Consider the following 144,179-nt stretch of genomic DNA (forward strand, 5'->3'; position numbering starts at 1 on the left):
ATGGAATATTGTGAAGGTGAGAATAATATATGAACTTTGGTAATAATGCAAAGTTACATAATGTTCTTACAGTTTATAATTTTTTAAATTTTCTATATTGTATTTGGTATTAACATTGTAGCTAGGCCTGGGCATAATATGGTTCAAATCGAAAAAATCAATCGAGCCGATTTATTTTTAATTTCGATTTCGGTTATTTCGGTCAGTTTCACTTTTGAATTTTTACATTTCGATTTTCGATTTTTAGATTTAAAAAAATTCGGTTAACCGAAAAATCGAAATTATATATATATATATATATATATATATATATATATGTATAATTGTTATTTGTTATTACCCCATAAGTCCATAACTCATTCCTAATCCTCCCAAGCCCAACGAGATAAATTCCTATTACTCAGTAGTTAGCCCAAGGCCAACTATTCAAATTCTTAAAACCTAATCCAAATACCCATAACCCAATTACCCAATAACCAAGCCCCAAGCCAATTACCCTAAATTGATAAATCCCTAAATTAACATCATACAAATTACAAATACTAAAAGTGAAACCGTCTTCTTTGAAACATGTCCACTACCATCTACCGTCGACTGTCGTCCGTCTACCAATCACGTCGTCACGCCACCAGCTGCCACACTGTTAGCCTGTCACGCAGTTACGCTGACGCAGATACGCAGGCAAGGCCGAAACAGCAGGCAGCAGCACACGCTAATACGCCACTCGCCAATCCACGTAGGTCGCCGGCCGCCGGCTTGCCACAGCCACCACTTCCGTCTTATCATCACTTTGTCACTCTCACTCATCTCTCAACTCTCATCTCTCATTTTCATCACTTGTAACTGTAAGTTAGTCAAATATTTTTGTACAAAGAAAGTCTGTTTATGAGTTATGACTCTTTAGCTATGCTTGCTCCCGGATAGAATATCTTTCATAAAGCAGTATAAGTTTCATAACAAATGTTGTTATTTGAAATTGATAACAAATAACTTCATATACTATTTCTTATACCTTTTGCTCTTTTCTGCACATGTAAGTTTAAGAGAAGGCTAGCTAGATTCAGTAGCACTATTAGGAAAGAGAAGTAATGTATCAAGATGTCTGATCCTTGTAGCTTTGTTGATTGTTGTTCTTGTTGTTTGTTTCACTTTTGTATAGATGACACAAATAGAAAGTAAGGGAAGTGAAAGTGGAGCTTCAAATGAGAGCATACCTTACACCTCATATCCCAGTGAGGTTGAAGTTGATGTTGATACTTCAAAGAAAAGAAAAACCATGGAACCTAGAGCTAATTGTTGGAAGCATTTTGAAAAGTTCACCGATGAAAATGGAGCTAGTAAAGCCAAATGTAAGTATTGTGCAAAAGCTTATGCAGCTTCTACATCATCTAATGGTACGTCATCAATGAATACTCATATGAGAACATGTCCTAAATTTCCTCGTGACACCGTAGATAAAGGTCAAAATCTAATTAATTTTCTACCATTTTCAACGGGAGCAAATGAAGGGGTCTTTAGCACTTGAAAATTTGACCAAGCACAAAGTAGTAAAGCTTTAGCCAAAATGATAATTGTTGACAAGCTACCATTTAGTTTTGTTGAGAAAGAGGGTTTTAAAAACATAATGAGAGTTACAATGCCGCAATTTCATATTTCTTCTCGTAAAACTGTGACGAGAGATCGTTATGAACTATACCTTGAAGAAAAAAAACTTTTGAAGAAGGTTCAATGAAGCACGTCCAAGAGTTTGTCTTACAACAGATACTTGGACCTCTAGACAAAAAATAAACTACATGTGTTTGACAGCCTACTTTATAGATAGAAATTGAATTTTGCATGAAAGAATAATAATTTTTTGTCCTATTTCTAGTCATAAGGGTGTGGATATGGCATCTTGAATTACTAATTGTTTGCTTGAATGGGGTTTGGATAATGTGTTTACTATTACAGTTGATAATGCTAGTTCTAATGATGTTACTGTGAAAGAAATGTCTAAAAAATTGAGCAATTAGGGAACTAACATTATGGATGGTGACCATCTTCATGTGATGTGTATGGCACATATCCTTAATCTTATTGTGCAAGATGGGTTGAAGAAAATTGGTAAGTCTGTCAAGCTAGTGAGACAAGTCATGAAATACATTAAACAATCTCCCGCAAGACTTAGAAAGTTCAAAGAATGTTGTGAATCTGAATTGATAACTTGTAAGAAATCATTACATTTAGATGTTCCTACTAGATGGAACTCTACATATTCAATGTTTGATATAGCACAACATTTTGAGCTTGCATTTGAAAGATATAGTTTTTTATGATATTGGATACTTGAATCATCTTCGTACCTTTGGTTCTGATTCTTCTGAAAACAAAGATGGAATTAGTGTTGAACATGGAACTAGTGTTGAAGATGAATTTAGTGTTGAAGATGGAACTACTGTAAATATTCTTTCAAGTGTTGACTGAAAATATGTGAGGTCAATGGTGAAATTTCTTGAAACTTTTTATGTACTTACTTTGAAGGTTTCTGGTTCTAATTACGTTACTAGCAATATACACTTTGTTGAAATTGCTGAACTTAATCTTATTTTGAAAGAGATGATGACAGATGAAGATCGTAATTTGAAAGAAATGGCGAAAAATATGAATGAGAAGTTCAAAAAGTATTGGGGTGAACCACAAAAAATGAACAAGATGATCTTTATTTCATCTGTATTGGATCCCCGTAACAAGCTTGATTATGTTTCATTTGCAATTGTGGATATGTTTTGAAAAGAAGTTGGGGAAAAGTTATGTTCAGAAGTGAAAAAATACATGAACAAACTATTTGAATATTATGTCAAGAAATCCCCAAAAAGCTCTTTACATGTACCATCTTCACCCACTTCATCTAACAATTCATCAAGTATATCTAGTGTGAGTGGTTGTGGCAACTTTGTAAATAGAGAAAGAATGAGAACGAAATAACAATTTGAGAAGCATAAAGAAGTTAGTGGAAGTTCAGGTATTAAATCAGAATTGGAAAGATATCTTGCGTAAGATATTGAGCCAGATAGTGATGACTTTGATATATTAATGTGATGGAAAGTTAATGAGCAGAGATTTCCTATTCTCGCGGAGATGGTTCATGATGTGTTAGCCATTTCCATTTCAAGTGTCGCATCAGAATGTGCATTCAACACAGAAGGTCGTGTTCTTGATCCCTTTAGGAGTTCATTGACTCCTAAAATTGTGCAATCTCTTATTTGTGTTCAAGATTGGCTTAGAAGTGAGTCTTTTCCAATCAATATTGAGGAAGATTTAGAGTATCTTGAACTTGGTGAGGATTTGATATTTGTATTAACTATATTGAAAATAATTTTGTTACTTGTGTTTCTTAACAACTAACAAATTCTTTCATATTTTGTTAGATTTTACTTGTAGTGGGACTGAATCTAGTATAATTGATATATAGTTGCAGCTTGTAAGTTCAACTATCAACTAGTGATGTGCAGTTACGAGTAAGTAAAGAACTTATTTACATAACTTGCTTGATAGTTTTATATATTTTATTATGAAATGTAGATCATTTGTCTGAACAGTTCTATTTTCTCGCAGGTTCATCAATCTTTTGTTATTTTCTTGGTTTCTATCTGCTAGAACTTGGGAGCTATCGCAATGGAGGTTGTAAGTTGCAACGATGTTTTGTTGGTTTTCTAAATCTCTTTGTTGCTGGAAGTTGCAATGAGCCAAATAATGATGACTTTAGTTTGTAACTAAATCTATTTTAGTGATGGACACAAGTTTGTTGAACTTTCTAGTGTTGTTGTGATGTTATCACGATGGCCATTTTACCATTTTTTATCTTAAATTTGGTTAAATAGAAATCGATCGAAATAAAACGAATCGAATTTATAATAACCGAACCAAATCGAATTTATTTCGATTTATATGGTTTCATATTTGGCCAAACCAAAAACCGAAAAATCGAACCGATATTTACGAACCGAACCGAACTGACCGAACGCCCAGGTCTAATTGTAGCTCAATTATATATGGATTCACAATGAGCAATACTCCATTTGTAGCGATCAGTTTCTAATAAGGCGTTTTTTCTTAATCAAGATTTGACTAGACATCGGATTAAGAGATTAACCATCTCTTTCAGTACACCTCATCTTTTCATATTTGGTTATAAGTTCTTGCCTCCAAATAAATAGAACTTTTAATTTTATTGTGAAACATATGTTAATTCATGTGTGGAGTATTTTTCCCTTATAAAAAATACATAATATTTTCATATTGTGAAGGTAGTTGATTACTAAATTTTTCATATTGTAATGTCAATCATTTTTAAAATAGTATTTACACACCTCCATTACTTTTGCAGCCTTCAGTAGTCATTACCAAAAAAATTAACAGTGACCTCCGTAATGTTTTCTATCTCTTCCCTTTTTCTTCTGTATTTTTTTGTTTTATTTATGTGTTAAATATGTTAACTATTGACCTTACTTTTCTAACGTTATTGACTAACGAGTAAATATCTTTGAATAGGATTCAGTTCCTCTGTCCAATATTTTTCTCTCTATTTCGTTAAGTATACATTTCGATAAAGAAATTAATGTCCTCTTTAAATTTTTTAAAGGTAAAGATTATATTAAATAAATAAAATCATAATCATAATTAATTAATTAATTAAAGATTATAGTAAATAAATAAAATCATTATTAATTAAGTAAATAAGTTTTAAAAATTACTTCTTAAATTCGGTAAGAAAATATTTCCTACAAATTTAGATACACACTAATATCATCTTATATGAGTCAATTCCCTAAATGGTCACCCAAGTCAAGACAATTGCCTTGAAATATGATTTATGTTTCATTTAGGATCAAAATATCATTCAACTATCACTATTTTTCTCCAAATATACTTGACACTTTAAAATCATCACTCTCTTAGTTGGCATGACATGTCATTAAAGTCTTTTGTTAATAATAGAATAATTTAATTAATTGAACCTATTTAACTAAAATAATGATCATATTATTTTTAATTTATTTTTAATCTATTAAGAATAAATTTTCATACTTAAAATCTTTCATCATAATTAAACTTTTTTTTATGTTATGGAGAATACATTTTTAAAATGTAATATAATTTTATCAATTTTGAATACTTATAAACACATATATTAAAAAAAATATTTATATACAAATTACTCATTAACGCTTATTTACATCAATTAATCATATGTTGTATAACAAATCAATAATATTAAAGGCCAATACAATATTATTAATTGTATATTTTGTAATTCGTGCTTCCTATATTTTTTTTTTGAAAAAAAAAGAAAGTGAATAATATTATATTTTTTATCCATTAGAAATACTATATACCTCAAAAGTCTCCTTAAATTCTAGTTGATATGCCCTCTCATTAATAATCATTTTTTAAAAAAATACTAAACCTATTCAATTCATCAAACTTATGTCTCTTAATAAATAATATAAATTACATGAGAATTTATGAAGATTATAAGAAAAGTAATTTAAAAAGTCTAGTAACTTTATATATTGTCACCAAACAAAATTCAATGAGAAAACATCTGTGTCCACTTGTTACCTGATAATTTTAAAAATCCTAACTAAATTATTTGAAAATTTTAAATAATTTTTTAAATAAAATTGTTAAGATAAATTTGTAAGGTTGACAAAAAAATTGGTAAGAAAGAGAAAATTATTATTTAACTCTTTTTAAATTTTACTTTTATCATTATTCGTTTATTCTAAATTATATTATATTATAACTTTTCATACAATTAAACATCAACGAATAAACTAATAATTAGTTGAATTTACTTATTTAATTCATAGTATATATATTATATGATATTAATATACTGATAAATAAAGATCAAAATTTTATTTTCTACAAATATTGTTCACTTATTATTTTCTTTTTTAAAAAAAGATATTGTAAGTATATATGAATTTCAAAGCACTCAAAAAATTATTTTTTAATAATTAATCGACCTTTAATATTATTGATTTATTATATAATTTATGATTAATTAAAGTAAAATTATTGTTCATTTTGTATATCAATATTTTTTGAATGTATGTGTTTATAAGTATTTAAAATTTATGAGATTATAGTACGTTTTTGTCACGACTCAAATCCGGGCCGTGATTGGCTCCCACACTTACCCTCCTATGTGAGCGAACCAACCAATCTAAACCTTAACATTTCAATATAACATCAACAGAAAGTAATGCGGAAGACTTAAACTCATTAATAAAATCAATAACTATTATTATCCCCAAAATCTGAAGTCATCATCACAAGAACATCTATGATCAAATTACTAAACTAAGAGTATTCTGAAAGCTAAAACAAGTAAAAGCTAGTCCATCCCGGAACTTCAAGGCATCAAGACATGAGGAAGAAGATCCAGTCCAAGCTAGAAGCATTAGCTCACCCTGATATCAAGAATAATGAAGACTGGCTAGAGTTGCGGTTGAGTTGAAGACGATGGCACGTTTGCTGCACTCCACAAATAACAAAAGAGAAAGCATAAAAGTAGGGGGTCAGTACAAACACAAGTACTGAGTAGATATCATCGGCCAACTCAAAATAGAAATCAATATATACCAAGTAATATCATAAAATCAACTATGATACTCAACATGTAGCAACAACAAGTACTATATCATTAACAATTACCGTCAAGTTCACACAAGAGGACTCAAGCCTCATTTGGGAATCATGTTCATTAGATTGAGTATATTAACATCTTTCAAGATTCATTATCTCTATTTCTCTTGTGTCGGTACGTGACACTCCACTCCCTCATATTCATTAATTCTCTTGTGTCGGTACATGACACTCCGATCCCTTTAATCTACGTGTCGGTTCGTGACACCCGATTCCCTAAATCTATGTGTCGGTTCGTGACACCTGATCCCCTAATTCTACGTGTCGGTTTGTGACACCCGATCCCCTAATTCTACGTGTCGGTTCGTGACACCCGATCCGCTAATTCTACGTGTCGGTTCGTGACACCCGATCCCCTAATTCTACGTGTCAGTTCGTGACACGCGATCCCTTAATACTACGTGTCGGTTCGTGACACGCGATCCCCTAATACTACGTGTCGGTTCGTGACACCCGATCCCCTAATCTCCTTCTATCAATTCATCAAGCCTTCTTTCTTACCAAGGCATCATCAATCCCATTATTTTAGTTCATCACGCCTTCTTTTATACCAAGGCCTCATTATTAACAAAGAGATTAGGATTTTGCAAGATTTGGGATTCAATAACTTCATCATGCTTATATAATTACATTCATGCAAGCATACAATTGAGCACATAGTAGGGTTTACAATATTATCAATACATATCATTCGCTATTAAGAGTTTACTACGAATATCGTAAGAGAAACCATAACCTACCTCCATCGAAGATTAGTGATCAAGCAAGCAACTTTCCCAAAGCTTTGTGTTTTTCCCCTTCTCGAGCGTCTTTCTCTATCGATTCCCTTCTCTCTCTTTCTTTTTGTTCTTTCTATTTTTCTTATTCAAACTCTCTTTCTTTTACCCTAATTAACATGTAATTAAGTGTAAAAGATGACAATAATAACCCACAATTTAACTCAAAGTTACCTCTTTTATCCCCCAAGAAATTGAGTTATTAATATAAACCCACGAAATATGTAATTATAGTAGGAATAGTTCAAAACGCCCCTTGAAAACTTAACCAGAAATCCGACTCCGACTGGGATTACGCAACCTGTGACGGGCCATCATGCCTGCGACGGTCCGTCCTGTTGCTCGGTCACAGAGTTCAGAGACTGAAATTCTCTGAAGAGTCTGTGACGGTCCGTCACGCCTGTGACGGTCCTTCCTGCACTTTCGTCACGAAGTTCAGAGAGTCGATTTCAGTACCCAAATTTCAGAATTTCTAAGTGTTTTGAAACGAGACCTCTCGACGGTCCGTCGTGCCCATGAAGATCCATCGTGGGTTCCGTCGTCTCAGCCTATTTTTCCAGAAATAAAATTTACTGCTCAAAATGACTAAACAGGTCGTTACATTAGATACAAATTTACCCATCGTTCGTCCCCGAACGATCACAAGAAGGAAAACAAGGGCGAGAAGGAGTACCTGAATCTTTAAACAGATGTGGGTATCTTTCTTGCATATCTGCCTCCTTCTCCCAAGTGGCTTCTTCAACCGGTCGATTCTTCCATTGCACCTTGATGGATGCAACCTCCCTTGAACTCAACTTGCAGACTTCTCTATCTAAAATAGCAACAGGCTCCTCCTCATAAGACAAATTCTCATCAAACAAAACTGAATCCCAACGAATAATATAGTTTCCATCCCCATGGTATCTTTTCAACATAGACACATGAAATACCGGATGTACTCCGGACAGCCCTGGAGGCAAGGCTAACTCATAAGCCACCTCCCCTACTCGCTTAAGTACTTCAAATGGTCCAATATACCTTGGACTTAGCTTACCCCTTTTACCAAACCGCATCACCCCTTCCATGGGCGAAACCTTCAGCAAGACTTGTTCACCCTCCATGAACTCTAAGTCTCTAACCTTTCGATCTGCATATTCTTTTTGCCTACTTTGCACCGCTAAAAGCTTTTCTTGAATAGATTTCACTTTCTCTATCGAATCCTTCAAAAGATCAGTACCCCAAGGTCTAACCTCGAATGCATCAAACCAACCAATGGGGGACCTACATCTCCTACCATACAATGCTTCAAATGGAGCCATATCAATGCTTGAGTGATAGCTATTATTGTATGAAAATTCTGTTAAGGGTAAGAAGCTATCCCAATGGCCACCAAACTCTATCACACATGCGCGAAGCATATCCTCCAACACTTGAATTGTTCGCTCAGACTGATCATTGGTCTGAGGACGGAACGCGGTACTAAGGTCCAACCTAGTACCCAATTCCGCATGCAATGTCTTCCAAAACTTAGAAGTAAACTGCGTACCTCTATCTGATATGATGGATAGTGGAACCCCATGCAACCGAACAATTTCTGAGATATAGATTTTGGCTAACTTCTCTGCATTGTAAGTCACCTTGACCGGAATGAAATGAGCAGACTTAGTTAACCTATCAACAATCACCCAAATAGAGTCATACTTACCCAATGTCTTTGGACGACCAACCACAAAGTCCATTGCAATTCTCTCCCACTTCCATTCAGGAATGGGCATTCTCTGAAGTGTTCCTCCGGGTCTCTGGTGTTCATACTTTACTTGTTGACAGTTTGGACATTTGGCAATAAAGTCCACAATATCACGCTTCATTCTACTCCACCAAAAGTGTTGCTTTAGGTCACGATACATCTTGGTTGCACCTGGATGTATTGAATACCTTGAACTATGAGCCTCTGTTAGAATAGTGTTGATCAAATCATCGACACGGGGTACAGATACCCTTCCCTTAATCCTCAAAACTCCTTCCTCATCGATTGTCGCTTCTTTAGCCTCCCCTTGCAATACCTTATCTTGGATTCTGCGCAATTTCTCATCATCAAACTGTCTTCCCTTAATCTAATCAAGAAAGGAAGATCTTGCCTCCACATAAGCCAACAATTCTCCCTTCTCATTTACTTCTAATCTCATCAAGTCGTTAGCTAGAGTCTGAACCTCTCTAGCCAATAGACGCCTGGAAACTTGCAAGTGAGCTAGGCTCCCCATGCTCCCTGCCTTTCTACATAAGGCGTCTGCCACAACATTAGCCTTTCCCGAATGGTACAAGATAGTGATATCGTAGTCCTTCAGTAGTTCCATCCATCTCCTCTGTCTCAAATTCAAATCTTTTTGAGTAAAAACATACTGTAGGCTACGATGATCTGTGTATACTTCACACTTAACCCCATATAAATAGTGTCTCCATTGCTTTAATGCAAACACTACCGCGGCCAATTCCAAATCATAAGTTGGATAGTTACGTTCATGCACTTTTAATTGTCTTGAAGCATAAGCAATCACATTCTTCTCTTGCATTAGCACTGCACCCAAACCCAAATAGGATGCATCACAATAGACAATGAAATTCTCACCTTCCACTGGCAAGGTGAGAATTGGTGCAGTAGTCAACAGAGTCTTGAGCTTCTGAAAGCTTTCCTCACACTCATCCGACCATATAAATGGAACATTTTGCTTAGTCAAGTTCGTCAGTTGGGAAGCAATGGAAGAGAATCCCTTGACAAATCGGCGGTAGTAGCTAGCTAACCCAACAAAGCTCCTTATTTCTGACAAATTAGTAGGTCTTACCCAATTCTTCACTGTCTCAATCTTAGAAGGATCCACCATCACTCCATCCTTAGAAACCACGTGCCCCAAGAAGGACACTACATCTAGCCAAAACTCACACTTAGAGAACTTGGCATAAAGCTTTTTCTCCCTCAACATTTCCAATACCATTCTCAAATGCTCCTCATGTTCCTCCTTACTTTTAGAGTATATCAGTATATCATCAATAAATACGATCACAAAGAGATCCAGATATGGCTTAAAAATCCCGTTCATCAAGCTCATGAACGCAGCAGGGGCAATCGTAAGGCCAAAAGACATCACTACAAATTCGTAATGCCCATACCTGGTTCTAAAAGCAGTCTTTGGCACATCCGTTGCCCGTATCTTCAATTGATGATAACCGGATCTCAAGTCAATCTTAGAGAAGACACAAGCACCTTGTAACTAATCGAACAAATCATGAATGCAAGGAAGAGGATACTTGTTCTTAATCGTTACCTTATTTAGTTGTATGTAGTCTATGCACATTCTAAAACTCCCATCCTTCTTTTCACAAACAAAACCGGAGCACCCCAAGGAGATGCACTTGGTCTAATGAAGCCTTTGTTCAACAACTCTTGAAGTTGGGCTTTTAACTCTCTTAACTCCGCGGGAGCCATTCTATAAGGGGGTATAGAAATGGGGCGAGTACCCGGTTCAAGGTCAATACAGAAGTCAATATCCCTATCTGGTGGCATACCAGGAAGATCTGCAGGGAACACATTCAGAAACTCACGGACCACAGAAACCGACTCAATCGAAGGTACTTGGGTAGTGTCATCCTTGAGATGTGCCAAGAAAGCTAAACACCCTTTACTAACCATTTTCTTAGCACGAAGAAAGGAGATGATACGCACCAGATTGGAAGTGTAGTCACCCTCCCACACTAACGGATCTGTCCCAGGATTGGCTAACGTCACCGTTTTAGCATTACAATCCAAGATCGCAAATTGCAGAGAAAGCCAAGTCATACCCAGAATTACATCAAAATCAACCATTTCTAAGATAACCAAATCTACATAAGTGTTGCTCCCCACAAAGTTCACCAAACAAGACCTATATACCTTTTCAACTACCATAGACTCACCCACCGGAGTAGAAACACGAATAGGCATATCAAGTAATTCACAATGTAAATTTAGACCATTAGCAAATGCGGAAGATACATATGAAAATGTAGAGCCAGGGTCAAACAATACAAAAGCCATGCAATCACAAACCGAAAGATTACCTGTGATGACAGCATCAGATGTCTCCGCCTCTGATCTCCCAGGGAAAGCATAACAATGGGCCCTTTCGTTTGTTTGTCCGTTGCCCCTACCATGTTGTGATGTAGTGGCTCCAGTTTGCCCATCACCCCGGCCGTTTTGGTGGCCACCATTACCTCGACCACCACGTCCTCCAGAATAACGGCCTCTACCATGACCACCTCTACCTCTAGCTATTGGGGGTCTATAACTATGTTTGGGACAATTCCTCCTAATATGTCCAGTCTCCCCACATCCATAACACTCTCTAGAATCAAGCATAGGTCTCTCAGAGAAGTGTTGACCGTTCTGAGGTGGACCCCCAACTACAGTCTGTAGTGAAGACTGAATGGGTCGAACTGAGTAACCTCCGGAACCCTGTCCTCTAGAGTAAGAACCATTAAACTCACCTCCCTTTCGAAACCTCTTTGATTTAGTTGCCATGGTGAAGTCATCTGGCTTTACTCCCTCTACCTCTATCACGAAGTCTACCACTTCTTGAAAAGATTTCGCTGTAGCCGCTACCTGTAAGGCTGAAATCCGCAACTCTGATCTTTACCCCTTCACAAAACGACGAATCCGCTCTTGTGGACTGAAACAAAGTTGGGTGGCATATCTGGATAGTGCACGAAACTTAGCCTCATATGCATTGACCGACATCCTACCTTGCTCTAGGCTCAAGAACTCATCCCTTTTCCTATCCCTCAAGGTTTGAGGGATATACTTCTCCATAAACAAGCTAGAGAATGAGGCCCAAGTCATAGGTGGTGCCTCTGTTGGTTGACACTCAACATGTGACCGCCACCACATTTTGGCGTTCCCTTGAAACTGATAACTCACGAACTCAACACCAAACCGTTCTACTATACCCATCTTGTGTAGTAGCTCATGACAGTCAACCAGAAAATCGTAAGCATCCTCAGATTCAGCACCCTTGAAGGCTGGAGGTTTCAATTTCAAGAACTTACTGAAAAATTCATGCTGATCATTTGTTATTATACGCCCAGTAGTCAGACGTGGAAACGTGCCTATATCCAATGAGGCATCCATACGAGAAGCCATAGTGGATGCATGTTGTACCTCTGAAACCAGAGGTGTTGGTGCAGAAAACACTAGAGGTGCCTGGCCTTGATCAGATAAACCGCTAAGATAAGCGAGAACCTGATTGATCATCTCTGGGGTAGGTTGGGGTGGCAATTCCTCATTTTGCACTTGTTCATTCTCCCCATCCTCCCCTTCTCTTATTACTTCCACAGTCAGTGGAGGAGTCACTACCCTAGTATCAGATGGGCTAGGTTCTCGTCCTCTTCCCCTAGAGGACGTCCTCCCACGACCTCTTCCACGGCCTCTTGCCGCTACTCTTCCTCTAGCTACAGCCCCAGTGGCTGGCTCGGACGCACCCTGTTCCGCCGGTGCTGGTGTTGGCGCGGTTGTTGCTCTAGTTCTAACCATCTGCGAAGTAGAGTGAAGATGGTCAGATACCAATTTGTATCACCTAGATACCAATTGGACCCAAGTAATAGCACGAAAGAAAGAAAGAAAGAATGGAATTTTCCTAAAGTCTTATAGCCTATCAAAGAAAAGTAAAGGCGTCCCCCTACCGTTCCTTAAGACTCTATTAGACTCGTTCTTGTGTGATGAGACCAATGAACCTAATGCTCTGATACCAAGTTTGTCACGACCCAAATTCGGGTCGTGACTGGCTCCCACACTTACCCTCCTATGTGAGCGAACCAACCAATCTAAACCTTAACATTTCAATATAACAACAACAGAAAGTAATGCGGAAGACTTAAACTCATTAATAAAATCAATAACTATTATTATCCCCAAAATATGGAAGTCATCATCACAAGAACATCTATGATCAAATTACTAAACTAAGAGTATTCTGAAAGCTAAAACAAGTAAAAGCTAGTCCATGCCGGAACTTCAAGGCATCAAGACATGAGGAAGAAGATCCAATCAAAGCTAGAAGCATTAGCTCACCCTGATATCCGGAATAATGAAGACTGACTAGAGTTGCGGTTGAGTTGAAGACGATGGCACGTTTGCTGCACTCCACAAATAACAAAGGAGAAAGCATAAAAGTAGGGGGTCAGTACAAACACAAGTACTAAGTAGATATCATCGGCCAACTCAAAATAGAAATCAATATATACCAAGTAATATCATAAAATCAACTATGATACTCAACATGTAGCAACAACAAGTACTATATCATTAACAATTACCGTCAAGTTCACACATGAGGACTCAAGCCTCAATACCATACTCATTTGGGAATCATGTTCATTAGATTGAGTATATTAACATCTTTCAAGATTCATTATCTCTATTTCTCTTGTGTCGGTACGTGACACTCCGCTCCCTCATATTAATTAATTCTCTTGTGTCGTTACGTGATACTTCGATCCCCTTAATCTACGTGTCGGTTCGTGACACCCGATCCCCTAATTATACGTGTCGATTCGTGACACCCGATCCCCTAATTCTACGTGTCGGTTCGTGACACCCGATTCCCTAATTCTACGTGTCGGTTCATGACACCCGATCCCCTAATTCTACGTGTCGATTCGTGACACCCGATCCCTTAATATTACGTGTCGGTTCTTGACACCCGATCCCCTAATACTACGTGTCGGTTCGTGACACCCGATCCCCTAATCTCCTTCTATCAATTCATCAAGCCTTCTTTCTTACCAAGGCATCATCAATCCCATTATTTTAGTTTATCACGCCTTCTTTTATACCAAGGCCTCATTATTAACAAAGAGATTAGGATTTTGCAAGATTTGGGATTCAATAACTTCATCATGCTTATATAATCGCAATTATATAATTACATTCATGCAAGCATACAATTGAGCACATAGCAGGGTTTACAATATTATCAATACATATCATTCGCTATTAAGTGTTTACTACGAATATCGTAAGAGAAACTATAACCTACCTCCACCGAAGATTAGTGATCAAGCAAGAAACTTTCCCAAAGCTTTGTGTTTTTCCCCTTCTCGAGCGTCTCTCTCTATCGATTCCCTTCTCTCTCTTTCTTTTTGTTCTTTCTATTTTTCTTATTCAAACTCTCTTTCTTTTACCCTAATTAACATGTAATTAAGTGTAAAAGATGACAATAATAACCCACAATTTAACTCAAGGTTACCTCTTTTATCCCCCAAGAAATTGAGTTATTAATATAAATCCACGAAATATGTAATTATAGCAGGAATAGTCCAAAACGCCCCTTTAAAACTTAACCAGAAATCCGACTCCGACTAGGATTACGCAACCTGTGACGGGCTGTCGTGCCTGCGACGGTCCGTCCTGCTGCTCCGTCACAGAGTTCAGAGACTGAAATTCTCTGAAGAGTCTGTGACGGTCCGTCACGCCTTTGACGGTCCGTCCTGCACTTTCGTCACGAAGTTCAGAGAGTCAATTTCAGTACCCAAATTTCAGAATTTCTAAGTGTTTTGAAACGAGACCCCTCGACGGTCCGTCGTGCCCATGACGATCCGTCGTGGGTTCCGTCGTCTCAGCCTGTTTTTCCAGAAATAAAATCTGCTGCTCAAAACGACTAAACAGGTTGTTACCGTTTTAAAAACGCATTCTGCATAACATAAAAAAATAAAAAGTTAAATTATGATAAAAGATTTTAAGTATGAAAATTTATTCTTACTTAATTTAAAAAAATGATCATTATTTTAGTTAAATGAGTTTAATGAATTAAATTAGTCTATTATTAAAAAAAATACTTTAATGAAATGTCATTCCAACTAGAAGAGAGTGATATTTTTGAATTGTCAAGTATATTTGAAGGAAAATAGTGATAGTTGGGTAATATTTTTGTCCTAATAAAACATAAATGATATTATAAGGCGATTCCCTTAACTTGGGTGACCATTTGGAGAATTGACTCCTTATATTTTTGAATTTTAAATGTTTGAATATAGAAGACTACTGTGTTTCGAAATAAAATAAGTAAATCTAATATTATTGATCTTAAATATGCGAAGGTTGCTATGTCAATGAAAAAAATGATCAATTTTTCTTTTAAATAAATTTTATTTTACCTTTCTTTTATGTATGTGAATTATAAGACATTTTTCAAAAGATTTCTATTTATCAGGAAAATTAAACATATTAAATTCATGTTCAACAATTTTGATATTTGAATAACATAAAGTTAAAATTAAATCAATGGTACTAATGGATATTCAGAACTTGTGGAATTTTATCCATTTTGAAGAGCATTTTTCTAATTTTATTTACTTAATTATAGTTAGGAATGTAATCTAATTTTGACATGTAAATATTAATAGAACATGTATTTTATCATAAATGTATATTATTCATGAAAATAGAAAAAAAAATATAATGAAGAAGAGCGCATCTCACTACAAAAGGAATCTCAATTACCAACAAAAAAATCGTTGGTAAATTGATTAAATTGATTGGCAAATTAAGTTATCAACCAAATGACAACTTATGTTAGTCTGTTGCTAAAAAGCTTGTCGGTAAATATTACCAATCGATATTAATTTGTTGGTAAACTTACTAACCAAAAATCAGTTGGTAAACACCTAAAGATGTTGTTACAAAGTTTTGAAATATGGTCCTGAAATTTCCGTTGGTAAATTTACCAACTGATTTTTGGTTAGTATATTGTTAGTGCCTTTACTAACGAATTGAAAATGAGTTAGTAATTTTTTTCTTCATTTCGGTGTTCCGTACCCACATTGGATCCTGACTAAATTTGGGTTCACGCTAAAAAGTCCCATATTGGGTGGTAAAGCGCTACCTAACAAAGATGATTATATACTCAACGGGAATCGAACAACAGACCTCTTGGTTAATGATACATGAGTACTTACCATTACACCACAACCCTTTTTGTAATAAATTTTGAATACGTTAGTATGATCATTTATTTTTCTAATAAATTTACTAACTGATTGTTAATTTATTGGTAATACATCACTCAGGTTCAATCTTAGGTTTGTAATTGATTTGACAATTTGTTCAAAATATTATTAACTGAATGATTATTCAATAATAAAATATTTATTAATTTATTACATTTAAAAATCTAACACGAATATAAATTCAAAAATATTAATCAATTTTATAAATCATATTTGAATGAAACAATGCAAAATCTATAATAACAAGTTAAATTAATCTCAATATGACACATATTATTATATCAAAAAAATTAATTTGAGCACGTTTATCAAAAATATTGACCAAATCTAAATTTTGACCGAACTTAAAAGTTAAAACGCCTAACAACGCAAACTGGAAATGAAAGCCTCAAAACTTGAAACAACCATTTTAATAGATATAAAAATAACCTTCCGAAGCTAATCGCGCTAACAGATTTTTCATCAGAGCAAGTTTACAAAAAATACTAAGCAAAGTAAAATTTTTGTCAAAAGTTAAAAGCTAAATCGCCTAACGATACAAATTGAATATGAAAACCTCAAAATCCAAGCTAGTCATCCTATGAGATCAAAACTAAACTTCAAGAGCTAACCGAGCTGAAAAAATTTAAATTTGAGCATGTTTTCCAAAAAAATTGACCTAATTCAAATTTTAGCCAAAAGCACAAAATCCGAACCTGTCACGACCTAAAACGAGTCGTGGGTGGCACCCACACTTAGCTTACTAGGTGAGCAAACCAACAAGTCTAAACCCCAACATTTAGTAATAGTTCAAAACTTATTAATGTAACCAAGTAAATAAGCTTCTAAAGTTTAACACTTATTATCCCCAAAATCTAGAAGTCATCACATCAAGAACATCTATCCTCAAATTACCAAGTCTAAGAGTATTTAAGAAAACCAAAATAAGTAAAAAGATGACCCATGTTCGAAATTCAAAGACATCAAGACGTGAAAGAGAGAATCCAGCACGAGTTAGGAATAATAGCTCACCCCGAACTCTGATGTACTGAAGACTGGCTAGAGCTGAGGGCGAGTCGAAGTCGATGGCATACTTGTTGCACTCCACAAAATAACAAAGAAGAAAATACAAGTAGGGGTCAGTACAAGGAACACGTACTGAGTAGGTATCATCGGCCAACTCAAAATAGAAAACAATATATATTGAATAATAATATAAAATCAACTACAATACTTAACAGGTGGCAAGCAACAAACACATGAACCATTCACAACAACACCATAATAGGTACACCATCAATCACAACATCAAGCACACCTATTAGGACTCATGCCTCCACACCATACTCATTTGGGAAATAGATTCTTTGAATTTGAGTAAATTAAGATAATTCAAGATTCCTTTCCTTTAATGTTATCGTGTCGGAACGTGACACTCCGATCCCATATATCGTGTCGGAACGTGACACTCCGATCCCATAATACCGTGTCGGAACGTGTCACTTCGATCCAATTATCTCATTATTTATTTAATCAAGCCTTTTTTATTCAAGGCATCATTTTAATAGAGAGGATTCAAGATTAGAAATTCAACAGTCTCATAATTTTAGGCCAACCACAAACCACACAATCAAAACATACAACCACACAATCAAGTACATAGGACACTTTACAATATTACTCAATACATATCGATCGCTATTTAGAGTTTATCTATCACATAGAAATAAACCATAACCTACCTCCATCGAAGAACCGAAATCAAGCAAGCTACCTCTCCAAGGCCTTTGGCTTCCTCAGTGCCTATGAACCTTTTCAATCTGAAGTCTAAGTCACTTGCTTTCTTCTTTCGTTCACGCTCTCTCTTTCGTTCTCCTCTTTTGCTCTTTTTATTTTTATTCTATAGATTCTTTTTACCCTAATTATCATATAATCAATTATATAAAAAAAAAGTGATAAAAGTAACCCACTATTTATTTCACTATTATCTTCTTTAACCACCAACTAAATAAGTTATTAAAATTACCCCACTAATTTCATAATTATAATTATGAATAGTCCAAAACACCCATTTAAAATTTAGCGAAAGTCCGACCAAGTGTGGGGTTACGCAGCTTGTGACGGTCCGTCGTATCTATGACGGTCCGTCCTGCAGGTTCGTCACGAAGTTCAGAGAAGTAATCCCAGTACCCTGATTCCAAGAGATGAAGTGTTTTGGAACGAAGACGCTCGACGGACTGTTGTGCCTATGACGGTTCATCATACTTGCCGTCGAGGGTAGTGAAGAAAGCAGCAAAAGAAATTGCACGAGTATGGGACGATAAAGTCCATGACGGTCCGTCGTGACTATGAAGATCCGTCGCGTGGTCCGTCGACCCAGTAAGTATTTATCAAAAATAATTTAGTGGTCAAATCGACTAAATGGGTTGGTACAATAGATACCAATTTACTGATCGTTTGTCCTCGAATGATCACAGGAAGAAAAGGGGAGGACGAGAAATAGTACCTGAATTTGTAAAAAGACGTGGATATCTTTCTTTTATATCGACATCACTCTCCCATGTGGACTCATTAACTGGCCGATCCTTCCACTGAACCTTGATAGATGCAATCTCCTTTGATCTCAACCGGCGGACCTCCATACTAGAATAGCAATAGGCTCTTCCTCATAAGACAGATTCTCATCAAGAAGAATTGAATCCCAACGAATAATATAATTTCCATTACCATGGTATTTTTTCAGCATAGACACATGAAATACCGGGTGCACTCCTGACAACCCTGGAGGCAATGCCAATTCATAGACCATATTCCCCACGCGCTTCAGAACTTCAAATGGACCAATATACCTCAGACTAAGCTTACCTCGCTTACCAAACCGCATCACACCTTTCATGGGTGAAACCTTCTGCAAGACTTGTTCACCCTCCATAAAATCCAAGTCCCTAACCTTTCGGTCTGCATATTCTTTCTGCCTACTCTGAGCTGATAGAAGCTTTTCCTGAATGAATTTTACTTTATCTAACGATTCCCTCAAAAGATCGGTACCCCAAGGTCTCACCTCAAATGCATCAAACCAACCAATGGGATACCTACATCTCCTCTCATACAGTGCCTCAAATGGGGTCATATCAATACTTGAGTGATAGCTATTATTGTATGAAAACTCTGCTAAGAGTAAGAATTTATCCCAATGACCACCAAATTCTATCACACATGCATATCCTTCAACACCTGAATCGTTCGCTCAGACTGACCATCGGCCTGAGGGTGAAATGCAGTACTAAGATCCAACCTAGTCCCTAATTCAGCATGTAATGTTCTCCAAAACTTACAAGTAAATTGCATACCTCTATCTGATATGATGGAAAGTGGAACTCCATGCAATCGAACAATTTCTGAGATATAGAGTTTGGCTAACTTCTCTGCATTGTAAGTCATCTTGACCGGAATGAAGTGAGCAGACTTAGTTAACCTGTCAACAATTACCCAAATAGAATCAAACTTACCCAATGTCTTTGGAAGATAAAACACGAAATCCATTGCAATTCTTTCCCACTTCCATTCAGGAATGAGCTTGCTCTGAAGTGTCCCTCCGGGCCTCTGGTGTTCATACTTTACCTGCTGACAATTCGGGCATTGGGCAACAAAATCAACAATGTCACGCTTCATTCTACTCCACCAAAAATGTTGCTTTAGGTCACGATACATCTTGGTTGCACCAGGATGTATAGAATACCTTGAACTATGAGCCTCTGTAAGAATAGTGTGAATCAAATCATCTACACGGGGCACACATACTCTTCCCTTAATTCTCAAAACGCCTTCCTCATCAATTATTGGCTCTTTAGCCTCTCCTTGCAATACCATATCTCGAATTCGGCTTAGCTTCTCATCAGCAAACTGGTAAGTGGGCTAAACTACCCATGCTCCCTGCTTTTCTACTTAAGGCATCTGCCACAACATTAGCTCTTCCTGGGTGATACAAAATAGTAATATCACAGTCCTTCAATAGTTCCATCCACCTCCTCTGCCTCAAATTCAAATCTTTCTGAGTAAAGACATACTGTAAACTACGATCTATATAAACTTCACACTTGACCCCATATAGGTAATGTCTCCATTGCCTTAATGCAAATACAACTGCAGCCAACTCCAAATCATGGGTCGGATAGTTACGTTCATGCACTTTTAATTACCTCGAAGCATAAGAGACTACATTCCTCTCCTGCATTAGAACTGCACCCAAACCAGAATACGATGCATCACAATAAACAATAAAATTCTTATCTTCTACTGGCAAGGTAAGAATTGGTGCAGTAGTCAACAAGGTCTTGAATTTTGGAAGCTTTCTTCACATTCGTCCGACCATACAAATGGAACATTCTGCTTAGTCAAATTTGTCAGCTGGGAAGCAATAGAAGAAAATCCCTTGACAAATCGACGGTAGTAGCTAGCTAAACCAACAAAGCTCCTTACCTCTGAAACATTAGTAGGTTTTACCCAACTCTTCACTGCTTCAATCTTAGAAGGATCCACCATCACTCCATCCTTAGAAACCACGTTCCCCAAGAAGGACATTGAATCTAGCCAAAACTCACACTTGGAGAATTTGACATAAAGCCTTTTCTCCCTCAAGAACTCCAATACAATTCTCAAATGCTCCTCATGTTCTTTCTTGCTCTTTGAGTATATCAGTATATCATCAATAAATACAATAACAAAGAGATCCAGATATGGCTTAAAAATCCTGTTCATCAGGCTCATGAAAGCAACAGGGGCATTCGTAAGCCCAAAAGACATTACTAAGAATTCATATTGCCCATACCTGGTTCGAAAAGCAATCTTTGGCACATCTGCTGCCCGTATTTTCAATTAATGATAACCGGACCTCAAATCAATTTTAGAGAAGACACAAGAACCTTGTAACTAATCGAACAAATCATCAATGCGAGGAATGGTATATTTGTTCTTAAAAGTTACCTTATTGTGCTGCTTGTAGTCTATGCACATTCGAAAACTTCCATCTTTATTCTTCACAAATAAAACAGGAGCACCCCAAGGGGATGCACTCGGTCTAATAAAACCTTTACCTAACAATTCCTGAAGTTGGGCCTTCAACTCCCTTAACTCAACTGGAGCCATTCTATAAGGGGGAATGAAAATAGGGCGAGTACGCAGCTCCAGATCAATACAAAAATCAATATCCCTATCCGGTGGCATACCAGGAAGGTCTGCAGGAAACACATCCAGAAACTCACGGACTATCGAAACAGACTCGATCGAAGGTACTTTGGAAGTATCATCCCTGAGATGTGCCAAGAAAGTTAAACAACCCTTACTCACCATCCTCCTAGCACGAAGAAAAGAGATAATACGAACTGGAGTGGAAATATAGTCACCCTCCCACACTAGCGGATCTGTCACAGGCTTGGCCAATGTCACAGTTTTAGCATTGCAGTCTAAGATTGCAAAATTTGGAGAAAGCCAAGTCATACCCAGAATTACATCAAATCAACCATCTCTAGAATAATCAAATCTACATAAGTATTGCTCCCTACAAAAGTCACAAGGCAAGACCTATACACCTTCTCAACTATCACAGACTCACCCACAGGAGTAGAGACACGAATAGGCATGTCAAGAAAATCACAATATAAATCAAGACCAGTAGCAAATGAGGAAGATACATATGAAAATGTGGATCCAGGATCAAATAATACAGAAGCCATGCAATCATAGAACAAAAGAGTACCTGTGATAACAGCATCAGATGTCTCTGCTTCAGACCTCCCGGGGAAAGCATAACAATGGGCCCTATCACTTGTCTGTCCATTGCCCCTACCAAGTTGCGGTGCAGTAGTTCCAACTTTCCCGCCACCCCGACTGATTTGGTGACCACCATTACCTTGTCCACCACGTCCTCTAGAATGGTGGCCTCTACCATGACCACCTCTACCTCTAACTATTGGGGGTCTGTAACTCTGTTTTGGACAATATTTCCTAATATGTCCAGTCTCTCCACATCCATAACAATTTCTGGAGTCAAGCATAGGTCTCTGTGAGAATGACGAAGTCTTGGGATAACCTCCAAACTCAAAAAAAGGGTGACTGGTCTGCGATAGACCCTTAGCTAAAGCCTGCAGTGAAGACTGAATAGGACGGGTTGGGTAACCTCCTGAACTATGCCCTCTGGAGTAAGAACCACTAAACTCACCTCCCTTACGGAACTTCTTAAATGTCGACGCCATGGTGAAGTCGTCTGTCTTCACCCCCTCTACCTCTATCACAAAATCAACCACTTCCTGAAAGGATTTTGCATCAGCAGCTACCTCTAAGGCTGGGATCTGCAAATCTGACCTCAATCCTTTCACAAAGCGGCGAATCCGCTCTTGTGGACTGAAGCAAAGCTGAGTGGCATACCTGGATAGTGCACGAAATTTGGCCTCATAAGCAGCAACGGACATCCTTCCTTTCTCTAGGCTCAGAAACTCATCTCTCCTTCTATCCCTCAAAGTTCGGGGTATATATTTCTCCATAAATAAGCTAGAAAATGATTCTCAAGTCATGGGTGGTGCCTGTGCTGGTTGACACTCAACATACGACTGCCACCATATTTTGGCATCCCCCTGAAACTAATAGGTCACAAAATCAACACCGAATTGTTATACTATGTCCATCTTATGTAGCAGTTCATGACAATCAACCAGAAAATCATAGGCATCTTCAGATTCAGCACCCTTAAAGATTGGAGGTTTCAACAAGAACTTTATGAAAAGTTCATGTTGATCACCTGTCATTATAGACCCTGTAGTCAATCGAGGAAACGTGCCTACTTCCAATATGCATCCATGCGGGGAGCCACAACAGCTGCATGTTGTACTCCCGGAATTTGAGGTGCTGGTGCAGAAAACACTGGAGGTGTCTGGCCTTGATCGGATAACCCGCTAAGATAAGTAAGAACCTTATTAATCATCTCTGGGGTAGGTTGGGGTGGTAATTCCTCATCTTGAACCTGCTCATTTTCCCCTTCCTCACCCTCTCTTACTACCTCATCAGTCGGTGGAGGAGTCACTGCTCTATTCCTCGCTGGACCAGGTGTTTGTCCTTTACCTCTAGTGGGCGTCCTCCTACGACCTCTACCACGGTCTCTTGCCACTGCTCCTCCTCGAGTTACAGCCCCAATGGTTCGCTCAGACGCACGCTGTCTTGCCGGTGTTGGTGTTGGCACAGTTTTTGCTCTAGTTCTTACCATCTGCGAAATAGAGTGAGGATGTCAGATACCAATTTGTATCACCTAGATACCAATTGGATCCAAGTAATAGCACGAGAGAAAGAAAGAATGGAGTTTTCCTAAAGTCCTATAGATTCTCGAAGGAAAGTAAAGGCGTCTCCATACCGTTCCTCAAGACTCTACTAGACTTGTTCTTGTGTGATGAGACCAACGAACCTAACACTCTGATACCAAGTTTGTCACGACCCAAAACGAGTCGTGAGTGGCACCCACACTTAGCTTACTAGGTGAGCGAACCAACAAGTCTAAACCCCAACATTTACCAATAGTTCAACTATAATTAACAAAAAAAATAATGCGGAAAACCCAAAAATTATTAATGTAACAAAGTAAATAAGCTTCTAAAGTTTAACACTTATTATCCCCAAAATCTGGAAGTCATCACATCAAGAACATCTATCCTCAAATTACCAAGTCTAAGAGTATTTAAGAAAACCAATATAAGTAAAAAGATGGTCCATGTCTGAAAGTCAAAGACATCAAGACGTGAAGGAGAGAATCCAGCACGAGCTAGGAATAATAGCTCACCCCGAACTCTGATGTGCTGAAAACTGGCTAGAGCTGAGGGCGAGTCGAAGTCTATGGCACACTTGCTGCACTCCACAAAATAACAAAGAAGAAAATACAAGTAGGGGTCAGTACAAGGAACACGTACTGAGTGAGTAGGTATCATCGGCCAACTCAAAATAGAAAACAATATATATTGAAAAATAATATAAAATCAACTATAATACTTAGCAGGTGGCAAGCAAAAAACACATGAACCATTCACAACAACACCATAATAGGTACACCATCAATCACAAAATCAAGCACACCTATGAGGACTCATGCCTCCACACCATACTCATTTGGGAAATAGGTTCTTTGAATTTGAGTATATTAAGATAATTCAAGATTTCTTTCCTTTAATATTATCATGTCGGAACGTGACACTCCGATCTCATATACCGTGTCGGAACGTGACACTCCGATCCCATAATACCGTGTCGAAACGTGACACTCCGATCCAATTATCTCATTATTTATTTTATCAAGCCTTCTTTATTCAAGGCGTCATTTTAATTGAGAGGATTCAAGATTAGAAATTCAACAGTCTCATAATTTTAGGCCAACCACAAACCACACAATCAAAACATACAACTACACAATCAAGTACATAGGAGACTTTACAATAGCACTCAATACATATCGATCGCTATTTAGAGTTTATCTATCACATAGAAATAAGCCATAACCTACCTCCACCGAAGAACCGAAATCAAGCAAGCTACCTCTTCAATGCCTTTGCCTTCCTCAGTGCCTATGAACCTTTTCAATATGAAGTCTAAGTCGCTTGCTTTCTTTTTTCATTCACGCTCTCTCTTTCGTTCTCCTCTTCTGCTCTTTTTATTTTTCTTCTACAAATTCTTTTTACCCTAATTATCATATAATCAATTATATAAAAAAAAGTGATAAAAGTAACCCACTATTTATTTCACTATTATCTTCTCAACTAAATAAGTTATTAAAATTACCCCACTAATTTCATAATTATAATTATGAATAGTCCAAAACACCCATTTAAAATTTAGCGGAAGTCCGACCAAGTGTGGGGTTACGCAGCTGGTGACGGTCCGTCGTATCTATGACGGTCCGTCCTGCAGGTTCGTCACGAAGTTCAGAGAAGTAATCTCAGTGCCCTGATTCCAAGAGATGAAGTGTTTTGGAACGAAGACGCTCGACGGACCGTTGTGCCTATGACGGTTCGTCATACTTTCCGTCGAGGGTAGTGAAGAGAGCAGCAGAAGAAATTACAGAAGAATGGGACGACGGAGTCCATGACGGTCCGTCGTGACTATGACGATCCGTCGCGTGGTCCGTCGACCCAGTAAGTGTTTATCAAAAATAATTCTACTGCTCAAACCGACTAAATGGGTTGTTACAGAACCAACCATTCTATGAGATCAAAACTTAACTTATATGGCTAACTGCTATGAAAAATTTCAATTCGAACACGATTAATAAAGTGAAATTTTGGCCAAAATATAAAAGCTAAAATTCCTAACGACATAAATTAAAAAAGGAAGCCTCAATACCCGAACCATCTATCTTATTACATCAAAAATGACTTTTCTCATCTAACTGCACTAACGAAATTCTTATTTGGGCACATTATCAAATATATTGACCAAAGTTAAATTTTTATCAAAATTATATGTTAACACACTTAACGGCACACAGTAAAATAAAAGCCTCAAAACCCAAACCAACCATCCTACTAGATAAAAGAATGACCTTTGAAGTTAATTATGCTGACGAAATTTTCATCTGAGCACGTTCACAAAAATATTAAGCAAAGTCATTTTGGCCTAAAAATAAAATTTTAAACACCTAATGGCACAAAAAAAATGAAAGTCTCGAAACTTGAACCAACCTCCCCATTAGATGAAAATGACCTTTCGAAGCTAATGACATTGACGGAGTTCTAAGCAGAACACGTTTAAAAAAAATGTTGAACAAAGTCAAGTTTTATTTAAATTTAAAAGTTAAAATGTCTAATGAAACAAATTAAATATGAAAGTCTCAGCACTAGACACTGATTTACCAAAAAATTTAACTTTAATCGGTAAATTTAATAACTATTAAAATATAAGTTAGTAATTGATAATTTACCAATAAATTTTATCAGAGTTGGTAATAGTTACTATTCAACTAAACATTCATATGTAATATTACCAACTAGTAATTAATATGTTGGTAAATTTTATCAATGGATTAATGATTGGTTGGTATATTACAAACTATTTTAATGATGTTAGTAATTTACTAACTACAATCTTTATTCTTCGGTAAAATTTTCAACTAATTTGATATTGGTTGGCAAGTTTACCAACAAATTACATTTCGTTACTAATTTACTAACACTTTTATATTTGATTGGTAAATTTAACAACACATCTTGTTGTTGGTAAATGTTTGGTTAGTAATTCATTGGTAATATGTAAATAAATTGTATAAACAATTTTTTGTCATATTTTCCAACCAATATACATCTTTGGTAATATTACCAACAAAAGGTGTGTTAGTAATATTTATGTTGGTAATCCATTGATATAATGTTGCAAAATTTGACGACATTTGTTCTCGTTGTATTTACCAACTTAAATATTTAATAATATTTATGTTGGTAATCTGTTAGAAATTCGTTGTTAAGTTTTAAAATGTAATATATTCAGTTAGAAATATATTGGTAATTTGTTAGTAGTATACTAAATAATTTAAGTTGTTAGTAAAATCTGTTAGCAATTTGAGGTTTTTCTGTAGTGTCGGGTTCAATATAATTCATGTATTCTATCTCATTATTTGCCATAAATATATCTCTATTTATTAATTTATTTATTTTAAAAATATTTTCATTTATACAAATAGAAAATCATGCACTCTCTCCGTCACATAGTAGTTAATCTTTTTCTTTTTATACACATATATTAAGAAATCACAAGTTTTTATTTATTTATTTTTATTATATAGTCATTTTGTATATAAAAAGAAAATCATGTACTCCATCAGTTTCATATTACTTGATCACTTTTCTTTTTACATGTAAATATTAAGAAATCATATATCTTTATTTATTTATTTTTATTATATAGTCATTTATACAAATAAAAAATCATGCACTCCCTCCATCTCATATTAGTTGATAACTTTTCTTTTTACGCACATATATTTAGAAATCATAAATAAGTGAATAATTTTACCTATTCACCCCTTAAGAACTTTTTCGAAACTTTACAAAACACTTTTAAAAAAAATAATTGGCAATGTGATTTGGGGAGAAAATCAATTAATGCTTTCTTGACTTATTAAGGTGATCAACTAATATTTGATAACTATTTTTAGTATAAGAATCAATTAATATGAGACATGAGGAGTAATTTATGGAGTAGATTGTGATTGAACTAATAAATGCTATAAATTACCTGAAGTTATTCATATCAACTTTTGTGTTTCATTTTTTTTAATTACCAATTTATAGCATAATTGTTTTTGCAATTATTTTGATTAGATTAGAACCGTAACTTACTTTCCTCTCTTTAATTGCATTATTTATTATTAGAAGATTTGTCAAGTAAAAAACTAATTATTTGAAAATATATTTAACTTTTTATTTTAACCGTGCGAAGCGCGACGTAATGGTTAATAATATTTTAATTATCATAAATTTTCAGTGAAAAAAAAATTATTATAGAATTTAGTACACTAAATATGATATTTGGCTATCTTTTTTTAAAAAAATATATATATATTAGCTTACAATATATATAAATTAAATTAAATTTAAACCTGTCATGACCATTGAATAAGGTGGTTGTGGCATTGTTTGGTAGTTAGTAGTTACACATAGAAACAATTGACTAAAGCATGAATCTCCAAAATTAATTAATTGACTAATTAATCTCCACCTTCATTAGTCAAAAACTAGCCCACTCCTTAACTAGTATAAATAAATTTGGCATATGAAGAGAATAACCACACAACTCGACTAGCAACGCAATATAATTTAGTTTTCCCCAAGGAATCATCTTTATATTATATTGCTGGTTTTCAATCAGGAGGAATTATTGCATTGAAATATCACTTCAGTGTGGTTGTAATTTCGAATAATGGCAAGGTGTCCTAATTTTTTTTGTTTTGGTTCTTCTTTTGATTATTTCGATTAATATTTAAACTTCTGAAGGACGTCCTCTCAATATTTTGAAGATCGATGGCACTTCCAATGATGGTACTTTTAATTGGTTAACATTTGATGGTATTAGATGGACCTAGTTTTGGTGTTGGCCATAAGTTTACTAACAGTCAAATTATTGGAGGAATTAAAGAAGGTCCAAGCCCTGAAGAAGGACACAATATTGTACCAGACTATCGATAGTGACATTAATAATTAATTATATAACATATAGTTATATTGATTACATTGTTTTATTTTGTATTAGTTACATGTACTAAAAATACTACTTAGACCGTCTCCAATCCACCTTTATTTTGCTATTCATTTTTTTTTATATTTGGTGAGTAAAATAGAGAACGATCACTCTAATCTACCACCAAATCACTCTCTATTCTTCAAATTTATAGAGTTGAATATCAGTTTTTCTGTTACGATCCAAACAGTCGTGATTAACTCCCACACTAACTATCCGGTGGGAGAACCACTACTACAATCCAAACTAAGCAACTAAATCAAAACTAAGACAACAAAGTTACAAAAATAAGTTTAATTAACTAATAAATGCGAAATTAACTGCCTAGAACCTAAAAGTTAATGTACCAAAAATCTATCAAAGACAAATCAAGGAATAATGGGTACAACCCCGAAACTAACAACAACTTAACCAATAGTTTAAGTCCGAAAAGAGTGAACTTAAACAAAGAGAACTGAAGACAGCCCGGAAGAACTAACTCACCCTTGAATTCGAACAGTAACTGATCTTCTAAACGAGGTTTGTCAATATCCACCGGAAGATGTCTTGTATTCAATAAAAATAAGAGCAAGTGCAGTATCAGTACACAACCATAGTGTACTGGTAGGATCATGTGGCTATCCCACTAAGTGAAACATATATAGGTAACCACAACATTATAAAACAAAAATATACCAAAAATATACTGTATCATCATTATTCACATCAACGAACAATTTCATAATTCTTAACAATATATCATAATTCTTAACAATATACAATTAAATCATTTTAGAGCAACAATAAGTCCTTCAATATCCATCATCACTAAGTATGAATGTAATCATCACAAATAAATACATAACACGAAATTCAGTGGTCCTCTCACGGAACCTAATTCAATGGTCCTCTCATGGAACCCACACCCAAACGGTTAGCTTGCCGGAATGTGGCAATTTGATTTCATTTTTATGTCGAAATGTGACAATCTATCCCATAGTTGTGCCTGAACGTGGAAATTCGATCCAATGTTTATGTCGAAATATGACAATCCAATCCAAGTTAACTTATTGGAATGTGGCCGGTAATCTGCTCCTCATTCACACATAACAATCACAAGTACATAATCAAGATCACACAACAAGAGGTGATTCATGGCATACAATTATTCAAGTAACCTCATTTACAATTTGGGTGATCAATAATGCAACATTTACATATATACATGTATTATAACAAAGCAATTACAAACATATATCACACCAACATGAAATCACAACCATCACCTACCTCAAATCCAAGCTTGAATCCCTTAATGCACTTGAATCTTCCCTTTACGGATTCTTCCCATTTTTTCTAGGCCTACAACAATTAATATACGCAAGGATCAACAATCAAAGGTCTAATTATTCCGATTATAATAAACCCAATAACCCTAGACAGAACCCAAGATCCAAATATCCAAATTAGGCTTCCACCATAATTCTCAAATCAAAAGCTCCTCCCATCGGTTATAAACCAAGAAAATAGGTTCTACGGATTGAAAACAAATTCAGGGTGTTAAATTCTTACCTTTAGCCTCAATAATGGTGAAAAACTGTCAAGAACTCGTATGAGATCACCTCCTTAGCCCTAAAAGTAAAAAAAAATATATCAAATATGATCGTTTAGGGGTTTATTAGCAACTTTAAGTCACGTCTAGAACGCTACAGTGAACCTATTCCCCTCCAGGGTGCCGCTCCCTCGCCCAGAATCCCACTCCAGCAGCCTCAATGGAGACAAAATGTATCCATTCATTAAAAGATCATTTTCAAGAGTTCTATATGCTTGAATTTGATTCCGTAAAGTGGTACGAGCTCCTTATTGTCTCAGCTATCTTTTAATAAGATTCACAATTAGATATCTCATTTATTACTAGATTTCCCTACACCTTAATGCTTTCGATTTTATCCTAATCTGAAATAGGTTGGGAAATTCCAAGTTACTATCAAAATTTTTTTTGGCCCCAATTCTTTCTCCATCAACTTTTCCATAACGACGGAAGCAGGTCGTTACATCTCCAAATTTTGATAACTACTATTCACACTCTTTATTTCACCTTTTTAATATTTTATTTTTTTATTAGTGTCTAATTAACATATCATTTTACATATGATTTCATTAATTAAATATCTGATATACATAATTCTTTTTAAATTTAATATAATATTTTTAAAAATATACAGTTTAATATATACTATTTTAATTTCAAATTTAGTAGTATTTTTAATCTTTTCTAATTTTCAGTATAAAGAATACTCAAAATTAAAATGGTAAGATGAAAAAATTAATTTAAATAAAATATGACAATACAATACATAACATAATAATTTAAATACAAGATAAAATACAATAGAATACATAACGTAATAATTAATTTGTGATGAAACAAGAATCATGATGAATGGATGTTGAACGTGCGTTTGGAGTTTTTAAATAATTGTAGACTGTGACGTTTTTTAATAATGAAAATGCTACCTGATACAGTGACTACATGTATTATACTTCACAACGTGATGATTGAGGATGAATGTCATCTTAATGCACCAATTCAAGATGTCATAGATGCTCCAACTCCAACAACAGAAATGGTGGTAGATGAAAATCTCTGATTTGAACAACTTTTAGCTAAACATACAAAAATTAAAGAAAAAATGCTCATTTTGAATTCCTTAATGCATTAATAGAGCATTTATGGGAACAACGTCATACTTTCAAAAATTGAGTACTTTTGTAATTGTATTTTACTTTTATTTGAACTTGTCCATTAATTTATGTACTATATAATATTTCTTGCAATTTATGGTATTTAAATATTTAGAATAAAATATAATTTTATTAAATAAAAATTCTGAAAAAAGAATTTTGTATAACATGAATATTATATAAATAATTGAGAAAAAGAAATAAATAATTTATATTATGAAATAGAAAAATAAGAATGAAGTATAATAATAATAATAATAATATAATATGAAGGAGAGCGATTTTTTAGAGAAATATACTAACGAATGAATTGGAGTTGAATGTCTTAAAAATAAAAAAAACTCTATATTTAGAGAGTAAAATAGAGTGTAAAATTGGAGATGATTATAGTTTTTTTTTTTAAGAGATAAGATTCCATATAATATTGCTGCCACAATGGATATGTCACTTATATCTACTTTACATTTGGTCTTTTAGTTCCTTAATTTTCAGTTCATAAAAGAAAATCAAATTAACTAGTAAAAGTAAACAATTAAAATGTCATAATTAAAAAATATGCAAAAATAAATCGAGGGATTTATCTTTTTTTTTTAAAAAAAAAAGAAAATGGATGTATTTTTGTTAGTTATCTTTTATGCAAAAATTTACAGAAACTATATTTTTTTTTTAAAAAAAAAAACAGATGTCCGTTAATTAGTTTTGGGCAGAAATTATAGCTATTTTAAAAAATAAATTACGAAAATTAACGAATGCAGGTAGTTTTTGAAGTACAAAACTCTAGCTGAAAAGTATAAGTAAGAATAATGTAAGTATTTGATCAAGAACCTACAAGATTTGTCTTCTTATTTTTTTTTTCCATCTTGTACCTATTTTTCAACATAAATTAATATTTCTATATTTATTTTATATAACCAACAGACATCTCTCGATTTTAATCAAGAGTCCATTGGTTTTCTTAAATGGATCAATTATTTTTGGCGTAGTTTAGTCTATCAATTTTAGGTTATAATAACCTATGCTAAACATATGTCGATTTTCACAATTTTTAATAGTATATTATAAAAGAAATTCGATTAAAGCATCAAAAATGAATATGCACGGTATAATTTTATATTAAAAAATAGGAACTTTTTATAACAATTGATTTGATTTTATCAATTATTTTTTCTTTAAATCATACTAAATTCTAAAATTGAGAATCAAATAAAAGAAGTACCATTTTTTTTATGGATTTGATATGAAAACCCTAACAACGAATTAATTATCATGATTGAGTAATAATTTTATTTTATTGTTTATATCATGAGTGATAATAATTAGATAAAAGCACATGCTAGTAATTAGTATGATTTAAAAGAATTGGACTTCCGCCGCATAATCAAACAGTTAAGGAAACGTGCTGATACTAACAATAACAAATAAAGTTGATAGTTTATATTATTTTCGTTCCCTTTTTATTTGTTCTAATTATAATTTTTATTTTATTTTCAATATTAGTTATTTATTTTTTAAATTATTTCACAAAATCTATATATAGATTAATTAAAATGAATATCAATATTTGGAAAAGACATAGATTTTCTTCTAAACTTGTATCGAAAAGTCAGTTACACACTTAAATTATCATGACGATATATTACATACAAATGCTATCTAAAAGTAAATTTATTTATTCCTAAAGCTGACATGGCAAAATAATAATAATTAAAAAAACAATCCTATTAGATACTCAAAAAGGATGTCCTAGTTTAACTTAGAACGGAGTTTAAGAAAAGAAAGAATACTTTTTAATCTTGTAGATCTAAATTAAAGTCATGTCAAATGTATCAAAATATTCTTTAGTCTTGTGGTCTTAAACATGTCACATGGAAAGGTAAAGTTAAAGTGTTGCCAAAAAAGGAAAAGAGTTATTCTTTTTTAAACTAACTAAAAGGAAATAGTAACATTCTTTTTTAAACGTAGGAAGTAACTATTAAAGTAAAAAAATAATTATAAATCAAAATATTTATTAAACCCCACCCCCACATATCTTCTTCTTCACTCTCTACCCTCATCATCTACTTCACACCCCATTAAACTTAAAATGAATCAATGAACAGAAATAACCCAAGAAATAAATTACTTCAAACACGAGTTAAATTTTAGGAGGTTTTTATCGGTGGAACTTTGACAAACATTTTTTAGTATTGAGTGATCTATTGAAAATGGGAAGAAATTTATTTTTCTATTATCTCGATTTTCTAAGAAATCTCCGTGAAGAATATGAAAAAATAACAAAGAAAGTATGCACATATCTGAAAAATCAGAAAAATATTTACAATTAGAAGGCATACCAAATAATAATGAAAGTTTAATTTTCATGAGCAATCAATATGTCACGACCCACACCAAATAATAATGAAAGTTTAATTTTCATGAGCAATCAATATGTCACGACCCAAAACGGGTCGTGAATGGCACCCACACTTACCTCCTTAGGTGGGCGAACCAACACATCTAAACCCCAACATATACCAATTGTTCAACTATAAATAATATAAATAATGCGGAAGCTCCAAAAGATACTAAGCAACCAATTTAAATAAGTTTCTAAAGTTTAATACTTATCATCCAAAAATCTGATAGTGATCACATCAAGGACATCTAATCTCCAATACTAAGTCTAAGAATATCGAATACACTAAAATAAAGAATAAAATGGTATGTGTCCGAAAGTATAGGACATCATGTCGTGACTATGTGTGGCAGCGGAACCGGTACCTACCGGTTTTCGGTCCGGTCCGTCCCGATCTGGTTCGTACCGGTTAGGACCAGATATTTCCGATTCTGGAACAGGAACCGGGACGGAATTATGTAAATTCCGGAATTTACCGGTTCCGGTAATTACCGGCCTGGTCCGGTCCGGTCAAATAAAATTTTTTTTAATAGAGTCGTTACTAGCCGTTGGATAACGGCTAGTGGGCCCCTCCAACGGCTAGTTGAAGAGAAATTCATCCAATAGGGCCCCTACCCCACCCCTAACTTTTTAATACCCTAAAGTTTTAAAAATTACACTTTAACCCATTTTTTTTACTTATAAATACCCCTAAATTTTATTCTTTTAAATCACAATATCATCTATTCATCTTCTACTCTCAACTCTCTACTCTCTATCTCTAATCTCTAATTCTATAATATATAATATCTTAAATTCCGGTGTTGCCTTACTTGGTCTTTGGAAATTAGATTTGGAGCTTCAAAATTCAATTTTCAACTTTCCACGTTCGGCTTTCGGCGGTCATAAACGTCTACTTTTTTAAGTAAACGTACGGTACATTCGTTCTAACTTTTATTTTACGTTTTATTTATATTTAAATAATTATTTATTTATTTGTGATTTATTATTTGCATAATTGCATAACATTTTTCGTATTATATTTAATCTCACGTTTAATTTTTTAATATGGATTTCGGCAAAAATATTGTTCAAAAAGGAAAGGGGAAAAAAAGTGCATTAGAGCGTGTAAGAAATATTTGTGACTTGACATCCTCCGATAATGCAAAAACCGGTAGTTCTTCTAAATCAAAAACTAGAAAATCTACTATATTAAGAATAAATACGGATGATTATACACATGTTGATGATACGTGTTATAATATTGATAGTAATTCAGGATTAGATCCTTATCATGAACATTTACAACGTCGTTTTGGTAATTTTGATGAGAATTTGCCTAGTGATAATGATAATGATAATGATATTGATGATTATACTGATACGCCTACTTTTGATGATGATGATGATGAAACTCAGCCACCTACGGCTACTACTACTCCTAGTCCCGCTCCCTTTCGTTGTCCTGCCCCAGTTCCCCCAGTACATCCTAGGCCTAAGGTAGAACATGTTAAAAAAATGGTTGTTTGGCAATTTATGACACAAAACAAAGATAAAACACAAGCTATTTGTAATAAATGTAAACATATATTAAATCATAAAACTGTGGGCAAATCTGGCGGGACGGGACATTTGAGTAGTTATTTAATGTCTTGTTGTAAAAATGAATTTTTGCATGCTAAAGCGGTAGCAGAAGCTAAAAAAAACGGTACCCCCCTTCCTGAAAATGTAGGAGTAGGCGGCTCTAAAATGGTACAAACACAATTAAGTCCGTCTAATGTTTCTGGCTCTAGTTTACTACCTTCATATAGTAGAGAAAAAGATCTTGAAGAACTAGCTAAAATGATATGTGTTATGGGTTTGCCATTTAGTTTTGCTAAAAATCCCAATGTTATACATTATATTCAAATTGTATATAATCTAAATTTTAAAGGTTTTGCTAGAAATACAATAAAAAAGGCTGTATTTGATTATCATGCACAACATTTTCAATATCTTCGTTGTTTATTTTATTATAATACTTGTAAAATAGCTATTACTTCTGATATGGGTCGTAGTGTAAATGGTAACGATTATTTGACTGTTACTGCACATTGGATTGATGAAAATTGGTGTATGCAAAAAAGAATTTTAGGTTATAAATGTTGTCAAATGCAAAAAACCGGTAGTTATATTGCTCAAACTATTTTAGATATTTTACAAAGTTATGGAATATGTGATAAAATAAGTAGTATAACCTTAGATAATGCTTCAAGTAATAATTTTGTTGTTCAATATTTAAAAACTACACTTTGTCCTTTCTATGGTGATAATTGTCATATTAGGTGTACTGCACATATATATAATTTGATGGTTAGAGATGGTGTAAATATGTATGATAACGGATGTACGAAAGTTGAAAATGCATGTCATTTTATATTTAAATGTCAAGTTAAGTCTCGGCGTAAAGATTTTCAAAATCGCTCTTTTGAAAATAATCTTCCACCTAGAAAAATTCCAAAAACAGTGGCTACTAGATGGAATACTTTATATGAAACGCTTGTAGTCGCTTATGAATATCGAATACCCTTACAAATGGTTTGGAATGCTCATAATTCTGATATGACATATAGACTAGATGATAATGATTGGCGTGATATAAATGAACTTATAGATTTCCTAAAAGTTTTTTACTTAACTACAAAAAGAATTTCTGTACTTTATAGTCCATCAATTTGTACTGTTTTGCCTGATATTTGTATGATTTCTTCTAAATTGTATAAATTTAAAAATAAACCAAGATTTCAACAAACCATTGAAAAAATGATTATAAAATTTAAAAAATATTATATTCCTATTCCTCAAATTTATTTAACTGCATGTTTGTTACACCCTAAGTATAAAGATTTTGGTTTATCAAGAATGGTTGAAAAAATAAATTTTAATTTAGATAATAATGATGAATTAGAAGGAATTCCTAGCTGTCAAAAAGTTAAAGATAGCATAAAAATTGAAGCAAGAAAATTGTATGATTTACATAATGCTAATAAAAATTTATCAAGTGAAAATGAACCTGAAAGCTCTAGGGTTAGATTTGATGAAAATAATATTGATAATTATTTAGAGGATTATCTTGAACTTTCTCACAATAATAGAAATGATTTTGATGCATATATTAATCAAATTACAGAACCTACTGAAAATGTTCTCAAATGGTGGAGAGATCGCACCAAAGGATTTCCAAAACTAGTACCGATGGTTCGAGATATATTAGCAATGCAAGCGTCGGCGGTAGCTTCGGAATGCGTCTTTAGTGCAGCAAGGTTTCAACTTGGAGAACATAGGCATTCACTAGCAGCCGAAAGCTTGGAGATATCGGTATTATTTCGAGATTGGATTAATGCTGAGAGAAGAAATTTGGGTCAAGAACCACTACCGGCCAAATTTCAAGATGACGTTGATGAAGTAATGCAGGATTATAGTGACGACGGGATTGAAGCAATGGAAGATCTTTCTATTCAACCTATTCCCGAACATGTTACTAAAGAAATGTTGAATGATTTACGAAGGGATTTATATGGTGGCACCAACTATTAATTCAAACTAATATTTTTGTAAACGTAATTGTAATATCAAATATATATTAATAAAAATATAGGCTATTCGCCTTAATTTGTTTTTTAATATTGTTGTATTAAATTTAATTTTTGATATAGTCAATTTTAAATTTTATAGGTTTAAAGTTTAAATTCAAAAAATTCAAACTTTAAGAGTTTGAAATTTAAATTTTATAACTTTAAAATTTGAATTTAAAATTTTCAAACTTTAAAACTTTGAATTTAAAGTTTGAAAATTTAAATTTGAAACTTTAAAATTTTGAAAATTTTAAATTTAAAACTTTAAAGTTTGACATTTAAATTTAACTTTAAAATTTTAAAATTCTTAAAGGGAAAATACCCAAGTACCCCCTCAATCTATGCCCGAAATCCCAGAGACACACTTATACTATACTAAGGTCCTATTACCCCCCTGCACTTATTTTATATGTAATTTTGTACTCCTTTTTAGCCTACGTGGCACTAGTTAAAAAAAAGTCAATCATCGTTGGGCCCACAAGATAGTGCCACGTAAGCTAAAAAGGGGTAAAAAATTATTAATAAAATAAGTTCAAGGGGGTAATAAGGACCTTAGTATAGTATAAGTGTGTCTCTGAGATCTTGGGCATAGGTTGAGGGGGTACTTGGGCATTATCCCATTTTTAAACTTTAAAGTTTGAATTTAAAGTTTGAAAATTTAAATTTATAACTTTAAAGTTTGAAATTTAAAATTTTAAATTGCTTAATTATAATGATAAAAATTAGATTCAATTAAAAATTTTTTAAAAAAAAAATTCTGTTCGTCCAGGTTACCGGTCCGGTCCGGTATACTACCGGTTTACTTCTGGACCGGAACGGAACAACATTAATTTTACCGATTTCCCGGATCGGTCCGATTCCGGTTCTGGTTTCGGAAGATTATCGGTACACATAGTACCGGTTCCGGTAATTACCGGTCCGGTTCTGGTAACACTGCCAGCCATAGTCGTGACCGAGAGAATCCAACACGAGCTTGAATGGCTAGCTCACCCTGTAACTTGATATGCGGGAGGCTGGCTAGAGCTGAGGGAAATCAGAAGTCATAGGTACACTCGCTGCATTTCATAAAAGGAAAACAAAGAAGAAAACAAGTAGGACTCAGTAAGAGGCAACATGTACTGAGTAAGTATCATCGGTCAACCCAAAATAGTAACTAATATACAAAGAATAATAGTATGAACTCAACTATAGCACTTAACATGTGATAAGCAACAAACAACATGAACAAGTGTCAATAACAATAAAGTAAGCACGTATTAAGTCAACGGTATCAAGATCACACATAAGGACTCGTGCCTCAAAACCAAACCATTTTGGGAGTTGAGTTCTTTGAGATTGAATATCTTTCATTAATTCAACATATTTTTCCTTTAATATTATCGTGTCGGAACGTGACACTCCGATCCAAAAATACCGTGTCGAACCGTGACACTCCGATCCAAGAATATCGTGTCGGAACGTGACACTCCGATCCAAGAATACCGTGTAGGAACGTGACACTCCGATCCAAAAAATACCGTGTCGGAACGTGACACTCCGATCCAAGAATACCGTGTCGAAACGTGACACTCCGATCCAATTATACTATTAATTTATCCTTTATTATCATCGCTTTCAATTCATTGTTATATTATTTTCATCAAGCCTTCTTTATTCAAGGCATCACTTCGATAGATAGGATTAGAGAATATAAATTCTACGGTCTCAGGATTTCAAACCAATCACAAACCACACAACCAAATCACACAATCACACAGTCAAGTACATAGAGAACTTCACAATATCATTCAAGGCATATCAATCACTATTAAGAGTTTACTATCAAATAGCATAAATCATAACCTACCTCCACCGAAGAATCGAAGTCAAGCAACTACTTCTCCAATTCCTTTCCTTTCCTTATTACCTCTGAACCCTTCCAATCTATCAAATATATATATATACAAGGTGTAAGTTCACAAGGCCATAAACACTCCGATTATCTGTGTCTAGCCTATACCCATCAATTCACCTAATTCTATAATCAACCCCTTAAAGTTTAAGCCTAATGGTAAGTCTTAATTCCTCCCATTAGCATAACTTTAGTGGAATTTAAATAACTCTATACACCTAATATTTAATTACCTAACTCAATATTTTAAAACTTGGCTCATAACAAGATAACCATGGAAAGAATTGGAATTTAAGGTTACGTCTATGTCCAGTAACCTCTACCAGGGAAAATCAAAACAACATATTACATAATTTATAACACCCATATGCGAAAATTCTCAATTTTATCATAGAAATATCAAAGTTTATTACCCCATCTTACTCTCTTATTGGTTATATATTTGGCCTCAATTTTATAATCAATAATTACATAAGAATTTAAAACCTTCCTACTGTTAATTGTTTGTTATTCTTCAATAGACCATTAGGCCATCATTACATGCAATTCAAAACAAAGGCATTTGCCATTCAAAATAACAACTTGAATGGCAAAGAACGTGATAATACATAAGATACGAAATTTATTTTAAAATAGTGAACATATGACGGTAACAATTTAATCCTCCATGAACTAATTAAATTTTCTATATATAACTTTCACTTGCCACTCATCCACCAACTTTAAGCCAATTCTACCAAACATTACAGTAAGACATATATTAAAATGTACGTCTGATCCCTCTTCACAACAACATAGTACTAATTTATATATATATATATACAGACACCTTTTCCTTCCAATCAAGAACATAACAATAGTAATAATAATACTCACAAGCAGTTTCTGTACAATCCAATACGACTCCACTAATTTTTCTAACGTTTATTGAATATCCCTCTTTTTCAATTCAAATATTATATTAAAAATAATTAACACAATCATGCTAATACATTCAAAATCCAACTCTAAATTTGATTACCTGATGGAACAACCGCTTCGTGACTGCTGCAGATGTGGTTTCTCTTGGCTAAACCCTTATTTCCCTTCTACAGAATATTTCCTCCTAAATATTATATAACTAATTATAAGAGTGGTGAAAGTGACCCATTATTTATTTCACTATTATTTTCTTAACCACTAACTAAGTAAATTAGTAAAACTACCCCACTAATTTCATAATTATAATTATGAATAGTCCAAAACACCCACTTAAATCTATCAGAAAGTATTTTCTAACATAAAAATTTCTAGTGCCCAAACCGACTACACGGGTTGTTACAATAGATACTAATTTACCCATCGTTCGTCCTCGAACGATCAAAAAGAAAGGCAAGGGCGAGAAAGAGTACCTGAATCTGCAAAAAGATGTGGATATCTTTCTTGCATATCAAGCTCACTCTCCCAAGTAGACTCTTCAACTGACCGATTCTTCCACTGAACCTTGATAGATGCAATCTCCTTTGATCTCAACTTGCGAACCTCCCTATCTAGAATAGAAACAGGCTCCTCCTTATAGACAGATTCTCATCAAGAAGAACTGAATCCCAACGAATAATGTAGTTTCCATCACCATGGTATTTTTTTAGCATAGACACATGAAATACCGGGTGCACTCCTGACAATCCTGGAGGCAAGGCTAATTCATAAGCCACCTCCCCACGCGCTTAAGTACTTCAAATGGTCCGATATACCTCGGACTTAGCTTACCTCTCTTACCAAATCACATCACACCTTTCATGGGTGAAACCTTCAGCAAGACTTGTTCACCCTCTATAAAATCCAAGTCTCTAACCTTTCGATCTGCATATTCCTTCTGCCTACTCTGAGCTGCTAAAAGCTTTTCTTGAATAAATTTCACTTTCTCTAATGATTCCCTCAAAAGATCAGTACCCCAAGGTCTAACCTCAAATGCATCAAACCAACCAATGGGAGACCTATATCTCCTCCCATACAATGCCTCTAATATAATTGCACACATACTTGGTTTATCAAACTCCACATTCATTGAAGTCAACACTCTTAATAATAACAAAACGTATAACTACATCGATCATCAACCTTACTCTTAAACCATCATTAGTATCAAAGTATGCTTATCAAATACATGTTCAAACTATGGCTATCTCTTTCTATTTAAGCATTTCCTGACAAATACGAGTCCCAAATAAGGCCTATAGCACTAATTTCAAATGTGATAGTACCTTTTCATTGAGACAAAACTATTAAATCACACCCAAAGTCAACTCTACACCACTTTCACATACCATGCTTAAGGTACCATTTTAAACCATTATATATATCATGCCAACACTTAGGAAAATTCTTTGTCACTCAAACTATTCTGTATACTATAAGCTCATAACCTCTATTAACCATCAAATGTCCATGTAACACACCTTAACATTCTATGAAGTCCCATCAATAGAGTAGTATTAACCCAACTTTATTCTTAATAACCATGTAGAATTATATCTCACCTTTTACATCATTCTTAAGTCTTCTATCCTAATTTGAGCAATCTAACCTCATTGTAAAATACTAAAATTTTCATACCTCATTATTTGTCACCTAAACCAAAACTCATTTTTTTAGAAGTCGATGATAAACTCCTAGTAAGTCTGTACCGAACTAGTTCACATCTCACAATTATATCTAAACTCATAGGCAAAAATTAAAACAACCATCAACTACACCCCATGGATTTATACGAGAGGTCTTATTCTTTCACTCTTCTCAAATTCTTTTCATGGTGCAAATTCTAAATATCTCGCTCCTTCAATATATCAAACTCTTGTTTATCTAGCTTGCTTACCGATCTCATGTTTTACTAATAATCCATGACATTTTACTTCACACTCTAAATCAAAACTCTGAGGGTAAATCCTTCCTTAGAAACTTTAACAATCAAAAGTAACAACTTTATGGTCCAAAGCATGCATAAATTCTTTCACGTGCTCAATAACGATGCAATCAATCGTTTCTCATCTTACTGATTCATACCTTGAAAAATATACCACCAGAAATTCAGAGTTATAACAAAAAAAATTGAATTATAAGTCCAATTGTGTAACACAATGCCCTTAATTATCTACATTTGCTTATACTTTGAAGATTTTTACGAATCACCTTATCTTAGCTTATCATTGATTGCCTCTCCACCAACCATACAATGTGCTTCACTAAAAATTCAACCCTACTCATTTCTAAATTCAACATTACAACAGAACCTATCATCTCACTCAAGTTGAACGTCTGTACACTCCTCTCTTAAGTTCTATTCAATAGCTTTTAACCAAGCTGATTAACCTGTTATGCTATTACCTTAACCAAAACAAAATAGATGAAATCACGCAATTTTGAACTCAATTCTCGATTCCTTCGAAGATACATTTTTAGTTCTTACAATCGGAGAAAATAATTCTGCTCTCGCTTATTTTTCTTAAGGCTACATATCCCACAAGTTTTATCTTATTTTAGTTATGATTCCAACTCCTTTAAATTATATTCGAGTGTGCCCTAAATCTCCTAAAATTTATCATACAACCACATTACTCACTAAATAGTAGAAATATCAACCTTAGATACTCGCAAGTTTCTATCACCATACAAAATTCATTTGACCAATAATTTGTATTCTATAATTTGCATCTCCGTCACCATCCATCACTTACTCCTATCACCATCATGTATTTGTAAGCCCTTTTCATCACCACAAAGTCAAGTTTTTTTCTCTCGACATAACACCTTAAACTCAGATATAGTAATCAAAATGAAGGGACTAACAAATTTTATATTCACTTTCTTACTAAAATCTTCATTTTACTTCACCCAAAGTATACCCACTAGGATTTTCTTTCCCTATAAGTCTGTCATGCTAGTATCAATCTATCTTTTGAAGCTTAAGATAAAACCACCAGTCCTCACTCAAAACCCTCAAGATACATTGCACAGTTCAAGTTGTGTTAATATTTGTACCAAAGATCCACCACTAAAGATTTTCTTTAAAATAATGCTCAACCACTAAAATTTTCCTTCAAAATAATGCTCAATCTAAGTTCGTGTATTAATAAACTAGTTGGTTTCTGAAATGTGAATGCAACACTAAATCTTATTATCTGACCATGTCGTACAACTTGTAACTCTTTTAGTAATTAGTATTCATACTTGACAGTCGACGTACCTGTTTCCACATAACCCTAGTACTGCCACACCGTGAAAGTCCATTAGATACCTTACTAGAACACATCATACCTCTCCATAATATCGTACCCAAATAGCCCACATATTTCACCCATTGAATAATTGCAAAACATTATCGAATATGTTCTCTCTCTAGACCAAACAATTTGTTTTACTTCTTAGATTAATTCAATAACAAAATAACACACTTCCTAACTCTAACCAAGTAAGCATCGATGACTTTCTCGAATATACCCTCACTCTATGAAGTCATAGTAGTGTCTTTATTAACCGACACTCGACAAGAGACTACCACCACATTTTGCGATCGAGAAAATTTATCTATTTCTAAGGACATATTTTTTTCTTTTTGTTGTTTCTATTTCAACTTCAAATACTCTAGTAGTACCCATATTTGAAATAGAGTGAAGAAGTTCAGATACCAATTTGTATCACCTAGATACCAATTGGATTCAAGTAGTAGCACGAAAGAAAGAAAGAAATGAGCTTTCCTAAAGTCCTATAGCTTCTCGAAGAAAAGTAAAGGTGTCCCCTTACCGTTCCGCAAGACTCTACTAAACTTGTCCTTGTGTGATGAGATCAACGAACCTAACGCTTTGATACCAAGTTTGTCACGACCCAAAATGGGTCGTGAATGGCTCCCACACTTACCTCCTTAGGTGGGCGAACTAACATATCTAAACCCCAACATATACCAATAGTTCAACTATAAATAATATAAATAATGCGCAAGCTCCAAAAGAAACTAAGCAACCAATTTAACTAAGTTTCTAAAGTTTAATACTTATCATTCCAAAATCTGATAGTCATCACATCAAGTACATCTAATCTCTAATACTAAGTCTAACAATATCGAATACACTAAAATAAAGAATAAAATGGTATGTGTCCGAAAGTATAGGACATCATGTCGTGACCGAGAGAATCCAACACGAGCCTGAATGGATAGCTCACCCTGTAACTTGATATGCGGGAGGCTGGCTAGAGCTGAGGGAAATCAGAAGTCATAGGTACACTCGCTGCATTTCATAAAAGGAAAACAAAGAAGAAAACAAGTAGGACTCAGTACGAGGCAACATGTACTGAGTAAGTATCATCGGTCAACCCAAAATGGTAACTAATATACAAAGAATAATAGTATGAACTCAACTATAGCACTTAACATGTGATAAGAAACAAACAACATGAACAAGTGTCAATAATAATAAAGTAAGCACGTATTAAGTCAACGGTATCAAGATCACACATGAGGACTCATGCCTCCAAACCAAACCATTTTGGGAGTTGAGTTCTTTGAGATTGAATATCTTCCATTAATTCAAAATATTTTTCCTTTAATATTATCGTGTCGGAACGTGACACTCCGATCCAAAAATACCGTGTCAAACCGTGACACTCCGATCCAAGAATATCGTGTCGGAACGTGACACTCCGATCCAAGAATATCGTGTCGAAACGTGACACTCCGATCCAAAAATACCGTGTCGGAACGTGACACTCCGATTCAAGAATACCGTGTCGAAACGTGACACTCCGATCCAATTATACTATTTATTTATCCTTTATTATCATCGCTTTCAATTCATTGTTATATTATTTTCATCAAGCCTTCTTTATTCAAGGCATCACTTCGATAGATAGGATTAGAAAATATAAATTCTACGGTCTTAGGATTTCAGACCAATCACAAACCACACAACCAAATCACACAATCACACAGTCAAGTACATAGAGAACTTCACAATATCATTCAAGGCATATCAATCACTATAAAGAGTTTACTATCAAATAACATAAATCATAACCTACCTCCACCGAAGAATCGAAGTCAAGCAACTACTTCTCCAATGCCTTTCCATTCCTTATTAACTCTGAACCCTTCCAATCTATCAAATATATATATATATATATATATATATATATATATATATATATACAAGGTTTAAGTTCACAAGGCCATAAACACTCCGATTATCTGTGTCTAGCCTATATCCATCAATTCACCTAATTCTATAATCAACCTCTTAAAGTTTAAGCCTAATGGTAAGTCTTAATTCCTCCCATTAGCATAACTTTAGTGGAATTTAAATAACTCTATACACCTAATATTTAATTACCTAACTCAATATTTTAAAACTTGGCTCATAACAAGATAACTATGGAAAGAATTGGAATTTAAGGTTACGTCTATGTCCAGTAACCTCAACCAGGGAAAATCAAAACAACATATTACATAATTTATAACACCCATATGCGAAAATTTCCAATTTTATCATAGAAATATCAAAGTTTATTACCCCACCTTACTCTCTTATTGGTTATATATTTGGCCTCAATTTTATAATCAATAATTACATAAGAATTTAAAACCTTCCTACTGTTAATTGTTTGTTATTCGTCAATAGACCATTAGGCCATCATTACATGCAATTCAAAACAAAGGCATTTGCCATTCAAAATAACAACTTGAATGGCAAAGAACGTGATAATACATAACATACGAAATTTATTTTAAAATAGTGAACATATGACGGTAACAATTTAATCCTCCATGAACTAATTAAATTTTCTATATATAACTTTATATATATATATATATATATATATATATATATATATATACACACACACACACACACATCTTTTCCTTCCAATCAAGAACATAACAATAGTAATAATAATACGCACAAGCAGTTTCTGTACAATCCAATACGACTCCACTAATTTTTCTAACGTTTATTGAATATCCCTCTTTTCCAATTCAAATATTATACTAAAAATAATTAACACAATCATGCTAATACATTCAAAATCCAACTCTAAATTTGATTACCTGATGGAACAACCGCTTCGTGACTACTGCAGATATGGTTTCTCTTGGCTAAACCTTTATTTCCCTTCTACAGAAAATTTCCTCCTAAATATTATATAACTAATTATAAGAGTGGTGAAAGTGACCCATTATTTATTTCACTATTATTTTCTTAACCATTAACTAAGTAAATTAGTAAAACTACCCCACTAATTTCATAATTATAATTATGAATAGTCCAAAACACCCACTTAAATCTATCAGAAAGTATTTTCTAACATAAAAATTTCTAGTGCCCAAACCGACTACACGGGTTGTTACAAGAAGAAATTGAAGCAACCTTCTTGTTGGTACATTTTGAAATGGAAGAATTTTTCCAAGAATCAATTCCAGATTGCGGACAATTCCCTTGGTAGTCATTGCTAAAAGTTTCTTCTTTACCATTTTGCAATGAAGAAGATAGAATTATTAGAGAATTTAAATAATTGATTAGAAATTAATTAGTGTAAAATATAATTAATAAAATAAAAGTTAAGCAATAAACAAAAAAGTGAAAAAAATATTTAAAAAATACAATTTCTGACATGACGCTGACGTAATGTTGATGTGGCAGCGAGTGTAATACACCACATACTATGAGAGTGGTGTTGCACGCAACAGGATTGTATTAAGTTCACTTTTAAATAATAAAGGTGTGTAATAAGTCATCATAATAGCTAAAGCGTGTAAGTCACTTTTCGAGACAAGTTTAGAAAGAAATCTAAATCTTTTTCCATTAATATTTATATCAGCTATTATTTCTTAAAAGATGAGTAAAGTCCAAAATAAACAAAGAAAGTAGATTGCTTTTATTTAGTTATTTATATTTAATCATAATAACATATAATAAGTGAAGCTTCTTGGGATGATTACCAACTCCACCTTACAATTCTAATGATAGCTAATCTGATTTATTTCTTGAGGAAGCAAACACAAAACAAATTACTATTGATGCTAATTACATGTTGAAACAACATATATTTTAATTACATTTTCAGTTAGAAAAATATTGTTTAGGATCTATATATTTAACGGGATGTATCTTAAAAATATATATATATATATATATATATATATATATATATATATATATATATATATATATATATATATAAGTGAATTAATTTTAGGTATCATTTGTTTCAGATAAGTATGATTTTATGTATTTAAGATATCATTCCGTGTATCTGATATCAATTTGTTCTATGTATATATCTTATATTAATATTATCGATGTGTTTAGTATTAAATATTTAACATGCATTGTATAAATATGTACACATATCGATATATTTGTATTCCGAAAGAGAGAATGGGCAAGTGAGCCCCCAATCTATTACCGAAGTTTCAACTACACACTTATTTTACGAGAGTTCTATCATAAACCTAAACTATTTAAAATCAAAATTATTACCTCCTTAAAAAGTCACAATCACATTTATGTTGATAAGTGAAATACACGTGTTTAACACGTGTAATTTTTATTTATTTTATTCTCTAGCTTGACACGTGTAATTTTTTAATTTATTCTCTTACCTTTTTTTACTGATATTTATTTTACCTTTTTTTTTACTGATATTCCCTTCCTTTCTTTTTTCTTTTCCCTCTCTTCCTCTTCTTTCTTTAAATTCTTGAAAACATCCATATGTCAAATTTTCTGTTTTCCCTCCCTTTATTTAATCAAATCTAAAATTATTATGAAATTTATGGTTATGGAATAGGTGTCTAAATGATTACTTTGAGATTTTGTAAGAGATTTCTGTCATTATTAAGTTGCTTGAATGGATCGTGTTAACTGAATTTTTTTTTTACAATAGCTTCAAAATGATATTTTAATGGTGTTTTAATGACTAATGTTGAATTTGAAAATGAGTGTAAAGTAATTTACTTAATAGTTTTTTTATTGTGGGAAGGGAATTTCTATCTAGGATTTGTGGTGGTGTTGATAGCCATTTTAATGGTGGTGATTTTCAGATTGTGATGGTGAAATTTCATGGCTGCCATAAATGCTCTACTAAGCTGCTTAGAAGAAAGAAAAGATATTAGCGATGAGATAGGTGTCTTAAATGAAATCGATCTAAGCTCTTTATGCTACTCTCATGACAGATCTATGATGATAGAAGCTGTGTAGTTGGCAATTTCATAGGTGTTTGGTGTGATTGAGATTGGCTTCAACTCTATACCTCAATTTTTTGGTATCAATGTGGCACCGATCAGATGTCGAATCGTTACTTGGAGCTCCGAGGAAGAAAGGAGCTTATTTAGTTTTAAAATTGTTCACGGTAGCTTCTCCTTTTTCTTTTTCTTTTTTTTTTTGATTTTTCATTTACTTTTGGTGTTTTTATTTGACTTCCCTTCTAAAAAAAATTTTTAAAAATAAATAAGGAAAAAATAATAACGAAAAAATATGTAAAATAAAGTTTTATATTTATTTTGGCCTTCACTCTCCCAAAGAGAGTGAAACACACTCTCTCTGCCATGTGAGCATGTAGGGAGGTAATAATTTTAATTTTAAATAGTTCAGAAAGGTAATAGGACCTCAGTAAAGTATAAGTTTATAGTTGAGAATCCGGTATTAGATTGAGGGCTCACTTTGTCCATTTTTTCTTTACGGAAACATATATTTGGATATTAAATATGTACTATACATTTATCAATAACCTATAAGTATTATCAATGTTGAGTAGAAAAGGAGAGAGTGTCACGACTCAAAGTACACCCTAAGTTAGAGCATCCTTCAAGTCGGAACATGGCGTACTTGACCTCTCGGAGGTCTTGTACAAGCCCTTAGACATCATTCATTGCATATATATGAAAATCAGTGCGAAATTAAAACTTTTCTTTCAAAACATAATGTTGAATCATTACATAAAACTTCTAACATATGTCTCAAAAACCATCTATGACATCATGAGTACAATAGTCTTGGGTCACGGCCCTTAAAAAGTCTAACATAGAGAAGAACATAAAAAACATCATAGTGGTGGTGTCCTCGAATGCTATGAGGAATCACCAATCTTCACTTATTGACAAGCCTTGGAAACTCTACCCTTGAAAGCTACTCAATCTACTCAAGACCCTATATAGGATCAGAATATAGGCAAAATATGTGTTAGTACGAAATGTACCAAGTATGGAAACTATCATACCAAACATAAGATATATCAAAGGATTAGTCAATAATAGACATAATAATAAGAGATAAAGACATAAGCATATCATGAATATCATAAGCATAATAAAGCATCATAAAGCATATAAGAGTTCATACTCGACTAATTGTCTTTCTTACTCAAATTAACTATACACAAGCCATCTCCAAGTATGCTTGTGCAAGGCTAAGGTAACATCCCATACTACTACCAAAGCTAAGTACATATCTTTGGTCATTCTTAATCATAATCCACTATCCTAAAGACCTAGATTCATCATAACATATGAGCACTATACCCCTAGGCCACCTCAAAACACACTTGTGTCATGCATGTGAAGCATCCAATTCTCCCTCACACACTAAACATATCTTGAAGTCACCCTATTCCCTTCCATTTTAGTTTAGGAGTCTCTAGTAGACCTATTTCATATTGACAAGGAACTATCATCTTAAGTGAATCATATCATGAAGTGCAACTATAATCACTATCCAAGCTAAGAATATATATCTAGGGGTCATGTCATAGGTAGATCCAAGTCACACTTGTGAAATTTATGGATAGCATCCCATACTACTATCCATACTAAGTACTTCTCTAGACTAACCTACTCCAAGCTAACTTATCTTGCAACCTAGTTTATTAAGCTCAACATACTATCATAATACACCTACTACCAAGGAAAGAATCTCATCATAATAACCAAGCTAACTAAGAAAAGATACAAGCATCCTAACCACCATGCAATTAATCATGTAGATGCAAGCTAATCATAGGGAAGCATGAATCTTCAACCCTAAGTTATCATGAGAAATTAATCTCAAGCTACTACATGAAATACGCCTTGCATGCAAGTCAAGCTAAAATTAAGAGAGTACTGGCCTTTCCCCTAAAGCTACCATGAATTGGTTTTGTCCAAACCAAGTCAAGCTACCATGATTAAGCATCCTAGCGTCACAAGATCAAGCTAGACATGGGAGAGATTACTTCATCCATCCCAAGATACTATGAAGTTCATGACCTCAAGCTACCATGAGCAATTTAACTCAAGCTTTCATGAGATTCAACATCTCAAGCTACCATGAGTATTTCAACTCAAGCCTCCTTGAGATTTACTATCTCAAGCTACCCTTGAGATCTACCATCTCAAGCTATCATACTTTGGTCTCTTTTCACCAAGTCTATCACCCAAGAAGTGATCATACATTCCATCTTTAAGTTAACCTAGTCCATCATGTCTTGATTCATTTTAGGTTATTAAGTCAACCTGGAGTCCATCTATGTGAGAGAACTTGTTTCTCGTATCATGTTCATGTCTAAGTTTATAAGAAAACATTAACATAATCTTTTCATAATGACTTCACCCCAAAGCCCTAGCATCAATGACATAACAGCCCATACACGATTTATAACTTTAATCCATCATGATCTATGTTCAATTACATGCTTACTTCATTTAATTAGATGGGTAGAACGTAAGTCTAGACATACATGATCACATAGGTCACTTCCATCTTTACAGGTCAAGACCAACCTAGATCAATTAGGCCTAGGTCAATTCATATATAGATGATTCAATCATGATCAAATAGTATAAAATACAATTGAATTAAGAAAATCAACTTAGAACCTTCATCTAGCCTCTAATGGCCTAAAATCACCTTGATCACCTTCAGCATCAAATAGTATAATTCACCATGAAAATCACATGAAAACATCACATAATCATCATATGAACATAATTGAATATTACCCACTAGATTTGGATAACAATCAAGTCTTACCCACAAAGTAATTACAAACCTCTCTAGATTGGGGTATTTTGAATTTACAATTGAGGCATGAATGAAAGAATCCATGGATGAATAAGCTTCACATACGTTAGGTTAGATCCCTAAACCCAGCTTGAAACCTTGGTAAATTTCATCCTAAAAGCTGCCTCCAATTTCTCTTCTTCTTCAATGGTGGTTTTGGGAGGATTTTGGGAAAGAAAGGTTTTGATATGAAGTCTAGGATCTAAATGACTATTGTACTGCTTAAATACTCTTGAAATACCTAAAATAACCGCCAATAATTAATCTCTAAAGTGTCCAAAAGACCCCTGCACTTAATGGACATTTTAACCAATTCAAATTTGACTTAAAAACGACGCGATCAAATCAAGACACTCACTACTCGTCGCGGAGGCACTTTTGATTCTTGGTTCTAGAAAATAATTTGAGACAGATTGGTTCGCGATGACCCCACGTCGCAGGGCAAAAATTTTCCTTTAAGTGATGGTTGTGCGTCGCGCAACAACCTCCACTTCTAGTCTACCCGGTAGCTTCGATGGCCCATGTTTGGGTCCTCCTCGAGGACTCTTAGGCTGGTCTCCGGGGCATTGTTCTCGGATGTTTCGACCCTTTACATGTCAGTCTACGAATAGGAACCATCAATACTCAATTTCACCTTCAAACCATCCCCAAAACTCCACTACATAAAAACTACCACACACTGGTTCAACTAGTTTCCAAACTTCATTGACGTTTGACCTCCAAAATTTCCAAACTTTACATACTGACTCTTAACACTATTATTAGTCAATTTAGGACCTTATAAGCTCATGACACACTCATGTTAGGCTCCATCTTGCCCTAATTCATTTTTGGGGTGTAACAGAGAGAAAGAAAGAAAAGGAGAAGGGGAGAACATATAGAGGGGTCTCGGAGAGCGGAGAGAGAGAGAAAGAGGGAGAAGGGGAGCCAAGAGAGACAGGGGGGAGAGAGAGAAAGGGGGAGATGGAGAACGAAAGAAAGGAGATGAGAGAAATATTATGTAATTATTTAAAAGATAATTATGCAAAATAGCAAATATTTAGTCTATATTAGGTCCTATAGCTACTGTTTAATAAAATTGTAATTCGCGGCTATAGTTTTTTCAATCCTTGCTATTTGTCTTATTTGTATAAATACAATATTTGTATAATTCGATTCATTATTGTATAAATTTAGAACTTTGTATATGCTTTTCCTAGCTATTTGTATACGATTTATGAAAAAAAAACATTATAAATTTCCGTGTTTATATATTGGCAAACAAAATATACAAATAGAGTTCTAAAAAATTGCTAAATGTATAAATATTGAATTTGTATGTACTTACCCTATTTGTATAACAAGTGAAACATACAAATAAAAAAAAATAGATCACAACCTCCGTAATAAACAGAACTACATGTACAGAGGCCAATTATCAAAATTATAACTATAGAACTTCATATGTTTGCTATTTTTAAAAGTTTCACTTATATTAAATTATATAAAGAGATTTAATAGATGTGATGAAAATACTGATATGAATAGATAGTTTTTCCTTATTTCTTTTTTTTTTGTCCTCCCCCCACCCCACCCCCCTCAATGGGCCATTACTAGCACTTATTAATTCTCTATGTGAGCAAGTTGAGTTACAAAGTGATGACAATGACAAGTACCAGAAAGGAAAATACATAAATCATAACATATTAATATACTTATTTAATTTAAATTACATAATGTTGAATCATACATTTTACACAATAATTTACATAAAATATACTCAAACAAATTTATATTATACTACGAAGACAAATGACCAATAAAATTGACTACATGGCATTATTTTATAGTTACACATGAAAACAATAGACTAAAATCTGAAAAATCTCTAAAACTAATTAACTAATCAGTCTTATTAGTCACAGTACAGGAACTTTTTTTTCTATAACTAGAGCAAACATAGAAAATATTGAAATTCTAAAAAATTGAAAATTGGTGTTGTCCAAATTAGACTATCCATTACACATTCTACAACATTTCTAAGCTTATTGCAAATATACTAAATCTGTTCCAGAATCAAGAAACTGCCTAACAAGTTCCGACATTTGAATAAACAATTAGCCACCTTCATTTGGTCAAAAAACTAGCTAGCCCACTCCTTAACAAGTAGTATAAATAAATTTGGCTTATGAAGAGAATAACAACACAACACAACTAGCAAGACAATATAATTTAGTTTCCTTTTTGACGGTTTGCCATGGTTCATTAGTTCTCTAAAAATTATCTACGACAAAATCTCCCATATATCGTTACTAGTTTTCAATTAGAGGGGTCGATTCATTGTACTCACACAATTTTTTTTGAATAATGGTGAGATTTTCTTATTTCATTTTAATTCTTCTTTTAGTTACTTCAATTAATTTTTGGGCTTCAGAAGCACGTCCTCTCAATATCTTGAAGATTCATGGCCCCAAAAATATGGCAACTTTTGATTGGTTAACATTGGGTGATATTAAGGATGGACCTAGTCCTGGTGTCGGACATAAGTTTACAAACAACCAAACTCTTGGAGGAATTAAGGCAGGTCCAAGTCCTGGTGAAGGACATAAAGTTGTCAATGGCCATCATCAATAGTGACATGAACCACTAGGCATTAAGATTTTTATAGATATTAAATTTTTTCCCATTCTTTTTATTTATTGTTTTATTCCGTGTTTAGCTACCTATTAGTACATTCACTTATAACAAATCATTTTAGTAAGTTAAAGGAATCATTATCAACATTTTACAGTACTAAAATTTTGTAATGCAACAATAGATGATATATCAATAAAGTTTATGAGAAATTTTTATTTAGTTCATTTAACTTGCTTTCGTTAATTTAAATGTCTTAGTTTTGGTTTAGTTATTTGTTTGAATTGTAGTAGTAGTTCTTCCACCTGAGGATTAGTGTAGTGTCAATCATTACGGTCTGGGTCGTGACACAAACGAAAGAAAGGAGTGGGGAGAAAGATTATGTAATTATTTTAAGGAAAAATTATGCAGAATAGAAAATATTTAGTCCATATTAGGTACTATAGCTATAATTTAAGAAAAATATAATTCGCGGCTACAGTTTTCCCAATTCTTGCTATTCGTCTTATTTGTATAATTCGATTCGTGATTTTATAAATCCAAAACTTTGTATATGCTTCCCTAAGCTATTTGTATACGATTTATGAAAAATTCATAATGAAATACCGTATTTGTATATTGGCAAGCGAAATATACAAACAAAGTTCTAAAAAATTTCTAAATGTATAAATACAGAATTTGTATATACTTATCATATTTGTATATTTGCAAGTGATATATACAAACGGAAAGAAATATACAAATAACAACCTCCATAGCAAATAAAGCTACGTCAATAAAAACCAATTATCAAAATTATAACTATAGATGTTTCCTATTTTTTAAGTTTTCACTTATATTAAAGTATAAATAAATTTAATAGATGTGACAAAAAAAATTAATCTCATTAGATAGTTTTCCCTTATTTCTTTCTTTATGTCTTGTTTTCCCTTCAATGGGCCATTTTAGATAGGTTTCCCTTATTTCTTTTTTGGAAAAATTGTATATTATAGTAAACTAATAACCTAAAATAAATGGAGTAGCTAGAGTTTGATTTAATTGTGCTCCATAGCAAACGTTAGCCAAAGTTTGTCAGGCGCCTCTCTCCCAAAAATCTCGCTCGCCACTCTCCCTCTGCTCGCATCTCTCGCTTTATACACAGAAGTGTATAAATTCTGTTTCTGTTTTGTATAAAGCGAGAAAAAATTGTATATACACATGCAAAAACATATATCTTCGTGTGTTATACACTTAATCATACAATTTACAAACATCTTATTTCAATTCAATTGTAGACAAATGCAAATTTTATACAAATATTGCAGAGAAAAAGGCCAACGAATTATACAATTGCGAATTATACAATTGCAGTGAAATACAATTTTTTTTAAGCTTTATATAACAGAAGTGTATATATTGTGTTTCTGTTTTTGTATAAAGCAGAGAAAAACATATATCTTCTTGCTATACACTTATAATTATGCAATATACATACATTTTAATTCGATTCAATTGTATGCAAAATAAATTGTATAAATATATTGCAGCGAAATAGGCAGCGAATTATACAATTGTGCATTATACAATTGCAGTGAAATAGGATACTGAATTATACAATTGCAGCGAAATAGGCCAGCGAATTATACAATTGTATATGTATAGCGAATTATACAGTTTTATGTTTGCTATAGAGCGCAGTTATGCAAAATTTGCTATAGCATACAAATATAAATTTTTCGTTTGCCATATGTGAAAGTTGACCTTCTTTTTTTATGTCTTTTTTTCCCCTTCAATGGGTCATTTAGGAGTGTACATGACTGGGTTGGTTTGAGTTTTTCAAATATCAAATCAAATCATTTATGTAAAAAATTCAAATTTATAAATCAAATCAAACTAATAATCCGGACTTTTTCGAATTTTTCAACCTTGGGTTGGTTCGGGTTTTTCATATACCAAACCAAACCATTGTGTCAAATTTTTAAATTTATAAATTAAACCAAACTAATAAACTTCGGATTTTTTCAGATATTTTCGGTAAAATTTGCATACAAACATATAATTAACTTGTGGTCCAAATATTTCTTTAGTCCAACCAAAATAAAATTATCTAAGGTGTTTCTTAAAAAAGCACAAAATATTAGATGAGTATTGATGACACAACAATATTCAATAAAAAATCATAATGAGATCATCATATAATAAGTATTATAAAATCGTAATGAAAATAATCATAATTTGAAAGTAGTAAACCATGCTAAAATAAGTTTAATAAGTATTAGTTACATTATAAAATATTTAAGAAAAATTAGAATTAGATTATGTATTTTAATTGTCTAAACTAATATAAAACAAAAGAACAAATATTCAATATTATTTTCATTCTTAGTTTTGAATTAATTTTTTTTGCACTAATATTAATTTAATTTTGATTTAAGTTTTATTATAATTATCAATATTTACGAACTATAATCTTTATTGGACCATTTCGAATTCTAAGTTTTAAACTTCAAATAATATATTAATAGACAAAAACTATGAAATAGTATAAAAAATATTTTAAAATGCTATCAAAGTAAAAATTTAAAAATTACATATATAATGTGAGGTTGTTTTTTTTAGTTAAAATCGACCCAACCCAAATATAGTCGGATCTTTTCTCCCAATACCAAATCAAGTCAAATCAAACCACCAATCAATTTTTTTTCTATTTGACTATATTTACGGTTTGATTTGATTTTCAATTTAATTCTGTACACCCCTAAAGTCATTACTAGCATTGGATTCTCGATGTGAGCAAGTTCAGTTACCACAAAGGAAAAGACATAAATCACAACATATTAATAAGGCATAATAAATATATTGAACCCTAAACTTGGCTTCAAATTTAATTTTAACCTCCAACTTTCATAATGCACAAATAGGCACTTTAATTATCCAACTTTTAAATAAATAAACACATAAGTCCTACATGACATAATACATGTAGGACACCACGTAGGACAAAAAATGACATGTAGGACATGAGTGTCTATTTGTGCAATTTAATACAAGTTTAAATGTATATTTGTACACGTTCAAAGTTGAAGGTTATAAATGTGATTTGAAACCAAGTTAAAGGGCACATTTATGTATTATGTCTATTAATAACATGGATCCGGCTCCTCTCCATTTTCTCAAGTTTCTATTTGAATTAATGACACATGTCATAGGTTAAAATAAATGGTTAAGATTTAATTTTTCAAAGTAAACTTATAACCACGAATTAGTTAATAAATATATTATATATCAAGTATTAAAATTATTATAATCTCACAATCTTAGCAACATATTATTTTATTCATAAATATAGGTAAAAAAGTTTTCTTCCTTTTATTTTTTTCGTATGATCTTTTTTTTATTATCTTTTATATAATATTTTTATTGTAATCTTTTGTTAAAGGTATATTGGTCCGTGATTAATAAATTACCTAGAGATAATCAAACCAATTTGACAAACTAATTTTAATTTCATAATAAGATTAAGAATACGGTGATACAAGTATATACGGTAGGTTAATTATAATTTCCATACTTCTATTCAGTTAATTATTCTTTTAATTAGATAAAAAATATTATATAAAATAAAATTAAAAAAAGAAGATCCTACATAAAAAGAAATACTAGGAAGAAAACTTCTTTTACCTATATTTATGGACAAAATAAAATGTTGCTAAGATTGTGAGATTATAATAATTTTAATATTTGATATATATTATATTTATTAACTAAATTGTGGTTAGAGATTTACTTTGAAAAATTAAATCTTAACAATTTATTTTAACCTATAACATGTGTCATTAATCAAAATAGAAACTTGGGGAAAATGGAGAGTAGAGAAATGGAGAGGAGTCGGATCCTAATATGTTCATTTAATTTGATTTCAATTGATATTTAAATTTTTTGAGTTTGTGTGAATAAAAATAATATTACAACTTATTTAATGTTAAATCACACATTTTACATAACAAGTTACATAAAATATACTGAACATATTTATATTATACCACCAAGTCAATTGACCAATACAATTGACTACGTGGCGTTATTTTGTAAATATACATGAAAACAATTGACTACATCTGAAAAATCTCTAAAACTAATTAATTAATCAGTCTTATTAGTCACGGCAGAGAAATTTATTTTCTATAACTAGAGCAAACATAAAAAATATTGAAATTCTATAAAACTAAAAAAATAAAAATGGTGTTGTCCAAATTAGACTCTCCATTCCACATTCTACAACATTTCTAAGCTTATTGCAAATATATTCCAAAATCAAGAAACTACCTAACAAGTTCCTACATTTGATAAATCAAACATCATATTGAATTTGAATAAACAATTAGCCACCTTCATTGGTCAAAAAAACTAGCCCGCTCCTTATCAAAGTAGTATAAATAAATTTGGCATATGAAGAGAATAATAACCACACAACTTCACTAGCAATCACAACATAATTTAGTTTCTTTGAGGGTTCATCGTGATTCGTTAGTTCTCTTTAAATTACGTACGATAAAATCTACTATATATCATTACTAGTTTACAATCAGAGAGGTCAATTCATTGTACGTAAATATTCTTTTTTGAATAATGGTGAGATTTTTTGACTTCATTTTAATTCTTTTTTTAGCAACTTCGATTAATATTTGGGCTTCAGAAGCACGTCCTCTTAATGTCTTAAAGATTCATGGCCCCGAGAATGTGGCAACTTTTGGTTGGTTAACATTAGGTGGTATTAAGAATGGACCTAGTCCTGGTGTTGGACATAAGTTTACAAACAACCAAACTCTCGGAGGAATTAAGGCAGGTCCAAGTCCTGGTGAAGGACATAAAGTTGTCAAAGGCCATCATCAATAGTGACATGAACCACTAGGCATTAAAAAATGTATTCACATTAAAAGTTTCCCATTCTTTGCATTTATTGTTTTATTTTTCTGTGTTAGCTACCTATTACTACTTCCAACTATAACAAATCATATTATTAAGTTAAAAGATTCATTAGCATCATTTTACACTATGACTGTATCATGCAATAATAGATGATATATCAATAATATCTACTTCACATTTGGTTTTTTAGAACTTGTTTGGATGGTTGTTACCAACCTTTTCATAAGTGTATTGATATTGTTTTGACGGATACAAAGTTTGATTAAATTATATAATTTTTTTTCCTTCTGTTATGCCTCACACTGATAATATAATGAATAAACGTAAAATATTATTTAGTAAAACCTACGGAATAATTTAGAGTTATTATAAAAAAGATAGATTTAATTGGAAAAAAAATAATAAGCAAAAATAAAACGAGAAGAAAGAAAAAGGTAAGATAACAATATAATCACACTAATTCATCATTATATAAATTAAAGTAGAACTTTTTGTTATTACATTAATAATGAAAATAACAATTTAAGTAATCATTAAAACAAAAACTATATTTGAAGAATCAATATCCTATAATACAATAGGTTGTATCTTAATTTTCATTTTGTGAATCACGTATTAACAAATGCAAAGAATTAGATAGCATAGTCTTTTCAGTTTCGTGTCATCACTAAAATAATCTGACTCGACTCTCTTCTCTTCTCTATACCTCGCCTCTCCCCTCTCCCCTTCTCTCTTACTCGGCGTCTCTATTCTTTTTTAAGTTTTTTAGTTTTTTATTTTATTTTATGTGTTTATATCAATTATATATTTGTATTTTTTTATTTGTTTACCTCTCTTGTTGCATCTTTCTATTTTGCTTTGTGTATTTGTATCAATTGTATAATTTTTCTCGCTCCCTCTCCGTATAGCTTCTTTTTTTTGTGTTTTACTTTGTATCTTTGCATCAATCATATATTTGAGCGCGCGCTCTCTCTCCCTATAGCCTTTTTTCTTATATTTTATTTACTGTGATCGTATCACTTGTTATTATTTTTAGTTTACTTTTTAAGTTTTTCTCTTTTTTCTTTTTTTCAATGCACATTTCCACGTTTGATTTTTTTTTTTTTTGAGACATTTGAGTGGACAACGTTGAAGAGATACATAAGTATATTCATGTATCAATTTGTGTATATTTGTGTATTGTTGTATTTGAGTGGACAAACGACTTGAGACTTTAAGGAGATACATATGTGTATTTGTGTATTGTTGGCAGACGAGGGCAGCTTTGAGGAGATACATATGTGTGCATGTGTATCTACGGACGTCAAATGGGCAGGTTAGGTTGAAATTGGAGGTATTAAAAGGAAAAATTGTATGAACTAATAAACTATTAATTCAAACTACGTGTTATAGTCATAGTTTATTTTAATTGTAATTTGCAGCAAACATTCCCTTTTTGTCATCTGATTCGGTATACAATTAGCCATTTTCGATATACAATTAGTTATTTTATATATTTCAGTATAAAATGTTTGTGTTTGTACAAAACGAGAGAAAAGTGTATATACAAATACAGATCTTATTATACATATTACAATGTATAAATGAATTTATACAAAACTAAATAATTTGTATAAAATTGGATGTTTGTAGCGAATTGTACAAATCAAAAGCTCCATAGCAAACATGAAATTTGCTATGGAACACAATTATGCAAACTATAGCTATAACATACAAATATGATTTTTATGTTTGTTATATGTGAAAGTTGAAAACAGAAGTTACAAATGGATAGCTTAATCCTAAAAGATAAAAAATAGACAGTAATTCATAACTTTAATATAAGAACATACATTACATCAATACAGATAAAGAGTCTTAAAACAGGTTAAAATGAAGATTAAATTGCGCTCAATTTAGGGTTCTCTTAAAATAGGTTTGGACATTGAATAAGTTGAGATTGAACCCAATTCAAATTATCTGCCTTTCAAATTATGGATGGATTACCTACATTGAGCTCAATTTTGACACCTCTATGTGTATCTATGACAAAAAAGTGAATAAATTTGGGAAGATACATATGAGTATTCATTTATATATCTGGATATGTGTATCTATTACAAAAGAGTGGAAACGTCTATCTAGCATGTATCAGACAAGTGAGCATATTTGAATACAAGTTATATAAGAGCTAATGAGTATATGTGATACAAGAGAAAATGAATACAAATGATAAATAGGAAACAAATACAAGTGATAAATAGGGAATGGATTAATATAAGTGATACACGAGCAAACAAATACAAGTGATACAAGAGCGTAAGAATACAAAAGCTTTGAATACAAGTGATATAAGAGCCAATGAATAAAGTGATACAAGAGCTTTAATGTCACGACCATAACTCTTCGTGAGCAACACTCACACTAACTTCCAATGGGATAACCAACTACCAACCCTTACCAACCCTGAACATAACCATTAAACCATAAAAAATGAAATTATAATATCATACATTAACAAAAACCATTTAAAATAATTGAAAGACCGAGTACCCATGAACTCAACAACTCAACCAAAAATAGTAGAATAAATTCCCTAAAACTTAGAAGTCATTGTACTAAAAGATCTAACAATCTAGAGTAAGGGAATGCAACCCCAACAAGAAAACATGATCTAAAAATCTAAGGTGTATGTGCCTGGAAAGATGGACAACAAGATAGGTAAGAATACATGGCAGTCTGAAAGAAGTAGTTCACCCGTAGATTAAGATTTTGTGCATCTCATAATGGAGGTCTCGAAGCAGCCACCTAAATATACCCCCGTACTCAATAAACAAAGAACAAGTGCAGTATCAATTTACAACCACAATATTATGATAGGATCATCAACTAATCTAGTATATGAAATCGAACAAACAACCACAAATCAGTAAGCACATAATACACAACTATAACACAAGTACGAGATAGTATGGACTTCATATCTTACCCTGAATTGATAAACATAACATCTTGAATCATCATAACATAACTAGATAGTTATCTCATGTAACCCACATATACAAATTGTTATTGTATAGGCGCGATATTCGTTTCCATAATTAGTATACCAATGTGGTAACCATTTCTATTGTTAGTGTACCACCATGGCACCATAGTGTACCGACATGGTATCTGATCTCAATAAACAACACACAACACAATCATGTTTTCTAGTATTCTTTTAGTCTATGTTCAAAATTTCAAATGATTTGAAGTTGAGGAAAAAATTCTTCCACTAAAGAATGTTGAAGTTTTGAAATTTTGAAGAAATTTCAAGTGAGTTTTGTTTAGTTAGGTTAAATTCAAGCTTAAAGAATATTGAGTTTTGATATCTAGCTTGGAGGGAAGCTACTCATGAAATTTAAAGTAATTTTGTGAAGAATTGAAAAAGTTTGAAAGTTCAGAATTGTTTTTTTTTTTAATAGAACTGTGTTTTCATTACTACCTGAAGAAAATTACAATTGAGGAGGGAGGGCAAGCCTATCCTTCCTAAGAGATTAGTTACACTAGTAAACCAAACACATGAATGAGCAAGAAAATTTTAGCTACTAAACATCCAACAACTCTAAAGGGGAGAAGTTCATAGGGGATTATAGATCAGAAAACTCGGTTTACATTTCTTGGCTCTAAATGAAGGAAATTTCCATTTGTCCATGTTGAGAAAACCTTTAACTATTCCTGGAATGGCATTTAATTTAGAATATATTTGTGCATTGGTAAGATTATGAATTAGGGAGGCTAGCTTGTCTGCAACTTTATTAGCCTCCCTCAAGCAATGCTGAGTAGAGATTTTATGCATGTCAATTAAATCCTTGATCTCTTTGACAAAATTTTGGATCCTTCAAGGAGTCACCCAAATATCATTTATGGAGTTCTGAAGGAGCAATGAATCTACATCAACTACGATAGAGTGATATTTTTAAAGATTGTTTTGATAAGTTGACATATGTTGAAGGAGATTAAGGAAGCCGGTCCGTTGACGGAAGACTTTTCTGCCTCAAATTTAGAGAAACATTTGGACTTCAATAACTCCCATATGACAACGGGAGACATGATTCTCAAAAGATAAGTAGCAACTGAGTTCTTAGTCATTGAACTCCAGCAGTCGACAAGTAAGTTCCTTAAGGTGTTGTTTCTGCATCTGATGTTATTCAACCTGCAAACACATACCAAATCTCATAACACACTTTACAGGTTGGGCCGCACTGGCTGGCGCGGAACTATATGGCCCTAACTTCAGACTCTGTCTTCGGGCGCTCTGAGTGGCGCGGCACCTCAGACTTACTCCCAAATTTTTGAAAAATTTCCTTAGTCATTTATCAACTCTAAACCCTCTATATTCAATTGTTTCTTTCCCCAAACACTTAAATTCGACTACATTCCAAAATATGCAAGAAACTACTTAAAACGACATCTAATTTCATGAATTTAAATCAAGAAATCCTCAACAACTTCAACAATAAAGAACCCAATAGAAATTTCAAACAAATCCACCAGCAACTCAATTTCTCTAAATTTAAGAATGACAATACATTGAAATAATTCATGATTGGAGTGTGGGTGAACTAACCCATACTATTTGATCTCACAAACTTCGTAGGGATAACCACTTGACAAAATCGTCAAGCAATTCTTCAAGAACTTCGCAATTCCTTGCTTCTTATCTTTTCTCCTCTTCTTTTCTCTTCTCTCAATACTCTAACTTATTTCCAATAGCATAAACTGAATCTAATCATATTAGACCTCAACTTAATTACCAAAAATGAAACTAAATAAATGGGTAGTGAAAAGATCATAATACCCTCTAAAATGCGGTTTTAACTTCCCGTATCTAGACAACCCAACTTCAAATGGGCATATCTCCCTTATACAAACTAGAAATCGCAAACTCGGTGGCCTTGGAAAGATAATTCAAAGATCTTTCCTACAGTACCTTGTAGAACACCTAAATCATCTTAAGCTAGCAGTTATGGTCGTTTGAAGTTTACCTAAAACGCATACTTAACTTTGTCAAACTTTCCAAATTTGATTATTTTCAAAAATGGTTTTTTTTGTTACAAGTCTTTCTAGTAGCACGGGGTTACAATATCTCCCCCTTAGAAATATTCGTCAGCAAATGAGATTAATCTTAGAATGTTAAGGGTGTAACATCTAACATTTAGTTCAAACACCCTACAAGCAAAATATAAATACAAAATGCCAACTCAATATAAATCCCAAGGAACAGACTAGTACATTAATTTTGAACTTCTTTGGATTCGAAGAGACGTGGGTATCTCATTTTTATATCTTTGTCAACCCAAGTAGATTCCTCAACAAAACGATTTCTCCAAAGATTCTTGACTGATGCTACTTCCTTAGTTCTCTTGCGAACTTGGCGATCGAAAATCTGAATAAAAATCTTCTCATATGATAATTTTTCCTTGATAACAATATCTTCAGTAGGTATGATAAGTGAAGGATCGTCCATGCACTTATTCAACATGGAAATGTGAAATACCGGATGAACCGCTGCTAGCTCTTGGGGTAGCTCTAATTCATAAGCTATCTTGCCAATACTTTTGTATATTTGGTAAGGACCAATATACCAGGGAGTAAGCTTTCCGTTCTTGATGAATCTCATAAAACCCTTCATGGATGAAACTTTCAAGTAAACCTAACCATGTACTTTAAACTCTAAGTCCTTTCTCCTAACATCTATGTGAAATTTATGACGACTCTGGGTTGTTTTCAATCTTTCTTGAATAACCTTCACCTTTTCCATAGATTGATGAACTAAGTCTGGTCCTATCAACCAAGCTTCACCAACTTCAAATCATCCAATAGGAGATCTGCATCTTCTCGTATAAAGAGCTTCATATGGAGCCATTTGGATGTTAGAATGGTAATTGTTGTTATAAGCAAACTCAATGAGAGGTAGGTGATCATCCCAATTATACTTGAAATCAATCATACAGACCCTAAACATATCTTCTAGAGTTTGAATAGTGCTCTCTGTTTGACCATATGGTTGAGGATAAAAATGTAACGACCTGTTTAGTCGTTTTGGGCAACAGATTTTATTGCTGGAAAAACTGGCTGAGACGACGGATCTCACGACGGACCGTCATGAGCACGACGGACCGTCGAGGGGGTCTCGTTCCAAAACACTTAGAATTCTGAAATTTGGGTACAGAAATCGACTCTCTGAACTTCGTGACGGAGTAGCAGGACGGACCGTCACAGGTGTGACGGGCCGTCACAGACCCTTTAATGGAATGGGGTCTCTGAACTCTGTGACGGAGCAGCAGGACGGACCGTCGCAGGAACGACGGCCCGTCACAGGCTGCGTAATCCCAGGCTGGGTCGGATTTCTGTAATTATTTTAAAGGGCGTTTTGGACTATTCCGACTTATAATTATAAAGTTAGTGATTTAATATTAATAATCCAATTTCTTGAGGGTTAAAGGGGATAACCTTAAATTGATTAGTGGGTTATTTGGTCATCTTTTATACTTAATTATATGTTAATTAGGGTAATAGAAAGAGGGTTTGAATAAGAAAAAGAACAGAGAGAGAGAGGGAGAAACGATCGAGCGAGAGAAAGAGAAGAACGCAGCTTTGGGAACTTGCTTGCTTGATCACTAATCTTCGGTGGAGGTAGGTTATGGTTTTTATGCTCTTCGTAGTAAACTCTTAATAGCGAATGATATGTATTGGGTAGTGTTGTAAACCCTTCTATATGCTTAATTGTATGCTTGCATGAATGTGATTATGTAATTGTGATAAAAGAAGCATGATAAGGCTATTGAATCCTAAATCTTGAAAAATCTCTTTGTTAATGATGATGCCTTAGTGTAAAAGAAGGCTTGATGAACGAAAGTAGTGAGATTAGGGGATCGGGTGCCACGTTCTGGTACCAGGATAGTATATGAGGATCGGAGTGTCACGTTCCGACACTAGGATAGTATATGGATTGGGTGCCACGTTCCGGTACCAGGATAGTATATGAGGATCGGAGTGTCACGTTCCGACACCAGAATAGTATATGGATCGGGTGCCACGTTCCGGTACCAGGATAGAATATGGATCGGGTGTCACGTTCTGACACCAGGATAGAATGAGGATCGGAGTGTCACGTTCCGACACCAGGATAGTATATGAGGAGCGGAGTGTCACGTACCGACACGAGAGGAATAAAGATAATGAATCTTGAAAGATGTTAATATACTCAATCTAATGAACCTAATTCCCAAATGAGTATGATGGGGAGGCGTGAGTCCTCATTGATGTGCTTGGTGTTGCGACCAAGGGTTATGGTAATTATAAATGCCGCATGTTGAGTACTGTAGTTGATTTTATGATATTATCTGATATATACTGTTTTCTATTTTGAGTTGGCCGATGATATCTACTCAGTACCTGTGTTTTGTACTGACCCCTACTTGTATGTTTTCTTTTTGATTATTTGTGGAGTGCAGCAAACGTGTCGTCGTCTTCAACTCAACCGCAACTCTAGCCAGTCTTCATTACTCCGGATTTCAGGGTGAGCTAATGCTTCTAGCTTGGACTGGAGCTTCCTCTTCATGTCTTGATGCCTTGAAGTTCCGGCATGGACTAGCTTTTTATGTACTTTAGCTTCTTAGATACTCTTAGATTAGTAATTTGAGGATAGATGTTCTTGTGATGATGACTTCCAAATTTTGGGGATAATAAATGTTGTTGAGTTTTTAGAAGTTATTTAATTGATTTTCATTAATGAGTTTAAGTCTTCCGCATTATTTTCTGTTATTATTGGTAAACAATTGGGGTTAGATTGGTTGGTTCGCTCACATAGTAGGATAAGTGTGGGTGCCAGTCGCGGCCCGATTTGGATCGTGACAAAAAATCAGTACTTAAGTTCACCTTTGAACCCAAGTCTTTTTGGGATGACTTCTAAAACTATGCAGTATATTGTGCAAAATAGCACCTTTGTATGAAATAAATGAATTTGGCACCCATGAAGTCTAATTGTTACTCCTACCTTATCACATACTCGCACATTCAATGTATTGATATCATTCGATCTGCATCATTTTATAATGCAGATATAGGTGTTCGGGATCACCAACAGACATTTTGTTGAAGTCATTAGACATTCCAGTCAGCTTTGGCTAGCCTTCTTGTATACTGGAGGACCTCACTTACCTTACGATTAGTAGTTTTGAGATGTCGTAGATCTTGTTCCGATATCATTTTGTAATAGTAGAGGCTTCATAGATAGACAGAGTTGAAGTGTCTTTCAGTATTTACTTTCTTTGAGTGTTTCATAAACTATAGGTATTCTCATTGAGTATTGTTCAGATTGACTTTTTGAAGTTGAATATTCGCGTTTAATGAACTTAATTTAGTTTAAGCTTATGTATACTTGAGTTAGTCCTTTGTTTGTAGTAAGCCGCGATGAGGTTTCGTTTTGGGAAATGATTCTCCAATGCTAGTCACGTCCACGGTGTATAGTCAGATTGTGACATTATATAAGATATAATTCAATCTAATAAGCAAACTAACTTCGAGTCCTAATAAATTTATGTTATTGTCCTAAAAAATAACACAAAAAGAAGATGAAATATTAGACTTGAGTGTTTTACGACTTAAAAAATGAAAATAATAGTAATACTTGAAAATATTTTGGATTGTTTTAGTTTGATACATTTTTTATTTGATACTCAATTTTTTTTTTATTGAAGTCGGATTAAGAAAAAAAGCACATTCAGTGCACTATATTTTGTTATTGTCATTTTAATACATTATTCTTCCACTCCATTCATGTTTAGGTTTTTTCTACTGCTCTCATAAGTTCTGCCGCCAGGTATCCAACAACCGCTATCTTTGACTTTATTTTTTGATTTTGATTTTAGGTTTTATTATATCAATTTTTGATTCGATTGATTTGTTTGTTTATTCAATTTTGTTGATCATTTGACCTTTAGGTTGTAGTAATGTTTCATGCACTGAATTTCGAGTTGATTGCATGTAGTTTCTTTTGGTTCTTTGATTTTTTATTTATCGATTCCTATTTTATTTTTAATTTTAATTTTTTTAATTGTTCAAATTTAGTGTTCCTTACGCTTGATTGTTGATGTGAATGTCTTTAATTTATTATGTTTTTCGTATATAATATACTTTTGCAGTTACTTCTCTAAGGAGAATGGATAGAACTGCAAACTTAAGGGGAAAAAATCTACCCAATTTCTCATATGGTAAGTTCATAGTTTTTAATCAACGATCTCAATAAATTGCACTATCTAACTATGTTTCATCTTCTCTAATTTGACTGTTAGCGTTTGCTATATTTTTCCCTTAGCACACCAATGTAGTTGCTCATATTTGATTTTATCCATAATCAGATTACGTATATTGTAGATAATTTTGTTACAGAGCATTTGAATGTAATAAGAGAATTTTTTTTATGAAAATGACCTTTCAAATTTATATTCTACTTTCACAACTAACACGAATAATGAGTACGTTGGTAAATTCTTTTTGATCGTTGCTATTATTTTAAAGATATTAGAATCTTTATGTGTTTTTTTAGTTCTACCATTATATTTCACTATCAAAATCATTGTCAAATTTTCTTATCAATATTAACAAGCAAAATGATATTGATTCATCTAATTTGGTGCAAACTTATGGTACTAAATATCATATCCTGATAAATTTTATAGTCGAGATAATAATATATTATGTTGTGCACTTATCGATATAAATAACTTAATGCAGGAAGAGTTTTAAAGTAATGGTGATCAATTATTAAGATGTAGGGTGGAATGTTATGTTGAGTATTAAAATTTTAATGTTTCAGATTTACACGTAAAACAATCTATCACTTTCTTCATGACTTGTTGAGATCCACAGTTTGATTGTCGGATCGTTAGTTTGCATTTTCTGTAATTTTTTGTGCTTATGAAGTTCAAACAATTGAGTTCAATCAAAACTTCAAAAAGACGTCCTCACAATGAAATTCAGATGGTTCTCTTAGTTCTTAAACGTTGAGTTTGATCTAGAAGAATCTTTAGTGAGAACATTGAGTTTTCCAGGCTCATTTTTAGCCCCTTTATGGAATTTGAATTAAAATGAAGTTTGTGTGTGAGACATTCTTTTTGTCGAGATGCTCTCAATGAAATTCCCACTGAGTCTCAAATGTAGAAATAGCGGGGCAGCATATCTGATTTATTTTCATCAAGTCCTGAATAAATTTCGAGAGTCGGTTTGGAGACTTGAGAAATTATCAAACTTGATTTGCTAGTGCAGACTTTTAGCGATGAACAGTAGAATTTAAGACGAGATTGTCGAATTATAAATCTCAATTTTCAACCTTCTTCCTCATTTTCAAAACGTGATTGTAAGAGCTTTAGACCTCTATTTTTGGTGATTCAAGTTGAATATTGTACGAAACTGGTATGAATGCGTATTGGTTTGATAGAGGAATCAAGAGGGGGGAGGGGGAGGGCTACCCAAGGTTATTTAATAGTGTTTCTGGTCATTCTATAGCAAGTTGTAGTTTGAACTTTTTCGAGCATCAAAATGTGTCCTATTTAGAGACACAAGCCCTGTAAGTCGATTAGGACCTTTTGTGAGCGAGTCTATCTTGTAATTTTCAATACCGGACTCATTTTTTAATTCAATTTTGGGCCTGTCTCTAATTTTTACAATTATATGTCTAAATGTTTGTATTGTCATTTTGACCAATATTTTATCATCATGGCGGTGATTAAGGTGCTTCAATACTGGAAAGATCATGTACAACGAATTTAGAGTGTGTATTATTGACTTCGAGGTAGGTTACAATTTATATTTTTACAATCCAAAAGATTAAAAGATATAAGGGAAAATTTTGGCTCCGGTCGAGGGTATTTAATGTCTGTGATTTATTGATAATTATTAAGTATTATATGCACAACTACAACCCATCTGTTATATTGTACAGCTCACATAGTTAGTTATAGAATTGTTTAGAGAGTTAGTTAGCTCATGTATTCAATGTGTATAGTTAGTTAGCTCAAAGTGTAATATTCTAGAAGCTTCAAGTTAATGTGTATATATACTTCACTGATAAAATAGAAACATTCAAGCTTTGCATTCAACAAGTTATCTTCTCTTTTATACTTCTTTACTGATTGTAATCAAAGCTTCCATTGTTTCAAGCTCGAACAATGCATGAATTTTTGATATGGTATTAGAGAAATCTTGATTCTGAGGTATTCATCTTCTTACGATCTGATCTGCGATTGCATAGTTATGATCTGACCTGTGATTTTGTGGATTTTGTTTCTCTCTCGTTGTTCATTGTTTCTTGCATTCTTCTTCTTCTTTGTTCATCTATGGCTTATACTACAAGTTTTGATCAATCTGGTGGTTCCACCAGCAACATAATTGATTCCATTCATTCTCTCTATATGCATACTTCTAATAATTCCGGAGCAATGCTTGTACCAGTTCAATTTGCTGGAATTGGGTTTTGTTCCTGGAGGCATAGTGTTCTGAGATCACTTTTAGTGAAGAACAAGTTAGGCTTCATTAATGGGAATTGCCCACGTCCTCAATCCAATGATTAATTATACAGACAATGGGAGAGATGTGATGATATTGTTACCTATTGGATCCTGAATTCTCTATCTAAGAATATTGCAGATAGTGTTGAGTATGTTAAGGATTCTGCAAAATTATGAAGAGAACTTGAAGATCGATATGAACAAACCAATGGTGCAAAATTGTACCAGATACGAAGAGAAATTAACGCATTATCGCAAGGATCTCTTGATATCATAGTTACTACACCAAATTGAAGAAGCTATGGAAAGAGCTCAGTATTTTGAATGCCAAAGCTCAGTGCACTTGCAGTTGTACTTGCGGAGCAAAGGTACTTGTTCACAAAGCAAAATAATATAGAAGGTTAATCCAATTCCTCATGGGGTTGAACAAGATGTACACAATTATTCATGGGAGCATACTTATGATGAATCCACTGCCAACGCTCAAGCCTTTTCTCTTTTAGTCCAGAATGAACACCAAAGGGACACTAAACCTTCTAACCATTTTAATGTAGAAGCTACTGCTACTACTTTATATGGTGGAAATATCAGCCTTAATCAAATATGAAGTCTACTTCATCCTACCAGACAAACTATGCTCCTAATAGCTCACATAGTCACTCTCAGCTTCAATACAAGGAAAATTTTTGCACTTACTGCCATAGGAATGGTCATCTTGTTGAGAAGTGTTATCAACTCCATGGATATCCAACTAGTTCAAATCCAAATCAAAGAAACAATCCAACTCCGAGGCCTAATACTTTTCACAAAGGAAATCAAAGGAACAATGAGGGGGGATCCGACAATAATGTTGTAGCAAATGCTAATTGCACACCTGAATTTACCCCTGGTAGAAGATCAGATGGGGAGATGTATAATGTGAGCCTTACCAAAAACCAATATGGTCATGTTCAAGGCATGCTTCAGCAATTCCACAAGCAACATGAGAATGAAGGATCCAACGGCATGCTAATGGACCAGCAATTGACTTTGCAGGTATCATAGTTTGGACGTCCTCTATTGATTTTGGAAAAATTTCATGTAATTGTTTCAAAAATAAATCTGACTCATGGATATTAGACTCGGGAGCCTCAAACCACATGGCCTTCAATATCTATCTACTACACAACATCACACTTTTACCATATCCTTTGTTAGTTGCCTTGCCTAATGGATACAAAGTTAAGGTGACCCAAGTTGGTAGTGTGACATTAGGACCTATGATCATTTTAGATAAAATTCTGTATGTGTCATCTTTTAATTATGAATTTATTTTTATTCATACTCTAACTGCGCACTCAAAATACACTGTTCAATTCACCAAAATTTCTTGTTTCATGCAGGCCCCTCAATGAAGAGGCCTATGGTGATTGGTAGTGCAGAAGAGGGTCTCTACTTCCTGTGTCCAAGTTGTTTGAACAACTCTTTCAATTTTTAGAATGTAGTAGTGTAATTCCATGTGATTTTTGCAATACTTGTAGTAACATACAGTCTATTCATTCTTTAGATAACAAGCAATATACTCATATTCTCAATAAGAAAATGTATCTGATTCTATTTCATGTCTAATCTCTTGTGCTTCTAATTCTCAACCATGTGTTGGAAATCATGTAGACATTGTATGGCATAAAAGACTGAGACATGTCCCTTTTGTCAAAATGAGAGATATTTCCACTATCCCTGTCAAATTCCCAGCCAAATAACCTTTTATGTGTTCCATTTGCCCTATGGCAAGACAAGAAAGACTACCTTTTAAACCAAGAACCACACTAACATCACACATTTTTGAATTGCTTCATGTTGACATGTGGGGGCCTTATCATACACCAACACATAACCACTTTAAGTATTTCCTCACCATTGTGGATGACTTTAGTAGGTCCACTTGGACTCAACTATTAAGTGCTAAGAGCAATGTTTTACCAACTCTCAGACTTCATTGCTATGATAGAAAACCAATTTGAAACCACTTTCAAAACAGTCTAAACAAAAAATGGTCTAGAATTTATCAATGTATAGGCTACCATTTTTTCCAAACCAAAGGTATACTTTACCAGAAAACTTGACCCTACACACCACAAAAAAGTGGTGTGGTGGAGAGAAAGCACAAACACCTTCTTGAGACTGCTAGAGCATTGTTATTTCAGTCTAAGCTACTTCTTAAATATTGGGGAGAATGCATTCTTTGTGCAACTTATATGATAAATAGGCTCCCATCCAATGTGCTAAACAAAAAATGTCCCTATGAAATGCAATACCACAAAAAACCAACTATTCACACATGAGAAGTTTTAGATTTCTTTGTTACCCTACTTTACTCATACCTCATAGAGTTAAGTTTGAACCAAGAACTAGCCTCATATTTTCATTGGATATCCTCATGACACAAAAGGGTACAAAAATATGTCCATGGGTAAAATATATGTCTCCAGAGATGTTGTTTTTCATAAAAAAATTTCCTTCTAATAATTCCCCTTCAAAAACAACTAGTTTACCCATTTCATTGATATTTTGGATTTTTTTTATAAGAATTGCACAAAGGACACTCTAAATAGTTCAAATGGTCCTAATGTTGCTTGTGACTTGTCACCTAATCCCACTGCATCCATGCCTTCCCCATCTGTACCACCTGCACCCTTAATTGTTAACCAACCTCATGTTTTCCCACAAACTGAGCCTAGAATATCAACTAGATGTCACAAACCTCCAAAACATATGAATGATTATGTTCACTGTATACCTCCACTTAAACCACCTGTTCCTTAAAACTCAAACATTACCCCTTCCCTTCAAGCTCTTTTATCCAATCACCATCACTTGGCTCATAGTGCTCTAATTCCTGCTAGTCAAGATATTGTTAGAAATCTTTTTATTGACAAGGAACCAACTTCATATGAAGAAGTTGTCATTGATCATGTATGGTAGATTGCCATGACACAAGAGTTTGATGCCTTACACTCAAATTGCACTTAGGATTTAGTTCCACTTCCCCTGGGAAGAAAGCTAGAGGATGCAGGTGGGTCTACAAGGTGAAACACAAGGCGGATGGAAGCATAGAAAGACTCAAGGCTTGACTTGTTGTCAAAGGTTATACACAGCAACCAGGCATTGTTATATTGAGACTTTCTCCCCTGTAGTGAAAATGACTACAGTCAGGGCCTTATTGATCATAGAAGTTAAACAAGGGTGGACTATGTATCAGCTGGACATAAATAATGTCTTCCTTCATGGTTATCTATATGAGGAAGTGTACATGGAAGTACCACATGTACTTCTTGTCCAGTCTCCTAATTTGGTATGCAAGTTGAACAAGTCCCTTTATGGACTCAAGCAGGATAGTAGACAATGGTATGGTAAGCTCACTGAAGCTTTATGTTCTAGGGGATATGCTCACTCTATGTATGACTATTCTCTATTCTACAAGAAGACAATAACTTTAGCAGTTTATGTGGCTGTGTATGTTGATGATATAGTCCTTACAGGTACAGATGCTGATGAGATAGCAGACTTGAAAGTTTATCTAAACAAAAATTTCAAGATTAAGGATTTGGGATTAATTTACTATTCTTGGGAGTGGAGGTGCTTCACACAGATCATGGAATTATTGTCTCGCAAAAAAAATTGTACTTGATTTAGTAAAGGAGTATGACTGTTTGCATCTGAGCTCCTTATCTTCCCTTTTTAATCCCAGAACCAAGTTGAGAGCTAAGGAAGGTCCTGTTCTGAGTGATAGTACTTACTAGTGAAAGTTAGTTCGAAAACTCAACTTCTTTACAAACACAAGGTTGGATATTGCTTTTAGTGTTCAACACTTAATCCAGTTCATGCAGGACCCTAGAGAGCCACATTTGCAGGCTGCTTTTCACCTTGTAAGATACTTGAAGTCTGATCCTACATTGGGTTTGTTTTTGTCCAAAGATGCAAATTGTTCTTTGAAGGGCTACTGTGATTCAGATTTGGGCCTCATGTCTAGATTCTAGGAAGTCTGTGAGTGCATTTATAGTATTACTTGGGGGCAGTCCAGTAAGCTGGAAGTCGAAGAAGCAAGAAACTATCTCCCTATCATCAGTAGAGGTTGAATACAGATCACTCAGGAAAGTTATAGGTGAATTAGTTTGGATAAGTTGACTGCTTACTGAATTGGGTGTTCCCTATCCAAATCCTATTCCTTACTGAATTGGGTGTTCTCTACACAGCCAAGAATCCTGTTTTTCACGAAAGAACCAAACACATTGAGGTAGACTGTCACTTTGTGAGACATGTCTTACAATAAGGACTTATCTCATTGCATCATATTGCTACACAAGACCAGTTGGCTGACATATTGGCCAAAGCCTTAACAGGAATCAAACACTCTATCCTTGACAAGTTGGAATTGTTATCTTCACCTCCAACTTGAGGGGGTATTAAGTATTATATTGCACAATTACAGCTCATGTGTTATATTGTACAGTTCACATAGTTAGTTATAGAATTGGTTAGAGAGTTAGGTGGCTCATGTATTCAATGTGTATAGTTAGTTAGCAAACTTCCAGTTAATGTGTATATATACTTCACTGATGAAATAGAACCATTCAAGCTTTGCATTCTACAAGTTGTCTTCTCTACTTAACTTTTTTACTGATTGTAATCAAAGTTTCCATTGTTTCAAGCTCGAGCAGTGCATGAATTTTTGATAATAATTATTTAGCCAACATGAGTTGTTTGACTTATAAATCGAATTGATTATGGTAATGCACCCTATTACCTCTTGAAGATAGGAAACTAGATGTCCCACGCCGATTCACACGACTCTATTAAACATTTTCTCTCATACCAATGATGTCAGACAACCCATAACTCTAATATCAACTTATCATGATCCAATTTCATAGATCATGATGACACCTACTATATCCTACCAATAGGTACGCATAATCTACAGTAAAAAAACAAGAAGCAAAAAACTATCAGAAAATAACAATAAGTAGAAACATCCATAAAGTAATGAGAATAAAGAGGAATTATCAACATAAATACGACCATGAAATAATCCCCTAAGACCTGAAATCAATCAGTAATTGAGCATCTAGTCTAAATAAGAGTACAAGAATTTAACAAATACAATAATAGCAGAATTGTATTTTGCTATAGTGAAACCAACCTTGTGGAGACATTATCTTTAGTTGATCTTTCCAAAATATGAATGTAATCTATCCAATTGTTAGAATCAACACCTTGATTTTCTGACATTATCTCAATATCGAAATTATCAAGCTCTAGCAATTCATCCCAATCATTTCATTCGTTCAACGAATAATCGTTTGAACTCGGTAAAGCTATAAAAGAAAAGTAAGGTGGTTGAGGTATGTATGTTTCTTGAAATAATTAGTTAGAATTTGTAGATAAGTCACTTGAATTCAATACGTCGAAATGATTTTCTCTATTGAAGTTCACTGAAGTAGCTGGTGGAGCTTGTTGTTTTTGTGATCGATATTTCTGCATAAGAAACATAAAGATGAAAATTGTTAGGAAAGTTTGACATAACCACAAATAATAAATGTCATAACTAGTTACTTATGACAGAAGCCATGCACTAGTCTAGTTATAATATTTATGATTTGAGGTTTTGTTGAACTTTCCTAATATTTTTACCTTTATTGTCCCTTCGCAAAAACATTGATCTCAAAATCAATAAGCTTCATATGTCCAATCAAGTACTTCAATGAACTTTGACAGGAAACATCATTTCTTGTATTGAATTCAAGTGATTTATGTACGGATTTTACTGAATTATTTTAAGAAGCATACATACCTCTATCACCTAAGTTTTCTTTGATAGCTTTGTTTCGAGTTCAAATAATTATTCCATAAATGGATAAAATAAATTGTTAGAACTTGACAATTTGCACGCTAAAATAATGCCTAAAAATAAGGTGTATAATCTAACAATTGATCAGTTTAGATTCGTATTTTTTGAAGCTCAACTAAAGATAATGTCTCGATATTAACCATTATAGAAGAGGTGGTCCGGTCTCCAATGTTAGTGTTGTACGTGTACACAAACAGCAACTGCAATTAGTATTAATGTCAATACCAAACCTCCTAACTTTATCATCAGTGGAGAGTCTATGATGTATGATGATGCAAAAAGAGTGCATTCGACCCAAAAATCTCAATTTAAAAATGTTAAGAGCTATTTGGAGTGTAAAAAGTGGGTTTTGCGAAATTAGAGTTAAAAAATAATAACATAGATAATTTTTTTCTTAAATGATGATGAAATAGATGAACCAAACTTTTAACAGATATTTAAATGAGTTTTTTCTAAAAAATCAATATCATATTGAGTTTTTTCCTTTTCTTAAATTCTGTGTCAAATCTAATTGATTCGACTCCTAAAAAGAGCTCGAGATTTAGGCATTCTAATAGCAATTTTAACAGCGTCATTGTATTACCGAGATGAGATTTTGAGTTGAGTGCATTCACTCCATCTCCCGTAACACCAGCATACAAATAAAAAAAAGATTTTACACTAATAACCCATTTAATATAAATATTTTTGTTGCAAAATATTTTATTTGCAATACCAAAATTTAATTTTGATTTTTATATGAATAACGTCATGGATTTATCTATAATTACTACAACAAAAAACCCTTAAAAGACAATCAAACGCATAACACAAATTAAAATTCACAAAATAAATTTTTAAAATTAATTTTCTAACAAGTTTTTACGTTTGAAAAAAGTTTTTCAACAAAATTACAAGTTATGTCCTTTCATCAGCGTGTTGAATTAAAATTGAGATATTGTTAGGTTTCTATCATAAAATTCATTTTCAGATGAAGAATTAGCTTTGAACAAATTCCGAGTTTCGATTGTAAATGTTGAATATTTGGGGCGTGAAAAATACAGACACTATCGATTTCTCGCAACTTGAATTTTGTTGTAGCAAAGTAAGGACCCACTTCAGTCTTACAATCTTGATACGCATGTTGCTTACTTCAGCAACACTCTTTACTAAAGCACTCACTTTTGTTTGCTCTCTTACTTTCTTACTTGGTTTGTTACTTTGTTTCTTGCTTGATTTCTTTCTTTCTTTCTTTTTTTTGGTTACAACTCAAATGGACCACCTCTATTTATAGGTGGTAATGGAAGAATCTAGCTACGGATTTTGCTACTATATTCTAGAATGTTCTTCTAACTTCCTATTTCTAAAACCACCTTTTCTAGAACATCTCTAGACTTTTCTATCTAAAATACTCATTCTAAAGCTCTTCCTGTATTTCTTTATAACTCTTGAATATTGTAGATTCTTCTTTGAAATGTCTTGGAGATTATCTAAGTTGATGATGATTTCTTAACGGTAAATAGTATAAATGATATTGTGGTTATGAAAAAAGAGTGTATTGCAGATCGAGAGAATTGTGAAAGTCAAAAAATTGAATAGGATAAAATTAAAAAATAATACTCCCTCCATCTCATTTCATGTAAGAGTGGTTGATCCAAGATTCGATGATTGTGGGTGCTCAATTTTTTTAACACTTGCTACCCAATTTTTTTTTAGAAGTTTACTACTAATATTTTTATAATTTAATTAATAAATGAAATACAAAAATGGGAAAGTGGAAAAAACAAAAACAAATATAAGCAAAAAATTTTAAAAGAAGTCAAGAAATTTTTCTTGGCCTTTTTCAACCAAAAAAAAAAATAGGAAAGTGGGAAAACAAAAAGAGATATAAGCAAAAATTTTAAAAAGAAGTCAAGGAATTTTTGTTGGCCTTTTTTAAAAAAAAATAGATGTTGTGCAGGGGTTCGAACCCTCGATGAAGAGCACCATCACTCTCAAAAAATGACTTCAATGAGTGCTAAAGCAAATCTAATATAAAATTTTCAGTATTTTCTATATAGAGATATAAAGTTACCGTCGGGGTAAATGGGTGCTCGAGCACTCAAAATTGTACACGTGGGTTCGCCTCTGCATAAGGTAGTTTGACTCGACATGGAGTTTAGAAAAGATAAAAAGAATTTTAAAATTTATCGTCCAAAATGAATAATAGAATTTGTGTTGTTGTAAATCATTTCATTAAGAGTTAAAAAAAAAATTATAGTTAAATTGTTACTTAATATAGAAATGTATTATTATTTTTGGATCACAAATTTTTTAAGTCTTTTTATAAAACTCCGTGTCGAGTCAAACAACCTCAAATAAAACAGAACGAAGAGAGTATATATAAGAGTTATTCGGTTTCTTAAAGAGTCAATTTCCTAAATGGTCATTCAAGTTAAAAGAATTGCCTTGAAATATCATTTATGTTTCATTTAGGAACAAAATATCACTCAACTATCACTATTTTCCTCCAAATATACTTGACACTTCAAAATCATCACTCTCTCCTAGTTGGCATGACATGTCATTAAAGTCTTTTTTTAATAATAGACTAATTTAATTCATTGAATAATTCAATCAATCCCTTGTTTTGAAAGAACTCTTCAAGGACCAAACGGTCCCTTTCCTTCATACTTCATATAAATAAATCGAAAACCCCAGAGTATATCTTTCCACGGATCGAAGGAAAAAAGACAGTTCGATCGAATATTGATTTTTAGATTCTTTTATCTGTTAGAAAAAGAGATAATCTACTATTTTTCCTTTTAGAAAATCTAAAATTCAATAAATAAATAAATAGGAGATCTAACTAAAATGATGGTCATATTATTTTTAATTTTTTTTAATTAGTTTATTAAGAATAAATTTTCATACTGAAATCTTTTATCATAATTAAACTTTTATTTTTTTTTATGTTATGAAGAATACATTTTAAAAATTTACTATAATTTTATCAATTTTGGATACTTATAGACATATACATTCAAAAAAATATTGATATACAAATCACTCACATGAACACTAATTTATATGAATTAATCATGTATAATAAATCAATAATATTAAAGGTTAATTAACTATCACAATAATACTAATTGTGTATTTGCAATTCATGCTTCCAATATTTATTTATTTTTTTGAAAAAAAATTTAATAATATTATATTTTTTATCCATTAGAAATACTAAATGCCACAAAAGTTTCCTTAAGTTCTAGTTTATATGCTCTATCATTAAATCATCATTTAAAAAAATAATAGATCTATTTAATTCAACAAACTTATGTCTCTACAAATAAATATATAAATTACATGAGAATTTATGAAGATTATAAGAAAAATAATTTATAAAGTCTAGTAGCTTATTTATTGTCACCAAATAAAATTTAATAAAAAAATTGTTGTGTGCACTTTACCTGATAATTCTAAAATTCCTAACCAAATTATTTGAAAATTTTAAGCAAATTGTTTTATATAAGTATTTAAATAAATTTTTAAGATTGACAAAAAAATTGGTAAGAAAGAGAAAATTATTATTTAACCTTATTTAATTTTATTTTTATTCATTTATTCTATACTATATTATATTATATTATATTATATTATATTATATTATATTATATTATAACTTTTCATACAATTAAACATCAATAAATAAACTAATAATTAATTAAATTTTCTAATTTAATTCACTAATATACATATTATATGATATTAATATACTAATAAATAAAAATAAAAAATTTATTTTCTATAAATATTATTCACTTATTATTTTCTTTTTTAAAAAGATAGTGTAAGTATATACGAATTTCAAAGCACACAAATAATTATTTTTTAATAATTAATTGACTTTTAGTATTATTGATTCATTATACAATTTATGATTAATTGAAGTAAATTAGCGTTCATGAGTGATTTATATATCAATATTTTTTTCGAATGTATGTGTTTATGAGTATTCAAAATTGATGAGATTGTAGTATGTTTTAGAAACGTATTCTTCATAACATAAACAAATAAAAAGTTTAACTATGATAAAAGATTTAAGTATGAAAATTATTCTTAATAAATTAGTAAAAGAGAATTAAAAATAATATGATCATTATTTTAGTTAAATGAGTTTAATGAATTAAATTAGTATATTGTTAAAAAAAATTAATAACATTTCATGCCAACTAGGAGAGGTTATTTTTTTGAAGTGTCAAGTATATTAGAAGGAAAATAGTGATAATTGAGTGATATTTTGATCATAAATGAAACATAAATGATATTTCAAAACAGTTTCCTTAACTTGAGCGATCATTTAAGGAATTAAATCGTTTATTTATGTTTCCCCACCCCACCCCACACCCTAAATTAAATAAATTAAATTTTAAACATGTCATGTCAAAGGTGATCGTGGAGTTATTTGGTTGTTACATATGGAATCAATTGACCAAGACCTAACAATCTCCAAAATTAATAATTAATTAATTGATCAGTCTAATTTGTCACAGTTGAGGAAACTGTCTTTTCTCCTAGAAATAGAGCTAACATACAAAAATATATAAAAAAATCAAAGTCAGAAATTTAATTAAAAGTATTTCAAATTTAATATTATATATATATATATATTAAATAATTTTAATTTATATACTTTTAATTAGTATCTTTCTAATGAAAAATAATCGTTTGATCACCTTTTTACTAAATATTGTTACGCCACTGTGTGCTGCCAAAATTAGACTCTTCAGTCCACATTCTACAACATTTCTAGCTAACATCATTGAACTCTCACGTTGAATTTGAATAAACAATCAGCCATCTTGATTGGTCAAAAGCTAGCCCACTAGTTAACTACTATAAATTGGCAAATAAAGAGAACAACAATACAAACTCAACTAGCAACACAATATAAATTAGTTTCTTCTCAAGATTTATCGTTGTACATTAGTTTTTTAAAAATTATATACGATAAAATTGCTTATATATCATCATTAGTTTATAATCAATTTATTACACAAAAACACATCATTTTTGTGCTTGTAATTTAAAATAATGGTGAGATTTGTGAATTTTATTTTACTTCTAATTCTTTTGGTTGCTTCGATTAATCTTTTGGTTTCTGAAGCACGTGCTCTTAATATTTTGAAGATTCATGGTCTTGATTCTGAAGCTGACTCTAACTCTAGTAAAAAAGGATCATTTGATTGGTTAAGTCTGGGTGATATTAAAGATGAACCTAGTCTTGAAGTTGGTCATAAATTTATAAACAGTCAAACACTTGGAGGAATTAAGGCTGGCCCTAGCCCTGGATTAGGACACAAAATTGTCACCGGCAATCACCAATAGTGACATTAATTTTTGGGTTACCATGAATTTTTGTTACTAATATTTATTATTTGTTCCATTCTTTGCAGGCTCTCTTGTTAGCTAGGGGGTTTTGGAATGCAAGTTAAAATTTTTAATATGTTTATGATTTGGATTAAAATTATTAAATTTTACGAAATTTATACTTTTCATGCTAGCTACGCCTCAAGCTACTTGTATCGGCCATGCTAATTACAGCAAATGAAAAGATTCCTTAGTATGGTTTTGTGCTATGATTGTATAATGCTGCCACAGCTGATATATCAATATATCCTTTATGATTTGATTGATAATTAAGACAAAAATGAATACATTAGTATTCTAAGGAATTTTTGTATTGAAAATAATAGATAAATATTAAGTTATTTAAAATAATTTGGCTGTTAAAGTTTATTCTAATTGTTTGATAATGCTAAATAAAATGTATTAGTAATATTTATATTAGTTATATTTATATTATTTTTTATTCTTTCTTTGAAAGGTGTATTAAAAAGTAATATGTATTGTAAAAATAAATTATTTATATAAATATCATTCACAATTTTGGTGAAAAATATATAAAAGTAATTTTAAAAGATAACTGAATCTTTAAAATGCTAATATATGCATTAAATCTCTTTTGATTACTAACACCATAATATAGATAATTAATGCAAATATTGTACGAATTATCTAAAGATAATGCATACAAAAGTTAGATAGTCCGAATTATCTAAAGATAATGCATACAAAAGTTAGATAGTATGAATTATCTAAAGTTAATACATACAAAAGTTTTCTTAGTCATAATATTACGCTAATAGCTATTTGTTTTTTGAGTTCATAATCATTAGTGATATTTTTACCCTTCAATTATCATTTTACTTGTGCTAACTATAATGATTTGTTAGGACTTGATATTTAGTAACAACTAGCTTGAGTCTGTATATGTTGATTTGAATTATTTTTGAGACGAGGATCCATGGGAAAATTTTTTTCTCACGATCTATCGAATTCATTTTTGTCATTTTTCAAATTAAAACCAACATAAGCTATCTTCCTTACCCAAATTCTGGTAGCTACGGAAGCACATAACACGTGTCAGTTTACAAGTCCCTTTAATTCAAAATCAAAGAATGTTGTTAACCCCTCTGCTTCCATTTCCGTTCATTTCAGTCCCCAAAAATTCCCCACATCTAAAATCCCCGTCATTCTTCCTAATACGATCTTCATCGTCACAGCCAATGGACACCAATCCACAACCGAAAAAGGTAGCTGTCTGCGGCGGCGGAGTAATCGGAGTTTGCACCGCCTACTTCCTATCCAAAAACGGCGCATCCGTAACTCTAATCGAACAATCCTCCGTCGCCTGCGCCGCCTCCGGTAAAGCCGGTGGTTTCCTCGCTCTAGATTGGTGCGACGGCGGTCCTGTCGCGTCTCTCGCACGCGCCAGCTTCAATCTACACCGCTCACTCGCTCAAGAGCTTAATGGATCAGAATCCTACGGATATCGTCCACTCACTACTCTAAGTGTCTCCATCACCGAATCATCATCTTCATCGTCGAATCGAACCGGGCCGATTCCGTCTTGGGTTGATGGCCCAGCTAAAAGCCCACGAACAATTGGATCAACTGACAGTACGGCCCAAGTCCATCCAGAGATGTTTACGAAAAGGCTACTGTCAAAAGCGATGGAGGATTATGGAGTTGAGCTTGTGATTGGTAAAGTGGAGAGAGTGGAAATGGCGGAGGGAAAAACGAGAGGAGTTGTACTAGAAGATGGAAGAGAGATTGATGCTGCAGCAATTGTGTTGGCAGTTGGGCCTTGGAGTAAGAGGTTTTCTATTTTGGGCTCGCTTTTTAGGGTTTATGGAATTAAAGCCCATAGTATTGTACTGGAACCGAAAGAAGCCAATAGGATCACGCCACATGCACTCTTTCTCACTTATTATCCAGCCCAAGGTGGAAAGCCCATGGACCCGGAAGTATATCCTCGTCCGACAGGTACTATCCTATCCATTTTTATGTTATGTAATACTCACTCCGTACCTATTTACCTATTTATTTGTCTATATTTTTTTTTTATATATGTCGTTATTTACTTGTCTATTTTAACAAATCAAGAAAGAAAAATAATTTTTTTTTCTAATATTTCCTTATTCAATTCTAGAAAATTTCTAGAACTACTAAGTTGTAATGCATGCTTTTTGGAATCAGAAAATACATTTATTATATTTGGAGAGTGGCATAATCTTTTAAGTTAAGAATAAAATTGGTGTCTTAATATGTGTGTCATAGGGACAGAGGGAGTAATAGTTTGTTAATAACTATTTGTAGCTACATGTTAGGCCGAGAAGAGAGACGAGCGAGATTAAGAGAGGCAAGCAAGAGGGGAAGAGAGTGCAGAGAGGCGAATTGTATATGTATATCTGTCAAATAATTATATATATTTAATTTGTATTTGACGAGTGAGATTGAGAGAGGGAGGAGAGAGACGAGCGAAATTGGATGAAGGATGAGATAGGCAAGCGAGAGAGGACAGAGAGACGAAATGTTTATGTATATTTATCAGATAATTGTATGTATACACATATGTATGTGTATATATGGCGAGTTAGATTGAAAGAGAGAGGAGAGAAGCTAGAAAAAGTAGAGAGTAGACAAAGGTTGATTGTATTTGTATATCTGTCGTATAATTGTATATATATGTATATAATTTGTATTTGTATATTTATAATAGAGGACATGCTACGTAATTACAACTAAAATCAAGATGTCTGTCGTAAATAATTTGAATTATAGCTATGATAGCTAATTAACTAGTATATATTTATTTTTTCATGTAATTTCCCTTCAATCAATTACAGTTGCATTAGAAAAAATAAAGCACCCAATGTATACCTAATACAATTTATTTGATATTATGGTATGTATAATGCAAAAATTTCAAAGCATGTTTAAAGATATAACTGTCCCTCAAAATCTTTTCTATTCTAGGTCCTTTTCACTTTCACTATATCTGTGGAGGTTTTCTTTTGTAAATAATATTTTTTTTATAAATTATTCAATGTCTGTTATTTTTAATATACCAAATTCAAACAATGTTAAAGAAATGGTATCTTAATAACTAATGTAAGCATTACTAATATATCTAATTCAACGTTATCCTATACACTCTACTAAGCATTCCGACGTGTATTACAATTTGCAGAGGCAGATGTAGCCTTTTTTCTTTTTGGTGCTTTCGACAGGAAGTATAAATATATATATGTAAAAATCTCAATAAATATTAGATTTATATTCATAATTTTAGCGCTACAATGAGCTCAATGATGAGAATTTTAAAAGTTGAACCCGTTAAGTTTAAATTGTGGAATCCGCCTCTGGCAATTTATATTCAAAGAATGATCTCTCAATTTTATTTGGCACAACAAAGTAGTGTATTAGCTTAATATAGACCGACTTGCGTTTGACAATTTTTTTAAAAATATATAGTGATGTTGTCTAAACTTGTCATTCATATATAATAGGAAAAGGTAATTTAACTTAACTATCTGAGACAATGGTGAGCTAGTTCCTTCATATGTGTGTATAATAGTGCATTCATTTGTCAGGCTATCATTGTAATCGTGTGCTATTAGTTGGTTGGCTCTGTTGCCAAAAAACAATGTTTTGTTCCACGTTCATTTCATTCTTCTCTAGTTCTCTAAAGCTTAAGTAGCCTACATGTATGCTATTGTTTGATGGTGATAATCACGATGTATGCGTCCATTTTTGAGTTCGTATCCATGTAATACAACGGGTAAAAATTATCACCATGTTGTAAGACGGAGAATGTTCCCTGCCAATTATTGCTTGGTTCTGTTTTCAGTGATATTGAAGTGAAAGTGTGTTTCTTTTTTAAATTTTATTTCCAAAATGAACGAAACATGTGTCTTGTTTTCGTATACAAAACAAGGACTTGATTGTGTTAGAATGTTCTGTTTTACATGTTCTTCAGGGGAAGTTTATATATGTGGAATGTCAGCTCAAGCAGAGGTTCCAGACGATCCAGAGCAGATAACTCCAGTTCCCGAATCAATAAACACGCTTAAGAGAGTGGCTTCTAGTGTGTCAAGCCATTTAGTTGAAGGGGAAGCGACTGTGAAGGCTGAACAAGCATGCATCTTACCTTGCAGCGAAGATGATGTGCCAATTATCGGAGAAGTTCCTGGTGTAGAAGGCTGTTATGTCGCCACTGGACATAGCTGTTGGGGAATTCTCAATGGTCCTGCCACTGGTGCAGCTATGGCCGAACTCATTTTGGATGGACGTGCTAGCATAGTTGATCTTAGCCGATTCAGCCCTGCAAGATTTGCTAGCGCTGTGAAGAAGTAAGATGTCTCCACACAATCATCTAAAAGAGGAAAGAGGGCTTCATAAACTTGGCACTGCAAGAAGCAAAGAGGTCATTTGTTGAATGAAGAACTTGGAAGTTGTTTTTTAAGTGTTCCGAAACTATTGCTTCAATGTTGAGAGAAAATTACATTTCATTATCGCCACTGTAATTATCGAGTCTGTCCAAGAAAATAAGGTCTTTATGTAGAGACGGACTCACAATTTTAAGTTTATGAATTCATAATTCTAATACTTTTAAGTTACGGGTTCTAAATCAATAATATATTACATGTTTATGGTCCCTCTCTGCACAGAAAGCATGTTGATCCACAGTTTGTGTCCCAGAAGCAGAATGTTACAAAATGATACACTTCTATATCCGTAGTTATTTTACACATCTCATTTTATTCTTGATGGAATGCTTTTATATATCAGAGAAATATCATTACATTTATGAGTGTATAGAATCGAATTGAAAATCAAACTAAATTGCAAATCGAGGCAAAATCGCAAAAAAGAAAAATTCGACTAGTGATTTGGTTTGATTTGATTTGTTATTGAAAAAAAAGTCGAATATATGTGGGTTGATTTGATTTTAACAAAAAAAAACAATATCAAACCAATCCGATATTATATATGTAATTTTAAAATTTTATTTTATACATAACTACGCCACTGTAACAACCACAGTAAGGCGAATAAGTTTTCAAAAATGTTCTCTCCAAATTTAATGAAAATAGTTTATTCTTCTCGATTTTCGGTATTCATATATTAATATCATTTATTTAATTTTATATTTTTATATTTAAATATTAAAATTATGGAGCATGAACTTAAGAACGTTTTTGTATAGCCTATAACCAGTAATCTTCCAAAATATTTTACCTTTAAATTCATACTCTTTTATTTTCTTTTTTAAAATGATTAAAAATAATATTTTTTGTAAATTTTTTCACATTTGTAATTCTGCGTTTTCTATTGTTACTAGAAAATATGGGCTGCGCTAGCAGAGGCCCAATATATATAGTTTCTTTATTTTAACGGAAAAGAGTCTAAAATATCCTCAAAGTATTGGAAATGGTATAAAATTAGCGTTCATCCACCTATTGACTCCAAAATATCCTTCCTACCCACCTATTAGGTCCAAAATACCCTTGTCATTCACTTTTTGGTTCAAAATTAACACTTATTTAACGGTTTTATATTTAAACTATTTAAATATTTTTAAAATACATGACGTTTTATAATTTAACTTATTAGTATAATTTATAAATCAATCTATTACCCATCCATTACTAATTAAACTCCTCTAAATTAATAAACCCGTCACATTATTAATGCAACAACAGAAAAACTAATGTCAATTGAGTGTTTTTAAAAATTTGAGGCGAAATTATCTATAGAAGTAAATTATCATACATTCAAGTGTCTAAATAAAAATTACCGATAAACTTAAAAGTCTGACTATGTTCATCTTAATTATTCTTACGTCTCAATTATGTGACGTTACATCATAGGTAACTTTTTTTCAAAATAATATATTAAAGGTTTTAAAACAAAGCATAAATATTTATAAAATTATATGTTAAAAAAGTGCATTAATTAATCCGAGATGTATTACTTCTTTACCTTTAATCATAAATTTCTAATTCAATCTTGAAAGAAAGTGTCATTCTAAATAAGCGGCTCAACTTAAAACTTAATTGGGGCTTCGATTCGGACTCGAATAATTTAGGATGTCATTTTCAGGAATCTATAATTTCATCGTGTTTTAGTAGTGTTTATGACAATTTTGATATTATAATTGGATTATTAAATAAGTGGGATTTAGTTAGTATTGAGTGGGTAGTGGGTTGCTTTATAAATTACATTAATAAATTAAATTATAACCAATAGTTGAACGCAAAGTATTTTAAAAAATATTTAAAGAGTTTAATTTTAAAACAATTTAAAAGGTCGTCAATTTTGAACCAAAAGGTGGATGACAAGGGTATTTTGGAGCCAATAGGTGGATGAAAGGTAATTTTGTACCATTTTCAATACTTCAAGGGTATTTTGTGTCCTTTTCCGTTATTTTAATTATGTAATATAAATAATTTCGTAAGATTTTTCAATTTTTTAATATGATTTTTAGATATTTTAAGTTGTTAATTATAGTAATTTATATTTCTTTCGTCTTATCTTATGTGCCACTTTTCAGATTTCAAAAATTGAATAAATCTATTTTTTCATGGAAATTTTTTTAAACATTTTAAATTATCTACTTTTTACGTAGTTTACAAATATATAACTTTATTTAATTTTGAAGATTTTATGAAAAAATTGTCGGTTAAACTTAAATTGTTTGAATCTCAAAAAAATAAAAAGTGTCACATAAATTGAAACAGAGGGAGCAACCACAACTTTTAAATAAATATATGTTACTACCTATGTCTCAATTTATATTACACTGATATAATTTAAGAGTAGACCTAATTTCTTATATGACTTTTAAATTTTAAAATTGTAAATTATTATGATTTATAATACTTTTTATGTCATTTTCAAATAATGAATGTCACTTATTCTATCTCAACTCATATGACAGTGATAAATTTTTGAGGTTCAATCAAATATTTTAAGTTAGTTTGAAATTTATCTTATCTTATATGTAATTTTTGAATAATGTATGTTGCTCCTTCTATTTCAATTTATGCAGCACAAACAGATTTTTGAGAGTCACTTAAAATTTGTATGTATATTTTAAATTTGTAAGATTATTTTTGTGATTTGTACTATTTTTATGGCATTTTAAATAATATACGTTATTTCCTTTAGCCTAACTTATGTAGCGTTTATATAATTCTAAGAGTTATTAATATGATGTATAGTAATATTTTTTTATATAACCATCCAGTAAAAATATAATTTCCTTTTCCATGAATTTTTTTTGAAATATCAACGTGTTAGTGAAAGGAAATAGAAAAGTAAAATAAGGAAGTAGTGACAAAAAAGCTATTTAAGAAAATTTTGGATAATTTAGTCATAACATTCAATAAAAATATACTAGAGTCTAACAATAGAATTTCTGTTGACCAATAATGTCATTCCATGTTAATTAAAATTACCAAGTTACCCCCCAAGTTGCAAAAGACATTTTGTCAAAATTTAATAGCGAATAAAAATTGAATTTTGAGCACATATTCATCGAGTGCAAAACGTAAATATGCTTAGATTGAGAATAAATAAACAATTTACATATTTATTGCTTGATGATATTTCCTAAGGAGCCAAACTTAGGAGATTAAGAGTGTAAATTTTATTAACATGATTGAAAAATAAAGGACGCTACATTTAAGCACTTACCTACTAACTACTACTATATGTCACATGTTGTAATTTGATAGAAATGGTAACTTACATACTGGCTGTCACATGTTATGCTCCTAAGTTGTTTGGATAATTAATATTTGTATAATATAATCTAAAGAAAAAGAGGTAACTTTTTTTTAAAAATCTTATATCATTATTGTAGTATTGTAAAGGTATTTAATCTTTTCATTATTTGTAACTTATCAATTTAGAGTTATTTCTCAATAATGAATTCAAAATGCTCTATACTTGAATATTGATTTATTGAATTTAATATGATAGTTGGAAAACGTTTTTTTTTCTTCTTCTGTTTGGCCTATTTGTTTGACATTAAGCGGTAGATATTGGACATATCTACCTGGCAAGGGAACTTATAGGCTATGTTCTATTATTAAGCATATAGTTTTCCATTAATACCCAAGAACTTTACCAAGCCGGCATACATATATTTGCATTAATTTAATTTCATTATTTTAAAAATCATTTTAATCACACAAATATTTATAACTTTTTTACACCATAAATTTTGATTCTTTTTATTCAAAAAAAAAGGTTCCGTCTTAAGATAATGTTTGGCATTGCTGTTGGTAGGTCAAAAGTGTTTTTGTAAGAGTTTTATTTTTCTTTATTTTTTTTAAAAAATAAGTGTTTGACATATCCTTAAAATTGATTTTAGATGAAAATAGAAATAATTTTTCGATTATTGGAAAAAAGCTAAAATTTCTACTTCTTTATAAAAGTAGAAAAAGAAACAGAAAATATTATTTTGAAGATAAAAATATCTCTTTTATATATACATATTAACGAATATATCCATTACTAATTGATTAGCGAATCATAAGTCTGGTGAATGTTTACAAATTATTATTTATATTTTATATATTATTTTACAGAATTATAAATAAAGGTAACAACAACACTTTGTAAGATTAGAAATATAAAGAACTTTATTAATTTTTATTGTGAATTTTTCTTATATAGTTGTTTAATTTGTGGAGTGCGTTTTAAATGTATTTTTCTTGATATTTTTAATTTAATTTAAATCGCCGTGTTATTATTATATTAATATTCTATATATTATTTTACATTTTTATTTTACCTAATTAGAAGATAAATGTAACAACAATATTTTTGTATGACGAAAAATATGAAGAACTTTGTTTATTTTATGGTGAATTTTTCGTATATAATGGTTTTATTTTTTTAAATTTATTTTGCTTGATATTTTTAATTATATTTTAAGTTATCATGTTAATACTAAATTATATTTAGTTTATTCATTTATTACGTATAACATTGATTGGAGATTTGATTACGTACATTTTACAATAATTAAAATAAAATTTAAATTAAAGCATTATAATAGATGTTTAAAATAGTTTCTTTCTATAAAGTAATCTTAATACTAAAAGAACGTTGATACTTATCATTTTTAATAATCTAACTTTCAAAAGCACTTTAAAAAAAAGTTTAGTCAAACACAAAATATTTATCAAGAGCACTTTTCAAATGATTAGCAAACTGAAATTGTTTATTTTTTTTTCAAATACATTTTTAAAAAGTCATTTTTTTAAAAAATACTTCTAAATATAAGTAATTAACAATAACAATATCAAACAGACTCTGAACCATATAATATTATGTAAATTGAAAAGTATATAAAGTAGGTCCTCTCAATTAATTTCCAGCAAAACCTTTCTCTTTCTCTCCTCCAAAGCAAAGTTCAGGTAATAATTATATCTAATTTGTTTGAGTTTTGTTAATTTCTTGGCCTTTTTTCTTCTACAAATTATATTATACTATTGATGAATTTTTGGTTCTTGCTTTTGAGTATATATATTCAAGAATATGGAGGATCTCTTGTCTGTTCACAGTAGTTTGTGTACAATAATTGAACTCTATTCGTTGGCTCTTGCCGAGATCCAACTTATTTTTAAGCCTATTTGAATCCAAAGTACAATTCAACAGGTTACAACTCAACTCAATTTCTATTTCAACTCATTTTAATATTTCTATATCAACCCATTAACACCCTTATTTTATATAGTTAGGCATGTCTTTTGGTAAGTGCTGAAAGACTGTCATTCTTTCTAAGCTACTTTCATCGGTTAACGAGTCCAGTAAACTTAAAGTTCCTAGACATCAGATGTGGTGTTGAGTTCATTAAAGTTATTCGCATATTAGAAATCTCAACCTGACCTTATACCTCTAACTAAACACCTATACTACAAAAAATTTGTACCTATTATATTAAACAATATTTTGGATGTAATGTTAATTTGGAACGTATTTTGTTATGTGTTGAAAGTCTCTCTTTCTTTCATGCTCACTCAAACTTAAGGTATATTCATCGTTTATGAATCCAGACTTGACGATGGAGTCAAGCAACCCAAAGGTCATCACATGTAAAGGTGAGTAATCATGGAGATTGAGATCTATTTTTTCCCCCCTTTATTTTCACATTATGAGAAGATTTATGCATTAAGTGTGCGTGCAGCTGCAGTAGTATGGAAGGAGGGGGAGATGATGAAGATCGAAGAGATACAAGTGGATCCACCTAAATCAAATGAAGTTCGAATTAAGATGCTCTTTGCCAGTTTGTGCCACTCTGACATTATCGCTTCCAATGGCTTTCCCATTGTCTGTTACTCTGTTTCCCTTTCATTCTTCTCATCTTTCATTTTCTAATCCATCGGTTTGTTTAATTTGTTCTTCTTCTTTCCTCTCCAGCCTTTATTTCCTCGAGTTCTTGGACATGAAGGAGTTGGGTACGAAAATCTTCTCTCTCTGTTTCATTCTATGCAGAACATGTACCGGTCCAGGGAAGAGCCGGACACAAGGGTCTACTACATGTAACCTTACTCTGCATTTCAGCAAGAGACTGTTTACATGGCTCTGACCTGTGATGGCAACAATGATCTAGTTAATTCTTGCAAATTGATTCATTTAGCCAATGTCGACTTATTTGAATTTGCAGCATGATAGAAAGTGTGGGAGAAAATGTGACAAATCTAAGAAAAGGAGATATAGTGATGCCACTTTATTTGGGAGAATGCAGAGAATGCCCAAATTGCAAGTCAGGGAAGTCCAATTTATGTCACAAATATCCCTTGACCCTTTCTGGTCTAATGTTGGATGGCACAACAAGAATGTCCATTCATGGAGCACAAGTATTATACCATAGCTTTAGTTGTGCTACTTGGTCCGAATATACAGTTATTAATGTGAACTACGTAATCAAGGTTGATCCTCAGAAGATTCCGCTTCAACATGCTAGCTTGCTTTGTTGTGGATTTACAGCAGGTTATGGAGCAACATGGAGAGAAGTTCATGTTGAAAAGGGATCAACTGTTGCTGTACTAGGTCTTGGTGCTGTTGGACTTGGAGTGAGTACTACTACATTTTGACTTAGCTCGACGTTTAAAGTGGTACTAATAAAATAAATTCATGATGTATGAAAAATATTTGCAGGCGATTGAAGGAGCTCGAAGTCAAGGGGCATCGAAAATAATTGGTGTTGATATAAATGAATCGAAACGGGGAAAAGGACAAGTGTTTGGAATGACGGACTTCATTAACCCTAAAGAATCCAGGACATCAGTTTGGGAGATGATAAAAGATGTTACTGAAGGCTTAGGTGTTGATTATGTTTTCGAATGTACTGGGATTCCATCCATGCTTAATGAAGCCATTGAAGCCTCAAAATTGGTAAATTTTTTATATATTTTGTTGATAAAGCAGATAAACAAACATATACAGAAACTTACCAACATTATATTCTTCTTGTTAATCTCAATTACTATTAGGGAATTGGGACAATTGTTGTAATTGGTGCAGGACATGGACTTACTAGAGAATTCAACTTAGTTCCCTTATTATGTGGTAGAACATTGAAAGGTTCAATCTATGGTGGAATAAGACTTCACTCTGATCTTCCTACTATACTTCATAGATGCGCAAATAAGGTACAATTTTTTTTATCTCATTAAGTGACCGAGCCAAGATTTTCATTAAATTTTTTTTAAAATATTAAAAAAAGTAAGCACATTAAAAAGTTGAACGAACTTTAATATCTATTATAGATACATTAAAAATATTTTTAATTATATATAAATAGTGAAATTTTCCGTTGAAGGGATAAGTGACCCAGTTAATTATCATCAACTACAATAATACCCACTATATATAGTTGATTATGTAATATTAGTATAAAATATTACCATGAATAGTACTTACCATGTATAGTTTTCTTGTAACTTATGAGGTGATATCCTCCTTCATTTTCTAAAGAATATATAGAAATCAATGTGTTTCTCTTGTTCATACGGTATCAGAGGCTAGTAGAGAATTAAAGAGTTTCCACTATTGATGGGTGACTATTTCCATATATATATGTTGCTCGCTTGATCAAAAATTATGCAAAGTAAAAGTTGCGCCACCTTACATCTTTCCGGTGGTTACCTTTTTATATCCGACTTGTGTAATACCTTGTTATTTTTGGGTGACTACTTTCTCATACTTGATTTGTGTAGCACCATTCCAACTTTTGATAACTACTTTATCATATCAGATTTGTGTGGCACCGTGATATATTTTTGGTTATTAATTACTTTCTCATATTCCATTTGTGTAGCACCATGATATATATCCGGTGACTACTTTTTCATATTCGATAATCGTAACACTATGCCATCTTGTTAGTGACTACTTTCTAATTTGTGTGGAGTCGTGCCATCATTCCAATCTTGACCATATAATTTCTCTTTTTGAATAGGGTCGTACCATCATTCCGAACCTACCCATATAATTTCTTTTTTCAATAGGATTGTGCCGTCAATTCAACCCTACCTATATAATTTTTATTTTCCAGTTGGATTGTGTCTTCATTCCGACCCTATCCATATAAATGTCTTTCTATGTAAGGTCGTTCCATCATTTCAACCCTGCCTACGTAATTATATCATTTCTATTTCCCAATTGAGTAGTACCTTTTCATGAAGTATATCTTTTCAATTGAATTGACCCAATGAAATTAACTTTAAGACCCAAATATTTTAATATTGTATTACATATAAATTAAGCTTCTTTAGATGACAATACATTCATGTACAGATATATAATTAATTCATAAGTCCATAAAATAGAAAAAAGTTCTCTGTAGACTAATATTTTTTTATTACATTTTTGCAGGAGATTCAACTAAATGAGCTTATAACTCACCAAATTCCGTTGACTGAGATCAACCAATCATTTGAGTTGTTGAAAGACCACCATTGCGTCAAGATTATTATCAAGTTCTAATAAATTAAACCAATTGTTAGAACATATTAATGCATGGTGAAATTATATACTCAATTATGAAATATGGTTTGATTTATATATGCACTATATATTGTATGCTTATGATAAATTAAATAAAACATTGTATTGCTATACATAAATGTGTATGCCATGTGGCTTATACACTATTGCAGGATTGCTATTCAAATATCAGAATTATAGCAAGATTTGTTCCCAAGTTTTAATTTCAAGGCTTATAAATAGCCATCTTTCTCTATTTATTTTGTTTAGTTCTTTATTTTTATTTCATTTTAACAATATATGTGAGTTGCAACTTTTATTTACCTTTTATACTTTTAATATTATTAACAAAAACTTTGACTACGCTATTGAGTATATAACATTTCATTCTCTTTAATGTTCCTCTCTTGTGTATGGGATGTGAGTTATTGGATCAAGTATCTTTTCAATATAACAAAAATAAAAGTTTTTTTTCAGTATAAACTGATTTTTAAGAATCACATGCAAAAGATGATTATTATTCCTAATTTAATGGTATAACAAGTAATCAATTTAACTTATATTAAGAGATACTTTTTCATCCTCAAACAAAAACACTACAAAAAGAATATCAAAACTCGGTAAACTTATTTTAGCTCTTTAATTACACGATATTTAAGCACCCCCTTAACGATTTTAAAGTGAATTAAATACCATCGTTTAATTATAATACTACTCTTACATTCCACAAGCTTGTTACTGGGTCGGGCCGCATTAGCCTAGCCCATTAACCTTGTATGAAATCGGTTTATCGACCGGGTTCACCACTGATGTGTCGGCCTGGATTGGGTTCCCACTGATGTGTCAGACCATACCAATCTGAATAGTATTTTGGAAGAAAAATAACCGGACCACAACCCATGAGCAAATTCTTTCGGACCTGATGGGCCTCTTCTGGGTTTGGCTCATTGGGCTAACAGACCGGGTTAGACTAATTTTTTTTAATCATCATTTATTAATTCGAAAGTATGAGTCAATTGTCAATGTAGTGTATTATTTTCTATTTAATTTTAAAATAATTATAACTATTTATGAAAATGGATTGATTACATTTTATTATTAGAAAGAGCTAATTTTAAAAAGAACTGAATTAGAAAGAGCTAAATAGAAATTTGGGCAAATTAGACTTTTTTTTGGGTAAACTTCAAACGACCTTTTCTTTTTGTACATGAAGAGTTAGGTAGCCCATGTGATATCAAATGAACGATCATTGATTCCTCTTTCCAACGCCACTAAGTTTGATAAATTTCGAATTCAGATGAGGGAGATATGCTCGTTTGGGTTCACCCTGCTTGCCAGCTAAGGATATTCATCTGTATTATGGAGGAATATTCCGGTCTTTTCGTTGCCCCGCTAGTCTAAAATCTTTTGCCCACCAAAGTTATGGGGACTAACCAGATCAAGTCAATTGGGATTCATTCTAAAATGTTCAAGAAAGCTAGGGCAAAGTTCAGGAGAAAAGAGGAGTTTCAATAATTTCTTCAAGATTTTGAAGAAATCGACAAGAACTTAGTTCCCTCAAGGTATGTAAACTTTAATAGTATTGGATTTGTTCGTCCTCACTCCAATCATGTATAATTTTACCCATGAATTCATTCTTGATGTTGTTTATTGACTTCTTGAGAATTTCTTGAGCTTAATTGTTAATTGAGGTCCTTGAAATTCTTGAGGCAAAGTTTTGCGAGATAGTTGAGTCTCTTTATTGAGTTTTGTGTGGGTTTTGCTGAAAATATTCTAGATTTGTGAAATTTTGTGAAATTGGATTATAGAACTGAAGTGGGTATGTGTTGAGTCGAGTTTGAGAGAGGAAGAAACTATTGGGAAATATACGCGCCCAGGTCTACGCCGTGAAGGCCCTTTAAAAATTCAGTCCCCAGAAAATTTCCCTCCTCGCCGCGTCGGGAAGGAAATACGAAGTTCACTATCCCAAAATTTATTTTTGGGACCAAAACAAATAAATCCCCCACCGCGTCATGCCAGTGTTCACTAATTTGTGTGTTCACTAATTTCTTATTATCAACTATATAAACTCCATTGATCATTGAGAGGTCCTACATTCCAAATCATAATTCTTGAAATCACATTGCAAATTTAATATAGAGTTAAGAGCAATGTTCAAGGGAGTTCTTCGAGTCATTATGAGAAGTATTTCACAAACTTTTAAAATTTATTTTTGGACTTGAGCACTTGAGTATACGTGTGAGGAGAGTAGAGTTCCATTTTTCAAAATGAATATATGGGGACTAAGCATTCCCAAGAGTAAATGTTTTACATTTGAAATGAGAGGAAACATTGATTTCCAAATGAGTTCGTGAAGAGATTTTGAGCATAATCTCTTTTAAGAGAACCTTTTGAGTAATCAAAATCATAAATAATGCATGTGTCCATATCAAATCAATTACAAAACATATAACTGAATCAAATGATGCATATTAAGATTGAAATCAACAATTGAATCATAACAAATAGGACCTATGGAGAATTGAGATCAAACCCTAATCAAATTGATGAAATTGAATTACAAACTTGGGAGATATTTTGGGATCTAATGGATGAATAAATCCAGTGGTGAATTCCAACATGATCAAAGTCTAGCAAGCAAGAAAGAAGAGACTTGAAGCTTGGAACCCTAGATTTCTTCCTTGAGCTTGAGAGAGAATTGGAGAGAACGAACTTGGATGTGATTTAAGGATTTCAAAGAGATTGAGAGGGTTTGGGTAAATTTAGGAATAGAAAGGTAGTTATAAGGCATATAATTAATGTTAAATGACATACTATTGGTATAAAATGCCTAGGAAAAGACTCTAATACCCTTAATATATAACTGTAAAATAGTCTTACGGGTTGGACTCACGGTTCGTAGAATTATCTACGGCCTGTACTGGTTCTACAAAAACCCAAAAATTCATCCAATTTCCACATAACCTTTCTATGGCTCATCGTCTAGTCTATGGTCTGCATACCCCTTCTGTAGAACACCACTCCGAGTCAAAAATTTCACTACATCTGGATCCCTTCTAAGAGACCCCTTCCATGACCCTTATAACAAACAATGACCCGTCAAATCCTTCCGTAGGTTTGAGTTATTAAATCTAATCTTTGAATTCTTTCTACAAAAGTCATCTACGACTCGTCAAACTCCATACGACTTATCATGCCAAGTCATATGCCAAACTTCAATAACATGAAATTTCTAAAACTCAACTCAACTCAATTTCTATGATTCCTTTCTATGGTCGTAGGGATTTCTACATTCTATGTTTTGTAGATTAAACTTATAGTTCACTACTTTAGTAAAATTGTCGGCATTTTTTTTCAATTTGACTTTATAATTTCCAAGTGTTATAGGAAGATTGTTGTAGGCGACTTTGAAACTATTTCTCATGGTAAATCATTTGGTAAGCCTTTGTGACCATGAAACTTCAATTCTCTTTTATCATTTATGGATTTTAAGAACAAAACTTCAGGGTTTTTTCTCATGAACTTGAGTTCTAAACTAAAATGGTGAATGTGAACTGATTTTAACCCCTTTCCAAAATGATTCCAAATGGCTTGGTTGACGTTTTCAACTAAACATTTTTCGTATTCAAACTTCATTTGTGGAATTGCATTTTTGAGTTGATTAATCCATTTTTTTAAAATTTAAGATTTGAGTTTGTGTTTTTGAAATCTTATTGTGATTACTTGATTTAATTAGATTCGGAAAGAGAAGGCTCAAGTCTTGGAATGATTTTTGTTTGAATTTAAGGCAAGTGATCTTCTAAACCTTGTAAAACTCGTAGAATTGTGTATTTTCCTTTATTGTGTGTGAAGGAGTAACGAGAATGAGGTGATGGTTTAAATACCATGTGATATTCCTTCTCCTTCATCTATTTTCAAGGCTTACAGAGGATACATTAAGAGGTACTTGTTTGTCATCCGGCGGGTTCTCTTGATCCTTATTTTATGCTTTGTTCTATTTGAGAAACAAAGGAATTGTGACTTGTAGTTGTCTTTTGATATTATACTTTATACACTAGTGACTTGTACATGTGACAATTAGAATGACTAAGATTTCCACTCTTACGTTATTATTTTTTTACTTTTGATATTTCTTTCGTATTTTTGGGTTTGAGACTGAATTATCTTGATGGAAATAAACAAGTACTATCACGTCTATTTTTGAATCGTGACAGTTTCTCATCGGGAAAAAAAGGAGAAAAAGATTTCATTGATTTTCTTGTAAACTAAGAAAATGGCGTAAAAAGTTTTTTTTAATCAAGTAGGTCTTAGAATCGTTTCTCAAAAATTCATCTAACCTTTCTATGTCCCAAAAATTGCACGTAAATTTGTGATGTAGTAAAGAAATGAGATTTGTGATGTAGGGTGTGTTTGGTATGGAGGAAAACATTTTCCGGAAAATGTTTTCAATTTTCTCATGTTTGGTTGGGTCAAATATTTTGAAAAATGTTTTCCAAATCAACACATTCCTCAAATTTAAGGAAAATGACTTCCCTTTAATACTTAAAGAAAACATTTTCCAAAACTCTCTTCCAATCTTCCCCTACCCACCCCACCCTACCAGCCTCTATCCACCCACGCCTACCAACCCCCCAACCCACCCACCCCCATCCCACTAGCCCCCTACCAGCCTCCACCCCCACCATGAAATTTTTTTAAGTTTATTCTTTTTAAAAAAATTTCAAGTTCAAGAATTGTTTTCTACTCTAGTAAAAAATAAAGTTATTTTCCAAAAACATTTTTTAATCAAAAAACAAACACTAAAATATTTTTCCGGAAAATATTTTTTACTCACCAACCAAAAATGAGAAAATAAGTCAAATATCTACTTGTTTCCAGGAAAACATTTTCTAGAAAAACATTTTCCATGGAAAACATTTTCCATGGAAAACAGTTTTCTTCTTACCAAACACACCCGTAGTAAAGATATGAGATTTTCATCAACAAAGGACGAGTTGTGAAACACTAAGATTTATGGATTGTCATCAAAGTGTAGTTTGAACTGTCATTAATATATATTGGGAAGACACCAAAATAAAGAGAAAAATATTAAAGTTTTTGTGGGCCAATAATAAATTTCAGATATTTTTAAGAAGTTAACATATCAAGAAAATGATGTTTAAAATATTAATTATATATTGGCTTGTAAAAAAAAGACGTGCAACATTTTATAAATTTAGTTTGAAAAAACACACTTTTAGGAGAGTGAGTGTTACGATCCAGACTGTCGTTAGTGGCAACCACACTAACCCTCGGGTGCGAAAATCATTACGACAACCCAATTAACCAATTTAACCAAAATACTAGGTATTTAAAGATACATAATTAGGTTTAAATGGCGATATAATTAATACGGAGTCCCCATAAACCCAAATTTTAACAAAACAACTAAATTAATGCGGAAATACCCCTAAAACCTGAAAGTCATTGTACTAAAACTCTACTAACGACAAGTCTAAGAATAAGGGATACGACCCTAAACTAAACAATCACCTTAAACAAATAGTCCGAGTCTAAAAAGAATGGAATTCAATAAGAGAGATACATGGCCTAGAAGAAATGGCTCACCCTTGAATCAGGTGACCCTCAATAGTCACTAATCTGAGGTCTATCAATAGCCGCTTGAATGATGTCCAGTACTCAACAATGAAAGAGCAAGAGCAATATTAGTACACAACCACAGTGTACTGGTAGGATCGCACGTCTTTCCCATTATGTGAAACATACAACATCATAAACATGCTTACACGAACATATACAGTATCGATTATCATTTACGTGTAACGTACAATTTTGCATTCCTATTAACAAGTATATAAATATAACAAGTAAATTATCCTTCCACAGCACCCAATTCAATAGTCCTCTCATGGAATCCAAATCCAAATAACTAGCATACCAGAATGTGGTACCCGATCCAATGTTATGTTGAAACGTGACAACGGATTCCATTTATATGTTAGAATATGGCAACCGATCCTAATAGTTATGCCAGAACATGGCAACCAATCTCAGTTAGTATGCAAAAATGTGGCAACCGATCCAATCCACACACCATTAGTACCAAAAGATGGGAAAGAATGGGTCCGAGAGTCCTTGGCGCTCTGAGAGGCATGGAGCACCACAGCCTGACGAATAGAGGCTGTCCTTAGGGGCTCCGGAAGGCGCGGTGCCCCAGGGCCTGTCAGATGGGAGTTTCAATTTTTCTTATCTATTTTTCATCTATAAACCTTCTAAACTTCCATGGATCTTTCCCCAAACACTTAGGATCACTAATAAACCGATACCCAATAGATTATACTCGAGAAAAAACCTTAAAAACACGAATCAAATCAACTAAAGGCATGTAACAACTCAACCATTAAGATTTCAACAATGTTCTTCAAGAACTCCACTTTTCATCATTCAATCTACTCAAAATACCCTCAATTAAACAATTTGGTATATGGGTGAACTAAACCAACATGAAAAGATCTCGCATACCTAAATAGGGATCACCCTCGATGAATTCCACTCTAAGATCTTGGCTTTCTTGATGGATTATTTATCTTTCTCCCTTCTTCCTTCTTCTCTTTTCTCTTTTCCAAGCCCTAAGCGTAAATAACCTTTCTATCTGAATGTCAACTTATTTTCACCCCAAATAAACTCTTAAAATGAATTAGGAAATAGATGGGTGAAAATATAAGTTTTTCCTTACTAAAATCTGGAATTGGACTTTCCTCACTTCAATAGCACAACTTCCTAAAAGCATATCTCCCTCATATGATATCAAAATCATGCAAACTCGGCGCCATTGGAAAGAGTTTGCACGACAATCACCCAAATTGAATCATATTGTCTGCGAGACCTTGGAAAGCCTGTGATAAAGTCCATATTAACCATCTCCCACTTCCATACCAAAAGTTCTATATTTTGAGCGAAACCTACTGGACTTTGGTGTTCTACTTTCACTTGTTGGCAATTAGAGCACTTTTCAACACTCATTAATATCCTTCTTCATACCTTACCTCCACACCTCTCTCATATCGTGGTACATCTTGGTGGAACGTGGATGAATGGAATATTTGGAGCTATGAGCATTCTTCATGATCCTCTCTTGGAATCCATCCACCCTATGTACACAAAATCTACCTTGATATTTCAGCGCCCCATCTACCCCTTGTTCAAAAGTCAATACTCTTTGCTTGTTAATATTCGCCTTCAAATCAAGCAAAATGAGGTCTTGGTCTTGCTTTTCTTTCACCTCTGACACTAGTGATGATTCAGCCCCATTAGTCACCACTATTCCTCCTTCTGTGGAATCCATGACTCCTAGGCGTTCAATTCCGTGCACATCTTTAGCTAACTCTCTCTTTCCTTCCTTGACATGGGTGGTACTCCCCATGGATAAGCTGCTTAAAGCATTACCAACCACATTAGCCTTACATGAGTGGTAAAGAATACTTATGTCATAATCCTTAAGTAGTTCTAAGCACCTCTTTTATTTGAAATTGAGCTCTTTCTGGGTGAAAACATATTGAAGGTTCTCCTGATCAGTGAATATAGCAACATTAACACCATACAAGTAGTGATATCATATTTTCACGGTGAATACTACACCAGCCAACTCTAAGTCATGGGTTGAATAATTCTTCTCATGAACTTTCAATTGTCTGGAGGCATAAGTTATAACTTTGTCATTCCGCATTAAAACACAACCCAACCCAACTCTAGATGCATCATAATACACCACAAAACCTTGAGTGCCCTCTGGTAAGGTCAAAACTAGGGCAGTAGTTGACCTCTTTTTCAATTCCTTAAAGCTTTTCTCACAAGCTTTAGACCATTGAAATTTAAATGTCTTCTGAGTCAACTTAGTCAAGGGAGATGAAATAGATCAAAACCCTTCAACAAATCTTCTACAGTAGCCATCCCAATTCAAGAAACTCTAAGCCAACTCTGAACTACTTCTATCTTTTGGGTATCATACTAATCCCATAATCGGAAACTATGTGGCGCAAAGATGTTAAAGACTTAAGACAAAACTCACACTTCAAGAACATAGCATATAACTCCTTATCTTTAAAAGTCTGAAGAATTATCATGAGGTGACTATCGTGACCTTCTTCATTCCTTAAATAGATCAATATGTCATTAATGAAGATGAAAACAACCATATCTAAATAAGGTTTGAAGACTCTATTCATGAGATCCATAAATGTTGCAGGAGCACCCTAAAGCTGGTCGAAATCTTTTAACTTTGCTGGTGTCATTCTATATGGCAGAATAGAGATAGGACGAGTATTTGGGATGATGTGTATGCCGAAGTCTATTTCTCTCTCAAAAGGAATTCCGGGTAGATCATGAGGAAAGACTTCTAGAAATCTTTTACTATAGGAACTAACTGAAGGGAAGGTACCTCAACACTTGAGTCATTAACTCGGACTAAGTATACCCCCTTTGAAATTAACTCTCTCTCCTTAAGGTATGAAACCAAACGACTCTTAGGCACTACTAAACTACTACTTCACTCTATTACTGGTTCATTAGGAATCTGAAACTAGACAACTCGAGATCTATAACCTAGTGATGCATAACATGCATGAAGCCAGTCCACACCTAGAATGACATCACAATTTACCATGTATAACTTCACTAGGCCAGCCATGATGTTCTTGTGATTGATAGAAATAGGACAATCACGATACACTCTTTCTGCTAGAATAGACTCTTTAACAGGGGTAGAAATACATAAAGGTTCAAAAAATTTCTTACGAAGAATCTCAAACTGGTTTGCAACATAAAAAGTTACAAATAAAAACTCGCTCCTGCGTCTAACAAAGCATAAACATCAAAAGTAAAGACTTTTATAATACCCGTGACAACATTTGGCGAGTTCTCTTGCTCCTGATGGCTAGTTAGTGCATAGACGCGATATGTTCCTCTGTAAGTGCTAGTATTAGCTCTCTAGGTGCAGACCTTTCTGGTGGAGCAACTGATGAAGATTGGGCTCAATTGCTTTGATTTCCATCACCCTATTTATTCTTAGGACACTATTTCATAAAGTAACACTCTTGACCGCACTTGAAGCAACCCGAATGGCCATCACGACACTTACCGGCGTGGTTTCTACCACACGTACCACATGAAGGAGCCCATCTACCTCCTTGTGCCACACTACTTTCAAATTAGGCTGGTCTAGCCTTGAAATTTTGTGAATTCTTGCCATTACACTCACCTCTGTTTCGAGGCGCAGGTGCACTAGTAGATGATAGTGCATGCCCCTTTTGTTTCCGAAATTTTGTCCGAATCGAACCACCTTTCTGCTGCCCAGACTTATTCCAGTCTTGGCTTTCTTGTCCATGTACTCCTCTTTGTCTATCAACATCTCTTCTTCAACTTGCTGCACATAGACCATCAATCGGCATATTTCCATGTCACGGATCAACATTGCAAGATGCACGACCCAAGCCAACAATAAACAAACTTATTAAACTCCTCATATCCTTAACCATCTCAGTATCATAGCGATACAGTTAGGTGAACTTCAACACATACTCGTGAAAACCTAAGGAGTCCTATTTTAAAGTAAGGAACTTTACACCTTGTCCACTTTCAGTTATCGGGGAAATAAAGACCCCAAGAAAGCCTCTTCGTAACAAGCCCAACCCGGATGTTGTGCATCCTCATCTCTTCCTTCCTTCCACTGATCGAACCAAGTCCTAACCACATTCTCCAGTTGGTATGCAACTAGCTTGACTCTCTCAACACCAATAACATGCATCACATCGAGAACCTTCTTCAAATCTTCCACAAAGTTTTTCGGATCCTTAATGGTGCTTGAATTAGTGAAACTACGAGGATTCATTTTCAAGAAGTCACTAATCCTCGAGGTGTCAGCCTCTTCTCATTGAGCTCCTCCCTATTGACCAACCTGGTTAGTGACAACTTGACTCAACATCCTAATAGCCTCATGGAACTCAGTGTTGCTAACGTCCCCTTGAGGTTGCACTTCAAGTGCATTGAGTAACTCTTGTTCCTTAGGTTCAAAATTTCTCCTAGATGAGCGACCTCGTGATGCTCTTCGTGGAGGCATAATTATCTCAGATATTCGCAAGCACGAATTCGAGAGAGAGACTTTTTGAAATAGACTTTAATGCACGAAAAAGAATATGAAAAAAGTGAGGAATTCGTAAATGTTTTAGCATCACAATCATAGATGTGGAAAACTTTATACTAATGATTAAGACTCTAAGGATACGACTTCATACTGCTTAGGACTCTTGAACTCTATGCTCTAACACCAAGGTTGTCACGCCCCGAGTCTACACCCTGTACATGGCTTGCACCCAATGACCATTATTAGTCTTAAGTGAACCCTTGTCCTGACTTACTTAACTCAGTGGAAGATTTAACTCAAATAAAACAGTCTTATGATATAACTTAAAGAAATAATAAGTTGGTCAAATTGTCAATTAAGTCTCATAACAAAGAAATCTGAAATAAAGAAATAAGAGACTCAAAACTAACCATCTGGCTGTCTATGACGCCTCTACAATAATGAAATGGATGTTGGGACAGACCCCACAATATCCTATAAATGAAATACTAGAAAAAAAATAAAAGTGACCTCGAGAAAGCAAGGAGGCTCACTACTGGCTACAAATGCTCAATTGGATCAAAGAGGCATTGGATGATTCTAATCATGTTTTCCTGCGTCTCCATCACAAGACGATGCAAGCCATCTGGTATCAGTACATTGAATGTATGAGTATGCTAGTTCAAATGTTAAACGACAACTTAAAGCTTGAAAAGAATAAAATGAACTTACATTGGCTCTACTCAACTTATGAATATTCAACTCAATGTATATATACAAGGCAATTAAAACACATGCGATATATATGAAGGTCGGTGAAACAATAAAATAACTTAGTTCGTTAAAGAAAATGCAATAACAAATTCAACTTAACTTATATATGAAAGTAACATAGTTCTGTGGGAGATTATCTAACCGACAACCATTACTATGAACCTAAGCAATGGTACAACGTCTTACCTCACGTTGCAAGAGGACCATCATGTACCTTGCCATCAATATAGAACTTGAACTACTAAGTGGATCCACTAGTCCATGCTAAAAAGAACAAAGGAATAATCTAAAAATTATGACCCTTCTATCTATCCATGTTGGCGACATGGTTTATGAGGGATTAGGTTAGTATAAACTCGCGTCCCCATGTCGGTGCTCAATACTACTCCCAAAATATTTAGCTCATATGTTTTAAAAGTAACTTCTTCTCTGATTTGAGATAATTTGCTCAAACTTAGCTTTTAAAAGCTCTCTTGAAAATCATAGTTTCCTCTTTACAAAAACTTTTCAATGGCTCTGTTGTAAGTCTAGCTTCCTTTCTTGCTCAATATGTGAAAACATTTGTAACTCTTAGGATATACTTAGATCCCTTATAACTTTTGTGAAATGAACTCAACTATTTACTATTTGCTCAACTTGTAACTTAACTCTTAAGGAGTACTTAGTTCCCTTATAACTTTTGAGAATTTTACTCAACTCATTACTCTTTGCTCAACTTTAAGCTTGATCCTTAAAATAAAGTTAAATTTTTTGTGTAAGACTCTTGAAAATTTTTAAGAACTTACTTTGACTTGCTTCTTAACTTTTAGAATTGACTATCAACTTATTTGACTTTGATCTTAACTTTCCTTGAATTGGATTATGAATTCAAGGTTCATGATCTCATGTTTATTGATGATTTCATGATATCTAGATGTAGAGTTTTTGGCCAAAATCATCCTTAAACTATACCCTAAACTTAAACTATATCCTTAAGGTATCATTCTCAGCTAAAAACATCCTTAAAGTATTTTAAAGTGAGCAAATTTCATCCTTATATTTTAATTTATCAGAAAACTAAAAAATCCCACAAAAATTAAGTCATTCCTTCCTAATTAATATTCTTAGATACACCAAAAATATTATCGTGACCGTTTTTTGTAATTGAGTTTAGCGTTATGCAAAATCTTTTAATTTTGACAGTTTTTAATTTATTTTTCAGGAATTTTATAGTAAAAATATTATTAGTTGAAATATGTTTCTTCTCAATTGAATATGCTTGAAGCGGTGTTTGTTGAAGAATTTTCATTTCTAATAATGTAGAAAGAAACTCAAATGCAAGAAATAATTAATATTTTGATCACTTCAATATCTGATTGACCCAAAATTTTTATTGATCTAAATACAGTTTGACTATGAAAAAGTTAAAGATAATTAAGCTCCAATTCTTCCTGTTCTTAAATGAGAAAAATAGCAGTGTGCAGTCACAACATCCAAACAATTTTTTATTTTCATAAGCAATAATTTAAGATTTTAAATATTTTTTTAGAAACATCATATACAGAAAGTAATGAAATTATGCAGGAAAATTTTTGTAGATGGTTACATGACTGCTCATGTTTTTATAGGATCCCATAGTTTTTTTACGATATCTAACATAAGGATGAAATTGCTCACTTTTAAAGACTTGAAGGATGTTTTCTACTGAGAATAATACTTTAAGGATGTAGCTTAAATTTGGGATATAGTTGAAGGATGTTTTTGGCTTCGAATCAACTAAGAAATGAGGGTATATCACTTAGGGACTAGTACGAAAAGAAAAGCAAACAATGGGGTCTCCAGGCGTCCTTGACGCTCTGAGAGGCGTGGAGTGTTAGAGCCTGAAGAACAGAGGTTATCCTGAAGAGCTCTGGCTGGCACGGTGCGCCAAGGCATGTCAGAAAGAGGCTGTCCTCAGGGGCTCTGGCAGGCACGGCCACAGGGCCTGTCAGATGGGAATTTTGACTTCTCTTCTTCATTTTTTTATCTCTAAACCTTCTAAACTCCCATGGATCTTCCCCCAAACACTTAGGATCACTAATTACCTCAATACCCAATAGATTAGTATCGAGAAACAACCCGAAAAACATGAATCAAATCAACTAATGGCATGTAACAACTCAACCAACAAGATTTCAACAATGTTCTTCAAGAACTCCATTTTCATCAATCAATCTACTCAAATCGCTGAATTAAACAATTTGGTGTGTGGGTGAACTAACCCAACACGGATATTAATATCTCATATACCTTAATAGGATCACCCCCGACGAATTTCACTCGAAGATCTTGGCATTCTTGATGAATTCTTGATTTTTCTCCCTTTTTCCTTCTTCTCTTTTCTCTTCTGTTAGGATCGAATTCACGCGCACACACTAGATAAATGAAGAACACAAGAACTTTCAAGAGAAAGAGATGAGAGATCTAGAGAGAGAAAGAGAATACCCAATATTTCATGGTAAAACCCCGTGAGTAAACTTCCACGGCGGTAAGGTATATTTATATTAATAAATCAGAGTATTTTTTGTTACAGAGAATAAATAGGAAAACCTAAAATAGAGAATAAATAGGAAATCCTAAAATAGAGAATAAATAGAAAAACCTAAAATTAATCAGGCTCCACTACCTAACAATTCTCCCACTTGGAGACTGACTCAGTCATCTAAAAAATACATTCTCAAAAAAAAAATCTCTTTATCATCAACATCTTTACCGCACCGCAACATCTGTAGCAACAACTACAGAAAACCAACCGAGGTTTTACGTAACCTCAGTTTCCCAACATCAACACATTTCGTCAACATGTCTGTCGGGTTCTTTGCACCCTCTATCTTCTTCAAGCACATATCACCATCCTCCACTGCCCTGCTAGTGAAATGGTATCGCCTTCTGATGTGCTTTGTCTTCGAATGATATACTGTATTTTTCACCAACTGTATGACACTCTGGCTAACTGAGTAAAGAATCTTCTCGCTCTGCTTCTTGACCAATTCCTCAAGATAATCTGCCAGCCATATCATCTCTTTCCCAGCTTCAGCTATTGCCACATACTCAGCTTCAGTAGATGAAAGAGAAACACACTATTGAAGCCTGGACATCCAACTCACTGCTGTTCCACCTATGGTGTAAAAAATGTACCCGGATGTACTCTTGCTCGAGTCAACATCCCCACCAAGATCAGCATCCACAAAACCTTGTAGAGTCACCTTGTCTTTGCCAAAACAAAGTGAAGTACTGGATGTACCTCTCAGATATCTAAGAAGCCACTTCACAGCTTCCCAATGCTCTTTCCCAGGGTTCGCCATGTACCTGCTAACTACTCCCACTGCATGTGTTATATCAGGTCTAGTGCTGACCATAGCATTCATCAAACTACCAACTATTGAAGCATATGGAACAAATGCCATGTGATCACGCTCCTCGGCAGTCTTGGGTGACTACTCCTTTGACAATTTAAAGTGATTTGCCAATGGAGTAGTCCTGGGTTTAGCATCATTAACCCTAAATCTGCTCAGCACCTTCTCAATGTACAACTCCTGAGATAGATTTAAAGTGCCAGCAGATCTATCCCGAGAAATCTTCATCCCAAAAATCTGCTTTGCTAGACCCAAATCTTTCATCTCAAATACTGCAGATAACCTTGTCTTCAGATGGTTAATCTCTCTCATACTAGATCCTGCAATCAACATATCATCCACATACAAGAGTAGAAAGACACGAATCAGTGTATTTCTCGAAGTAACAACAAGGATCCTTTTCAGCTTTGCAGAATCCACTCTTGGTCATGAAGGAGTCAAACTTCTTGTACCACTGCCTTGGTGCTTGCTTTAGTCCATACAAGCTCCTGGTGAGCTTGCACACCATGTGTTCCTTGCCTGGAACCACAAATCCTTCCGGTTGCTGCATATAGATCTCTTTGTCCAGATCTCCATGTAAAAATGTTGTTTTTACATCCATTTGCTCTAGATGCAAATTTTCCGATGCAACAATACACAACAGAATTCGAATAGAGGTTAACTTCACAACAGGAGAGAATATTTCAGCATAATCGATATCTTTCCTTTGTGAATATCCTTTAACCACTTAACGAGCCTTGAACCTTCTTTTGTCATCTGGTTCAGTCTTGATTCTGAACACCCACTTGTTCAGCAAAGCTCTCTTCCCTGCAAGTAACTCAGTCAACACCCATGTGTCATTCTTCTTAAGTGACGTCATCTCATCATCCATGACTTCCTCCCACTTGATCGAATCCTCCACCTGTAGGGCCTCATCAAAAGACTCTGGTTCCCTCTCATCAGTCAGCAATAGATAGTGTAATGAAGGTGAATACCTATCTGGTGCCCTGATAGATCTGGATGATCTCCTTAACACCTGCTCAGGAGTAACTTGCTCCACTTCAGATTCTTCAGTAAGAGTTGGTTGAGTATCTACTTCGACATCTCTGGAGTTACTCTTCTCCAACTCAACCTCAACTCCCACTTGCTTTGTAATCTCTAGAACCTTCTGCTCTCTGTCCTTGTACAGGACAGACTCATCAAATGTCACGTCACAATGTCTCAGGATCTTTTTGTTCTTGTCATCCCAAAACCTGCAACCAAACAAATCAGAACCATATCCTATGAATTAACACTTCACAGCCTTTGTATCAAGGTTGTCTCTCTTTTCTGGATCAACATGAACATAAGCAGTGCAACCAAAAGTCCTCAAGTGCGAGTACTTGAGTTCTTTTCCTGTCCACACCTCCTCTGGAATCTTGAACCCTAAAGGAACTGATGGTCCCCTGTTGATCAAGTATGCAGCTGTGCTCACAGCATCCGCCCAAAGTGTTTTGGGCAGCCCACAGTATATCCTCATACTCGTTGCACGCTCATTCAAAGTTTTGTTCATCCTCTCAGCAATTCCATTCTGTCTTGCCATACCAGGAACTATTCTCATCAATCTGATTCCCTCAGCTGCACAGAATGCCTTGGAACTCTAATTTGTCATACTCTCCTCCATTTTCAGATCTTAGGCATTTGACTTTCAAACTGGTCTGATTCTCAACTTCAGCTTTCCACTTCTTGAAAGTTTCAAACACATCTGACTCATGCTTCAAGAAGTAAACCCATAACTTCCTGCTGAAATCATCAATGAAGGTAACATAGAATCTGGATCCTCCAAGTGATGATACTGGAGATGGTCCCCAAACATCTATATGGACCATTTCCAACCGCACTTTCTTTGGCTCTCTAGGAGTCTTTGTGAAGCTTACTCTTTTCTGTTTGCCCATAACACAGCTCTCCCAAAGACCCATATCAACAGACTTCAGACCCTCTAATGCTCCTTTTGCAACCAACATCTTCATTCCTTTAGTACTCATGTGTCCAAGTCTATTGTGCCACAGGCATGAACCGGAAGCACCTTCAGCAACAACGGCCATGTTTATACACCCTGAAGTGGTGTACACCAGATTTGGTGCCACGAGCTACTACCATAGCACCTTTCACGATCTTCCACGAACCTTTCCCAAACTCTGCTGCATATCCCGTGCTATCCAACTGACCAACAGAAATCAGATTTTTCTTGATCCCAGGAATATATCTGACATCCTCCAATGTCCACTGGTTTCTCGAGGTGGTCTTTATGCAAACATCCCCATTTCCTTCAATCTCTAAGGCTTTATTGTCAGCAAGATATACTTTTCCAAAATTTCCAGATTTGAAATTTTGAAACAACTCCTTGCTTGGAGACGAATGGAAAGATGTACCAGAATCCAAAATCCATGATTAAACCGGGCTGTTCACACTAAGGATTAGAGCATCCCCAATGTCCTCTGCTGAATTTATAGAATCATTGGCATCTCAAAATTTCTGATTTTGTTTCTTCTTTGGCTTTGTACAGTTCGTCCGAAAGTGCCCTTTTTCTCCACAGTTCCAACAAGTCACGTTTGATCTGTTCAGTGATTTTCCTCGATTCTTTGATTTTGATCGACTATGTTGATTTTGCTTTCGTCTTACTTCTCCCCCTTCGATAAACGTTGAGAGCACTGCCCGATGAATCTCCCACTTCTCGTTTGCGAATACTTTCGCTAAGAACAACATCACAGATTTCATCAAACTTCAGTTTCTCAGATCCACGGAAACTGCTAATCGCAGCAACAACAGTATCCCAAGACTCGGGCAGAGATGACATCAAAATCAACGCCTTAATTTCATCTTCGAAATTAATATCCACAGAATTGAGTTGACTCAAAATCATATTGAACTCGTTTATATGATCAGAAACGAATCCAGTTTCAGACATCTGTAAATTGAATAATCTACGCATCAAATATACCTTGTTCATACCCGATGGTTTTTCATACATGTTTGACAATGCCTTCAACAGACCAGACGTAGTCTTCTCCTTCACGATGTTGAATGCCACGTTTCTTAACAAAGTCAACCGGATCAACCCTTAGAGCCTGGCGATCCTTGATTTTCTACTTATCCTCCGTCATGGATTCCGGCTTCACCCCGGTCAACGGTTCGTGAAGATCTTTTTGGTACAGATAATCTTCGATCTGCATCTTCCAGAAACTGAAATCGGATCCATCAAACTTCTCGATTCCAAGCATCGAACTATCCGTCTTCTGTGATAGTGTTGAATCTCCTTAGCTCTGATACCATTTGTTAGGATCGAATTCACGCACACACACTAGATGAATGAAGAACACAAGAACTTTCAAGAGAAAGAGATGAGAGATCTAGAGAGAGAAAGAGAAAACCCAATATTTCGTGGTAAAACCCCGTGAGTAAACTTCCACGGCAGTGAGATATATTTATATTAATAAATAAGAGTATTTTTTGTTACAGATAATAAATAGGAAAACCTAAATAGAGAATAAATAGGAAAGCCTAAAATAGAGAACAAATAGGAAAACCTAAAATTAATCAGGCTCCACTACCTAACATCTTCTCCAAACCCTAAGCGTAAATAACCTTTCTATTCTGAATTCCAACTTATTTTAACCCCAAATAAACCCTTAAAATGAATTAGAAGATAGATGGGTGAAAAAGCAAGTTTTCCCTTACTAAAATCCGGAGTTGGACTTTCCTTACTTCAACAACCAACTTTCTAAAGGCATATCTCCCTCATACAATATCGAAATCTTCCAAACTTGGTGCCTTTGAAGAGATCTTTCCAAGGACTTTCCAACCATATAAAAAACTGACTCTAACTCATCCTGATGTAGAAGTTAGTTTGAAAATGACCAAAAAAATATTCTTTAAACTTAGTAAATTTTCCAGATTTTTTGTATTCTTTCCTAAATGATAATTTTTTAGTTTCTTAGCTAATTCATGGATGTTACGAGTTACGAGATGTTACATAAAATGTTAGTCATTCACGCTAAGATCATTTTTGCGAGTTTTACTTGCCTGAATTCAATTTTGGAAAGTCGTACGGATTCCTTAATGTCTTAGATATCCACTCATGTGTTCAAGTTCATAATTCGATATCTCATTCATTATCAGATTTCCCTAGACATCAATTACTCCAATTTCTTCCAAATCTGGACTAAGTTGAGAAATTTTAAGTTACTACCAAATGATTTTCTTGCACAATTCTTTTCCATTGACTTTTTTCGAATGATGAAATCATGTCATCACAATAGATATAAATTTACCCATCACTCGTCCTCGAGTGATCAACTAGGAAAGATTGGCTAAAGAAAGGGTAGATTAGTACCTGATTGCTAAACAACTGAAGATACTTGTCTCGCATGTCTTTAGCTTACGGACATTGCAATCAATAATTCAATCATTTTTTCCTCATTAGGAAGGTCTTGTTTAACAAAATTGAGTCTCACTTTATATGATATAATCACTATCCCCAAACTAGCCAATTGAATACCTACACATCCTCCGATACAATTTCTCAACAAAGTCATCAAAATACTCGAGTGATAATTATTGTTGTATGTACACATTAATAAAAACATAGCTATTCCCAATAACCACCAAAGTTGATCGTACACATTTCCGCAACATGTTATCAAGGACTTCCACACAACATCGGGACAAATCCTTTCTCGCATAACCATAATAAAATTCTAATCAATATTCATTACCATTAGAGGTGGACTTGAACCAACAAACACACACTCATGATACTCGAATAATCATAGTTCTTATCAACATATATTTCTCACAACATAAATTTTCATGAGCTTAAGTTATAAAGATTTGATATTTAGACATCAAATGTTCATCGAGGATATGCCCAAGTTTACAAACCCTCCAATAACACCATTAAAGTGTTAGACTTAATAATTAGAGACTCTTAAGAACGGTAGAATCAAACCCAATGATTTCAACATTCAACCACACATAATCGATACATGACCTTAACGACTAGATGAAAATTAAGATTATCATACAACCATAAATACGCATGGTAGCTTTTCTATAAACTCTCATAAGCAAGGTGGTACATGTAAGACCACTAAAATACTTTAACAACTCCAAAAGAATACCACATAAGTTATCTGAAATAAACACGTCTTTTCAAATCATCCCACAAAATGAAAACACGTGTGGGCATAGCTAGTGCATCACTGTCACGACCATGTATAAAATCAGATAGATAGTAACACAAAATATTATTGAATAACACAAAAGGTTTCCTTTAAAGAGTCGATACCAACTATTTATATTCACTTAACTCCATATACTCTTCACACCCTTCCACTGAAGCCCACACTCTCAATACCAACAATCATCATAAGCACTCCGAACATTTACCTTACTCTAAATCAACATTTTTTAAATGAAAACCTTCTTTAGGTACTTTAATAATCAACTTTACGACTCAACCAACGTGGAACTCCTTTCCAATGTTCAATACATGATACTATTGATCATTCCTCACCTTGCAAATTCATACCTTGACAAAATATATCACAACGAATGTAGACTTCCAATGAAAAATCTGAATTGTTAATTCAGTTGTACAACAAAATCCCTTTATCTATCAACATTAGCTTATACCTTGAAGATTTTTATGAATTCATGGATCCTTTCTTATCATGAATCGCACCTCCATAAATCTCACATATCATTCGCTAACAATTCAATCGTAATCATTACTAAAATCAAAACAAAACAAAAAACTTATTAACACATTCAAGCTAATGTTTGTACACTCATTTCTCAAGTCTTTTCGAATAGTTTTCCCTTATTTGAGAAGTCTCTGACCCAAACGACGGTTTAACCAATCTGATGGACTTATGACATTGTTACCATAGTCATAACAAAATGAACTGAATCACGCGTCTCCGAACCCAATTATCTACCCCTCTCAAGATATCTCTTTGGCCTGTGCAATCAAGAAAATACTCTTGTCCTCGTCTCTCTCTAAGGTTTGTACTACATTCCACTATATTTCCTCATTATGACTCTAGCTCTTTTAAGATCTATTTGAGTGGTACCCCACTATCTCTTTAAACTTCTCATACAACTATGTTACTCGCCAAATATTAAAATTATAAATCACAACCTTAGATATTCGCAAGTCATAATTATTATACAAAATTTGCTTAACCTACAATCTTATGATATAGTTGTATTCCATCCCAATCCATCGAAAACTCATACTACCATTACACTTGGTTACCCCTGGCTATCATTAAGAGTTAATCTTTCATCGACATAACACTTCTAACTCAGGTATACTCATCAAATTCAAAGGACTAACCCATATGCACTTTCTTACTAAAATATTATAATTACCTTCACCCAAGTATACTTTTGGGACTTTCTTTATCCATAAGCTTGTCATTCTGGTATCAATTCACTCATGATAAAATCATCAATCCTCGCACCACCATCCTTTTTCTTAACAAACAAAACAGAAGCACCCACGTGGAAACACTTGGACGATAAAACATTTATCAAGAAGCTCTTGGATTTTGAGAATTCATCTGTCTCAATTCTTCCAAAATCATATACCAAAAATCAAAGAGAGAATAAGAAAATTCTTACAAAATCACATACCAAAAATGCTGTAAAAAACGAACATATTCCCTCCTATTTATACGGCTAACCTTTACTTTCCTATGCTCAAAATCCACCCTAGAAAATATGAAGAAAGAGGAAAAATCCATTGTTAGTATAAATCATAAATGTTGCACTGAAAAATAAAAGAAAAAAAACGCAAAGAGAATCCAATGGTAAAATGTAAATGGCATATCAATAATCTCAAATGAAGATACTCAAAAATGAGAAGAAGTCAGAAATTCATAATCAAACACCCAACAATAACCCAGCAAAAACATAAAAACAAAATCAAAGAAAGAACGGGAGAACCAAAGCGAAAAACTATTTATCCAAAATAGAGACTTACCTTATATTTCATCATCATCTTCCCGTCTATTGCGCAAAAACATAAAATTTCTGGTCTTCTATGTAGATATGAAGAAATATATCCATTTAATGAGAAAGATGAATGAAACCTGAAGACGGAAAAAATTAAATCAAAAGAGGAAAAGGAAGTTACCATAGATACAATTGTAAATCAACATAGTAGATACTATTGTAAGACTTCAAAATGTACTGAATTATCTCAAGATGCTATATGGTTCTGCATCAAATCCTATTTTATAGGACACTTGCAAAACCAACATAAAATAAGGAAGAAACTTGAATGGATTGTGTCATAGTTCTTGAGGAGCTTTTGGCAGTACCAGCTTTAATTAATATTTATCGAGGAGTAATATTATCTCAAAAGTGTATGCCTTATAGCTCAAAGTAGATTAATGTGCAACTCTTGTTGCTGTTATGTCAAATAACCAAAAAGAATGAAACGAAGCATGTCAAGACAACTTCCTTCTCGTGTCAATCAAATACAAATTTTCCAAATGAAAATGATCCTTTTCGTGGGAACCAAATGAACTAAAATGTGCTCCTACCTTCTAATCTTTGTGTGATGTCAAGATTGTAAACTGAGTCTATATAGATCAAAAGATAGTTCAAATCAGTTTGAAAAAGACTACTAAGTAATGACAAAAATCCAATATTATTTGCAAACAGAGACCAAGATAATTGTGAGAGACAAGATTAGGTTTCAACAAAATATGATCCCTTCATTATTTACAATTAGAGAAGTATCAATCTAAGCCTCCTAACTCTTCAATCTGATCAAAGAAGAGAAAAAATTACATGCACTTCTTAATGAACTTTGATATTATAGTGTCTAATAAACATTTGATTTGACCATATATGAAAACCTTAAAGATAAGAGCATGAGAAGACAAAATTTCTGGAGCAGAAAACACAAAATATTTCACAAGCAACCAGTGATAAAAGCTTTGTTATACCATTAAACACGAGCACAAGAGAACATAGAACCCTCATATATCCATAATCTCTGAGATAATTTAAGATGATAGAAGATAGAAGAAAAACACAGTTCTATTTTTTTTTAACAATTCATATTTTTGGAACGAACTAGGGTTATAATATCCAATTAAGAAAGTGAAAAGAAGCCATCTTTGAATATTTGAAAAGTAAAGATAATGAATTAATGACTGATTAAGAGTAAGAAACAACAAATAGTCACACAAAAGTGGGAATTTTGAAGTTAATCGAAGAGATTTTAGCAAAAATGCGAATAAACATACTTGGAAACAATCTCAACCCAATAGTCTTGAAAATCTAAGGAAACTCAAAGTCTCAACCCATTAGTCTTGAAAATCCAAGAAAACTAATGAAGATTAATGCAAATGAGATATTTATTTATTTTCATTGGAAGAGTGGAGAAAGATATAGATGCTTCTAGAGTAAAAAAACAATAAAGCCTTGTTTTGAGCAAGAGTACACGGGTTATCAATAAATATACTAGTTATAATTTGCCCTTGTACTTTGATTTAATATTAACTTTGTCATTGGTCGTCCTGTCTCGATACTTTTATATGATAAAAATAATTATATATATATATATATATATATATATATATATATAATTTTGTATGTTTAGATAATGAAGAATTACATAAACGAAACTCAAACCTTAATATTATGTTTTAGGTAGGGGTCGATGTAGTTCAAAGAGTATAACAGATTTATTTTAATACCGTAGATTATAGGTTTTATAGGTAAAAAAGTTCTAAGAATGATAATAAATATTAGATGTGAACCCATAGCCCCATAATTATTTTTTTTAAAAGGAAAAAGGATAAAAAATATTTAAAAAACAGAAAAATTTACATGTATGATGACTGAGAATATAATTAAATAATAAGAGTGTGGTCTCTCTAACATGTTAAACTTTTAGATAAGATGGTCACACACTTTAGAATTGTATTAGAGTTAGTTCCATCCCAGTTTGTTGTTCACCGATGTTGGACCCCTATTTAGAAGTGTTCACACTTCACTTGAGGTCTGGACGTGGGGGGAGCGTTAAGAAGTCCCATATCGATAAAGGAATGAGAATTTGGTCTACTTATATGGACTTGGACAAACCTTTCCTAATGAACTAGCTTGGTGGTTGAGTTAGGTTTAGGTATGTTAGGTGGTCAGGTGTCATATCTTTGCATTGACGGCACGTGTTATACAAAGTAACTTACTTGATTGAAAGTGGTATATCAACACAAAATGAGTTGTGATAATAATTAGGGATATTTATGTCTTTAACCCATAAAACTATTATATTTAAGTTTAAATACTAAGAAACTCTAAATTTGAACATAAAGCAAAAAATATGAATTCGCATATGATCGTAGGAGGAAAAAATTACTTTAGCAGTTGTTGCGGCAAGCTCGTTCTGATCTTGGACGCAGTACATTGGAATCCTGAAGCACCACCACGAACGCTACCGCGCGTCCGCCTGCGGTGCGGTAAGGCACCACCCTGTTGTGACTTTGGCTGGATTATTCGTAACTGCATATTTACAATATAGGCGTGGTGATCAGTTGGACCTTTGATTAATTAACATTTATTTTTGATTGACCTCCTCCTTTCTTTAATTCACAGGCACAGGGAGACTTTTTGGATAATTTACTTCCACGAATAGACTGTTAGGCTAAGAAGAATAGGTTGGGATTGATCCCACCTTTGAAAGAGTGGTTTTGCTCTGTCAATACAGCAAAAAATATGAATTCGCATATGATCGTAGGAGGAAAAAATTACTTTAGCAGTTGTTGCTTACTTATTTATATGAGGTTATAATTCATCCAACACGATTATTCAAAATGAAGAAAAATTATGGGTTAAATGCGAATAAAATTTTTGTCAATGATTGAGATGTTCAGTTGACTGTCTCCCCTACAAACAAGGTCCCATTTTGTCATTTATCGAAATGTGACCCCCAAAAGGAGTTAGAATGTTAGGCATGTACAAAATGTAGAAATAGAGTTTGAGACTCTTTAGGCTCTTCTCTCTACGCTTTTTCTATTTAGCCTCACTTACATTTGAATATCAAGGGGACCATTTAACAAAGTTGTGAATTTCATTTGAAACAAATTAACATATACATGTTGTGGTAAACTTTAAAGGTAATACAAGTGTAAGAAATATAGTATATACAATTTAAATACATTCTCTTTTATTGCGTTAGAGTAGGCATTTGAAGTGGTCATCAAATTACAATTTCACAACATTTTGTCATGTATACAAATTTCAACAAATAGTAATCTTTTCTTTAGTTCAACTAATATTTTTCAAGATCGATCTCAAAGTTCATAGAAATGCCTAAAAATAGTGTATGGTTGACAACAATTCCTCTCAAATCTCATAATTGACATCTCTATATAAATCGCTAGACGCTTCACCTAATAATTCACCAGTAAACCAAAGTTGATTAAAGAAATCGTCTTAGAAAATCTAACTATTATTAGTTTATTTATGTTCCGAGTTGGGATGGGAAAGATAAGGATATTGTTATTTCTCGTATTGATACTTTTCTCGGCACTGGTTGCGTGTGTTGATGGATTTCACGTAGACCAGGAAAGTGAACAAAGGACACAAGGAGAACAATGGTTCTTGTTGCGTCACTTGCATAATGTTGTGAAAACGGATGCCGGGTCTATGAGATTTGTGAAAGGTGGCTATCGTAGGGGTTCATTTTTACATAGTCCAATGCATATTGGTTTCATCTCCATGGAACCAAATAGCCTCTTCATCCCTCAATATCTTGATTCAAATCTTGTCATCTTTGTTCATCATGGTAATTTCACTCCTATCTTCTTTCTAGATCGTTTGCAATATCTCTTTTAAGATTATAATTTCTTGTATACACTACCACAACAACAATAACATATTCAGGGTACTTCACAAACCTTACTCCTATCTTGGGAGTTAGATAGACTGTTTCTGATCGTTCATAATATGTCTTTTAAGATTATAACTTTTTTTATACTCTACGACAACAACAATAACATATTCACGGTACGTTGGGAGGTAGATAGACTTTTTCTGATCTTTCACAATATCTCTTTTAAGATCATAACTTCTTTAACACTACAACAATAACAATAACATATTCAGTGTAAGTCATAAACCTGACCCCTACCTTTGGGAGGTAGAGAGATTGTTTTTGATACTCATATAAATGATAGGATTTCATAAAAAGGTGGGACTTGTAACATAAAAAACGTAACATGTCAAAATACTCGGATAGTGTAAAATTTAAAATTTTTGCTAGGATTATCATTTTTTTTATTGGATTAAATATAGGGGAAGCAAGAGTTGGACATATCTACAAGGATCAATTAGAAGAAAGGAGTTTGAAGCCAGGAGATGTGTATACAATTCCTGCTGGATCAGCTTTTTATTTAGAGAATAGAGTTGAAAGCAAAAGACTTCAAATTATTTGCAGCATTGACATTACCTCTGAATCCATGGGATGGCATGCTTTCCAGGTACCCTAGCTAACTGCAGTGACGAAGCTAGAAATTCATTAAAGGGGTATAAGACTTAATATGTTCATATGAAAAATAATTTTTGACATGTATTTTGTATGATTTTCTATAGAAATAGTAGTATTTATTTTTCAACGAAGGGTATTCAACTGGTTACTACATTTAGCTATGCAACTGACGCTGAGTTGTTTTTTAATCTCCTTTTCTTACCTTTAGTCATATACTCTGTTTTTTCCGAAAACTTTGTAACTCGTTATGTTTTGCAGTCATTCTTCATTGGTGGTGGAAGTAATCCCTCGTCCGTTCTTGCTGGATTCGATCATACTACATTATCAACTGCTCTTAATGTACATTTCTTACTATTTCTTTCAGTCTAGATATACATACTCAAAGTTGGATTTTTTACTTGTCAGCGAAATTCAAGTTTTGAGTGTTCGCATATGTGTTATGATAGGTTTCAACAGCAGAAGTACACGCGCTCTTGACCAGACAATCGTCTGGACCAATCGTACATTTATCTGGTTCTCATCATGATGCGAACGTTTGGTCCAACTTCTTGGACCTAGAACCCCATGAAAGACTAGCTAATTTGAAGAGAATTGTGAATTTTGATGAAGAAGTTAGCCCCAAAGAGGAGAAATCAAGATGGTCATTTAGGAAATTTTTGTTTACTTTGTTAAACGGTGAAGATGTTATCGAGAGAGTGAATCATAAAGCCCCATCAACGTACAATATCTACAACAAGAAGCCCGATTTCAAGAATGACTTTGGATGGAGCAAGAAGGTGGATTCATCTGATTATTCTCCTCTAGAGCAATCAGGACATGGCGTGTATCTTGTCAATCTATCTCCGGTAATTGAATGATTCATGTATATAATAATGTGGATGGATATACATGTTTGTTCGAATTTTATATGTTTTATCTACGTTTCTTTCTATGTAAATGTAGGGATCCCTTATGGCGCCTCATATCAATCCATCAGCAATCGAGTATGGAGTTGTGTTGAGAGGGACAGGCAGGATTCAAATTGTGTATCCGAATGGTACTTTAGCAATGAATGCTAAAGTATGCGAAGGAGACGTTTTTTGGGTGCCAAGGTACTTTCCGTTTTGCCAAATTGCATCAACGAATAGCCCGTTGGAGTTCTTTGGCTTCACTACATCAGCAAAGAGGAACCATCAACAGTTCTTGGTAGGTAAAAACTCATTGATGCAGAGTTTGAGAGGGCGAGAATTTGCAGCTGCATTTGGAATTGATGAGAAAAGGCTTAAGAGGATTGCTAATGCTCAACGCGAACAAGTCATCTTGCCATCGCGTTCCTCTAAGGATGAACTGGAGTTTTAGTTAGTCTAGTTCAATTATCGCACTAGTCTGGTGTAAACCTCATTCTCTTTTTGTTTGATTTGAGTTTTCTTAATTACTCGTTTTGTTTTGGAGATGATCAGAATTTTCCCTATTGAGTTGTTAATAAAACCGATTTTGTTAATCTTACAACATGATTCCGTTTTTGGTTTGAACTCCGTTATCCAACTTTCAAATTTCAATGTGATTTTTTTTTTTAAATTAGTGGACCAAGTCTATATTGGTGGCTCTAGTATTTATACTAGAGTGGTTAAGATATCTTTTTCTTATCCATTCTTATAAGCTTTAACTTTTTTGTGGATCCACTAATTATTATTGTGTATGATTAATAATTATTGGTAAATGCTCCCATATACGTCTAGTTTAGAAGAACAATTATTAGAAAACTGCCATGCTGAATGCTACAAGCCCGTGACCCCTTTGTTGATGTCATTTATCTAATGATCCATTTATTTGAACTTATAATAAAGTTATACAATCAATTATTATCTCTTTATATTTAAGAAAAACAGTTTGATTATCACGCTATATATATGTAATAAATAAATAAAACAAATGAAAAGGTAAGGAAAGAGGTTTCATGTTAGCCAAAAAGTACTTAAACTTTTAACTTTGGTTAAATTTGAATTCGAGTTTTACTAGTAAGGAAGGGAGGGTAAAGGTTAGTTTCTGTAGTTCAAGGATATTGTCGGTCTTTAGTTTTATTTATTAATAAGCTAATAAGTCAACTGGGCTTCAATTATATTAGGAATCATTTGATGTGAGATATAAAATATAATAGTTTAAAATAAAATGTACAATTATTTTATTCTGTGTTTGGTTAAAACTATTAAGTAATTCTTGAATTACTTATCTCACTATTTATATCTTAGTGATGAGATAAGTTATCTCATATATATGATAAAATAATTTATCATGAGATGACCAAAAAATTTGTTGCCAACTTAAAAGATATATTTTTAATTTTACATAATTTAGAAACATATTTAACCTTCCTCCGTTTAAAAAAAAAAAAAAAGGTTTAAGTTACAAGCACATGGAAAGAACATAATGCGTGTGTAGTGTGCGTTTGTTAATATGTCTAGTCTAGTGTCTAACCTAGAAAGACAGGCATTGGACTTGACAATTATAATTTCATTTCCACCCAGGATTAGGAACAAGTCAAATTGAAATTTTTTTATTAAATGTGGAACAGGTCAAAATAAATTTTTTGTTATAAAATAAAGATATTAAAACTTAATAACCAAAAAATATAAAAAGAGAGAAAAAGTAGCAATATTTTTTCTTGTAATATATCAATGTATTTTTCGAAGTCATAATTCAAGATTATGTCTAAATTCTAAAATCATAAAATGTGAATGCGCTATATAACATTCATATTTCATTATTTACAATACTTTTATGTGGATGTCTCCACAAAGAAATTCTAGAAGAAGAAGAGAGAGTGTACATCGTTATTTTTAATAATCATTGTTTATTGCTTCATTACAATTTTATCAAGAAAAATCTTGTGGGACAGAATCCTTGATTAAGGAAAAAAAAGTGAAATACGTATTTACCTCCACTAATGAAAATATCATCTAATATTTTGAAGATGACACATTTCAATTTTATATCTCAATTTCTCAAAAGTTGAAGTTGGTAATGCCTTGGTAAAAATATCTACTAAATTACTATCTCTGTCCCTAATTATTTGTCCATTTTTTCTTTTGCAGTTGTCCTAATTATTTGTCCATTTTGACAAATCAAGAAAGAATAATTTTTTTTATATATTATACCTTACATTAATTACTTTGAAAAGGTAAAACTTTTTTAAGATCTTATATTTTTAATTCATCTTCTTCATAATTAATAGGGGTAAAATGATACGTTCATCATGTCAATGATTATTTTCTTAATAGGTATACCAATTCAAAAGTGAATAAGTAATCAGGGAGAGAGGGATATCACTTAAGCGAACTTGTTGAAATATCTAAGATCATGAGTGAATCTTTTTTATGGTGAAATGAAAATCCTTTAATGTATCCTCTCATTAGTTGAACTATAAATGCAACATTGTCTTCATACAATATTGTTAGAACATTTCCTTTCAAAGAATCACCACATCGACGCTTCATGAATAATATTATCTCTACTTGAAACCAAACTCAAGTGTACTTTACTGTCACTAAATAATTCGTTGACATAATAATTTTAGATATCAATACACTGATAATTGATAAGTAACCTCGTGTTACCATGTTAACATGAATTTTAGAATTGTCAAATTTGTGAATCGAAACCGACAATTGTTGTTTGTAGCACATTCAATTAAATTACATCCCACAATTTTTTATCCAATTATTTTATCCTTCTCCAACCATTCACTCTATTTTATTCTCCAAATATAGATTTTTCTATTTTTTTAGATAATCAACTCCAATTCAATTCTCTATTTTACTCTCTAAAAAAGATATTTTTTTTCTCTCTCCTCAATATTATATTATTATTTCTATTTTATTTTTATTTTCTTATTTCATAATATAAATCATTTATTTTTTTCCTTTAATTACTTTATATAATTCTCATTTCATATATATATATATATATATATATATATATATATATATATTATTTAATATAAAATTTTTATTTTATTCTAAATTTTTAAATACCATAAATTGCAAGAAAATATTATATAATATATAAATTAATGGACAAATTCAAATAAAAGTGAAATACAATCACATAAACATTACATAAACACTCAATTTTTGAAATTATTACGTTGCTCCCATAAATGCTCTATTAATGCATTACGAAGTTCAAAATGAATATTTTTGTCCTTATTTTTTTATGTCTAGCTAAAACTTGTTCAACTTAGAGATTTTCATCTACCACCATTTTTATCGTTGGAGTTGAAGCCTTTATGACATCTTAAATTTGTGCATTAAGATCATGTTTATCCTCAATTATCACGTTTTGCAGTATAATACATGCAGTCATTATATCATGTATCACTTTCTTTCTCCAAAAACGTGACGGTCTTGCAATAATTGCAAAACTTTGAATGCACGCTCTACATCTTTTCGACATGATTTTTTTACCACGAATCAATTATTATGTTGTGTATTGTATTTACCTTTTATTTAAATTATTATGTTATTGATTGTATTGTCATATATATTTAAATTAATTTTTTTTACCATTTTAATTTTGTGTATTCTTTATAATGAACATCAATAAAAATATTAAATTTTATTATTGATGAAAAAAAATTAAAAATACTATTAATTTGAATTTAAAGTAGTATATATTAAATAATATTTTTTTAAAATATTATATATCATTTAAGAAGATTATGATAACTACTATTCAACTCTCTAATTTTGAAGAATAAAGAGCAATTTGGAGGTGTATTAGAGTGCACTCAGGAAAGTCTATTAAAAGGGACAAAATATTTTGTCAATTAGGTAGGAGTCCTTTAAGTCTTAAAAATTATGTAAAAGTGACAAATAATATAAATTCGGTTAAAATATGTTTTTACAATAGTGTCAAACTTTTAACTTTTACACTTTAGTCTACCAACTGTCGTAGTTGTTGGGACAACTTCAATAATTGTCCAAGCAACTTTAGAAGTACTTGTCCAGAAAAACTTCACTAGTTGTATATTATTAATTTTAGTCCTTTTATTAATATTTAATATAAAAAAGTAAAAAATAAAATAAAAAGGGTTCAATTGTCCTATTTTTTAATTGAAATTTTATAAGACACTTTTAGTTTATTTTTTCTGTCCGTTCTCTATTTTACTTTCCAAATATATAGAATAGAAGTAAAATAGAGATGAATAGGAGGCAAACGAACTTGTACCTTTGCTCTTTTTCCTTGTATTTATTGTTTTACCATATGTTGTTATATTCATTATTGCAATTGTCTTTACAAACAAGTCATTGCGCATCAAGAAATTAAATTAGTACTTTGAATTTTTCAAAGTAGGACTAAGAAGTTATAATATATTATATGTATCGAATAAATGATGGTACCAAATTTGAAGAAGTCTCCCAATATATTTATATAATTTTTGAAGGTCCAAATAACAATAATTGCTAGGGGACCATTACGAATTTTAGATTTCTAAGTGTAATAAATTTAAATTGCAATATCTCAAACCACTCATCTATCCACTCTCATTTATAATTTTTTTTTTTGTAATTAATATTTAAAAGATTAAATCCTAAAATGTTAGGAGTGCAAATTAAAGTGACCATATTTTTGAGTTAGATTTTGTAATTTAGTAAATAAAACAAAAGATTATCGCACACTAAAACTTTTAAAATATAATTATTGATCTTTTTGACTTTATCAAATTCGATTCACCCATATTGATTATTTGATCTTTAATTAATTGCGAATTATTGAGAGGAGTTTATGAATATTTAAAATTTAAATTAAGTTATTTAGAAGTTGGAAAGTGAATCATCCTATTAGTAATAACAGAATTTAAATTTAAATTTATATTTAGATATAAAATATAGTTTATTTTAATAAATCAAAAATTTATGCACCACATATACGAGAAGAGTATTAGAAGTGGACCTAACTTTTGGTAGCAATTAAGTTCACCATCACTTCATTTGTTTCAATTTTATATATATATATATATATATATATATATATATATATATGACAATTTATGTCGAGCTCAATATATGCTATATTTTCAATCTCATTTATATAACATAATTAAAATTTAAAAAATAAATCGAGTTTTTATATTTTGTGGTGATATGAAATGTAAAGTCATAAACAATTTATAAATTATAAATAAGTTATAAATAAATCATATTAACATCCAATCAATCACATATACAAGTTCATAACTGAATAGTAAATCGAGGCTGAATTTAATTTCAATCTTCTATGTAAAAAACTCACCCATGTGATTGCGATTTTCAATATATTAAATATGTGATATTACATAACCAAATATTGTTGTGGACATACAAAATATTAATACATGATATTGTATAGCCAAATATTATATTATTCGTATAAACAATATAACTATAATTGGTCACGGCGATGACCAGTTCTCCCTTTACTTCTTCTTCCTACATATTTAAATTAGCTAGCAGCGCCGCGCTATTTCTCACGGCGGAGTCTAAAATTCCGGCAGACCATTACGACGACATTTACTAGTTTCCTTCAATCCAAATGGGCCAATCTTCCTCAGCTCACGGCTTCTCCCCCACCAATTCCAATTATCCCCACCACCGTTGTTCCGGCACCGACCATTCCCAATCGGAATTTTTCTACCCTACACAATCCGATGAAGGTCATTTCCCCATTTCACAACCCTGTGAAAACCGAGATTACACTGATGGTCTTCCCGACGAATGTTTAGCTCTAATTTTCCAGTCCTTAAGCTCCGGTGATCGGAAAAGATCCTCCCTTGTCTGCCGGAGATGGCTTCTGGTTGAAGGGATTAGCCGTCACCGGCTTTCTCTAAACGCAAAAAGCGAAATCATTCCGGATATACCCACCATCTTCTCTCGTTTCGATTCCGTAACCAAACTCGCTCTCCGATGTGACCGAAGATCGGTGAGCATAAACGATGAAGCTTTGATCCTCATCTCCCAACGGTGCGTTAACCTAACGCGCCTAAAGCTTCGTGGTTGCCGAGATATAACCGATTTGGGAATGGCTTGTTTGGCAAAGAATTGTGAGAAATTGAAGAAATTCTCTTGCGGGTCTTGTATGTTTGGAGCTGAAGGTATGAACGCTTTGCTTATTAACAGCATTTCCCTTGAAGAACTCTCTGTTAAACGTTTACGATGTATGAATCATACTATATCTACTGAACCGATTAGCATTGGATCTAATGCTGCTTGTTTACTTAAATCTATATGCTTAAAAGAGCTTTATAATGGACAATGTTTTGGACCTTTGATCATGGGATCGAAGAATTTGAAGACGTTGAAATTGTTGCGATGTTTGGGTGATTGGGATAGGGTGTTGGAGACGATTGCTAGTCGGGAAAATCATTTAGTTGAGATTCATTTAGAGAGGGTTCAAGTGAGTGACATTGGACTCGGGGCAATATCCAAGTTTTCGGACTTGGAGATACTTCATTTGGTAAAAGCTCCTGAATGTACAGATGCTGGAGTTGTTGATGTGGCTAGACGTTGTAAGTTATTGAGGAAGGTTCACATTGATGGATGGAGGACAAATCGAATAGGTGACGTGGGATTGAGTGCTATCGGTGAGAATAGTATAAACCTCAAGGAATTGGTAATAATGGGTTTGAATCCCACGGTGACTAGTTTATTGGCCATTGCTTCTAATTGTCAAAAGTTAGAAAGATTAGCACTTTGTGGTAGTGAGAGTATTGGGGATGCTGAAGTAACTTGTATTGCTACAAAATGTATGGCTTTGAAGAAGCTTTGTATAAAGGGATGTGAGGTAACAGATGAAGGTATTGTGTCTTTCGCGTGGGGATGTCCTAATTTGGTGAAAATTAAGGTTAAGAAGTGCAAGAACGTAACTGGTGAAGTTGCAGATTTGTTGAGATCAAGGAGGGGATCTTTGACGGTGAATCTTGATGTTGGGGAAGTTGATGTGGAGGTTGTGGATGGTAGTGCAAGTGATGGTGGAGCATTAGAAGAAGGTATAGAGTTTCCAGCGATTGCAAGAATTGTTCCCATCCTTGGTGCTGGTGGTGTCGTTGATATTGATACCCCATCGACCAGTAATTTTGGTCGATCATCAGCATCAAATACAAGGATTGGCTTTCTTGGAGGAAGGGGCTTCGTTGCTTGCACATTCCGTAGGTGGTCAAATGGTAACGCCAATGAGAACTTATGAAAATTGCAAAGACAAGTTAGAACAGAGAAAACACTCTGTTCAACTTTATTTTTTAATTGAATCAATAGAAAGTGTGGATATGCGACTTATCTCTCTTCGTTTGTGTGTTTGATATTTTCTTTTTGAAAATTTGATATGTAACCAACATAGATGCATTTAGAATCTTAGAGGTCATCTCTTGGATGATGAAAGCTATCCCTGCTGCTCCATTGACAATCGCATTATACAGTGCTGTCTTGAACCATGTATACTGTTACTTCTGGTATGTGAATCAAATAGATATTGTTCCATCGATTAAATGTCATCAAGGACAGTGATCTTTATGCATGTTCATTGTCATTTTGTTTCAAATGTCGAAAGCACCTTTCTATATTACCAGGAATGCACGTATTACTTCGACTCCCAGACCCTATTCTTTCCTCTTCTTTATATTTCCAAGAAAACATCGATCTCCAAGATACCCCTCTCCTAAAAGTTAACTTCTGCAACTTGAAGAAATGAAACAAAAAAGAAGTAAAAGAACAACTCCTCACGATTTCTCCTTTTGTATCCTGGATATTCATTATGTTGTTACTCTGCTATGGTTTAGGGAGGTGTTGAACTAGTCTTGTAAAAATTGATTGCTCCAAGGTCGTTTCTTTTTGGACTCGAATTGGCCAAATTATGTATTGTCACCAAAATCTTTCATGCCTATCCACTAGATATCAAGTCTCATTAAATCAAACTTGTAAACAATCCAATCCCTCCCCTCCAACTGAAATTCCCCATATATAGTTAACAAAAATTTCAAAATGATATATGAATTTTTATTTTAATCAAAACGGTAAAATTAATGGAATGACAGCGATTTAGTTCGTCGGAAAAAGCAAATTTCTATAGCAGCGAATTGCAAAATTTGATTTTTTAATTTTTAAAAAAGAAATCGCTGTCAATGCAGTGATTTGCAAAATATTTTTTTTAATAAAACGCTGCCTAGGCCTTTAAATTTTTTTATTATCTATTTGATTTTTTTTAAAAAAAAATTACAACCAAATCGCTGCAAGGGCAGCGATTTGTATCAATTTATTATAATTTTTTTAATGTTGTATCTACTTGAGGCTTCAACTTTTTGATGCAAATCACTGCCCTGGCGGCGATTTGCTTTTAAGTTTTCTTTTAAAATTCAAATAAATAATAAAAATAATTAAAGGTAAAACGCTGTCTAGTCAGTGTTTTATTAAAAAAATATTATTTTGAAAATCGCTGCCTTGACAACGATTTCTTTAAAAAAATTTTTTTTTTAAAAAAGTCAAATTTTGCAAATCGCTGCTGATTTGCTTTTTTAGGTGAACTATATTGCTGCTATTCCAATGATTTTTCCGTTTAAGTTAAAATAAAAATTTATATATCGTTTCAAAATTTTTATTAGCATTTTATACTTTTAGACTCCGAACTCTGATAATCTCTTTAATGATAAAAGACTACTCAGCAAGCCACGTGATATCAATATTTGCCTAGGGTGTTCACTCCCAAGGTGCTTAGAACCCAATCACAACTTAAATGGATACCGCCTAAACCAAATCATTATAAACTCAATGCGGATAGGGCCTTTACAAACACATCAGATAGCGGAGGCATATGATGGGTTTTTAGAACTCAGATGGTCTGTCATTGGATACTAGGCTACCGTATGCATATTCCTTATACTATAGTTAGAGTTTAAGATTGTTCATGGTTATGATTAAAAAAATTAATCAAACTGATTTAAAAAATGATATTATCACGCTTCGAGCCTACGCTCTGAACGTCATTGGCACTCGATGAACGCTTAGTGGTCTGACTGACTATTTAGTGGAAGACTTATTTAAAAGGTCTTACTATGTTTAGCTTGGTCATGCATATCATATTTTTTATTATGTCCTCTTATGATCATGTTTCATGTTTTATAGCATATACCTCGTACTTGGTACATTTTATATACTAAGCATACTTGTGCATATATTGTTTAACTAATGTAGGGTCTTACGATCTTCCTTCTCCCGCTCGTGGCTAGTGGTTCAAGAGTTGGTGAGTCTTCACGTTTGAGACCATGTCACATTTACTTTTCTTTCATATGTCTTTAGTTTTTGGATATTGTACCACGTATGAGTTACGTCCCAACCACTTATTTGAGATATTAAAATGACTTGTCGAAACTATGATTGGACTTCTATTTTATGCCAAAACTCTTTTATAATATGAGACGTTCTTCTTATAATATCAACTACTTGTTTAGAGTCTCTCGGAGTCTTATACGCCATGTCACGTCTAGGTTGTACTTTGGGTCATGAAAAACATGATATTCAGAGAACAAGGTTTTAGAAAAGGTCCAAAAATGTTTGACAAGTCGTATTGAGTAGAATCTTGTTTGTAAGTATGAAGCGCACCACATTTATGAATAGGAGGCCACAAAGCATTTAGAAACTTCAATTCTTTCATTACTCTAAAGTCATGCTATAGAGTCTATCAGGGGTATCATACATACCCTATTTTCAGGGGATGTTGCCGCTCCTGCACAACCTCAGGGTCAGACCTCTAGATCTACCCCTAATTGGTCTCTATTTGTCGGATCGGGAGAATCGTCCCTAACTGCGGCACCTCTCGTGTGCTACATCTTATAAAGAATGAAATCAATGAGAATTTTAGACACATACAGGACGAAGGACACACGATGTAGAGTCAAATGAAAGAATCTTCTTAAAGATGGCCTATAGCTTTCCGAAGATAAAATACAAACGTCTCTGTATCGATCCACATGACTCTACTTGACATTAGCTTTGCACTATTTGTATTGGTGACCTAGGACTACGATACCAAATTGCCACGGTCCAAAGCTAGGGTCATGATAACACCCACTAAGACCCTCTGGTAGATAAGCCTGAAAAGATTTATCAGAATATGCCATAGGATGATGAATATCAAGAGAGGCCTCCATAATGTTGACTAACCTACTAGTAGTGCAAGAGTTATAATGTATGTATTATTTATTATCTGAGTTAATATTGTGAGGAATTTGATCCTCCCTACAACTGCACAAAAGCAAAAATCTTTCTTGATGAAAATGGACTCTCTTTGGAGGCAAGGGACTTATTATGCATGAAGAAGTTACACTGACCAACTTTTAGAGAAGGGTGAAGAAACATTTCTGCTGGACTTTGATTCTCCCTGAGTGGATGGATTCCAATTTTAGAAAAGGAAAAAAAAGAGAGAGAGAGAAGGTCATGCAAAAGCATTGGTTGGTAAGTATAATACTTATTCTAGTAAAAATATGTATGATATATCACTGATTTCTCTGTTTAACTTTGTCAACATATAAAATAAAGGCTTTCATCCTTAAATAAACATACATATATTAAGACAAATCCATTGAAAGGAATACCCCAATAATGCTCATGAGATAAGAAATTACCTACACTACTTATTGATTATTAAACTTAAAATTCAGAAAATAGACATGATCCATGCCAAGTTATTTCTTTAGATACTTCTTGTAGTCCCTCTTCTCCCATAGTAATTTTGTTTATGGCATTCTTAATTGGATAAGACCCCTCCATTGCAATTCCACATTTTCCAGAATTTGTGTCTTCTATATTCCTCTCCATTTTGATGTAGCCATCTTCCCCCCAATTAGTGCCCCATGAGTTCCTCACGATCCAATAGTCCACTCCGTTTTCTGTGCCATAGCCAACCACCACCACACCGTGGTCCAATTGCGTTCCGCAATTTCCAGTAAATATACCCTGACAACATATAGAGACATATTCAAGATTTTAAGTCAACAAATACAGAATACAATAACATATTTAGTATGATTTGACAAATAAAAGTTTGAGATGATAAAATATACGAAAATTCATCACCATCTCATAGAGTATCAAGGTTGGTTCCTTCACTCAAAGTATCACCAAACAATTTCAAAAAAAGAAAAGGGAAAAAGGCTCCATATATTCCTTTAACTTTATCATTTGGATCTGATTTGCCCCTCATTATGAAAGTGATTCATATATATCCTTACAATTATACAAATGACTCACATATATCCATACCGTTAAAAAATGAGCTCACATATACCCTTCATTTAACAGAAGTGAAAAAAAATAGTTTTAAATTTATATTTTTAACTTTTACTTTTCTTAAAAATTATTTAGGGATATATATATATGATTCTTCTAGCAAAGTTCAAGGTATATTTTAATCTTTTTCATACATAATTATTTTTTGACTTCTTTTATTATACTTATTTGAGTTTCCTATTCTTATTTTATTTTATTTTATTTTTCATTCCTTAGTGTAAAGAAAAAACTAAAAACTATTTTTTTGTCTATGTTATAATTTAATTTTTGTAATTGCAGAAAAAAACTAGTCATCTATAATAAGCTTTACAAGAATATTAGTGAAACATATATAAATTTGAATATCAAAATAATAAATCTAAATTAGTCATTGAAACAAACACAAGTCAATATATATATATATATATATGTATGTATGTATGTATAAATCTTTAATTTATTCTATAAAATTAAAGAGAATAATTTTATATTGAAAAATGTGATTTTAGTGGAGTTCGGAATTAATATTTTATTCAAAAATTTATTGAGTATATGACGTTGTTAGCTGTATTTTCTTGAGAAGATATTATATTATTGAATTACCGTAGAGGACCTAGAGGAACAAAATATTTATTCCTTTAACCAGAAGTCCATAACATATGTTTTTAATTATTTCAACTGTAATTCATGATATTTGGACTTAGATATATATATTTTTTATAAAACTGTTTTAATGCTTCATTTTTTTTATATATATATATATATATATTGTTTCCATGGGTACTAGAATAACCAAGTTAGTTCCTCATATAGCCGATGAACTTTATTTACTATAACCAGGGAATCATCCAGGAGGGTTCATTGAACCATGCTTCCCTTCAAAATCACATATACAAATGTTAGATTTTTCTAAAAAATATCAAAATATAAATATAAATATGTGAATTCATGAAGTATCATTTAATATCATGCGATGATAATTAAATGCACCTGTTCTAAATTGAATAACATCTTTTTAAGTAGTTTGGAATAGAAAAAATATAATTCTAGATATATAATATTAAAATTTTAATGATTTTCAATGATAAGAATTTAAATGTTAAATCAATCAAATTTATATTTTAGATTCACATTTTCATAATAATTCACTCATCATCTCAAAATTCTGAATACAACACCGACTATAACAGTTAATTTTTTTTAAAGATTATAAAAATGTTAATGAATATTTACCGAAGAGTAAAGCTGAAAAGCCCTGCCGGAAGCTTCAATGGCTACACTAATAGGTTGATGTGCTACAGCCTTCTTAAGTGCTTTTTCATTTGCTGCCACGACTTCATAATCATCTATGCTCACAACCTTTGCATTCTTCTGTCACATTTTAAATTAAATTTGTCACTAAAATTTATCTAGATATTCGAATTATAAACTATTTTACTTAAGACGTTCATATATTCATTTCGAATTGAACAGACAATAATATGAATGTGTCTAATTGAAATTTAGTGATATACTACCTGAACAAGATCACATATGTGGTCGATGCCGTTATAAGGATAGTGAGATTCAGTGTTAATACCACCATTAGAAATAATAAATTGAAAAGCATAATCCATTAGGCCACCATTGCAACCATCATTATACATTCTGTCACAATCTATTAATTCTTGCTCAGATAAGGTAATCATTTCTCCTGTTGCTATTTGGTTTATGCCTTCTACTGCAGCCACTGTTGAAAAGGCCCAACAGCTCCCTGTAAATCAAAATGATCAAAACACCTATACCAAAGCCACATATTAATAACAATGCTAAGTTATTAGAGAAATCACACTTTTATTATATAGGAGTAATTTTTTTCATGTTTTTAACACGCTGTTTATTTATGTACACTATTAAAAAAGAATCACTATTTTTTCAATGAAAATTGTTCAGTAACTATTTTCACAGAAATTTTTGGTTGAATCAATCATGAATATCTATTTCCCATCTTATATTTTTTAGTATGCTGGTTCGATGAGAAATGAATGAAAAAAATCATGTTGTATGTCACAAATTTCTCGCTGATTCATGATGGAAAATGTTTTTGTTTATAGTACTGGTGCAAATAACATGATATTTATAAGCAAAGTATGCATGTGGAAATCCATTTTTTATAATGGATGACAGTATGACTCGAATCCAGGTTTCCTGTTTCTCTTGATATCACATTAAAATGTCAGATATGAGTAATCTAAAAGGTTAAACTGTTAGAAAACATATATTTTTATTTACTTTAATTTTTTTTTTTAAAAAGGTTATATCCTACCCTTATAGCAAGTATAAGAATATTGACTCAAAAAATAATAAGTATAGTTACCACAAGTCCCTTGGTCCTTAATAGGAGCAACTGCACCTTTCTTCCTCCAATCAACCGATTTTGGAACACTATCGCTAGCCCGAAAATCGTAATGATGACTAGCGTTTTTAGACTCGACAAGGCGGCGCCTAGCATCACTCTTCGTGCCCAAAAATATGGTCCTGTATTCCTCGTTCGTGAGATCAGCAAACCGATTTAATCCTAGTACATATGTCTGATTTTTCGAGTTGTTATGCTCCTCGATGAACCTCAAATTATCTTTAAAAATCTCAAATCGTTTCCCCTGTTCTCCTAGCCCATTATATATTTTCCCGTGCTCTGCCAACCATATTTCATATATACGTTTTACCTCCTCATCGGTATCATTATTGTTGTTGTTATTGTTATAAAACATGTCATTTGCATTGATTAAGTACACAAAGAAGATGAGGAGAAAAGTAGTTATTACAACTATAGACATAGTTGAAAGTGCAAGGAGAAAATTAACAAAAAGGGCTAGTAGACTAGTAAATTGGGCTTGACAAGGGAAGTAGAACCATTTTTTGGCATATAAAGATGAAAAAAAGGACAAGGAACAAGTATATCGCTTAGACTATGATCAAAATTATAGAGACAGGCCTTAAATAAATTAAGGTTTTATTATCCCTCATATTATTTATTTATTTTTGGTAATTTTGTACACCTTATGTCTTACGTGGCATACTCCGTGAGTCCACGCAATTAAGGCGCGTGAGAGCTATTTGGATGCCACGTAAGTTAAAAAGGTGGATAAAATTTTTTAAAAATTTTAATTAAGATGTGTCTATAAGATTTCGATCATAATTAAGGGATACTTATACCCTTTTTCATGAATAAATGGATATAGTTCATATTTTATTACATTATCGTGGGCCAATTATTGATATGCTTTAAGGAATATACAGCCAAGCACTATTTTTAATTTCTTGACCACTAGGCAATAGTTGCAACACTTTGGGGTTTGAGAAATTTTCGTTAAAGAAATTTTAGTTAGGCCTCTATCATGTGCCTAGCCTATCTCCATATATATACATCAAGTGGAATATTTAGGAATATAATTTTTTTCTAACAATTTCTAAATAACTACTTATTGTTCTAGGGAAGTAGCTTAGATTTATGGGATTCAGAGCCATCAGTGTTTGTTTTTTTAAATGAGGGTTGATCTAGTATAATTGTTTGTGAAAAGAAAAAATGTACAGGTTCTCAATTTTTAAAAAGATATTTTAGTTTTGCGATTATTTATTACTTCCTAAAAGTAATGAATATCTTTGTAAAAGAATTATTTTGACTAATTTTCTCACCTGATTTGTGAAGACGCGTAACACGTGCACAAATATCTGTTTTTTTTTGCTAAAAATCAATTAAAAGGTGTCGAGCTTCAGTTTTTTCTTTATTAAATACTAAGGAAAAATGCATAAGTATGTACCCCTTAACCTATGTCTGAAATATCAGAGACACACTTATACTTTACTAAAGTCCTATTATCCCTTGAACTTATTTATAAATAATTTTCTACCCATTTTCGTCCTACGTGACACTAGTTTGAAAAAAAAATCAACACACACTGGCCCACAAGACAGTGCCACGCAGGCCGAAAAGGGGTAAAAAATTATTTATAAAATAAGTTCAGGAGGGTAAAAGGACCTTCGTATAATATAAGTGTTTCTCTGGAATTTCAGACATAGGTTGAGGGGTACTTGTGCATTATCCCAATTATTAACTTTATTTAAATTAATCATTTTCCCCAAAACAATTTCAAAAGAGTTGTTGGAACTCTCCACGGTGAATTCATCATCTTCCCCAAAACTATTTGTTTTTCATTGTCAGTCGAAAAACATAATTTGAAATTGTTCAAGATTTAATTTCTTATTAAAATGTGATCTTTTTCAGATAATGTAAGAGCACCGTAACTTATTAACCCTCATTTCCTTGTTCACTCAGCTATTTCAAGAAATTTGGCCAAGAATTGTCAAAAATGAAGGAGACTATCTCCACTCCATTATCCCTTGACCAAGAAATTGAAAAGACACGAAAAGCCGAGAAATGGAAAACAAAAGAAAGAAAATAAAAGATATGAAGTACCAGGTGATATGATCACGCACGTCTTATTGATGAGAAAATGCATGGCTTAAAATAGTCTTTTTTAATAAAAATATTCAATATTTTTGTGGGATAATAAAAAACCCACAAAATTAAGATATCATTTTAAATATTCGAAATAACTTTATTGGTGACTTTATATTTTTTCTATTTTATCAATAACAATTTGATTTTCCTTATTCACTTGTCTTCTTTTCCTTTAATGAATCTAAGCGAAACTAAAAATGATCAATTTTATTGAATTTTAATAGCAAGATCACTGTACCACGTACAATATTCCACTACATATTTAAGTCATTTGCTAAATTATATTTGCTGCTCAATGTGGAATTATACATCAAGGTGGTCAGTGCGACCCTTCTGTACGTCATGATGACTTAGCCAACAATACATTCCCTTGGGTCAAAAGGTCTACCGTGGGTTGGCAAGTGGAAGGCGACCACATCGTCACTTCTAGTTCGAATTTTGACTTGAATAAGTTCACACAACTATAAAGTTATAATTCAGCACACGATAGCTTCACGCTACTATCCATCGTGATGATCAACAATTCCTTTTGTGCCAATTTGAATTACTATTTCGACACTAATATTCACTTCCCTAAGTAATTTAGTTTGCATCACATAAAATTCTTTGAAATTAATACTTTCTATTAGCCTGTTACTTTTACCGCAATAAGATTTGAAGTCTTTGATCCATTGATCCTATCTATTATATCCTATCCATTAATGATAGTCTAGTGGATTTGGATTATCTAGTGGATTTGGATTATTGGTCTTCTCTTAAAGCATTAGAAAGTTGAATTGATCGTGATTGTGAATATATATATATATATATATATATATATATATATATATATATATATATATATATATATATATATATATATATGCGCGCGCATGCGTGCGTGTGTGATTATTGTATCAATGACGTAATATTACAATATCAAATACATTTTAGATTTGACTATTCTATAATCTCGAACTAGATTGATTTAAATTTGATCTTTCTATAATCATGAGTCAGCAATAGAATTCTTAACTCCCGGTCACAGTATTTTTAAGAAACTAATTCAAAAATCTTCAGAAAGAATTTCTTGATGTTCTTCTTCAAATTAGAGTTCTCCTTCAAGATTCGTGGAGAGTTTAAGGTATATAAGATAATCAAAGTGAGGAACTTTCTACTTTACGCTCTATTCCTACAATATATATTTTTAAGATCAAAGCTAAGGGCTTTACCCAAAATTCTATGATCTCGAATTCTCTTTTACCTCTTATCATTAATTCTTGATTTTGTCAGCAAAATTATAGCTCTTCATGTCATTAATGATTATTGATTCATATGCATTAATCTTACAAATAAAGCATGTTCAAGATTTTAAAGGAGTCTTTCAAAAAGAGTTTCAACAATGTATATTTTACTTGATTCAAATCTTTTATTTTAATAAAATATTATTATCCTTAATTTTAAATGCATTATTTAAGAAGTATCTCGATAACTATATTTTACTTCAAGTTATATTTCTTCCTAAATTTTCGAGTTATTGATTCAAGATTTTGTATCATGATAGATCTTATTATGCTTGTGATTTCATCATAATTATATATTTTTAATAATTTTTACATGAACTCATGCTATATGAGATATACGTATTTTGTCTATGAAAACAAGTTTTTATTATAAGACTGCATCAAAAATTGAAGAGACTATGGTTCAGGAATAATTCAAAGAAAGTGTCAACAAAACTTTTAGAAAATTAGATTACCTCCCAATGAAGTATTTTGTATGAAAGATCTTCATGATTTGGATTTTTTCAATCGAGTACTTCTTATGAATTGATATGTTATGAAATCATGATATTTTATAGGAGTTATTCTTATGATTTATAAGTCTTTATGATTGAATTGGTATTACTAGATTCTTACCATTTCAAAGACTAAGATTATGAATATGATATGATTTACGTATTTTTGTTGGGATTTCACTTAGCAACGAGTGGGCTTTTGGAACGAAGGTTTTGCTTAGCCTTCATTGATCTTCAGTAGCAATCCCTAAGTTTCAAAACTATGTGCGACCATATGATTTTGTCTCAGATAGACATTAGCTACTGGATCAACCTTAATTCAGACTCATGGTCCTTACCTTGAAAGTAGGAAACTCTCTTTTCGGTGTTGGAGTAAGACACCAAACTCCATGTTATAGCTCGCATGGTTTATGTTGGTGAATGGTATCTTCGATAGCTCAATCTTTCAGATTATTGGTTTAAGCTTACATTCAGTTATTTTAGTTACACTATCCGTTATTTACATGTTTTAATACTTGGTCATTGCATTAGTTCATGTATTTCAGTTTCTTATTCAGTGAACATCTCGTATTCATCATGTCCTGCTATACAAATTATCATACATCTATCTTATACTCGATATATTTTTAAAGTACTAATCCATATAACTCTTGTGTCTACATTTTTCATGTGATGTAGATTGGGATTCTTACTATCAGGATCTTAGTTAGTTGAATCACAGCTTCCGCTCAAAAGGTGATGAGTCCTTCGAGCACTCAAGTTAGTTTGTAATTTTAATATGTTATTTCTATTTACCTATATTGATTGGGGAGATTTGGGTTCATGTCTCACTAACTATAATTAGTATAAATAGAGGCTTCATAGACTGACAATTAAAGTTGTTGTATCCAGTCTATTCTCTTTCAGATTCCTTTTACATTAAAACTGTTGTATACACAATTTTGTTCAAAAATACATTAACCAATTTTTCATAATTATGCTTCCAATTAGACTTTTTTATTCTTTTGTTTTCACATTTAGTTGCTCATTAATTACTATGTCAGTATCGAGGGTTATCTTTGACTCACTTATGACTTTAAGAACCTTTTTATGACTAGGGGGTAGTCACGGGTCATGACACTAATTAATGCATCACCTTATTTTCCTCCTAATTTTTAAGGAAAAAATAGACAAGGGTTGCTCCAAAGACTATCTAAAGGTACTCGAGTCAAGCGAAAAATGAAGGGGAAGAATTACTGTGCAAAGAAGGTGAAAACCAGTGGATTTCCAATGCTTTTTCATTATAGATTGCTCCGGTAGAGTATCATTTCATGGGTAGGGTGCATTAGCATTTGGTCTGAATCAAGGTAGGATATGTTTCCTTAATCTAAGTAGTTAAGAACTGTTTTGACCGTACTATCTCTTGTATATATTTGGAGATCGCATGCATATGCCTTTGTGCATGGAGTTTGAATGCTTATAGGTTTTCCTTAGCGCTATTAAAGTGGGAGATGTGATAATTACTAGAGGGACATTATCTAGTTCTTATTTGTCGTTGAGTTTCCTTGTAGGATGGTCGCATTGTCCTGTACATATAGGTATGCATATATTTTACTTGATGTATCGCTTGACTATGCATAACGGGAGAAACCATAAGATGACATATGTAATGACAACATATTGATATATTATCACATGCAATGAACATGTTATGTGACTTGTGGCTTTAATGTTATTCTTCATAATGTTTGTGATTCTACACGATTGTTTGTGTTTAATGGTTGGTCTAAGTACCACACTTGGTACAAGATGGGAACAGTACCATACTTGGTACAAGATGTTCCCATAATTGGCTCGAATACCACACGTAATATGGGGATATCAATATATGGTTGGCTCAGATACCCCACCAGTACTCTAATTACGGATGGCTCAGATATCATGTCGATACATTAAATATTTGACTTTAGGTTCCATAATAGGATTAAGAATGTGTTTACAATTCAATGAATGGAACTAATTTAATTATTCATAACATAATTTAATTATTCATAACATAATTGTTGAATGATTGATCCTTTAGCAATCTGGGTTACTTGAAAGGTGAGTTGATGATATCATATATAACTTGTTTATGGTCACGTGGAACATTTGGTTTATGTTATTGTACGTCATGGTAAGTATTGGGATTGCAGGCTAGGTGTTACTCGTGATGGTTGAGAAATGGTATTTGTTGTTGACAACTCAGTGCTTACGATTTTTTTCACATACTTTTTTCAACTATTGGGTTGAGTTTATGCGGATTCTGGCCTTAGTTGTTTTTTAATTGTGCTTCTTATTTATTATCATAATTTTAGTTTATAAATGGTGTCTGGTTTAGTTTTGATGTGGATTAATTTTTCAAAGGTGCATGTTTCATTTACTATTCCAAAAAGGGCTTGGGAGTGGGCAAGAAAAATTTGAGAAAGAATAGACTATTGGTTGATAGGGCTACTGATGGACTTGTACTTATGTGTATTAATGTGGTAGAAGGTTTTGACTATGATGTGGTTTTGTGATGGTCTTGTATTCAATTATATTAATGTGGTAGAAGGGTTAAGCTATGATTTTGCCTTATGGTAGTGTAACTATGAGACATTGGATAAAGGTGCACTAATTATGAGATTTTTCCAAGGAGGTAAAAGTATTTAGATAAAGACTTGGGCGGTATAACTTTCTTATGCATGTTTTCTTCTAATTAACTATATTATAATATGTGGTTAGTTTGGGTCGACAAATGATGTGCACTAGTATCTGTTGTTTATACTAATACTACTCTTGCTATGTCACTTGACATAGTCTGGTTGTAGGATTTGTGACGTTTCATAGATGAAGACGATGATGATCTCTGGCTGTTTCCGTTTTTTTGTTCCTTGTGGTGGGAGTTGTATCTGATTGTATTATATAAACTATACTCTTTTAGTTTCTCTCATACCTATTTAGACTAGTTCCTTATGGAGGATCTTTTTGGTTTTGTAAAAATTTTTCATTAAAAAGTTGAATGTTTTCGTAAATATATAAGGTATTAAATTTCTTTGAATTATTTTATTAATTTTCATATGTTTTAATTAAATTGTATGGTAAGGGTGGTCCAGTTTTAAGTGTTAGAGTGGATGCACGTACAACCTTGTGGGTTGAACCACTACATATGCATGTTGGGTATACCATATGGAAGGATATACGAGGACATCATGTTGATAATGTCGTGCGATGGACATGTTCACTTTACTTGTGGTTTCAAGTATTATTGTTCAATGTGAATATGATTGAGTGTGATTGTCTCTAATTGCTAGTTGGCTTGGGTATTACGCTGGTATAGGAATACTAATTTCCACGTCTAGTGTAATTACTATTGATTGGGTCAGGTACCATGCATGGTATAATTACTTTGGTTGGATTTGATACCATGCTTGTAAACAAACAATTTGTGTTTGGGTTCCTTGAGAGAACCACGTATGAGCAATTGTGGTTCCATGAGTAAACCAAGTAGAGATAACCAGATATTTGCATTTTTTGTTCCATGAGTGAATTAAATTGACCTTTTATAATGTTATGCATGTATGTTTAATTCTCTAGTGGTCTAAGTTACTTGAAAGTTGATTTTATCTTAGGTGTGGCTTGTATGCAATCATACGGGACATGTTTCATGTCAAATTAATAAGTCAAGGTAAGGACTGAGACTCCTACTATGTTATATCAGTGCTTTTAATGGTATGTCTCTTCTTCACTAAAATGGTGGTTGCTAAGTTAGGAAGAAGGGTCTCGTTCATGGTTTAAGTGTTGGATTTGGTTAGGTGGTCTGGTGTTTTTAGAACTTATATGATAATGGAGATATAATTCAAGATGGATAAGTTGGTCTATGACGCCAGTTTCAGGTACTATTCCAAAAGGGCTTGGGAGTTGCCATGAGAACTTAAGAGAGAGTAGGAGGTTAGTCTATGGGGATAGGGGTGGACTTGTATTCATAAATCTCTATGTGGTAGACGAGTGTGGCTATGATTTGATATTATGGTGGAAGAACAGTGAAGCATGTTATCAAGGTGCAGTAGTTTATGAGCATTATACTTGGGAGGGTAAAAACATATGGATAGAGGCTTCAGGGGGTGGAACCTTCATATTTCATTTCTTTTTAGATCATCTATATTATATTATATGTGGTAGGTTTAAGTTGACCAATGATGTCTACTAGTACGTATTATTTGTACTGTTACTACTCATGCTATGCAACTTGACATAATCTAGTTGTAGGATCAATTATGTTTTATAGGCGAAGATGATGGTGATCTCCAACAACTTCCATTTTCCGTTCCTTATGGATGATATTTGTGTCTTATTTTCACGTATTAATTGTACCCTTTTAGTGGCTTTTGTACCTGTTAACATAGTTCTTTCGGCAGGATTTTTGGTTATTTATAAAAGGTTTTGATTAAATTTGATGTTTTCATAAACCCTTAAGGTATTAAAGGAGTTCTGAAAAAACTTGATAATTTCCACATTGACCATTTTTTAAAATTAGGTGGTATATGTTTTAGAGTAGGTGTCAGCATGGCCCACTTAGTTAGATTATGATATCTATTCTTTTAACTTTGCCTATAAATTCTAAGATCTATTCGTTGTGATGGTCACAAAAAACATTTAATGTCATTTAAATGAAAGGAATCTATTCTTTACATTCCAACTTTTTGAAAGTCAAAAGGGTACAAAACTGGTTGGGATCTCGAAGCCATTAATAAAAGTCCACGTTTAAATACTCTAAATCGATAAAAGATAAAGTAATATTTAACCACGAAGAATATTATTTATTTGCATTCGCACAACAATAAAAAGCTTGAAGGACAGAGAAAAGAAAATCTACAATTATTAATCTTAGTAGACATTAAAGCAACTGAAAGCCTCATAAGCTAATAAATTTAGTACTTAAGAAGAAATTGACATCTCAAAGATTTCAGCTTACATTAATTAATAACCAAAAAAGGCACCAAAAAAAATGTCAAAGTCATAAATTTTCAATTAACATACATGTTATGCGGAATTTGAGATAATACGAGAAAATATAAATGCGAAAAACAAGACAACAAATTTACGTGGTTCACCAATAAATTGGCTACGTCCACGGAAA

At 32.8% G+C, this 144,179-nt stretch overlaps 8 protein-coding genes, 3 long non-coding RNA genes and 1 pseudogene across 15 annotated transcripts; 9 read left to right on the forward strand and 3 right to left on the reverse strand.

Moving 5' to 3' along the window:
- The first annotated feature begins 34,570 nt into the window (after positions 1–34,570).
- LOC138347812 (uncharacterized) lies at positions 34,571–37,482 on the forward strand. The gene is made up of 2 exons (XR_011220379.1): positions 34,571–34,750; positions 36,989–37,482. It is a non-coding gene; the product is annotated as an uncharacterized lncRNA (long non-coding RNA).
- A 16,082-nt stretch (positions 37,483–53,564) lies between these two features.
- On the forward strand, positions 53,565–54,223 carry LOC104646212 (uncharacterized). Its single transcript, NM_001365462.1, is given in 1 exon segment — positions 53,565–54,223. A coding segment is annotated over 1 exon segment (267 nt). The 5' UTR covers positions 53,565–53,729; the 3' UTR covers positions 53,997–54,223.
- Positions 54,224–58,424: 4,201 nt separating this feature from the next.
- On the forward strand, positions 58,425–59,091 carry LOC138347736 (PAMP-induced secreted peptide 2-like). The gene has a single exon (XM_069296051.1). It carries the CDS (start codon positions 58,605–58,607, stop codon positions 58,869–58,871), a length of 267 nt encoding a protein of 88 aa, XP_069152152.1. The 5' UTR covers positions 58,425–58,604; the 3' UTR covers positions 58,872–59,091.
- A 3,338-nt stretch (positions 59,092–62,429) lies between these two features.
- On the reverse strand, positions 62,430–105,345 carry LOC138347814 (uncharacterized; annotated as a pseudogene).
- LOC109119767 (uncharacterized) lies at positions 65,843–72,046 on the forward strand. The gene is made up of 3 exons (XR_002027188.3): positions 65,843–67,752; positions 68,075–68,143; positions 71,821–72,046. It is a non-coding gene; the product is annotated as an uncharacterized lncRNA (long non-coding RNA).
- Positions 81,254–81,744, forward strand: LOC138347813 (uncharacterized). Its single transcript, XM_069296313.1, has one exon. It carries the CDS (start codon positions 81,384–81,386, stop codon positions 81,675–81,677), a length of 294 nt encoding a protein of 97 aa, XP_069152414.1. The 5' UTR covers positions 81,254–81,383; the 3' UTR covers positions 81,678–81,744.
- LOC101246222 (D-amino-acid oxidase) lies at positions 82,359–86,352 on the forward strand. Its single transcript, XM_004234610.5, has 2 exons — positions 82,359–83,678; positions 85,675–86,352. Exons 1-2 carry the CDS (start codon positions 82,811–82,813, stop codon positions 86,049–86,051), a joined length of 1,245 nt encoding a protein of 414 aa, XP_004234658.1. The 5' UTR covers positions 82,359–82,810; the 3' UTR covers positions 86,052–86,352.
- LOC101246511 (8-hydroxygeraniol oxidoreductase) lies at positions 91,015–94,959 on the forward strand. 5 transcript variants are annotated; one of them, XM_004234612.5, is made up of 8 exons: positions 91,015–91,129; positions 91,769–91,813; positions 91,900–92,042; positions 92,133–92,170; positions 92,380–92,788; positions 92,874–93,110; positions 93,209–93,367; positions 94,593–94,959. In XM_004234612.5, exons 2-8 carry the CDS (start codon positions 91,777–91,779, stop codon positions 94,701–94,703), a joined length of 1,134 nt encoding a protein of 377 aa, XP_004234660.1. In that variant the 5' UTR covers positions 91,015–91,129; positions 91,769–91,776; the 3' UTR covers positions 94,704–94,959. The 5 variants fall into 5 exon arrangements, with proteins under 5 accessions (XP_004234660.1, XP_010317788.1, XP_010317789.1 ...); XM_010319486.4 differs by having other exon boundaries at positions 91,026–91,129; positions 91,744–91,813; XM_010319487.4 differs by lacking the exon at positions 91,015–91,129 and adding an exon at positions 91,144–91,370.
- A 14,027-nt stretch (positions 105,346–119,372) lies between the features above and the next one.
- On the forward strand, positions 119,373–121,985 carry LOC101267490 (vicilin-like seed storage protein At2g28490). The gene is made up of 5 exons (XM_004234669.5): positions 119,373–119,793; positions 120,303–120,487; positions 120,754–120,834; positions 120,942–121,340; positions 121,438–121,985. Exons 1-5 carry the CDS (start codon positions 119,472–119,474, stop codon positions 121,831–121,833), a joined length of 1,383 nt encoding a protein of 460 aa, XP_004234717.2. The 5' UTR covers positions 119,373–119,471; the 3' UTR covers positions 121,834–121,985.
- On the reverse strand, positions 120,254–120,838 carry LOC138347815 (uncharacterized). The gene is made up of 2 exons (XR_011220380.1): positions 120,698–120,838; positions 120,254–120,500 (listed from the first exon to the last, which is right to left on the reverse strand). It is a non-coding gene; the product is annotated as an uncharacterized lncRNA (long non-coding RNA).
- A 4,727-nt stretch (positions 121,986–126,712) lies between the features above and the next one.
- On the forward strand, positions 126,713–128,993 carry LOC101246998 (F-box protein SKIP2-like). Its single transcript, XM_004234613.5, has one exon. It carries the CDS (start codon positions 127,045–127,047, stop codon positions 128,692–128,694), a length of 1,650 nt encoding a protein of 549 aa, XP_004234661.2. The 5' UTR covers positions 126,713–127,044; the 3' UTR covers positions 128,695–128,993.
- Positions 128,994–132,001: 3,008 nt separating this feature from the next.
- On the reverse strand, positions 132,002–135,631 carry LOC101267778 (cysteine proteinase COT44-like). Its single transcript, XM_026029835.2, has 4 exons — positions 135,121–135,631; positions 134,282–134,517; positions 133,998–134,135; positions 132,002–132,452 (listed from the first exon to the last, which is right to left on the reverse strand). The coding sequence occupies exons 1-4, from the start codon at positions 135,578–135,580 to the stop codon at positions 132,147–132,149; spliced, it is 1,140 nt and encodes a 379-aa protein (XP_025885620.1). The 5' UTR covers positions 135,581–135,631; the 3' UTR covers positions 132,002–132,146.
- Between the last annotated feature and the right edge of the window lie 8,548 nt (positions 135,632–144,179).

This window comes from Solanum lycopersicum, chromosome 3 (assembly GCF_036512215.1).
Source record: "Solanum lycopersicum chromosome 3, SLM_r2.1".
Taxonomy (NCBI): Eukaryota; Viridiplantae; Streptophyta; class Magnoliopsida; order Solanales; family Solanaceae; genus Solanum; species Solanum lycopersicum.

Excerpts from the sequence above, each read along its gene's own strand:
- LOC138347736 (XM_069296051.1), top strand. The coding sequence starts at position 58,605 with ATGGTGAGATTTTTTGACTTCATTTTAATTCTTTTTTTAGCAACTTCG.
- LOC138347813 (XM_069296313.1), top strand. The coding sequence starts at position 81,384 with ATGGTGAGATTTGTGAATTTTATTTTACTTCTAATTCTTTTGGTTGCT.
- LOC101246222 (XM_004234610.5), top strand. The coding sequence starts at position 82,811 with ATGTTGTTAACCCCTCTGCTTCCATTTCCGTTCATTTCAGTCCCCAAA. Across the intron at positions 83,679-85,674 it reads AGTATATCCTCGTCCGACAG|GGGAAGTTTATATATGTGGA; the intron begins GTACTATCCTAT and ends CATGTTCTTCAG.
- LOC101246511 (XM_010319486.4), top strand. The coding sequence starts at position 91,759 with ATGAATCCAGACTTGACGATGGAGTCAAGCAACCCAAAGGTCATCACA. Across the intron at positions 92,043-92,132 it reads CTTCCAATGGCTTTCCCATT|CCTTTATTTCCTCGAGTTCT; the intron begins GTCTGTTACTCT and ends TTTCCTCTCCAG. Across the intron at positions 93,368-94,592 it reads TTCATAGATGCGCAAATAAG|GAGATTCAACTAAATGAGCT; the intron begins GTACAATTTTTT and ends ACATTTTTGCAG.
- LOC101267490 (XM_004234669.5), top strand. The coding sequence starts at position 119,472 with ATGTTCCGAGTTGGGATGGGAAAGATAAGGATATTGTTATTTCTCGTA. Across the intron at positions 119,794-120,302 it reads TGTCATCTTTGTTCATCATG|GGGAAGCAAGAGTTGGACAT; the intron begins GTAATTTCACTC and ends GATTAAATATAG. Across the intron at positions 120,488-120,753 it reads TGGGATGGCATGCTTTCCAG|TCATTCTTCATTGGTGGTGG; the intron begins GTACCCTAGCTA and ends TATGTTTTGCAG.
- LOC101246998 (XM_004234613.5), top strand. The coding sequence starts at position 127,045 with ATGGGCCAATCTTCCTCAGCTCACGGCTTCTCCCCCACCAATTCCAAT.
- LOC101267778 (XM_026029835.2), bottom strand. The coding sequence starts at position 135,580 with ATGTCTATAGTTGTAATAACTACTTTTCTCCTCATCTTCTTTGTGTAC. Across the intron at positions 134,518-135,120 it reads TAAGGACCAAGGGACTTGTG|GGAGCTGTTGGGCCTTTTCA; the intron begins GTAACTATACTT and ends TTTGATTTACAG. Across the intron at positions 134,136-134,281 it reads ACATATGTGATCTTGTTCAG|AAGAATGCAAAGGTTGTGAG; the intron begins GTAGTATATCAC and ends AAAATGTGACAG.